The sequence below is a fragment of the Aphelocoma coerulescens genome, chromosome 20, assembly GCF_041296385.1.
Source record: "Aphelocoma coerulescens isolate FSJ_1873_10779 chromosome 20, UR_Acoe_1.0, whole genome shotgun sequence".
NCBI classification, from domain to species: domain Eukaryota; kingdom Metazoa; phylum Chordata; class Aves; order Passeriformes; family Corvidae; genus Aphelocoma; species Aphelocoma coerulescens.
Genome location: NC_091033.1, coordinates 8,743,566 through 8,879,583, shown reverse-complemented (window position 1 = coordinate 8,879,583; position 136,018 = coordinate 8,743,566). Strand labels below are relative to the sequence as shown.

The 136,018-nt window shown below is 54.9% G+C and overlaps 9 protein-coding genes across 15 annotated transcripts; 5 read left to right on the top strand and 4 right to left on the bottom strand.

Moving 5' to 3' along the window:
- Positions 1-3,813: 3,813 nt before the first annotated feature.
- On the top strand, positions 3,814-21,032 carry GMEB2 (glucocorticoid modulatory element binding protein 2). 4 transcript variants are annotated; one of them, XM_069034559.1, is made up of 10 exons: positions 3,814-3,894; positions 6,503-6,666; positions 11,359-11,456; positions 12,174-12,304; positions 14,418-14,521; positions 15,784-15,941; positions 17,150-17,221; positions 17,758-17,895; positions 18,420-18,542; positions 18,725-21,032. In XM_069034559.1, exons 2-10 carry the CDS (start codon positions 6,536-6,538, stop codon positions 19,369-19,371), a joined length of 1,602 nt encoding a protein of 533 aa, XP_068890660.1. In that variant the 5' UTR covers positions 3,814-3,894; positions 6,503-6,535; the 3' UTR covers positions 19,372-21,032. The 4 variants fall into 4 exon arrangements, with proteins under 4 accessions (XP_068890660.1, XP_068890661.1, XP_068890659.1 ...); XM_069034560.1 differs by having other exon boundaries at positions 3,835-3,894; positions 6,500-6,666; XM_069034558.1 differs by lacking the exon at positions 3,814-3,894 and adding an exon at positions 4,924-4,980 and having other exon boundaries at positions 12,177-12,304.
- A 3-nt stretch (positions 21,033-21,035) lies between these two features.
- Positions 21,036-51,958, top strand: HELZ2 (helicase with zinc finger 2). 2 transcript variants are annotated; one of them, XM_069034556.1, is made up of 20 exons: positions 21,036-21,113; positions 30,399-31,541; positions 31,652-31,835; positions 32,222-32,329; positions 32,879-33,402; positions 33,741-34,373; positions 35,432-36,215; positions 36,620-36,695; positions 38,020-41,530; positions 42,341-42,426; positions 42,805-42,936; positions 43,173-43,340; positions 43,559-43,700; positions 44,178-44,294; positions 44,719-44,914; positions 45,709-45,843; positions 46,082-46,300; positions 46,562-46,718; positions 47,264-47,431; positions 47,905-51,958. In XM_069034556.1, exons 2-20 carry the CDS (start codon positions 30,541-30,543, stop codon positions 48,027-48,029), a joined length of 8,466 nt encoding a protein of 2,821 aa, XP_068890657.1. In that variant the 5' UTR covers positions 21,036-21,113; positions 30,399-30,540; the 3' UTR covers positions 48,030-51,958. The 2 variants fall into 2 exon arrangements, with proteins under 2 accessions (XP_068890657.1, XP_068890656.1); XM_069034555.1 differs by lacking the exon at positions 21,036-21,113 and adding an exon at positions 25,535-25,609.
- A 528-nt stretch (positions 51,959-52,486) lies between these two features.
- On the bottom strand, positions 52,487-53,470 carry FNDC11 (fibronectin type III domain containing 11). The gene has a single exon (XM_069034437.1). The coding sequence runs from the start codon at positions 53,453-53,455 to the stop codon at positions 52,487-52,489; it is 969 nt and encodes a 322-aa protein (XP_068890538.1). The 5' UTR covers positions 53,456-53,470.
- Positions 53,471-63,701: 10,231 nt separating this feature from the next.
- Positions 63,702-81,014, bottom strand: STK35 (serine/threonine kinase 35). The gene is made up of 3 exons (XM_069034119.1): positions 80,351-81,014; positions 74,183-74,930; positions 63,702-67,997 (listed from the first exon to the last, which is right to left on the bottom strand). The coding sequence occupies exons 1-2, from the start codon at positions 80,754-80,756 to the stop codon at positions 74,218-74,220; spliced, it is 1,119 nt and encodes a 372-aa protein (XP_068890220.1). The 5' UTR covers positions 80,757-81,014; the 3' UTR covers positions 63,702-67,997; positions 74,183-74,217.
- Positions 81,015-85,523: 4,509 nt separating this feature from the next.
- On the top strand, positions 85,524-89,815 carry PDYN (prodynorphin). Its single transcript, XM_069034118.1, has 3 exons — positions 85,524-85,912; positions 88,720-88,867; positions 89,118-89,815. Exons 1-3 carry the CDS (start codon positions 85,524-85,526, stop codon positions 89,682-89,684), a joined length of 1,104 nt encoding a protein of 367 aa, XP_068890219.1. The 3' UTR covers positions 89,685-89,815.
- A 1,746-nt stretch (positions 89,816-91,561) lies between these two features.
- LOC138120863 (tyrosine-protein phosphatase non-receptor type substrate 1-like) lies at positions 91,562-107,972 on the bottom strand. 3 transcript variants are annotated; one of them, XM_069033911.1, is made up of 9 exons: positions 107,935-107,972; positions 102,942-103,071; positions 96,234-96,590; positions 95,712-96,023; positions 95,214-95,561; positions 94,863-94,961; positions 94,442-94,466; positions 94,016-94,055; positions 91,562-93,273 (listed from the first exon to the last, which is right to left on the bottom strand). In XM_069033911.1, exons 1-9 carry the CDS (start codon positions 107,941-107,943, stop codon positions 93,019-93,021), a joined length of 1,575 nt encoding a protein of 524 aa, XP_068890012.1. In that variant the 5' UTR covers positions 107,944-107,972; the 3' UTR covers positions 91,562-93,018. The 3 variants fall into 3 exon arrangements, with proteins under 3 accessions (XP_068890012.1, XP_068890013.1, XP_068890014.1); XM_069033912.1 differs by having other exon boundaries at positions 94,442-94,463; XM_069033913.1 differs by lacking the exon at positions 107,935-107,972 and adding an exon at positions 103,432-103,529.
- An 8,438-nt stretch (positions 107,973-116,410) lies between these two features.
- LOC138120864 (signal-regulatory protein beta-1-like) lies at positions 116,411-119,308 on the bottom strand. Its single transcript, XM_069033914.1, has 5 exons — positions 119,231-119,308; positions 117,936-118,292; positions 117,609-117,813; positions 117,207-117,246; positions 116,411-116,889 (listed from the first exon to the last, which is right to left on the bottom strand). Exons 1-5 carry the CDS (start codon positions 119,280-119,282, stop codon positions 116,761-116,763), a joined length of 783 nt encoding a protein of 260 aa, XP_068890015.1. The 5' UTR covers positions 119,283-119,308; the 3' UTR covers positions 116,411-116,760.
- Positions 119,309-119,865: 557 nt separating this feature from the next.
- On the top strand, positions 119,866-122,133 carry LOC138120961 (signal-regulatory protein beta-1-like). Its single transcript, XM_069034087.1, is given in 6 exon segments — positions 119,866-120,091; positions 120,422-120,778; positions 120,989-121,300; positions 121,451-121,785; positions 121,844-121,853; positions 121,934-122,133. Coding segments are annotated over 6 exon segments (1,326 nt in total). The 5' UTR covers positions 119,866-119,979.
- A 687-nt stretch (positions 122,134-122,820) lies between these two features.
- Positions 122,821-129,463, top strand: NSFL1C (NSFL1 cofactor). Its single transcript, XM_069034163.1, has 9 exons — positions 122,821-122,946; positions 123,664-123,761; positions 124,336-124,410; positions 125,544-125,709; positions 126,032-126,124; positions 126,789-126,898; positions 127,320-127,457; positions 127,960-128,124; positions 129,074-129,463. The coding sequence occupies exons 1-9, from the start codon at positions 122,845-122,847 to the stop codon at positions 129,234-129,236; spliced, it is 1,110 nt and encodes a 369-aa protein (XP_068890264.1). The 5' UTR covers positions 122,821-122,844; the 3' UTR covers positions 129,237-129,463.
- Positions 129,464-136,018: the final 6,555 nt, after the last annotated feature.

Here is a 136,018-nt window from a genome sequence, read left to right as displayed (position 1 = left end):
GAGAAATTATCCAGCCGGGGCTGGACAGAGTGAGAGGGAGCAGGGCTGTAATTCCCAGGGAGGAGGGACCCCAACCTATGAGACCCTGCATGGCCAATGCTCCAAGTCCCAGCCCTGGGCCAGGTACACAAAAATGTCCTAAAGCTGCAACTGAAAACAAACTGAAAAGTTTGTAATCCGCAGGGACATGTGGGGGGATGGTGCCTGGCTGCTTTCCCCGCTGCTGGGGAAAGGATCCCCTACTTGCCTTCTGCAGGGGGCTTTTGCCACCACAAGCAGTGCCCAATGTCACTGGCCACTGTCCTCCCTGTCCTTGAAGGGATATTGAGATAGCAGCATCCTCATGGGCTGTCCCACATCTTGCAATCCCATCAAAATAACCAGTGTGGGAGACTTTCCACAGAGCTCAGCAGCACTCAGTGCACAAAGAGACAAACCAAGGGGATGGCAGGGGGGTAAATTTTCATTCCCAGAGCGGTGTTCTGTAAGGGCAGGGAGGACAGTGCCAGGAGGACAGTGCCAGGACAGTGCCAGGCGCTATCATGGTGGTGGCAATAGCAGAGCAGCCCATGCCTGATGCTTTTCCCACGTGTCCTCAGGATGCTGCTGCCCGCACAAACAGGAATTCTATTTTTGCAGCGTGACCTTCCTGATTCTGGAGATAATGACCTGACTGCAAACGCAGCATTGCTCACTTTTCCTCTGAGATTTGATACAGTCCACTAACCCAGGCTCTTCTAAAACATGGATGTACTAAAGTAAACCTCTGCATTTGTCTTAGGAAAACAGGCACAGTCCTTGCTGCCACACAATTCGAGATATATTGATGAGACCGAGCATGGTCACCCTTTAACCAGTTAATTCAAGACACATCCTTCATCCTTTTTGATCTGAAGGAGAAAACCACAGAGGCATGGGATCTCTTGGGGCAAGATGGGGCAGGAGGATCAGAGGGAATTGTGGAGAGGCTCCACCACCTTCCAGCCCTGCCCACTGTGCAGCCCTGCAGGGTTGAGTGCTGAAGACACAATACTGAAGGCTTGAACCAGACTGTAGCACCCACAAAATCATAGAATCAAGGAATTGTTTGGGTTGGAAGGGACCTTAAAGCTCATCTTGTTCCAACCCCTTGCCCCAGGCGGGGACACTTTCCACTACCTCAGGTTGCTCCAAACCCCACCCAACCTGGCCTGGAACACTTTCAGGGATGGGACAGCCACAGCTTCTCTGGGCAACCTGTGCCAAGGGCTCACCACTCTCACAGGGAAGAATTTCTTCCCAATATTCAATCTAACCCTGCCCTCTGTCGGTGCCCCTTGTCCTGTCACACCACACCCATGTCAAAAAATCCCTTCTGCAAAAATCAAAACCACGTCAAGACAGCAGAATTTCTACATAACTCTTGAAGGGATCCCTACAAAGTGCTTGAGCTGTGCCTGAGTAAGGGAAGGGAAGAGAGCAGAGACTCTGCCAAGGTAAATGCAGAGGCTCACCTGGGCAGGCAAAACCCAGAAATTTTGCAGAGTGATTTGGTTTGAAAAATAACAGCTCATCCTTTCTCAGCAGCCTCACTGGCACCATGGCTGGGGCAAGTCTGCCCACTGACAAAGGGGCAGAGCGGGGAGCAGAGCAGGTGCCAGGAGGTGAAATCATCCCATTCTCTGTGCTAGGAGGAGCCCAGGGACCTACCTGTGTCCTGGGATCTGACAGCAAAAGTTGAGTTTTGCTTTCCAAGAGATCACTGCCTGCCAGGAAAACTGGAGTAGGGCAGCATTACTGGGGGTTTGCTGCTTCTTACCGTGTTGATGAGGCTGCTGTTCTTGGGCACTGCTGGGAGATGGTTTTAGTGGAAAAAGGGACCTTTTATCTGTGCTGTCCAACCCCACTGAAGAGCTGAGGATGCAGCTGCCAGGGAAGACACCAGCAGTGGCACTGGTAGAGAGACAGGCTTCCATGGAAAAGGGAGTCACCATTTCCAGTGGGTGATTTCACCTTGCTGGTTACCGCTGGTTATCTTGGAGAAGGAGAAGAAATACATTTCCTTGTGGAATATCACTTTGATGGTATTAGCTTGGGTAGACTGGTAAGTGAGGGGGAACATGAGGGAAATAGAGGTGGCAGCTGGTTATCAGGCAGGGTTGGTTTGCATGGGGACAAAAAAGGGAAAGGAAGAGCCTTGGGAAAAAAAATAATTAAATAAACCACCACAAATGTATCAGACAGGATCATTAGAAATTTGTGTAAAAAATACTAAACAGACCAAATGCCACCTGAACACCTGTCAGGAAAAGCCACCCACCCAGTAGCTGTGAAAAGCTGACAGAATGGAAACATAGTGAGTGTTTCCAAAAGGGACTCACGACTTTTGGGGCCTCTGGCCTCACTCATCTCTTCCCAGAAAGTGTTAACCACCTACTCACAGAAGTGCAATGTGGCAAGATCATGCAAAAAGTCCTCCCTGAGAAATTCTTCAGTGTCTCCCAAACCCTGGGCCTCACAGCAAAACCTGTGAGAGCTCGTGGTGGCCAGGGAAACAAGAGAGCAGAGTCACAGCTTGAGACTTAGTGCTGGTAAGGACCAGCAGCACCTTGGGGATGGCTCAAACAGGAAAACAGATGCTGAATCAAACTGGACAAGGGCACTTTTTAAATGCTGGAAATGGGCCCAGGGAGATATTAGAGCCCCTTCCAGTGCTTAAAGGAGCTCCAAGAGAGCTGGAGAGACTTTGGACAAGGGCATGGAGTGACAGGACAAGGGGGAATCCCTTCCCACTAACAGAAGGCAGGTTTAGATGGGATATTTGGAAGAAATTCTTCCCTGTGATGGTGGTGAGCCCCCAGCACAGGCTGTCCAGAGAAGCTGTGGCTGCACCAGCCCTGGAGGAGTGCAAGAAAGTGATCAGCCATGAACCGCTGACGGCTTTCACAAAACCCTGGAGAGCCAGAGAGGGACACAGGGCTTGGGGGACACACACAGGGAGCACACAGCCCAGGGGGAACATGCAGGGAACATAGGGGTACATACAGGGGGCACGGGGGAGGGATGCAGAACGCGGCAAAAGGATACACAGGGGACATGAGGGGCACAAAGGACTGAGGAGGGGGACACAGGGGGCACACAGAGAGGACATGGGAGGCATGCAGGACCTGAGAAAAGGACATGCATGGGACATGGGGGGTATGCATGGGACATGGGGGGCATGCAGGAGCCGGGAAAGAGACATGCAGGAGACAAGGTATGGTGCAGGACCCCAGATAGGGACACGCAGGGGACGTGGCGGGGGGCACACAGGAAGCACGGTCGGGAGACGCGCATGGGGCACATAGCCCGGGGGGGGGGGGACATTCAGGGGACACGGGGGGCATGCAGGACGCCAGCGGGAGACACGCGGGGTACACGGTGCGGGGGCAGACAGGAGACATGGGCGGGTACGCGGGGGACACACACGGCAATACGGGGGGCAGCAGCAACCAGGAGAAACACGCAGGGCACGGGTCGGGGGACAGCCGGGGGTACGGGGGGCAGACGGGGGGTACGGGGGACAGCCGGGGGTACGGGGGGCACACACGGGACACGGGGGGGGTTCCCCCGCAGGACCCCGCTCGCGGAGACCCCCGGCGGCGCGCGCCGCGCCCCCTCCCACCCCCGCCCGGCGGCGGCGCAGGCGCAGAGCGCCCGCCCGGTCCCTATTTCACGGGGAGCGCGGGCCGCGGCGCCCGCGCCAAATAAGTCTCGGTAGCCGGTGCGGGCCGTGCGCCTGCGCGGGGCCCGAGAGCCGCGCGGCGGAGCCCCGCTCCCCCCCCGGCCCCGCAGCCGCCCTGCCCGCGGCCACCGCCGCCCGGCCCCAGCGCCCGCCGCCGCAGCCCGAGCGGGGCCCGCGGACCCCGGCCCGAGGTAAGCGCTGGGCGCGGCCTCGCCCGCCGCGGGGCCTCCGCCGCACGCGCCGCCCGGGTCCCTGCGGAGCGTCAGGACGTTACGGCGGCAGCGCCCGGCCGCCCGCCCGCCCCGCGGCCCCCCCGCCTCCTCCTCCTCTTCCTCCTCCTCCTCCTCCTCCTCCCTGCCAGCGGGAGCGCGCCCACGCGCCCCTCTCACCCCCCGCAGCCCCCTTCCCGCGCCCGCCGGGAGCGCTCGCGCCGCCCGCAGCGAGGGGCCGGGGGGACGCACGGCGAAGACGCTCGGGGCACCCCCTGCCCGCCCCCCGCCCGCCTCGGCGCCGGGGTCCCCCGTGAGACCCTCCCCGGGCAGCCTCCACGTGCAGCGCCCTCCACTCCCGTGCACCCCACTCTGCACATTCCCACCCCCGGCTCCGTGCAGCCGCAGCCCCCACGGGCACCCCCTCTCCGTGTCCCCTCCCATGCTGCCCTCCGTGTTCTTCCCCCGCTTCGTGAGGCCGCTCTCCACCCTCTTGCAGCTTCCCTGCCACTCTCTTCCGGGCAGCCCCCCACCCACGCACCCTCTGCACAGCCCCCCTGCATGTGCCCTCCCACCCCCGTGCAGCTGCAGCCCCCCTGTGCCCCCCTCTTTGTGTAGCCCCCCACCCGTGCTGCCTGTGCTGCTCTCCATCTGCTCCCTCCATGTACCCCTTGTGCATCCTCTTGTACCCCCATGACCCCCCCCACCCTGTGCACCTCTGTTTAACCCCCCTGAAGCCGCTTCCCTATGCATCCCCTCTCTCTCTGAGTAGCTCTCTGCATCCATACTGCATCCCTGCTCTGGGCACAGTCCTGCTGGCTGCCCCCAGTGCAATCTCTCTGGTCTCTGCCCTCCTGATGCTGCACCCAAAGAGATCTCTCACCTCTCCCAATTGTGGTGTGCTTTTTATTCTTTTATATTTTTTTCCTCACTTCACCCCAAATCTTTCCCACAGCCCTTGACATGCTCTCAGCACCTTGAAAGGTGCATCAGGAGGGACATGCGTGGATACCCTGAGTCCTGGTCATGCTGGGCTGCCCCTCGTCCCCCTCCACTGCCCCACTGCTGGTGTGTTTTTTAGCCACTTTTTAGATTACTTATGTTTTCAGCCCACTTTTTCTCTATTCAATGCTGGTTCCTGCCCAGAGGCATCTGAGCAACACACGTGGAGTTCAATCCCATGATGCAGGGCAGGATGTCCGGAGCATCCTGAAACTGGCTACCAGCTCAAGGGCCATTGTGACTGATGCTAATGCTGTGGGAGGGGTTTTACCCCAAAATGAAGGACAAGGGGAGAGACAGAGTGACAACAAAAATTGGAGTGCTTGAGCTGAAGGCAGCTGAGCATCCATGCTGCTGTGAAAACTGACGTGCTTCTGCTGGTGGCTTTTGTGGTGGGCTGGCACAGAGGGGCCAGTCCACCTCAGATAAACCCTGTGAGCTCTGTGAAGGTAAAGATCACCTCATGATGTCCCTGTGGGTCAGGCAGGTGATTCTGCAGGGTGTGAACTTGGTTTTAAGTCACATTGTACATGCTGGATCAGTGCCCTGTTCCAGCCGTGGCCTGGGGAAGTGGTGGGAGCCAAGTGGCATCTCTGCTGTGCTCTGTGCCACTGCTTGGAGTACTCTGTGAGGGTCTGAACTTGAACACCCTGGGCAAAGCATTCCCTTACCTGTCTCTGTGTGGACTACACCAGTGCTATAGGAGATGCTTTGTAGGCACCAATTTCTCCTTACCTGGGGCTGATCCCCAGCAATGTGGGCAGCAGGGCGAGGGAGGGGATTCTCCCTCTCTGCTCTCCGCAGGTGAGACCTCACCTGCAGTGCTGTGTCCAGCTCTGGGGCCCCCAGCATCAGAAAGATGTGGAGCTGCTGGAGCAAATCCAGAGGAGGTCATGGAGATGCTCTGAGGGCTGGAGCGCCTCTGCTCTGGAGACAGGCTGAGAGAGCTGGAGAAGCAAAAAGAAGGCTCTGAGGAGACCTTAGAGTCTCTTTAAGTTCCTAAAGGAGCTCCAAGAGAGCTGGAGAGGGAGTGCTGCCTTACATATATTGCTGATTTTTTAGAAAAGCACACTTTGAAATAGTTTCCAGATGTCACTGTTTCTGCGGGCTTGATGTGTTTTTTAATTTGATTTTTTTTTTTGTGTGTGACTTTGGAGGAGGGAAGAGTCCTTGTTTTACTGTGGAGGAGACAGTGACAAGCTCCTCCAACAGTGTGAAATCGTGAGATAGTTTGAAATACATTTGGAAATGCACCTTCAAACTGACTATCTTCATAGAGTTTGTGGTGGATGCCAGGAACATTTTTTTTTGGACCTCTTTAACACTCTGCCCTTCACCTCCTGCACCCCAGTCCCACCCATGCCTGTCATTCTCACCCAGCCTGCAGAGCATGTGTTGGGTTGAGCTTCCCCTCACCCTTCCTCCTGGGATGGAGCACTTGGGAATTTGCCCATCCTCTTCTCCTTAGAAGTGTGGAGCCCCTCCAGCCCCTTTCTCCTTGCTCCCACCACACGCATGATCCCTGCATGACCGAGTTCAGCAGGGAGACCTTTTGACACGGGGCTTCCCCTCATTTCTCCACAAGCAGCTGGTGACCGACGGCTCTCCCGCTCCTGCCACGATGGCGACGCCGGACGTCAGCGTCCACATGGAGGAGGTGGTGGTGGTCACCACGCCGGACGGTGCGGTGGATGGCGGCGGCATGGAGGAGGTGAAGACAGTGCTGGTCACCACCAACCTGTCCCAGCATGGGTAAGAGACAGGGTCGGTGGAAACCCTCCCACACATGATTGTAGGCTGGGATTTGATCCCCCACTGCTTCCTCCTGCATCACTGCTCGCTGTGGGGACCTCAGTGGTGGCCACGGAGTGTCCAGTTCCTTGCTAGGGCTTCCCATGCCCAGGGCTCTGCAGCTCTGAGCAGAACAAGCTCTTTCCCTCTTTTGAGGGGGTGAAAAAATCCCAACCCCAAATACCTTTTCCTGAGTGGACGTGGATGTTGGAGTGGACACAGATCTGGTTGGAACAGGACACCAGTAGCTAAATCAGTGTTTTTCTGCTATTTCATGATGGCTTTGCTAAGCTCTGGACTCCAAAAGACGAGTCAGTCCGCACCAGGTTGAGGGTGCTGCAGCTGTGCTCCCCTTCCCTGCAGGTTGGGGAGGTTTGGGGTTGGCTGGTTTTTGGCTGAGCTCTGCAGGAACCTCCACTGCCAGCAATAGGAGTGAGAGAGGTGTCCTTGAAACATGTTGCCCTGAATGGAGAGGCTGCTCAAAAAACCCGAGTGAACGAGTCTGATTAAGTGCAGCTGTTTTGCCCAATTGCTGCCTTTTTTTGTTGGCATTACAGATTCAGGGCTGCTGTTTGTTCAGGTCTGGTCAGTGTCAGGGTGGCTGTGGCCAAAGAGCCTGCCTGGTGCTCTTGGAGGCCCACATAGCAATGGGCTCTTTGCTTTATTTCTCTATGGTTTTTTGGGGTGGGACAGAGCCCAGAGCCATTTTTGTGCTTTGCTCTTTGAGTGGGCAGAAAATCCAAGTTCACACCTGGAGCTGCATCCAGGCAGGTTTGTTTGAAATAAGTGGGTGTTGAGTGGCTGTTTATTCTCTCAACAAGATGTTTGTCTGCTTTTCTCAAACATGTCTTTGTGTCAGTGCCCTGGGGCTTTGGGCAGGGCAGAAAGTGACAGCATTTGTTTCAGTCCAGGTGTCATTCCCCTTGTGCTACTCCAACTGAGATAAAGCCCATTAATAGATGATTTTTTGGTGAAGAATGGGCAGGGACAGGCAGAGGCAAGAGCTGTTGGTGCCGGGATGGGCAGGATCTGCCCTGCTCTTCCTCCACACCCTGGGTCTGTGAGTGTTTACAAGAATCTTTTTAATTCCCAGAAGAGCAGTGATGGTGGGGAAGAAGGGCTCTACTCCTCTTATTTTCTGTCCCATGGAGACTCCCTTGTCTCCCTCAGTGGAGAAGCAGACAGATGTGGCACTTGGGATGTGGCTGCTCTTGGATGCAGAATGGTTCCTGGTTGTAAGGTGGCTCTGAGCCTCTACAGACCCATGTGCAACGCTGTGGTGTTGTCTGGGGGAATGGATCATGGCAGAGGCTGGCTCCATCAGTTGGTTTCCTTTCACTCTTAGTTCCCTTCCTGTTTTTCTTTGGAAACCTTTTCTCATCCTCCCAGTGTCCCCTGGATGGTCAGGAGCAGGACAGCTCTACACAGCACAGAGAGGAACGCTTTCATTTAGTCGCAGCTATGAGCAGAGATGTCTTGGAAGGTATGAAGAGATTCCCTGAGGGTTTTCCATGCACCTCTCTGGAGAAGAGCCTCTGGACAGGTTCTTTGCTCCCCCATTCTTGGGGATGGTAGCGGGTTAATAGAAAGGATGTGAATTTTGGGGTCACGGAGTAAAACCTGCCCAACTCCTCCCACTGAGCAGGGCAGTGGGGCTGCTGGTAGGTGGCAGCACAAGCCACCCACGGTCTCTCTGTGGCCTTGGGCAGTTGCCTCCACCAGGCTCTGCTCTTCCTGGGGCAATAGCACAGTGGTGCTGACTCCGTTTCCTTCTGATTTCCCTCTGCAGCCCCAGTCGGTGTCAGGAGAGCAGCTGCAGGCACAGGCTGAGGTCCCTTCATGTTGGCTTGGTCACCACTCACTTGGGGAGCTTTCAACTTGCCTTGTGTGGTACTTAAACCAAACTCAGCTTGGGGGTTGGTGGTTTTTTCTAGTGCTCATCTGGGTATGGGTTTGCTATTAAAAAAACCCTCTATACAACCAATTGTTAAGAGCTTAATTAGTTCATGTGTTCTTAAGGAAAAGGCTGAGGGAAATGGGAAAATAATAATGAGCAAGAAGCTTTTCTCTTTGGTCTGTGATAGGAGGGGATCTGTGCTTGGTTCTCTGATGAGGCACTTGTATTTCTGATCAGCACAGGATTCTGGGAGAGACTTTTCTCTCTCAAGGTTCCAGGCAAGGCAGGAGCAGAAAAGAAAGGAGACGCCAGCCCACTGAGTTATCTGCACGTGCTTTCTTCTCTTCCTCCCATCTGGTTCATGGATCCTCCTGGGGAGGAAGATGAGAACCGTCCTCCCCTGCCTTAGTCATGGCAACTGGCAAAGGCAGGACCAGCTGGGGGGCTGCACTCTGGGACTTGGAAGATGTTTGTGTTTTCTCTTGCATCTGCCTCAGTCTGTTTCCCTGGAATGGATGGGAGAAACAGTGCGGAGACACTCGCCTTTTTTTGTGGTTTTCTCTCCCCCACATGTCCATGGCAGACACAGACTTCAGTTGCTTGAATTTTTCCTACAAGCTAGGAGTTGGTTTGTTTGTTTGCCTCTGGAGGTTTAAGGCGTGGGCTGGGTTATTCCTCCCCATCCAGTTGTGCCTTTCAGTCGTTTTTCGGAGCACATGCGGTGGAATTCTGCAGGAAGCTCTGAAAGGTGCCGACTTTCTGCTGGGGGGTTTCTTCTGGGTAAGTTGGTGGAGGTTCTTGATCTGGAGGCAGGTCAGGGTCAGGGCTTTGCATGCCAGAGGGCGCTGCTGCCTCTGGCACCCGGCTGAAGTGCTGCTGCTGCTGCCTTTCGCCTGGAGAAATGCAAGAACCCAGCAGCAAACTGATGAAAAACTCCTGGTTAGAATTCTTCTGTTCTTCTGTCAGACTGCTGCCAGTTGTGTAATAACCACCTGTATGCAAATTCCTTAGCTCAGAGTTTATCTTTTCAAGTCCTTCCAAGTTGCCCTCCCCATGCTCTCCCAGGGCTCTGGGCTGGTGGTGGCTGTGAGCTGCAGAGGCAGTGTTGTGTCCATCCCCTTTCTGTCACAGCAGAACTGTCTCCCCTCTTTCTGGAGCAGCATCTCCAAGCCACTCACCTGGTGAGGCTGAGCTGCCGCCCATGCCTTCCTTATCTCTGTGCTACTCCTTACAGGTACCTGCCCTGCAGCTGCTGAGGGGAGAGATGCTTTGAAGCTGCAGTTCCACCCTGGAGCTGTGTGTTAGGAGCCCAGAATGGAAAAACAAGTTGCTCTTGAATTTCCTTGTCCCTGTGGCACCACTGTGAGTGAGAAATGTGGTTGCCAGTGAGTCACTAGGACTGTCTTTTAATTCACCCATGGTACCAAACTGAGGGAGGTTGCCAGTTTATTTTCTCTCTAGAGTCTTCCTAGGGAGTTTATATGCCAAAGTATGTGAAAAGCTAATTGTATTTCTCCCCTGCCCCTGCAGGTCAAGCTTTCTGCAGCAATTAGTCAGGTTCAGTAACAACACCAAACACACATCTTAAAGGGAGGGTAGACTTAGATTGGATATTAGGAAATTGCTCCCTGTGAGGGTGGTGAGGCTCTGGCACAGGGTGTCCAGAGAAGCTGTGGCTGCCCCATCCCTGGAAGTGTTCAAGGCCAGGTTGGATGGGGCTTGGAGCAACCTGGGGTTGTGGAAGGTGTCCCTGCCCATGGGAGGGGCTTGGAATGAGATGAGCTTTAAGGGCCCTTTCAACCCAAACCATTCTGTGTTTCTATGAACACCCATTAGGAATGGTCCCTGCTGAGCGCTGGCTGTGATGTCCAGGTGGGATCCATAAGGACACCAGTGTGGGCTCCCTCTCATCGGGACCTCACCTCCAAAGCTGAGGGGGTGAGGAGCGTGCCCCACATCACAACCAGAAGTGCCTTTTCCCTCTGAATGTGCACTGAAGCTCCTTGGAGGGGCTTGGGGCTCCATATTGCCACAGTGAGAGCTGGGATGGGAGAACAGCAAGGGAGTGGGCGCTGTGTCACTGTGTGAGTCCATGTGCAAAGCACCCAGAGAAGACAGATATCTAAGTGGGGGGAATGGAAGCAGTTGGATTGCCAGCTATTAATGAGTATCATGGATATATCAAATTTTAAGAGGCTCAGAGATTGGATTGCAAGTGTCTATAGCTCCTGTTATGTTATCTCTGCTCACAGATCTGCTCTTGGGGTTTGTCCAATTCCTTTATAGTGTTTCTGTGGCTCCTTGAGGTCCTACTCCCCTGGAGCATCCTGCATACCGGGGGCTTCAGCCAGTCCATTGCCCAGACAGCAGCAGCATGTCTCACACATGTTTTTCCTGGGGAAATCTCAGGCAAAGCTGCCAACGGCTGGCAGTGACTTCTGAGCAAAGGGCTGTGCTGACAGCATCCCTCCATGCCAGCTCTCCAGCATGGGCTGGGCTGGAGGCAGATCCACAGGGCTGGGATTAAAGGGGAGGCAAGAGAGAGCTGGCCAGGCTGCTGACAGGGGCTTGCATGCCGTGGGGTTCTTCATCACCACATGAAAAAATGGAGCTGAGCCTCCCAAACCCAGAGCTGACTCTCAGCTCTTGTGGGAAAATGTGATCCAAGGGACTTCTGAGGCAATGTCTCCGCAGGGCATCGGGTGTGGGGGTGGCACGGCCACATGGCTTAAGAATGCCTCTGCCTCTCTTCCCAGCGGTGACATCAACGAAGACACTCTGGAGACTGAAAATGCAGCTGCTGCAGCTGCTGCCGCCTTCACAGCCTCCACAGACCTGAAGGAAGCGGTTCTAGGTAGGTCAGCTCTTTCCATAGCCCCTTGGTGCCAGCTCCACCCCCCCGGTGTGCCACAGCCCTGCGCTGGTGTCAGATGGGACAGTCCAAACACTGCTGTGCAGAGCTGCTGGGGCTCCGGGGGTGTTCTCTTGTGGGCCGTGGGGATGCTCTCCCAGCACCCACGGGGGCTCAGTGACCAGCAGGGAGCTGGCAGCAGCTGGCTGGGCTGCTGCTGCCCTCTCCTGGTCCGCGGTGAGTCCCTGTGTCCGGCCATCCCTGGCTCTTGCCATTCCAGCTTGCCACGGGGATGTCAGTTTTGCAGCAACTTGCAGGCTTTGGTTGCAAGTAAAAGTGGGTTTAGGAAGCAAAGATTGGTCAGCTGAGCTGGAGTTGACTTAAACCAGTTTTACTTTAAAACCAAGGGTGACTCCACCTGGATAACATCATTCTTTTTTATCAAGAATGGTTGACTTCCCATATTCCCTGTGCTCAGCTGCAGCTGGATTGGCATAAATCTGCCTGGGCTGTTTTGCCTGTGAAATTAGGGTGTTTGGATGCTTTAATAGCAAAGTGCAAGTGGTGCCCACAAACCCCAGAACACCCCACCATGCATCATCTACTTTTTTTTTTTTTTCCTGAGTTTCAAAACTGTCATTGCATGTGGCTCAGGCACGTGAATCAGGGGCTGTGGCTCATGTTTCTCTTTGATCTCTCCCTTCCTCTGATCCCTGTGAGAAGTGAAGATGGCTGAAGATGAGGACAGTTTGGAGGCAGAGATTGTGTACCCCATCACCTGCGGGGACAGCAAAGCCAACCTCATCTGGAGGAAGTTTGTGTGCCCTGGGATCAATGTGAAGTGTGTGCAGGTGAGAACAGAGGGCCCCGCAGTGGATTTGTGCTTTCCCCTTGCCCACATGGTGGGGTCACCTGGCTTGTCCTGGTTGTGATGAGCTTTCATCAGCTGCTTTGCATCAGAATCATGTCATGGTGGGAAAGGATGATGTTTTCCTGGTGCTGGGGTACCTGGTATTTGTCTTGACCAAATTGTGTAGTTCTGGCTGGAGAGATGGTGCCTCAATTTAATGTGTTATTGAAAAGTTTAAGAAATTTGGGCACTTGCAGTGTCTGCTCAGTTGGAAAGTTGATAGTTTGAGGAATTTATTGATTGGGAACCTACTGAACAGTTGCTGCTGTGTCCTGGGTAACTCATGGTTAAAATTTGAATGAATTCAGAGACACGCCACGAGTGAGTCATTGCTGGCATTTGTACATGGGCTAAACAATACCCTGATGAGGGAGGGCCTAAACGATACCCTGATGAGGGAGAGTGTTGGGCTTCTAAAGGATAGTCCTTGTCCTTCCCAGGAGAGTTGGTCTCCTCTGTCCCTGAGGCACAGGATAGATGCTGCTGCAGGTAATGCTGCTGCCTCCTAAAACCCACCCTCTCTGCACTGAAGCCCTTGTCCTTGTTCAGAGATGCAGTTTCTCATGCAGTAACAGTGAGTTATTCTATGTTGGTCAACATGGCCATGGAAAAGAGGAGGCCTGGATTTGGGAAATCCTTTGGGATGGGCTGTAAGGCAGCTCCCTAGAGAACTGCCTTGTTCACAGTTGGACTCGAGGATCTTGGAGGTTTTCTCCACCCTTAGTAATTCTATGATTCTGCAGTTTGCTGTTAGGTCAGCGTGTGGGTTCAGGCACGGCTGGGTGTGTAGGGCAATAAAAGGAAGGGAAGAGTTGGCACGGTGCGTGCCCGCTCCCTGAAGCTGGTTTTCAGGAGCAGTGGGTGTGCACTGCCAGAGAGGCCAGAGGTTCCCTGATACCGATAGTTGGGCTTGGGAACAGAAAATCAAAGACCAAATGGATTTCTTCCCTCTCTCCTATGGGGCATAACGTGCCCCTGGACCCAAATGTTACCAGTGCAGCCCAGCTTTCACAGAGTCCATTGCTAGTGGGAGTGTGAGCAGCTCCCTGCTGTTAATGATACTTTGCACAAGCTATGGGTGTTTCTGTTGGGGAAGATGAAACAGGAAAGCCTTATAAATATGATTTCCTGACAAAAGATTTTGGGAATATGAAAACTATAAGCGACATCGAAATGAAGGCCACCTTTGAGATATAAAGTCTTAGTTACTGAGCAACTGGAAAACAATGGTATAGCCGGCTGAAGGTAATCCCCTCTTGATTGGACAATACCCTCTGCTTGCAGACAGGTCCAAGGGTCAGAGCAGACCCTACTAGCTCAGCAGAAGGGGTCCAAGGAGTAGTTTTTAGAAGTTGAAATGTAACACTCTATGGTAATGTAATAACTCTTATAGGCTGTATGTAAATGCTATAGGATTTGTACCTTGTATTAGATTGGCTAGTGAGAATTAGAATATTCAGTACAGAAGATGATTTATTGTATTGTAACAAGGACCTCGCTCTCTTAATTCGTCTCTCTTATGCTCTTAGCTCTTCTCTTTTACTTACTCTCTTGCTCTCACTCTCTCTCTCTCTCTCTTACACCTTGGGCCTGCTTGGAGCTGCAGCTGGCAGCTCTAAGCAGTGCCCTTGTACCCACGCCCTTTGCAATAAACAGCATGCACCCCAAGATCTGCTTATAGAGATCTCTCGTCTCCGGCTGGGCCCGACCGAACCCCCCACCACCCTGATCAGTTTCTGCAGTTTCCCCAGCTGTCCTGCCTGAGCTGGGCAGTTCCAAACTCACACACCCCTGAACCCTTGACTTGGAGCAGCTGTTAACTAACCATCTGTGACAGCAGTGTTTGGTTTAATCTTTCTAACTTGGGCAGTGTTTCCTGGGGTGGGGGGGTGCCTGGCAGCCATCTGTTTTGGTGGTGTTCAGTGGCACGTGGAGGCTGCAGCCGCTGCCAGGCACTGGGAAACGCCGCCGGGTTCCAGCTGAACCCTGCTCACAGGGCACCCTTGGCTTGTTTATGGCTTGTGGCTCTGATGTTGCACCCCTGCCTTTTGCAGTTTCATGATCACCTAATCAGCCCCAAGGAGTTTGTCCACCTGGCAGGCAAGTCGACCTTGAAGGATTGGAAGCGGGCGATCCGGATGAACGGGATCATGCTCCGGTTAGTCCCTTCCTTTTTATCTCTGGACACTTCCTTCTGGGGGACTGTGGTGGGCTGGAACAGAGCCTTTGGAATGGATGTTTTGCTGCTGAGGGAGCACATGAACCACTAAACATTCGTCTTAATGATGGCCTGGCCCCAAATATGGTCAGTCCAATGGCTTTGTTCTGTCCTTGTGCCTAGGGAATTATTTGGGGCAAGAAATATTTCTCCGGTCTTTTCAGGACTTGAACCACACTGAGTTTCCAGCTGGTGTAAGGACATTGGAAATTTTAATGGCTCTTGGTGGTTGGGCCATGCTGTCTGTGGATTCTCAGCATGACCCACGAAATGAAATCAGTCTGGTCATCGCTAATGCTCTGGTTGCAGCACTCCTGCTTGACATCACTTCTAAATAAGTCGTTGGCAAAAAAAAAAAAAAAGCTTCTCTATTGCAAGCATTTCTCTTCTCTAGTCTTAACTACAGTAATTCAATTCTTGTATGGTCCTCCCGAACACCAGCCTGAGACTGTGATTTAATTAAAGTCTTTCTCTGCCTTTGGGCAGGATAAAAAAGAATCACCTCTTTCCCCAGGAATTGTCAGTGGTTTTGTGCTCTTTTCACAGAATGACATTGCCTTTCCTTGTGTTCTTCTGCTTCAGCACAGGCATCTCCCGTATTCCTTTTAAGCAGCTTTTGCTCCTTGTAAATTTTGCATAATAGGTTTAGGCTTTGTCAAGGCAGGGCTTTGAGAGGGGGGAAAAAAAAACTTCAGGAGGAATGTCTGAAGGCAAACCCAGCAGCCCATGGGAGCAAATCTTGGGAAGCTTAGGTGGTTGTTGGCCAACAAGGCCTGGGGATGCTTTGGAGACAACCTTCTTGGATGGGAAGATCTGTGTTCCAGTGTTGCCACCCCCTTTGAATAAGAGACCTGATTTTAGTTTATAAATAGGGTTACATCCTGTCTCCTTTTGAGCTGTCGAGTCAAAAAGGCAAGGAAGAGGCTCCCTGTGATCTCACCCTGAACTGAGATTCCAGCTGACCCTTTGGAAGCTGCAGCTTCGGAGGGGATGTGCCAGCGGGACCAGATAGGGGCTCTCTCTTGCCTCTCCTCCCTCAAGAAATGAGTTAATCAGTCCCAGTAAGGGCTTTTGTTGGCTCTGCCTGCTCTCCTGGCTTTTTGGGACTCAAAAGTTTGGGGTGAAGGCTGCCAGGAGTTGCATCTCAGAGCTCTTGGCTGTTGCTGATGTGCCTGTCCTTGTGTTTGCTCCCCATCTTTCAGGAAGATCATGGACTCAGGAGAGCTGGATTTCTACCAGCACACAAAGGTCTGTTCCAACACCTGCCGGAGCACCAAAATTGACCTGACTGGAGCCAGAGTGTCCCTGACCAGCCAGACATCGACAGAGTACATCCCTCTGACTCCCGCCTCTGCCGATGGTATGTGCAGCCATTCCTCAGCCTCAGCAGGGGCTGTGACGCATCAAAGCACACAAATGCCACGTAACCAAGCTCCCTGTGGCTGCCCTGTCTCTGAGAGTGTTCAAGGCCAGGTTGGACAGCACTTGGAGCAATCTGGTCTAGTGGAAGGTGTCCCTGCCTGTGGCAGGGGGTTGGAATGAAATGAGCTTTGAGATCGCTCCCAACCCAACCCATTCTCTGATTTTATGAATTTGACCTCTAATAGCAGAGGCAACTATTTCATTGGAAAGAGTTGTAATTTTGCAATGCTTCTATATTTAACTCCTTTTGCTCTTGAGCATTAAGAACAGCCCCCAAAGTGCCCCACACCCTGAGCTCCTGGTGCTGCCTCTGGGACAGGATAAGCCCCTTGGCTGGCTCTGCAGAGCACCCATCCACCACATCCTGGTGTTGTGCTGGGGAGGCTGTTGCTGATGCACAGCCCAGCCCACTCCAAGCTCCCCCTGTTTAACATGAGCTCACCAATGGGACACGTTTCCCATGCTGCTGGGCTGTGCTGGAATAACCAGAGCCCTGAAAGCTGCAGAGTAAAGGAGCAGAGGGACTGGATTTAATGGCTGCAACTGAGCATTCCAAAGGCTCTGCACAGCTCCGTGGGGCTCTGGCCAGATTCCCATCCATCCCGCTCCTGCACACAGCATGAATGACGCCTGTTCCCTGGCTCTATGGTAACAAAACTGCTGAGATTTGGCAGAGCTGGAGGGAAGGAGGGATCCCCCTGCATCCCTGTGCAGTGGGGGGCTGCTCTTCCCTTGGAGGCTTTAGAAACCCTCCAGACAACAGTGGCTCGGTAAAAAGGGCTGCCAGAAAAATCAGACTCTAAATCTGTTTGACTTCTGCCCTGAGCAGTGCTGGCGTGTTTGCAGGGGGGAGCGGGAGGGAAATGCTACTCTCAAGCATGTGTTCTTGTGCTGCAAAGGTTGCAGGAGTAATCCCTGGGGATTGCACTCCAATGTAGAAAAATAAGTACAGCTGGCACAGCAACCACTTGGGCGTCTCTGTTCAGCATTGAGATCTGCATTCGAACAGATGTGATCCTGTGCAATGTAAAGGAGAAGTCACAGAAATGCAGCAAGGGAGTGCTTGCCTTGGAAACAGCCTGTGAAAATACAGGGAAAAATCAGGACCTGGGAATTTTTTCTCTTCTTTTCTGCTATTGGTTGCAGTGAACGGATCCCCAGCTACAATAACCATAGAAACATGTGAGGATGCCAGCGATTGGAGCACCAGCATTGGAGGTATGGCTTGAGATCCCGCAGGGCTTGCTGGGTGGAGGAGATGTGTGGAAAGAGGGAAGCAGCAGGGTAAGGAGCAGGAAGGACCCTCTTACCAGGGCAGCTTTGCATGAACTTCCACTGGGATTATTCCTTCTCTGCTTAAGGAATAGCACTGTGTTATACCCCACTGGTGTGCAGGCTGGCTGCAGCAACCTTGGGATGAAGTTGTTTCCAAGCACTAACATATCAAAGCCAGGGCCAAATGTGGCTCTAGGGGAAAAAAAAAATCTCATAAGAGGGGTCATGAGATCATTCTCCTTGGTGCTACTGGCTGTAGCAAAATGTCCTGTTGGTGTGGGACAGGAATGGGGAGAGCACATCCTTTTCCTTTGGGTCCATGCTCTGGGTGGGCTTTGCCCCAGCCCCCTGACCTTAGGGGTCTCTCCCAGCCTGCCAGGACTGCACCCCTACAGGGGTGTCCACAGGGAACCCACAGCAGATCACCATAAAATCCTGCTGAGGATTTTGAGGTTCTCCCTTGCTTTCTCTTTCTTCAGAGGACACCTTTGCTTTCTGGCAAGGTCTGAAGGACAGTGGTCTCCTGGAAGAAGTGATCCATGAGTTCCATCAGGAGCTGGTGGAGACCATGAAGGGCTTGCAGCAGCGAGCACAGGATCCCCCGCTGCAGCTCGGGGGTAAGGACCTGGACACGGGTCATCCTGGGGAGGGAGGCTTGTGGATTTTTATTATCCTTAGAGGTATGTGGATTACATGATAGGGACAAAGCTCATCATAAAAAAATCTCATTTCTGGCTGATTGTTGGGCAGGCTGCACTTGGGGATGCTTTAGGTGACCTCAGGTCTCCAATTCCCCATGCCTGGGGCTTCCTCTCTGCTGGCTCCTCTGGTCTGGAGGAGCACTTGTCTTGGGAACTGAGGTGGAATTCAGGCCATTGGGATAACGATGCAGCAAGCAGCTACTGTTCCAGCAGATTTCTTATCACCCCTGCTAGGCAGGAGAGGACTGTTTACACGCTAGTGACCTCTTGCCCTTTCTCATGGCTTCTGCCTTCTCCTCTTCCCCAGCCTCTTGAGTTACCCTCCTGCAGATTTTGGCTGTCTCAGCTGGACATGTTTTGTTCTCGTGTGGCTTTTGCCAAGCCACAAATAGTTTGCACAGGGAATTTTGCTTCCTCAAAGATTGTGTCTTGTTTTTAAGATGCTGTTTTACTCAACAACGTAGTCCAGAACTTTGGGATGCTGGATCTGGTCAAGAAGGTCCTGGCCAGCCACAAATGCCAGATGGATCGCTCAAGGGAGCAGTACACACGGGATTTGGCAGGTATGTCCTGGACACAGCAGTGTGGCACCAGGCATCGCTGCCAGCACCTTTTCTTTTGGGCTGAGAAAGTGGGGGTTGTGTTAAAGCTGGTGTTTGTTAAACCAGCCACACCAGGCGTTGCCACAGGCCTCTGGGAAGCTTGTCCAGGATCCAGGCTGAGCCAAAACCTCTTCTCTCTCCAGCTCTGGAGCAGCAGTGTGATGAGCACCGCAAGCGAGCGAAGGAGCTGAAGCACAAATCGCAGCATCTCAACAATGTCCTGATGACCCTCACACCCGTCTCCGTTCCCACACCTCTGAAACGCCCCAGGCTGACCAGGGCCACCTCCGGACCAGCTGCCATCACCTCCCAAGTCCTGTCCCAGCCGGCGCAGCTCGCTGTCACCCCCGGCGTGCCAGTCTCCCAGATTGCCAACCTCCCTCTTGGCAAAGTGGTCTCAGCCCTCCCGCCTTCGGTGATGGGGAAGACCCCAGCCCAGCCCCCCGCCGCCAGCTCCCCGGCTTCCCCTCTGCTGGGGGGGTACACGGTGCTGGCATCTGCTGGCTCCACCTTCCCCGGCACGGTGGAGATCCACCCGGACGCTTCCAACCTGACGGTGCTGAGCACGGCTGCGGTCCAGGACGGCAGCACGGTGGTGAAGGTGGTGAGCCCCTTCCAGCTCCTGACGCTGCCAGGACTTGGCACGACCATCCAGAATGTGACACAAATAGCTCCCAGTGGGAGCACGGTCGTGACTGTCCCGTCCGGTGCCACTGAGGCCGCCGGGGACGAGCATGCTGCCGCCGCCATCGAGGTGACTGCAGTGGCTGATGAGGCGGAGCAGAAGTGAGGGGGGGACTTGCCTGGAGGGACGCTGGCCGTGCCACTCTGGGGGGAACTGCCTCTTCTCTGGCTGCGCTGTGGGACGAGGAGCGGTGTCATGAGGGGCATGGGCTAACAAGACTCAGAGCAGCTCGTGTCGGGAGCAAGGAGGTTCAGGTCAGAGGGAAGGAGGGGGGAGGAAGGATGCCCGGAGAAGGGAAAGGCAGAAATGCTCTGCCTTGTTTGGAGGAGGGAAGAAAAAAAGAGCTTATTTTTTTATAAAGCTTTCCTCCCCTGTTCTCTTGGAATAGTTTTCCTGCTCTGGGTCATCAGCTGAGCCTCGTTGGCAGGCACAGCTGGAGCAGTGTCCAGCAGATGAGTGGGCAGGAGCAGGGAGAAGGCGGTAGCAAAAAGCAGCTGCCCCGAGGAGTCTGGTGTGCAGGGAGCTGGCTGCTCCCTATCCCCAGGGGCTGCAGGGAGTGGAGAGGGATGCCAGGAGCAGGAATTCCGTGGATGTGTACAGTCACTGACACCAGGAAGGGCTCTGGCAGCGTGGGCACAGGCCCTGGGAGGTTGGGTTTTGTGTGTGACGCTGGCTTTGGGTGGCAGAAACAAGTGGGAGCTTTTGGGACAGTGTTCCTGGTGGTTGTCAGGTCTGCTGGGGAAGGAGCAGGAAGAGAGGAACCCAGAGGGGGCTGAGAAAAGCTGTGACTTCTGAGGATTTTGGGTCTTTTTCTAGCTTTCTCAAAAAAAAAAAAAATCCATTCTTGGGATTTTTTTAAGCCAACGGTGATTTTTAAGCAAAGCCCTGGTTGGGAAGCTTCTTCTGCATGGCAGAGCCGTGCTGTGGAGCGTGCAGAGCTGAACCCCACGGCCACGCTCTGGGGAGCTCACACTTCCTCACGAGGGGGGACCCTGCTGTCCCCAGTCCCCAGCATCCCGCGGGAGCCGGACACTGCCATTCCCTCCCTTCTGGGTTCAAGCAGCTGTTCTGTAACGGGGTGGTTGACCCCCCAGTTCTCCTTCAGCCACCCCACTCGCTGCAGCTCTCACCAGGTCCCATCCCAGGGCCTGTGTGTCTCACACTGTCTCCGGCTGGAAGGAGTCGGGCGCTTGGAGTGTTGGGGTTTCTCCAAATTTGATCTGGCAGCAGCAGCAACAACAGGTCACTTTATTGAGCTAATAAATATTTTTTTGAAAGCACATTGCTGATTTATTGCATTTTCTACATCCAGGTGTGACAGCTGGGCTTGTGAAGTGGGGCTAAGGCAGGACAGGAGCACACTTTATTAAATATAAATGTATGTGTTCTCTGTACTCCCTCTGGCCGTGGGCGTGCAAGGAGCCTGAAATGCGGCTCCAAAGTCTGGTTGGCTGTGGTGCAGCTGGGACAGCCTGGCTGCACCCAGTGCTGATAACCACTGGTCCCCAACCTATGTTTAGAAGAGTTCTGACACGTAATCAGGAAGAAAAACGATCTATTCCTCTGAAGCTTTAGATTTTGTTTCGTTTTGGCAGAGACTCAGCTGGGGCTGCAGTTGATGAGGAGGAGTCCTGCCTTATCAGAGGCTTTTCCCTCCCAGCTGGTGGTGGCTAAGATATCGCTGTCGTATCGCTGTACTTGGGACAGCAGTAACATGTCAGACTGAGGACATATAAAGGGCTGTGATCACTCTGAGCTGCCTTTTGCATCTCCAGCCTGAGCAGCAGTGCTGAGCCACACCTGAGGTGTATTTCCAACCCAAATTCCCCCATTCCTGTGCTGTGACGGTGAGTGAGCATCCTTCTGCACCACAGGGACACCTTTCCCCAGCAGTGCCAGGGTTGGAAAGCTGTGGTGCCTTTGCCCAGCCTTGGAGAGCTGTGGGCTGATGATCCTGCCCCAGCCATCTCTGCTTTAGACAAACTCGTCTGAGTTATCCAGGGAATGTGGGAGAAGGAATGTCCAGGTGCAAAGGGGACAGCTGGAGAGACCTCCTGGCTCCTCTTTAAGGGTATCTGAGACGTGGCATCGGAGCATGGGGGGGGACAGGATTTGTGTCAGCTCTGTGTTGGTGTGGTGCAGCTGTGGGCAGCGAGGGCTGGGGCAGAGCAGAGCAAGCAGGAGGCAGCAGCTCTTCTCTGGCTCTGTGCACCTTTACCTGCCCGAGAGACTAGAGATCACCTCACTGGCAAAGCATTCCCAGCGTGGGTGTACTTTGCCCTGCAAAGCAGCTCTTCCTCGGGGTGTAAACAGCTGCCTAAGCAATAAAAGCTCGGCAGGCAAATTTGGGCTGGTGCAATTCTCCCCTCCCTTTGCAGCAGCTCTCGGGGCAGCCCTGTGTCCCTCGAGAGACCGCCTGGGCTGTTCAGGGATGCTCCGGTGACGTGCTCCGCTCCTGGGATGGCTGAGCTGCTCCCGAGCGTGCTGCGGTGCTTCCCCGCCCTGCCGAGGGCAGCTGGGGGCTTGCAGAGTCAGCAACTCGTGGTAGGATGAGGGCTGAGAAGGATAAGCAAAGAAGGGAAGTTGCCTGCAGCGAGTTGTATGCAGAGATTATCAGTGTCTGGATGAGTGGCCTGGGGCTGGATGCGGCCGTGGGCGATTGGGCACGATTCCCTGGCCGCGGGGAAGTCCCATGCGAGCGCGGCAGTAGATCCTGGGCTTGCAGCCCTGATTTCAGCAGGGGTGGTAAAGTATTGTTCGTGGAGAGCACATCCAACCTGTGGATCAGCTCTCCCCACGGCGCTGAGACCTGCGGCTCTGCAGGGGGGAGCCCCCAAGCCCTCCCCAGGGGGCTGCACCCATCTCTGCGGGCTCTCAGGGCTGCAATGGATCCCAGTGGGTCAACCTGTTCTGTGAGCCTGGGGTCCCTGGGCAGGGCTGGGGCTCTCAGCATCCATTTTACCAGCCTGGTACTGCCGGCACTGCCTTCCTGGGCTCCCCTTGGGTGCTCAGGCTGAGATCTGCTCCCCTTTCCTCCCGTGGGGAGCCCTCGGCTGTTCTGCTCACAGCCGGGCGTGGAGGACTCGCACCCAGAGACAAAATTACATAAGGGCTGCGGATGAGTCATGCCAAGTCCGTTTCTCGCTGGGTTGTGTGGTGGTGGAGACTCAGCCACTTGCGTTTTCTCCTCCAGGTATCCACAGGAGCAGACTGCGCTATTTGGGAAAGAGCAGAGCCTCCCGCTTCCCGAGCATCTCCAGGGCAGCGTCGCGGGCAGAGCCCTGCCATGGTCCTGCCTGGCAGCTGCCTGTGGGGTGCCAGGGAGTGGAGGCGGTGAGAAATCACCAATTCCTCACTCTCTGCGTCTCTCTGGGCAGGTTAGGGCTGTTACCGGGACAGGAGATGCTCCAGCATCCTCGCGGGAAGGCTCTCCCAGCTCCCAGCAACTTCCTCAGGCGCGGGGTGTGCAGCGCACAAAGCGCAGCGCGTCTGGCGCTGGGGCGGGGAGCAGCAGCGATGGTTTCCTGGGGAAACCGCTCCGTGACTGTCGGCCGTGTCGCCGGAGGAATGGAAACCGAAACTCACGGCTTTCGGGTTGGTGTTTGTTTGTCTAAAATCGGCACATCCCGGGTTTCGGCTCTCCCCCGCCCTAATGCTGTGGATGTGGTGACGCAGCTTTGCCTCCTCCCTGCTCCAATAGTGGCTTCCTGCGCCCTGCCGCCAGCGGCGGAGGGACAGCAGAGCCGGCTGCTCCCGGGCTGCTCCGCTGCTTCTGGCTCCTTCTCGTGTGTTGAGCAGGGCCGGAAGCTTTATATAATAGAGTGAAAGCTGTTTGCTTCTAGAGCTGGAGGAAAAATAACCCACCTGTAAAATCAGTGAAACCTCCAGATATCCCACCTGTAAAACCAGAGTGAAGCCTCAGTGCCAAGGCTGCTCTGCCTGGGTGAGCTGGGCACCGCCCATCCTGGCTCGGGCACCTCAGGGGAGTAGTGCCAGGTATTTTGTTTGGTTTTCACTGCTGTCTGATGCTGTCACAGAGATCTTTGCTGTGGTTTAGTCAGGGCTGCAGAGAGGATGATTCCTGCCCCAGGCAATACCAAATGGGGATGGACTCCATCTATGGAAGACTCTGATACCACGGCTGGGCCTTGCTTGGTCTCTCCTTCCCAGGCAGGGATGGGGCTCTGGTGCTCCCCAAACTGTAACAGTTCCCATGGCATCTGCAAGGACAAAGCTGGGAAAGCCTTTCCTGGATGGGAACACTGAGCATACCATGGGGATTCCATGGGGTCAGATCCTACTGTGGAGCTGAGCCACCCACTGCTCCTTGCTGACAGAACATGGAGTGCAGCAGAGCCACGGCCCTGTGCAGGTGGCCATCCTGCCACAGGTCCAGCAGTGACCAGGGCGTTGTTGCACAGACCTGGTGGTTTTGATGCCCAGGGATGCCTGGTTTCCACAGCCACCCAATTCTCTGGTGGGATCCATCCAGTGCCCTCTGCTCCAGTGGGGTCCATTCAGCACCCACAGGCCTGAGCTGCCCCACTCCTCTCCTTGGTGGGAAAACCCCCTTCTTGGCTCCCCAGGGTGCTGCTGGATGGGAGCAGGGTGACAGCTCCCTCTGAGCTACCCAATGGCTGCGACTGCAAACCAGGAAGGTCAAAAACATCGTTTCTCTTCCTCCTTCCACTGGTGTTTACAAACGTGCCAGAAACCTGTCTCTGCCCCTCCTTTCCTCCCTTCTCCATTGCCGACATGCCCCACAGGCTGGCTCTCTCAGTGTTTGCTCCTCCCACTTGCTTTGAGGAAAAAGTTTTCTTTTGTCCGAAGGCTCGCTTTGTGTTGAGGTGGCACCACCAAGCACCATCAATCGATGGAAGGACTGAACAGCGTCCCTGTCAGCAGGGAGACTGCCTCAAGTGCCTGCGAATTTTTACAGCCACTTGTAGCTGGAGGTGTGTTAGTTTTCCCTGGTTATTTCCAGGGCCTGGAGCTGGATTCTGGCATGAAGATAATTCCATTAAGTGGGAATCCTGGGGCTTGACCGCAGTGCTGGGCACAGCACCTGCTTTACAGGTCAGGGCTTTCCGAAGCCAGGAAAGTCCAGGCTGGTGAGATGTGGCTGCTGTGGTGGGTTCCTGGGACTGAGGAGCTTAGAGGAACTTCCTGGGATTTTTCTTGTGTGCGCTTTTTGGAGGCGTACCGGGTTCCAGGGTTTGCTGGTTATGTGTGTATTACCCGCAAATTTGCCCCATCACCAAACTGCACAGGGGGAGGGCACTGCCTCGTGCTGGGATGAGATGCTGAGCTGTTGTGGGATGGGTCTGGTGAGGTGCAAAGGGGCTGAGAGGGGTCTCCACACCCCGGGTGCTGAGGATTCCCCACTGCTCGGGTGCTGAGCATCAACTGATGGTGCTTGTGTGGTAACACGTGCCCACAAACTGGGATGCGGGGTCTTGCCCTCCGGCTGTCGGTGCTGCCCCACGAAACGCGATGCAAATCAGAGTCTGCTGCTGCCGGGGGTGGATTTCGAGTTCGGGTTTGTTTTTGGCTCGAGGCTGAGCTCTGCAGCGGGTGCACCGCGCCAGGCGGGGAACCGAACGGAAAACGAAAGTGATGAAGAACAGAAAGGAAGGCAGCGCTCTGTCCCCCACCCCCACCCCCAACCCCGTTAAAAAGGAGGTTGCCGTGGGGGCCGACCTGAGAACCGGGGCTGCCGCTCAGAATTCACTTAGGACTCCGGTGCCGCCGCTCCCGGCTCTGGACCGAATCTGAGCGCGAGGAATCCCGACCTTCTGCGGGTGAGCAGCGCCCCCGGGAGCGGCCCCTCTGCACTTGGCGGGGACAGGACCGGGGAGCGACTCGGCCTCCGATGCGCGGGGATGCGGGGGTAGGACGGGACCGGGGTGGGAGGCTGGTTCCCCCAGGAGCGCCCGTCCTGTTCGCTGCGCGATGCGGGTGGTGCTGTCCCGCCGGTGCCGCTACCGGTACCGGCTTCTGCTGCCCTGGATGCCGGTGCCCGCTTCCCTTGGCGCCCCTTCCCCTGGTGCCGATCCCCCCACCCCGCTGCCTGTCCCTCTTGTCCGGTGCCGGTGCCGGTCCCGGTGCCGGCTGGGGCTCTCGTCGGTGCCGGTGCCGATCCTCCCCGCCTGCTGCCCTCCCGGTGCCGGTGCCGGCTCCTGCTCCCCCCGGTGCCGGCGGGCGGGGCGGGGCGGGGCCGCCGTGATGCAATTTCCGCGAAGTCCGGCCCCGGTTTGAATGCAGGGAGGCCCGAGAAGCGAAACTGCCGCCGGCGGCGAGTCCCCGGGTCCCTGCGGGTCCCCCCACCCCGGCGGCGGCGGCGGTGAGAGCGGCGGGGGGCGTTCCGGGTGCGGGGGAGCTCCGGGAATGGGGGTCAGCGGAGCGCCCTGGGGGGGCTGCAGGACCGAGAGTGCCCCCGGTAGCCCCGCAGTGAGCCGTGGCGTGCGGCAGGGCGTGCGGGATTCTGCAGGGCGTGCGGGGTGCGCATCCCGCTCAGCCCCCGCCCCGGCTCGCAGCGTCCCTGCCCGGGCTGGGATGTGTTCGGGAGAGGGGGGTCATAGCCAGCGTGCAGGTTTTGAGGTGCAAAGCTGTGATTGGAGGGTGGGGAGAACCCCGGGGGTGCACAGCGCTGCCTTCGGTGAGCGATCCCCGACAGCGATATTCTAACCCTGCTGCCGCCTCTGAACTCTGGGGATGGGATCCGAGAGCTCCCGGTGAACTTCTTACAGTTGGATGAAAGCAAATGCAGCATCTGGGGGGTCCACGTGTCTCGGGGCTCTGCACAAACTGGAGGGTCCGTGCCTGCACACACGCTCGGGCAGTGGTGTCGCGGCTGCCACGGCTGGTAGTGCCGGCTTTTGGGTGGGATGTGGAGTCAGCTGTCTGTTCGAAAAAGGCTGGGAAAGGGGGACGCCAAGAACTTCGGAGGCTGTTTTTGCACTGGAGAGAGATTCCAGAGGCGTGCGGTTTCGGTACAGGCAGGAGGAGGACTGCGGGTGATGGGGTGGCATTGGCCAGCATCTGCCAGGCAGTTCCTCTTCCACCGTTTCCAAACCCTCCCGGCCAGCCCGGCTGCACTGATCGCTCGTGGGGTGCTGGCGATGCTGAGAAGGTCTTGCACTGTTGCTCTGAATGCTGCTTGTAGTTGAGGAAAAACTTCCAAGGGCCAGTGCTTGTCTGGGTCCGATAACCGGAGTGTGGGGCTGCAGCCCCCGAGGCACATGGTCCCCTGTCCCCATCCCTCTCCCAGCACTCTGATCCACGTCACTTGCTCTGATCGAGGGGCACTTGGCTTACTCCAGCGTAGCGCGTTGCCTAATATTCTGTCAATAATTAACCAAGCCAAGAGCTCAGAGACCGGCCACCTTCCTCCTGGTGGGATAGGATGGGTGCAGAGCATCAGGATGCAGGGGCACGATGAGCATTTCTCTACCACAGCCATGCTTCCACTCGCCATTTCCAGGGAAATGTGATTATCTCTGGCAGCAGCACTGCCCTGCAACGAGCCTGCCAGGGACGATGCTTGGACAGAGTGTGGCCTGGCCCTGACCCAAAGCATCTTCCTGAGTGCGGAGGAAATGCCACCAGCAAAGCCATGGTGTGCTCTCTTTGGGTTTGGTTTCTGGCAAGGCTGGACCAGAGCTGGGCAGAAGGTGTGTGGGGCTGTGTTGGTTCCTGGGAGAAAGCAGAACTCGCCCAGATGGGGCTGGGGGTACAATAAACCAGCCTCTGTCACAGTGGCTTGTCACCCATCAGCAGGATGTGAGTGGCTTTAAATGCCAGGCTGAGCTTTCCAGGATCAGTGTTTAAAAGGTTGTTTTTCTTAAAAGATACAAAATTCAGCTGGTAAATCATGGTCTGTGGCTTGCTGGTAAATACTGCTCCCCATCCGCTCTTACCTTTCCTGAGGCATTTGGATTTTGCCCTGTTGACATCAGTTTTATTTCCAGTGGGACAGCTGTCTTGTGGCACACCTCCCCGAGCTACCTCATGCCTTGCGTCTTCCCTCCACCCAAGCTTGGATTGCAAAGGTTCCCTTAGTTTTTTCTTTTTTTTTTTTTCTTTCTTTTTTTCTTTTTCCTCTAGTATAAGGCTGCTGTAGAGAGAAAAAAGCTTTAATTTGGCGTCAGCACTAGTGCTGTGCAGAGACTTTGACCGGGGTTTGCATTTCCCCTTCCTCTTCCCTCCCACCTCCAGACCCAGAGCATGTTCTGGCAGTTTGCTCAAAATCAAACGCCTTCTTAAAAAAAATAAACAGTAGGGGAATTGACCCCTTTAAAGGTGGAATATTCCCTCTTAGCTTTTTCCAGCTGGGATGCCCTGCCTAAGCATGAATTCCAGTGGCAACCTGGCTGTCCTGCACGGTCCTTATGGGCAGTTCTTAAGCGTTTCACCGGGTGGGTCGGTGCCGGCGGTGCTCCAGGACCGCGTCTCCCATGAGCTCTGCGGCTGTGGAGGTGCCGGCAGCGGGAAGTTCGGCTGCCTCTGCACGGAGCCGAGTGCCAGCGATCAGGTTTCTTCCTCTCCCGTGGGCATAACTGAGGGGTACTGGAGTTTTCACCAGTTGCGGTGTTGCACAGACGTCGCACAAACCCTGAGCTTGAGTGCCTTTCACAGGAGGGCTCGGCCGGAGGCGGAGACTTCCAGAGGAAGGAAGGTGGAACTGCTGTCGGAGGGATACCAAAGTGTTCCCGAAACTGCAGATGTCAGATCCACTGGGAACGTGCTGCCCTCGGCAGCTTCAAAGGAGCTGAAAGGGCTCTCGGCGGCTGAGCGTGACCTCGGTCCCGCTCCGGGCGTTCCCACTGTGGAGATTCGGGAACAGCCTGGCCCCACCGGCCCCGCTCTGCCACCGTCGCCCTCCATGTCCCCCCTGCCCTGTGCCAAGGTCCCGGGGCAAGCTGAACCTGCGGTCGCGAGTGACCTTCCGTCTGCCCTGGGGTTCCCATTAGCTCCAGTCGATCCCAGATCTCCCGGGGAAACCGAGTGGGAATGCTCCTTTCTAGCGAACAGTCTCCCCAAGCTCGCACAGGAGGGATTTTGATCCCCAAAAGGTGCAGGGTTTTTCCCTCCCACAGGCCAGCCCTCAGAGCAGGCTGTGTCTTCCCAAACTTCTGCCTGGTTCCCAGTGTTCGGGGGTTTTTCTGGTACTCACAGCCTGGAGCAGTTTGATGGGAGCAGCTCCAGGGGGTCTGCAGCTGCCACCAGCACCGTGCTGCCTTTGCTGTCTTGCTGAGAATCAGAGGAGCAGCCCTTGATGCCCTTGGACATGAGGCAGATTGTTCCACTCCCCCTCCTCTCTTTATAGGTGCTTATTTTCAATTTTTCCAAAATTATTTCATTTCAGTGCAAAGCATTTTATCTGCATCAGTCAGCAATCAGGCAGCGCCAGAACCTCAGCTGTGGCTCCAATTTTTCTTTTTTTGTGGTAGAACCAGAACAAACAAAGAGCTCCTGACCCCTGGACTGCAGAAAGTTTTATTCCAATGACCATGGCCTTGTTACAGCCAGAGGATAGGAATACCCTGGCTCTCCACTGGTCCCAGCCAGCTCTGGGTCACTGCTCTTCTTTCACTGCCAGCCTGCGCTGAGTGCTTCAAGTAAAGGTTTGGAAGTGAAGGCACAGAGCTGAGTCGGGGTGATTTACCTCTGGGTGCAGAGCTCGTGGCGTGGCACAGTGACCCCAATCAATCCAGCGCTGCCGTGGGAGTCTGCCATGGAATCCCACAGCTTCCCGAAATGGAAACCTGCAGCTCTGCCCAGCGCCAGGCTCACTGCCAGGCCTTGAGAGATAAAGTGAGCGGGTGTTTATCCACTGAGCACGTGTCTGACCTGATGCACACAGAGAAGTAGGATTAGATGATTCCTTCAAGGCTTGGCAGTGGGTGGGTGCTGTGACACTGGGATGGGAGGTGAGGAGCTCTCTTAGGATGTGCTGGGAATGTGGGTGATGCTCTGGCCACTTCCAGCTCGGTGTTTGTTGTCCAGAGCTCCAGATGGAGCAGCAGCCTCATCAGCCCCTGCCCACTTTGCCCGGCACCCTGTTTATCCCAGAAGAGAGGAAAGGATTCTTAATTAGAAGTGCAGAAGCAATGCAAGATTTGCCTTCCTACTCCACTGTCCACTGAACCTCAGCTGTAAATCCCACTCTTCCCTGGTATTGCTAGAGAGCCAGTCTGTGGTGGCTGCTGGCCAGGAGCCCGAGTTGGGTGCTCAGCACACGGCTGGTGGCTTGTCTTGGCAGCACACCCTGCCCACAGATATGCCCCGGCATGTTCCCTTCACCCTGACCACGTGGCCCAGCCACCAAACCCTGCAGCATCATTCCCAGGGATGCTCCTGGCCCCTGGTTACCCAGGAAACTGATGGCAAATGCCGGAGCTGGTGGCTGGAGAGGGCAGTGAGCCATGAGTTGCCTTCCTCGCCACATCCGGCAGGGCCGAGCTCTTCCAGCCGGATGTTTACCGAGATGTCAGCTGGAGAGATGCCGGCAGGCCCCTGTTGCAGCATGCCCATCTCCTGGCGTTGGGTGCTGCATCCCAGGAGCAAAGAGGGTGGTTGCTTCATTAATTAATTCCAATTAATCTTTTGCACTCTGGGGCAGATGGGCTGAGGGGCTGGAGCTGGGTTCCTCTCGCTCGGCGTGGGGCTGCCTGGCCAACTCAGGGAAGAAAACAGGATAAAGAAAGAGAAAGTTGGCAGGAGGGACTCAAGGTGGGGGAGGTGCTGGCAGCAGGAAGAGGAAGTTGGATCATGTGGCCGTGGTCCAGTGGAGCTCAGTGGCCACTGTGGGAACCGTGCTGGGCCCTCTGGAGCAGTCACTGCTTTGCCACATTGGATGGTAAATGCTGATGGTCTATGGGGACATCGGAGATCAGGGTGAGCCCTGCTGGGAGCCAGCACCACTCAGCAGCCTGATTCCTGTGTGACACAGTCCCCTGGGACCCGGGCTGGTGGAGCAACAGAGCAGAGGGAGAGAGTGGGGGCACTTGGGTGCCGAGGCCGAGGGTGCCTGGGTGAGGTTCCTGGCTGTGCCAGTGCCTCCGTGTGTGCCCAGCCAGGGATTGTCTGATGTTTCCTGCTAAGTCGCTTGTTTCTTGTTCCTTTGTCAGGCTTCATGAGCTTGCACCGATGGCCGGCAGGTATGCACTGAGCTAGGACAAGGCCACTCGCTCCATGGCACCTCCTCCCCACGGCATCGCCATCTAAGATCTTCCCATTGTTAATTTTGCTCTGCTCAAGCCGCCGCCAAAGATGCCGACAGCCAACGGCCCGAAGGTGCCACTGAGCAGCCTCCAGCAGCAGCTGGAGCTGCTCCTGGTCTGCTCCAAGTGCAGCGTGAAGGAGAACGAGATCACCTACCACCCGCGGGAGGTGGAGCACAACTGCATGTATGAGATCCTGCTGGCGCGCTGCCGCAACCGCTGGAGCACAGCATGGAGGAAAGTGTCCCGGCGGCCTGGCTTCCCCAACCCGGCGCGCTACGCTGTCTGCAGGTACTACGTGGTGGGGCTGGGCTGCAGCAGGCACAAGAACCAGTGCACCTTCGCCTGGAGCGCGGAGGAGGCCATGGTCTGGAACTTCGAGAGGGAGCACCAGCTGGAGCGGCGCTGGCTGAAGGCGGCGGTGCTGCAGGCGCAGCTGGGGGGCCACCCTGCCGCTGCCCCCCACACCATGGCCAGTGCTGCCAGTGAGATCATCAGCGAGTTCGGGGGATGCTTCCAGGACATCTGCAAGCGTTGCTTTTTCGGCTGCCCCCAGCGCATCACGGTGGGCGGCCACGGGCAGCTCTGCACATCCCACCACACCTGGGACCCGCTCCTGGTGCACGTAGTGCTGGACAGCCAGAAGAAGCAGCAGTACACGGCCATCCGGCCCTGCCCCAAGTTCATGGAAACCCTCAACTACTGCTGGTTCGTGTCCCAGGGCCGGCACTGCAGGAACGGCCTGCAGCGCTGCCACTACGCCCACAGTGATGTGGAGATGGCCGTCTGGGAGGCCGAGAGGGAGCAGGGATTGCAGCGCTCCGACCTGCTGCCACCTGTGGGCACCGGCAGCACCAATGGCAAGCCGGCGGCGCCCGCACCTGTGCACTTCTACTGCCGCATCTGCCTGGTGACCGTCAGCTCTCAGGAGAGCTTTGAGAACCACTGCTCCTCCATCGAGCACGTGCAGATGCTCTCGGCCGACAGCTCCATGCAGTGGGTCCACCGCGCACCGCCGCTCGGGCTGACCAAGTTCTCACTGTGCAGCAGGTAAGGCATCCAACAGGGAAGAGGGCCGGGGCAGCAGGGAGCTGCTGGCTCCCTGAGGATCCCCATGCCACCGGCCACGGATGGCACCTGGAACACCTCTCTCCCGACAGAGCGGATGTGTGTGAAATGGGCAACAGCTGCACCAAGGCTCATTCCAAAGAGGAACTGCAGGAGTGGATCCAGAGGGTGAAGGTTTCCATGAAGAAAAAGAAGCAAGCCCTGAAGGATGGGCTCTTGTCCTACCAGGACAGGCTCATTGCTGAGTATCGGATGTGCTCCAACGAGGTGTTAATTGTGAGTGGTGGGCACAGGGTGGGAGCACTTTGGTGCAGCACATCACAGGGATCCTCTGGTGTGAGAGCTTGGGAATGGAGCCCACTGCTCACCTTCCTAACGGGGATGCAAAAAGGGATGTGGCGTCCTCCTTCCTTCATCTCTTTGGAGAGAGCAACCTGAGACCCTGCTCAGGTACCCGAGCTGTGCCATGGGTCCTCTGGCTTCCCAAGGCTGCTGCATGGGGACCCAGCGCAGCAGTGGGTGAGGATGGATTATGAGGATGTACTCTGGATCCCTCTTGGGAAGACGTAGCGTAATGGCAAGGAGGAAGATGGCCAAGATGGCTCTGAGGTGTGTCCCTGGGACGCTGCTTTCAGTCCCTCTCCTCTCATGCCTCCCCACAGATGGCTGAGCACATCGAGGGTGTCCAGGTTGTATGTGAGCAGCCTCTGCACGTGCAGCTGGAGGACAGGAAGAAGAAATACCAATGGAGGTTCAAGATCCACTCTCAGGTAAGCTCAGTCCCTTGGAGGGTTTTGTTTGGTTGGGGTTTTTTTAGTTATTATTTCTGCAAGGGGGAGAAGGATGGGGATTTGGGCATGTTTAAATGAGGACGTGCGTTTGGTGTTCAGGAGCTGCTCAGGTGATTCCTGCACTGGGGCTGTGTGTAGGGGGTACAGCCACTGTGTCTCCTGTCTTGTGCAGTGGTCCTGGGGCAGACCTGACTGCTCTCAACACCTCCCCTGTATCATCACAAATAACAGCATTCAGCTGCTTTCCTGCCCAGGATTTTGTGGATGTTGGGGGCAAAAGCCTGTCTTCTCCAAAGCAGATTACCTATTTACTGCACACTGGTTGATATTAAACTGAAACCTGAGGTTCTCTGAGACCCTAAAGTAATTGCTGTGGGGTTGTATGAGGAATAAGCTGTGGTGAGGCTGACATAGTGTTTGGGTCCTCTAGCAGCTTTTTCTGGGAAGTTCTGCTAGAACACCTCACCAGCTGCTGGGCTCTTCCCATGGGCTGCCCTAACTGTGTCCCTGTCTTCTCCTCAATGGCAGATGCATCTGCAGCACGTGGCCCTGCTGAAGCGGGAGCCTGGAGTAAACTTCTACTTCTCGGGGAATGGGCTTTCTCGGGGCCTCCAGTACATTTGTGGGGAGCATGTGGCCACCATGTCCTCCTCACCCCGCACTGCGCTGGTGGAGGTCAGCATGGAGTGCTGCACCCTGGGCATCTTCGAGCAGTGGGTGGTCTTCGACTTCGGCAAGCGCCCCGTCCTCATGCAGAAGATCAAGGTGAAGGTGGGCCGGCAGGAGACCCCCGTGCACGTCCCCAGCACCAGGGAGAGCACCCGCCCCGTCAACTTTGTGCGGTGGGATCGGGGTAACCGGATCATCGTTCCCAGCGTGCCAAAGACTGGTGAAGATGTGGATCTGCTGGCCAAGTACAAACCTCCTGCTCTGGCACTGGATTACCAAAGTGAGAGTAGTGCAGTCATTCCCATCACCCGGCTCAACTATCGGGAGAGAATGCACAGCTTCCTCTTCCGTGAGGAAGAAGCTGAGCAGGCTCTGATTGCCAAGTAAGTGCCAGGTTTGAACCCTTTTGGGGTTCCCCCTCACTGGGCACCACAAGCCTGTTGCTAACCCTTGGGACCGTGCTGCTCCTGGGGTCTTCTGTCCATTCTGGGTTGGGTCTTGTGGTGCCTTCCCAGAAAATTGGAAACTTGCCAAGAAGGATGGCTTGCTGGGTCTCATCCTGTGGCCGTGGATTAGCTAGAGCGTGGTTTCTGTCTGTATGTGCTTGGGGGGGCTGGCAGACCCTCTCTGGGTATAGGTGGCAATCCCCTCTCTGCGGGGGAGGGCTCAGGAACTGACAGATCCTTTCTCTGCTCTTCATTCGGGTGTTTCCTCCTTTCAGACTCAACCTGCGTGTGCTCATCTCGCTGACCCCCATGCTGCAGAGCTTCTCCATGGGGGTGAAGTTTGCTCTCTCTGGGGAGCTGTTTGCTGAAGTGCCTACCCCTTACAACCTCTCACCAGACACGGATGAGGGGTACCTGCTGAGCAGGTCTGTGCCCACCGCCTTCCTGGCGCTTGACCCACCTGTGGACAATCGGGTTTATGAAGTTTTTGTGGAGCATAAAGCCACCACGGAGAAGACCCTCTGGCTACAGATACCAAGCAGGTGCTGCTCGGAGCTGAACTTCAAGGCAAACACCTCCCACAAGGTGGAGATCCAGTTCCAAATCGACCAGCTGCTGTTCCGGCAGTGGCACCAGGCTGTGGACTGCCTGTTGGATGAGAAGCTGGTCCTGCCAGATGTTGCCAGTTGCTCCATCCCATACTCTCCTGGGTCCCCACAGAAAGGAAATAGCAAGCAGAAACAAGCCATCTCCTTCATCACGGGCCAGCCGACCACCAGACGGCAGGTCCCACCTCTGCTCATCTATGGGCCTTTTGGCACAGGGAAGACGTTCACCTTGGCCATGGCCACCTTGGAGATCCTCAAGCAGCCCAACACACGGGTGCTGATCTGCACTCACACAAACAGGTTAGCAGGGAAGAGGCAACAAGAACTGTGGACAAGCTGGTGCATTGCTTGCTGAGGGGGTGAAGGGGAGCCAAGGTGAATGAGCCAGAGCCAAGCTGCCCTTTTCTCAGCGTGCACTTCAATTGCTTGTTTAAATAAATTAGTTTTTATTGAATTTGTCTTAAACTGCTCTAGTTCCTGCTAGGAAAAAGCCTGTCATGGGTGGAAGTCTTTGTGGAAGAGGCAATGCAGACTCATAGAATCCCTGAATGACATGGGTTGGAAAGGACATTACAGCTTGTTCCAAACCCTTCCGCTAGACAAGGTTGCTCCAAGCCCTGTCCAACGTGGCCTTGAACACTTATATTCCTGCCCCATTAGAAAATGGGAATGGGGCTGGAGAGAGTTTTTTCCAGCCTTTACTGTGTACTGCAAGACGTAGACAGCTGCTGCCTGACCATACTGGGATAATATTGTGCTCTAGTTGCCCTTGAAGACTGTTGGGCTCTGTGCACAAGCCATCTATTGACTTTTCTAGGGAGAGTTTGGGGAAGAGAAAACGCAGATCTGGTCTGAATGCCATTGGATCTGCCTTCAGAGAAACCAGGCCAAGACTGTTAAAATTAGAGCAGTTATGCTGAAAAGAGTGTCCACATCCAATCCTGCAGGCTGTTACTGCCTCAGTTTTTAATGCATAATAGATGGTGACTGCTAATCCTAGCCTGTTCCAGGCTGTTTGCTTGCACGAAAGCTTCTCTTGCAGGTCTTGTCTCACCTGGGGATGGGGATGCTTTGCTGTCAGAGGAGTGCTCCTTCTCACTTGGCCCTGGACAGCATCAGGGCCACAGGTTTTATTGGGCACATCACGTTTTTCCATAAGAGTGTCAAGAGATGTCCTAGTCTCAAGTACCAATTCCTGTTTTAAACCATACTCTGGAAAGAGTCTGGGAATTGGTGGCTGAGTAGACACCGGTTCCTTTGTGATGTGTGTTGGGGAATGATGAGAGAGAACTTTGTACCACAGAATTTAGGAACAGCACCAACAATTCCTTGATGCTTTTCTATTTTTTCCCCTCCAGCGCTGCTGACATTTACATCCGGGAGTATTTTCACAACTACGTGACCACGGGGCATCCATGGGCTGTTCCCCTGCGGATCATCTCCACCGACCGGTCGGTCAACATGATGGACCCCATCACGCAGATGTACTGCTGCCTCTCACCGGACCAGCGCTCGTTCCGCCACCCCACGCGGGCCGAGATCGACAAGCACCACATCATTATCACCACCTCCATGCTATCCAAGAACCTGAGGGTCCCCCCAGGCTACTTCACCCACATCATGATCGACGAGGCCGCGCAGATGCTGGAGTGCGAAGCTTTGGTTCCGCTCTCCTATGCCACTTTTGAGACCCGCATTGTCCTGGCTGGGGACCACATGCAGATAACCCCAAAGCTGTTCTCTGTTGGGAGTGGGCAATCTGCTGATCACACCCTCTTGAACCGGCTCTTTCAGTTCTACCAGAGGGAGAGGCATGAGGTGGCCAAGAAGAGCAGGATCATCTTCAGTGAGAATTATCGTTCCACTGCCGGCATCATCGAGTTTGTCTCCAAGCACTTCTACATCGGCAATGGCAACGCTATCCAAGCCAGTGGGAACATCCCACCCCATCCCGAAATTTATCCCCTCGTGTTCTGCCACGTGTCTGGCATGGCTGAAAGGGATATCTCCATGATTTCTTGGCAAAATGTCTCTGAGATAATACAAGTGATTGAGAAAGTGAAGGAGATCTATCAGAGGTGGCCAGATGAGTGGGGTGTCCGGGATCTGAAGAAGATCTGTGTGGTCTCCCATGGGATGCAGGTGCGTAGGGGAATCCTGCATTCCACCTGACGGGGCTATGCCTGCACTGCTGACTAAACACTCCCTAAGAAAGACCTTTTAATCTATTTATGATTATTTGTGCAATTAAAAATAGGAAATCTGGGGTCTCACGTGCCTTCAGTGTTTTTTTGAGGCAGTCTCCATTTAGGTAGCATGTCCTGGGTGGTTGGAGCAGAGATGGTGGAATGGCTTAGTTAAACACTTCTATCAGCATCTTCTAGGCAGGTTAATGACAGGGCAGTGGGAGCTCTGGCTGAAGTCAGCCCGGATATGTGGCTGCTGTCAAGTAATTTGGGCAACCTGCAGCTGGGCAGGATGAGGGACCCTGGTGTTTGGTGGGGGGTGTTTCTGAGCTGAGTTCAGTTGTGCTTCTTTCTTACCAGGTTTCTGCAACAAGACAGGAGCTGAGGAAAAAGCAGCTACAAGATGTGGTGGTGGAAAACTACGAAAATTTGCCAGGTTTGTGTCTTGTGCCACAGTCCCTCATGCCTGGCTGCATTTTGGGATCTTTTGTGTGAGAGTCATACACAGCTTTTGCAGTCATGCTGGTGGACAAGAAGGTCCATAGCAACTACAGCCACTGTGTAACAGACGGGAGGAAGAGACACTGGGGTGTTAGCAGATGAGTTTCCAACATCTTTAAATTTTCCTTCTTTTTAAAATGCAAAATATTGGCTGCTATTGTGGAAAAATACCTCTCTGGGAGGTGCTGCCTGGCAGAGCTCCCCTGCCCTCTCCGTGTCTCTGCCACCACCGCAGTCCATGTAACACCAAGTAGGAGGGAGTGCCTGGAAGTCCTTTGGCTGATTTCCATCCCCTTCTGGTTGGTAGTTCTTTGATTTTGTCTTTTCCTGAGTGAATAAGATTTCACACTGAATTAAATCTGCACCCATCAACTCATTTCAAATATATGGCTGTTGCTTTGTAGGAGGGTAAAAACCCTGTAAGTGCCATCCCAGAGACTTGAGTATGTGTGAATCATGTGAAGCCCTAAGTACCAGCGAGGGAGGCAGTGACAGAAGGGAATTGAAACCAGGATGGCCTGTGGGTACCAATCACAGAACAGCTCACTAGAGGAGGAGTCTCCTGCTCTGGATCACAAGAGAGGAATAAGGCTGGTTTTGTCCTCAAGGACTTAGTTTATGACTCATCCGTGTTTTCATTATCTTTTTTTTTTTTATTGCTCAGCTGGGACTCCTGGTGGTGAGAATAACTGACCCCAGGGAGAGTTTGTGATCTCCACACCCTTTCTTTGCAGCCTCTTCCCAGCTCTGACATCACTAGGATGCCTCTTGTTGGTTGTTATTTGTTGTGTGATCAGCAGATCAGCAGAGCTCTTCCTGAGGGGGAGAGGGATCCTTGCAAATGATCACTGCTCTTGTTCCTGCAAGACCCTCAGTTCCTCAGGGAATTTGGGATTCACAGCAAACTCTACCCGTGTTTGCAAGGAGGGGCTGCTGGTGGCACTGGGCTCGCTGGGCTACTCCATGGGTGCTCATGGCTGCACTGCTCCAGTGCTCTGCCTTTATCCCATCTCCACGCTGTCCTTCCCTCCCTGGTGTGTGGGTGGTGGTGCCTTGGGATGTCCATCCTGGTTCACGCACAGAGGATCTCACGATCCCCAAGAGCTGCTTTACTCACATCAGGTGACTCCCATTGTTTCAGCCAAGCAAGGTTACATCAGTCCATGGCCACGTAACACAGTGTAGACAGGTGGCAGCCAGGCAGGGTCTTCCCTGTTGGGTTCTTGTGCGTGACTTCTCCCTTGTCCCCTCTGGTGCAGGGCGTGAGTTTCGTGTCATCATCATCAGCACGGTCCACACCAGCAAGAGCCTGCGCGTTTCAGCCTCCCACCACCTCGAGTTCTTCAACGAGGCCAGAGTGCTCAACACCATCATGACCCGGGCTCAGTCACTGGTGGTTGCAGTGGGGGACGCCGTGGCCTTGTGCTCCCATGGCCAGTGCAGCAAAGTGTGGAAACGGTTCATCCAGCAGTGCATTGACAAGGGGAGCATCTTCCCGGAGAACCTGACAATGGCTCAGATCAAACAGGCTGCATGTGACAAGGACAGCTGGAGCAGGAGCCCAGAGGGTAACGAGGAGGACAGCGACACAGATTCCTCAAGCTCTGAGGGCGAGAGCATGAATGCTGATGATCCCATCCTCCAGGAGCTCTTAGATGAGAGCAAGAACGTGCTGGTGACAGTGTCCGAGGAAGGGCTGCTGAATGTGAAGTCGGAGGCTTCAAACCAGTGGAAAGACAAGTGGGAGTATGTCAGCTTCTCTTCTCAGATGATGCAGCAGTACCTGCACATGCACCCCAAAATGTACAAGAGGTGTGAGCTGATCAAAGAGGGGTTTGACAGAGCTTCTGCCTTCACCCTCAATGACTCCCCTGCCATGAACATCCAGATCAAAGGCAGAGTTAACTGCGGGACAGCCTTCACTGGGGACGAGGTGCTGGTGGAAATCCTGCAGAACAGCACAGGCGAGAGCAGCAGCCACCGCCCACAGGGGAGGGTGGTGGGCATCCTGAAGCATGCTGAGAGAGAACGGACCTTCATCTGCATGATGGACGAGTTTGATCCCCGTGTGATGATACCCATTGATCCCACTGTCACCAAAATATTCGTCCCAGGGTTGAAGGAGAAACCCAATGTCATTCCCATCCGCAGGTTTGTCAATGGAAAGTACAGAGTGGTCAGCTGTGAGAAGATCAACCAGGAGACAAGGAGGTGCCAGTTCTTCTGTGTCCAGGTCATCTCCTGGCGGGAAGGGTTTTACTACCCTTTGGGGATAATAACAGAGATCCTACAGGCAGCACTGACTTTGGAAGAAGGCTTAAAGATCCTTGCCTTGGAGTATGGTTTGGAGAACAAATACCCAGCTGCTGTCACCCGAGAGGCAGCCAAATACACCTCCAACAGCAACATAAACCTCACCAAGGAAACTCTGAAGGACTGTCGGAGTTATATGACCTTCACTATTGACCCCCAAGGTGCCAGGGATTTGGACGATGCTATCAGCGTTAGGGATCTGGGGCGTCACTATGAGATTGGGATCCACATTGCAGACGTGGCTGGCATCATTCCCAAAGGCAGTGCCTTGGACCTGGAAGCAAAGAAGCGGGGTGTCACCTACTATGCTCCCAAGCAGGAGCCTCTGTGCATGTTCCCACCCAAAATCAGCCAAGACGTCTGCAGCCTCCTGCCGCAGAAAGATCGACGGGTGATCTCCTTGTTTGTCACCATAGAAAAGGAGACTGATCAGATGTTAAAGGGAATCTTCACCATCTCCGTGATCCGCTCGGACAGGCAGCTGTCCTATGAGGAGGCAGAGCTCTGCATTAAGAACTGCTACAGGGGAGCAGCAAAAGCCCTTCGTTTTGATACCCTGGAGGACTGCATAGCTGTGGCTTATCACTTCTCCAGGATCCATCGGAAGTTCCGGCTGCAGGAGGACTGTTTCTATGACCGGCTGGATGAGGAAAGTTCCCCAGGTAACAGAGGGTCCCATCAGATGATAGAGGAGTTAATGATCATGTTCAATAGTTTTGTGGCCGAGTTCCTCACCAACCAGGAGGTGACCAGAAATGTCACTCCTCTCCGGTGTCAGTGTGAGCCAAGTCTTACACAGCTGTCACACATGAAAAACAAGTACAGCCACATCATTCCTTTGTCCATCCATCTCTTGCATCATCTGGGAGAAATGCCTCCTGGACAAGACTCCCCTAAAAATGTGGAGTTCAGTCTTCTGGGCCCCATTTGGAAGCACCTGCAGTTAGCTGCTAATGCCCATGACTTCCAAAAGATGCTCGACCTCGTTGTCACTGATGACATCCACCCAAAGCTGGCCCCCGTGACCCTGGAGTTCAGGAGAATGCTCAGCCGCTCCTACTTCTGTCGCTCCAACTCCACCGTCCAGTCGAAGGCAGGCCACTACTCCCTGCACGTAGACTCCTACACCTGGGCCTCCTCTCCCATCCGCCGGTACATGGATGTCGTGGTCCAGCGGCACCTTCATTCCGTGCTCCGCAAGAAGCCCCTCATCTATTCTGTGGATGACATCGAGTTTCTCTGTCATGACTTCAACAGGAAGAATACCCAGGCCATGACATATGAGAAGAGAGCCCACTCCCTGCAGATGGCCAGCCAGCTGAAGGACCAAGTCCTGCAGAAGATTGCTTTTGTGGTGGATATTGAAGAGATGAGCAGGTTTTTTAAAGCCTTGTTTCCCCTGAACAACGAGAGTCTTCCAGATCCGCAGAGAATTAGCTACAGGTCCCTTCAGCTGATAGAGCAGCCTGTGTTCATCCAGCAGCGGAACAGCATCAGGCTGACCTGGAAGAGAAGGATGTACTCTGCAGAGACAAAGGAGCAGAGCCTGCGGGAAGGACCCCTCTGCGACCAGAGCGTCACCCTGTTCCGCACCCAGACGTGGCAAGACGTGCTCACGGCCATCAGGAACGAGGAGTTTGACAGGGCTGCGTCCGTGCTGCGGCAGAGCAAGGAGCTGTACCAGCGGCACATAGGCTGGGTGAGGAAGAGCTCCTGCTCCCACTACATGGAGCTGTCCCTGGAGCTGAGCGCCGGTGACGCGCTGCGGTTCCAGCTCACCACTGATGTCAGCCAGGGCTTCCTGGTGCCCTTCATGCAGCTGTGGTGTGTGACAGCGGGGTTTGAGGTCTGCCTGCAGCACACGGAGAAGCCGATCGACTGCTTCTCGGCCTACGCCACGCTGCAGTCCAAGGACAGGTACAAGAGCACGACCGAGTACAACAAGGTGTGGATGCCCATGAGTGCCATGGAGTCTGCGGTGTGTGCCGTGGCTGAGAACGACTCGATTGTCCTCCGTGATATTAAAATAAAGTGGGCAAAGCAAAGGACAAGCAAAGGACAGCTGCAAGGGAGCTTTGTGCTGAACAAGAAGTGGTTGGAGGAGTGCTCCATTGAAGTGGACTTCTTCCACTGTTACCTGTGCATTCGTTTAGGTGGGCTGAAGCTTCCCAAGAGCCTCCAGAGTGATGAGGAATGCCTTAGCCATGGCCTCCAGAACCTGTCTTTGCTTGACAATGGCAAACCAGAGAACAAACTTGTGGTTGATCCCGATACCTACACCTGGGTGGCTCACGGAGTCACGGAGGAGTTCAACGATGATGAGAAGTCAGACAGGTCTGGTCAGCAGACTATGAACTTTTACATCCACTATATGTCTATGGAGAACATCCCTGTAGAGATCTCACAGGAGTCTGCCAGGTTCACGGTGGAGCTCATTCCAAAGATGCTGCCAGACATGTAAGTGGGCTCAGCAGTGTGCTCTCATTAACCTGGCTTCCCACAGGACCTTTCTGCTGCACCCCCAAGGGCCTTCCTCACTGCTGTGGCTGGTCCTCTGAAAAACCTGCCCTTACCCTTACTCTGACTGCCATACTGTTGGGCTGTGGGTCTTTGGGGGGTGTGGCAGCACTCCTCAGGTCTGTTCTCCAGAGGGTCTCATGCTCTTCTGATTGTCCCCGAGAATGGGAAGGTGGGGGAAAGTGCTGAAATTTCCCTGAGTACCCACTTCTTATGTTACTGGCTTGCTGCAATATGTGTTATAAAAGGTGAAGTGAAGCCCTGCAGTGGAGTTTGCTTAGCAGAAGAGCTCCCTGATTTCCAAATCATTCCCCTTTGTTGTGCTGCAAAGCAAGTTCTGCTCTTTTTAAAATCAGAGCTGTTGTCTAGTTTGCCCTTCCTTGTACACAGCACAGGCTGCCATGCACCCCCAGTACTGTAGCATTCTCAGGGCAGAATGTGCTTCCTTTTGCATCATGAATTTTAGAAAAAATTGGAAGCTAATCCAGTAAAAGGGGGTGAGCTGTAATAAAACAGAGTTGGGGCAGGAGTTGTGCTCCTTGCTCTCAACATCTTTGGAGGCTCAGCTGTTCAATCAGTTGAGAAATGGTCCCAGATCCAGAGGAGCAAAATAAGTTATTTTTGTGGAAGGAGTTAATGCAACAACAAAGTAGAGAGAAAGAATAAGTAAGGCAGTTGTGCAAAGCTGTATTACAACTTTTGCTGGTTTATGCTACATTCCATTCATTCTTACTTTTCCCTGTCTGTCAGACGCAAAGAAAAAGCACTTTGGAGGCTCAAATATTCCTCTGAGCTTGCTAAAAGCATCGCCCTTGGCCATGAACCTCCTCAAAAAGGTCAGTGCAAATATTAATCTTTCTTACCTTGTGGCTACTTGCTTCTGGCCAGGCAGGTGCCCTGGCAATTTCTCTGGGCCCTTGCCATAGGGGTGATTCTCCCACACCAGGAGGTTCCCCTGACAAGGGGATCAGAGGAGCTGCTATGTAATTTGGGATGCCCTGCTGATGGCTGGCATGGCTGAGATTGTCATCCCCAGGATTCACAGAGAGGGTTCATGGGCAGAGTATCTTGGCAAGGGACAAGGATTACTTCTAGGTGGTCTTGTAATGGACCACCATCACTAGGTACCTGCTGCACCCTCTTGCTGAATTTCTTCTGTGCTGCCCTCAGTAACCTTCTTTACATTTGTTTTCTTTGGCTCTTTGCTGTAACAGTGACAAGATCCAGATTCCTGCAGCAAAAATCCTTTGATATCCCCGGCAGCAACTGGAAACTTAACACGAGTCAGACCCAGGCTGTTCTGGATGCTTTGAGAAAACCCTTCACGCTCATCCAAGGCCCACCAGGTAAGGGGGGACAGCAGAACACACCTGCTGTGGTATGAATGGCAGGTGAGAGCTGATCTGCTGCTTCCATAGGACCACTGAGCCAGGAGAAGGGAACGTGGGTTGGCATCACCCACAGCTGTGCAAGGCAGTCCCCTCCGCTCTTGATTTTATTTCATGGCTGATCATCTGGATGCTGATCCAGAGCATGAGTGTTGTGGTTAAAATGTTCTCAGCATGCTTCTCTTTTTTTCTAGGCACGGGGAAGACGGTTGTTGGAACTCACATTGTCTACTGGTTCCATAAACTGAATGAGGAGACTGTTGAGAAGGACAAAACACCATGCTTGGAAGAGGAAAAGCATGAGAGGAGAAAGTGCATCTTGTACTGTGGCCCATCCAACAAGTCTGTTGATGTTGTTGCTGGTAATTACCATCTTTTATGCCCCTGAAGTGGCTTGTATTGGTGGGAGGCAGAACACGTGGTGTGGAGGGGCAGAAAGTGGGGCTGGTCCTTACAGAGGGCCCTGCACTGCAGGGAGAGGACCAGTGGAGATGGGATGATGAGTGAGGGGCAGGGAGGGACAGGCCTGAGCATCACCAGTGCCTAGTGCTGTCTGACCAGACCTGCCCTCCTTCTCCAGAGATGCTGATGAAAACGAAGAACCTGAAACCACTGAGGGTTTATGGGGAGGCCATTGAGGCCATGGAATTCCCGTACCCAGGGAGCAACCGGAACATAACCCGTAAATCCCTACGGGATGCAAAGCCAAAACGTGAGCTCAGGTAGGATGGCATGCCCTGCAGGCTCCTAGGGTGCTGGGGAGAGGTGGCTTCTGCATCAGTAATGCTGAATCAGCCAGAGCAAATACAGTTTCCCTCCGCCACTGCGAGCAGCACTATTAACCTGCTTTATAAATAATTCGTAATTAATTTTTTTCAAGTGAACGTGTACAGTCTAATGTAGCACCTAGTCAGGAAACCCAGGTTGTTGAAAAGTCCCTAGATGTTTTCATCTCCTTTTGAAACAGCTCTGAGTGTCTCTGACTTCATTCCTGCTTGCAGCTGCTAAAGGGAAGTGGTTGTATTTTATGTCATTGAGGTTGAATTTTGGGTCTACAAAGATAGGAAAGTTTCGCTGTGAGTTTTTTAGCTAATGGGGTTTCTCCACATAGGCAGGTGGTGTGGTCTGCTTCACTGTAGAGGAAATCACTCAGGTCTCAGTGTTAAGGGAAAATATTTATATGTTGACTCTTTATTCAGCAAAATAATCCTGCATCATCGCATCCGGCGGGCACCCAGCAAATTCTGGCAGGAGATCTGTCACTTTGACGCTCGGGTGAGGAACGGAGAGGAGATCACAGAAGAAGAAACAAAGGAGTGAGTAGGAAGAGACCCTGGTGAGAGATGGCTGACTTTGGCTGTGTGCCACCTCTGAAGCACAGATTAATAAACTGTGTGTTCAGAATAATGATAAAAAGTGATGAGCTCGAGGTTAGTGGTACAGCACAGAGCCTCAGAATCACTTCTGCACTGGTGCTGTTGTCCACCTGAACCAAAATTCCTGTTATACCTGTGTGAACCTTGAATCCTTCACCCGGACCCCCTGCCCTGTTGAGTTTGGGACAAAGCACATTTCCTACAGTGTCCATCCAAAGCCTTTTCCTGGGAACACCAGCTCATCCTGGGGAGGGAGGTGAAGCCATAATCATTTGGGAAAGCACAGCCTCTGCCTGGTTCCTGCATGAGGAATCTGGAGGTGTTTCCCTTATGCACAACGTGGTATTTTCTGCATTGACACTAGGTACAAAGGTTGGCTGTCGCAAGGTCGTGCCTATCAGCTGGCGTGTCACGATGTCATCCTGTGCACCTGCTCTGCAGCATCTGCCAGCATCCTGGAGCAGCAGCTCGATGTCAGGCAGATAATCATCGACGAGTGTGCCATGTCCACAGAGCCTGAGACCCTTATCCCCTTAGTCTGCCACCACCGTGCTGATAAGGTATGTCCCTGCCAAAGACGTGTCCCTGGGACAGCTGCTCAGGGCTCTCAAACATCTTCCATCCTTTACCATGCTGCTCTTCCAAGAGCTGTTAGGGTTTTAAGGTTTGTGTTTCTTTATGGGGTGGATATCACTGCCACCGAAAAAATGTTCTGGCCCAGGTACAAAGTATTAACATGATAAAAAGCATAGACACAGTGGGGGTTGTTCAACCTGGAGAAGAGAAGGGTCCAGGGAGACCTCAGAGCCCCTTCCAGTGCCTGAAGGGGCTCCAAGAGAGCTGGAGAGGGACTTTGGGCAAGGGCATGGAGTGACAGGACAAGGAAGAATGGCTTCACAATGACAGAGGGCAGGATTAGATTGGATATTAGGAAAAAATTCTTCCCTGTGAGGGTGGGGAGGCCCTGGCACAGGTTTCCCAGAGAAGCCATGGCTGTCCCATCCTTGGAAATGCTCAAGACTGGGTTGGATGGGACTTGGGCCAACCTGATCTAGTGGAAGGTGTCCCTGCCCATGGCATGGGGTTGGAACGAGATGAGCTTTAAGAATCCTTCCAGCTCAAACCATTCTGTGATTCTAGAATTCTATGGCTCTTTGTTTTCCTCCCATCACATGGAAACATTATCTAGGACAGAATCTTTATACCATGTCCAATGTGGTATTTGGCTGAGGTTTCTGTAAGCATAACATAAATAAGTAGCACCGAATGTCCATGTACAAACAGCCTTTCAAAGAGCTGATGGCTTTTGCCAGTGCCACCACCTTGCAGCTGAGGTGTCTGCTCTTCCTTCCAGGTTGTTTTGCTGGGGGATCACAAACAGCTGCGGCCGGTGGTTAACAACGATGTCTGCAAGAGTCTTGGCATGGAGACATCTCTCTTTGAGCGCTACAAGGGACAGGCGTGGATGCTGGACACGCAGTACCGCATGGTGAGGCCCTCCAGTGGATTGTCTTCTCTCCGTCACACAAAATGCTGCTAGGGCTTACCTTGAACATCAGATATTCTCCATTAGTGCTTCTCCTTCCTAGACACAGGATTATATAGGAATATACCAGTGCCAGCTCCAGCAGAATGGTGTTGTGGGTGAAGCCTGCCCAGAAAGATGCTGCAGGCTGAGAAGTTCCTTGGGTTTTATTCACCTCAGTTTCCCCCTTTTTCTCTGCCAGCACAAGAGGATTTGTGAGTTCCCATCCCAGGAGTTCTATGAAAGGCGGCTGAGAACATGGCCTCAGCTTCCTGAGAAACCCAGCGCGCTCCACCACAAAGATAACAACTGCTGCCCCATCATCTTTGGGCACATAGAAGGGAAGGAGCACTCCCTCATGATTGCTACTGAGGAAGGAAACGAGAACTCCAAAGCTAACCTGGAGGAAGTGGCACAGGCGGTGAGCAGGGTCCTGGGGAATTGCTGGGGATGCAAAGGGAGGGTGTTGTGCTGGAATTGTGGAAGGATGATAAAGATACAAAGATCAACAGTGTCTGCCTGGTGCCTCCCGGCTCTGGAGCACACCAGGAGGCCCCTTGGCAGAGGCAGGTGTAGGGCAGCGTGACCCCAAGGCAGGAGCCATTGCTGCCCTGGGGAGGGATGGTGGGGGGCTCTGCCCCCCGGCCCCGCTCCCAGGTGAGCAGGACGCTGGTCCCTCCAGGTGAGGATAGCCAAGCAGCTGACACTAGATGGCACCATCCGGCCGGAGAGCATCGCCATCCTGAGCCCCTACAGCGCCCAGGTGTCCGAGATCAACAAGAGCCTACAGAGGGAGGGCATCCGCGGAGTGACCGTCTGCACCATCATGAAGAGTCAAGGTGAGGGGACAGGAGGGGGAGTGTTGGGTCTGTCCCCTCCTGCCTTCCTGAGGAGCTGCTCACAGATACAGTCTTTGAGCAAACCCTACCCCAGGGTCATTTCAGCCACGGAAGACCAGATTTCTGGGTGATTTGTGATTATAATAAATCCTTTGGAAGCCTCTGGAGTGCTTGAGCAGGGTGAGGCTGCTGAAGGCAGGAAGGTGGAGGATCTCTAGTGGAAGATTTCTAGTGAAAGGTTCACTGCCCATGTCAGGGATGTTGGAACAGAGAATGTCCCTTCCAAACATAACCATTCTGTGATTCTGTGATTCTGTGATTCTGTGATTCTGTGATTCTGTGATTCTGTGATTCTGTATCTGAGAAGGGTGTTAGAGAACTGCCACAAGATGTTCATTCTCTTTGGAAAGCAACAACCAGGAGTCCAAAGGCCTCCAAAGCTGGAGACACCCAGATGGTGGCAGTAGAGAAATGAGTGTCCTGTGGGGTGGAGAAATGGCCAGATGCTTCCTTCTAAAAAACTCAGGTTTGCTTCCACTTTCTAGGAAGTGAATGGAGATATGTGATTCTGTCAACTGTACGCTCCTGCCCCCGGTCTGAGATCGATAGGAAGCCCACAAAGAGCTGGCAGAAGAAATACCTGGGGTTTGTTACCAACCCAAACCAGGTCAATGTTGGCATCACACGAGCTCAGGAAGGACTCTGCATCATAGGTTGGTATCACTGGACCATGCACAGGCCTGCAGAGGAATGGGATGCTTGGATAAAGGGGTGGTGGTCCAAACTAGTACAACCAGTAGTCTTGCTTTATTCTTTTGCCCTTTAGTCTGGGGGTTTGAAATTGGGCAATCTGGGCAAAGCAGGGCTCATTCACAGCTTGAATACAGCAAGTATAGTTAGTTTTTCTCACCCTTTGTTTTGGACCGTGTTGTTTCTGTTGCTTTCATGCTAGAGCTCTCTCCTAAGAAAAATCTGGCTGCTCATTTTGCTCCTAATCATGCAGGTGTAGGCTGTGGTGTGTAGGGAAGCTGCTCACAGATATGACAGCATGGAAAAGGGAGTTGGAATTTCACAGATACATCCCTGCAAGTGACCCAGCCCCCTTAGCTAGAGGTTATAGACAAAAATGGTATCAGCCAAGCCTCTTCTGACCACTAACCTACTGTTCCCATCCCTGTGCCCACAGGGAACCGGTACCTCCTAGAGTGCAACCCTTTGTGGGGGAGACTGATCCAACATTACCACAAGCACAACTGCTGCACTGCAGCCCAGGAGATCCGTGTCAGGAGGACCCCAACCCTCTGCCGGTGAGGACGGGCCCTCTCTGCCTGAACAGCGTTATGTGTGCCTTGGGAAGGACCAAATCTTTCCATTATTCAATGAACTACGGAGCCAAATGCAGCGGGGGATCTGGGAGCTTCCCGCACCGCGACCACTCAGCTTCAGTGTCTGCTTCAGCATCTTGGGGTGTTCTTAATCAGTGCAACCTTGGGCAGGAACTTCCAATTCTAGCAAACCAAAAAGCATTGGAGATGGATGATGGGCATGTGAATTTACTGGTGATGATACTATTTTTGTAACTGAAAGTTGCTCAGCAGAACCCTCATCCTACCTGCCACTGCAGCTGCAGTTTGGGGGGACCAAATATTTACTCCAGCTGTCAGGGTTGCACTTTGGGGATCAAATGCTCAGTCCATTCATCGGGGTGGAACGACTGCACGTAGCAGAGCAGCACAGCAAGCTGCTGTTTGCCATGGAGGACCAAAGCTTTTGAGTACTGCCTCTCATTTTAAATCCAAGGACAGGGGATTTTTAAGACTTCTCTTTTATTTTCTTTTTTTAAGTGAAGGAGGAAAGCAATGAGAGATGCATGCACCACTCTTTGTCTAGCCAAAATGTTGTGCTCTGAGCGTGTAAATATCGCAGCACCAAGGCCAAGGTGATTTTGTAAATAGATTTACGTGTTCTTTGTATGAAGGAGGTTGTCCTCACCAGCATAAAGGCAATGAAAAGTGGGGACGACTCCTACCAGGAAATGTTGGGATTTGTCAGCCCATTTTAAACTGTTCAGATTTTTATTTGAAATCTCCTGATGAACCCCTCCCCCTTTCCTATCCCACATTTTTTTAAAGCTGCTTTTAATTTATTAACTTTTAACTCTGTGAATTTGTTTCACAGCCTTATGGCCTGAGTTTTTAAGAGCAGTGAAGGAGGTTTGATAAGTGCACCACGGCATGTATGTGTGTAATGTATTTTTATATTTTCTGTAGCCAAACTGCTGTGAGCTGGAAGCTGTGGTTCACCAAAGAAGCTGCTTTCACCCAGTGACATTTGGCTGGTAGAGATGTATTGTGGTGAATGGTGCCCTCTGAGAATCATGGAGCTGCTTTTGGAAGCATGACAGTTTTGAGGGAGGGTGTCTTTTATCTCATTTCAATTCTGAATGTATGAAGTGCCTGCCTCGGCTCTCCCCAAAACACATGCTTGGCTGTCCTTAGGTGTTCATGTGGGATGGAGCTGAGCTGCAATCATGGCATTGTACCAAGTCTGTACTGTGCTGGGACACAAGTTATCCTTGTGGTGTGGATCCCTGTGATGTCACAGCACTATAGCAGGAGGAAATTCGTACTGTTTGCAACTGAAATCCAGCATGGCTCTTTCCCATGTGGAGGAATGGCAATAGGAAAGCATTGTGTCTGGAAAAGTCTCCATTTAACTCTGTGTTTCTTCTCATGACTCTGTTAGACTTGACTTCAGAACCTATGGAGAAGTTTTGTTGTTCTCTTCCTAGTTTTAAACTACCTTCCTGCAGTCTGCCTTTGCGGGGTTTGAGGTGTATGCCAAAGACCACCCAGGCTTGCTCTTGTCCTACTGAAGTGTAATAGTGGGCATATGGCTGGCAATTCCATGAAGGATAAAAACCCATAGGAAGTACCTCCTGCAGGTTCTAAAGATGCTTGATAAAAGCTGGTAAGGTTTAAAATTCATTTTTCCTCTTTGAAGTCATCCTGGGTGGGATCTTAAAAGATTCTGTGCCAGCCTGATAAGCAAATATTACTGCAATTCCAAAATAATGTCTGGGGATCATTCTGTGGACTACTGAAATGCAATCATCTAGCTCTGAGATGTTATGGAGAATATGAGAAAATAGTAGAATTGTTGGAATAACTACTTCAGCATGGTGCCAGCTTCATTTTAACAAAACCACCTTGGTTCCTTTAGAACCAGTGGGTCTCATTTTCATGTTCTCCTGTGTAGGAACCCAGAGTGCAGAGAATATTTCTCTGCCTCTTTTGAAGGGTTTTTACCCCCCTGAATAACACTGTTTTGACCTTTGTCCATGGAAAAAACTACCAACCCTCAGACAAGAACTAGAAAATACAATGGCGTGAATTAGGTGATAGACTACTATGTAAGATTGTCACAGGGTGGAAAATGTAGAGGTTTTGGGCTTCTCTCTGTAGTAAATAGATAAGAGCAAAAAACATCAAAATGGAGAATTGTTGTTGTTCTCCAAACCTTCTTTTTCTTCTTCTACTATTCCATATTCTGCAGTAAAGTAATTTGGGATTATTGGACAAAAATTTCTGCAGTTCCTGGCTGTTGCTGAATAATTGGTAGGAAGATGAAAATAATACACGTTTTTAGTAACCATTGGTTAAATTATCTTTAAAAGGCTGTGTAAATCTTGATAATTAGGCTTTCTCCTGCATTCTCTGCTCTGTGCTATGTTGGGGTCACACTAGTGACTCTGTTTCTCTGATAAGACTTAATAAACAACTATCTAGCAGCAGAAGAGGCTGAAAGTCTCCATTTGTCTCTCAAACTAACTCCTGGCAAGGACTTTAAAAACCCTCTCCCATCAGGAGAGGTTTGATTTACGCCACAGGCAGTGGCACTCCTGTAAGTGAAGAGTTTCTCCCCTGGGTTTTGTGCTGTTTATTTCATACATGTAACACAAACAAGGAGACTCACCCCAAGTGTAGTGGCTTAGTCAGTGCTCTTGGAATGGGTTTGGCCAAGAGAGTCCTCATAAAGCAACTCCCTTTGTTCTCATTGGGAAAAGACTGTTTATTTCTACTCCATGGAGGTAGATTGAAATGCTTTGCTTGGTCACCTCTGTGTTGCAAGACAATATATGTGGATTTTTTTTTTCCTCTGAGGAAGTATTTTGTAACTGGTGATTAGGAAATGCACCCAAGCAGCAGTTACAGCCAGGCTGGGCCCTTGGGCATCTGGCAGTATGAGCAGGTTCCTGGAGGGCTGGTCATGCAATAGTCAGGGATAGCAGAAAGTGCAATTAAACTTTTTATAGATGGTAGTGACAGCTGAGTATCGTGTAATGTCTTTATGTTCATGCAGAGAATCATAGAAATCAATAGAGGGAAAAAAAGAGTTCAAATTAGCCTGGTTTCATTTGCATGCAGAGTTTTGAATTTACTTTTGAAAGAATTTTATGTTCGAGCAATATTCTTAAAATACCAAACTCTTGATAATCCCAGTAGGAACACTCTGGCAGTGTGGTGCCCAGGGCATCTGTCCAGTCACAGGCTGTGTTCCTCACAAAGACAAAAGCACATGGCTGCAGGACACAAATGTCAGTTCATCCAACAGCATTAACTTAATTTCCTCTGCACTAGCTAGAGTTTGAGCACAAATTGAACAAGAGGAACCTGTGCAGGCAGCCAGTGGTGAGCCCAGCATCAGGCCAGCTGGACTGTTTTTGAGGATTTGGACAGATCTGTGCAGGACAATCAATTTACTGCAATAAATTGTTGGGTTTTTTAAAAATATAAATGAAATGTCAAGTGTCATGAAGTGTGAATTAAGGAACTTGAAATGTGGCAGGTTTTTATCTTTTGTATGTCTGTGACTTGCAGCAAACCTCAAATGATCTTTTGGATACAAATATTTTTATCTGCTTTGACTGTTTGTAAGAATGAACCTCAACATTCCTTTTTTTGATATTTAAGCCATAATTGTAAAAATGATTTAGATTTATTTAAATAATAAATTTTATTACTAAAATGTCTGTTTATGTAATGGTTTGACTAGAATCTGTCTGGGGACAGCTCTGTTTGGACTGAACCAAATGTTAAAAAAGAAAATTAACATTAATTGCAGTTTTTTGGCAGAAAAATAATTTTCTACATATTGATGTATTACCCTTCCCTGTTTGTTGGGAGGCGTGGGGGTTATTTATTGTTGGGTTTTGGTTGGTTTTTTTTAAATTAAAGTGATCTTTTCATGCACTACAGAGGGGTGAAGTCATGCTTAGGTACCTATAAGGCACAGGGTGTAGAGGGTGAGAGAAACCAGTGATGGACACAAGTCTGGGTGGGTGATTTGGAGAGCTTAGAGACATCTCAGGTCTCTAAGCTGGCACATGTTCAGGTATTTTGGAGGAAGGACAATAAAAACCCAAAACATCATTGGAAGAAGCTGACACTGAGCATCCATCATGGATGGAAAGCACTGGATGGTGGAGATGCTTCTTTCTCCTGTGCTCTGCTTTGGAGGTGTCCTGCGAGACTTCCTGGTTCTGGCTGCTCCCACCTGTCACCTCTGGCAGTGGGACACAACTGTTGAGTCCCAAATGCTGCCTAAAGGTGTTATTTTTTGTGAGAAATTTCAAATGGGTTACTGCTAACCTGGAAAGATTTTGGGAAGGCGCCTGTAAAATTGCTGTTGAAAACAGAACGAGTTTGATTTTATGCATACCGTTTATTTATTTTTATTTACTCTTACTCATCTTTTTCATTAAACCATTAAAGTGAGAGAGCCGGTCTTGTAAGCCGCCTCATCAGGCTGCGGCTGGGGGCTTCCTTGGTGTCCTCAACAGGGTGAGATTTTGTCTTCAATACAATGCAGTCGTGCCACTGCGAGTAGACGAGCGTGTGAGTGTCGGATCTCCTCACTTTGAACTCATACAACCTGCCAGGCTGCAGGTGGTCGATTATACACGGGTTGGAGATGACTTCCTGGGTCCGGCCGTATCCTGGTTCTGTCTGACTGTCATCTGTCACTAGCTTGATCTCCAGCTGCCATCGTTCAAGGTGTGACTCTTGGCTTTCAGTGAACCACTTGAGCTGGACCCAGGTCTGGCATGCAAATGACTCTATCCGATCAAAAATCGGCGGCTTCTTCGTATAGAGAGAAAAACTAATGGGAGGGTGTAGAGCACCTCCAAGATGTATCTGTGACACCAAACTGTGCTTGACATGGAGCTTCCTTGGCTCTTCCAAGGCAATGAGCTTATTTAAAAACATGGAGAGCTTAAGAACTCTCTTTGTATTCAAGTCCCACTGGGAGAGGAAAGTTTCCACGTCACAGATCTGTACATAACGGCTCAACTCCTCCCGACCTCGTTCCAACTGTTCCAACAGCTCTGTTAAAAGTGCCAGTTGGATTTCAGTCTGTTTTTTTCCCACCTTCTTGATCTTCTGGAGTTGGCAGGGGTTTGCTATTTGCAAGATGTCAGCAAAAATCATCATATTGTTCTGGTCTCTCACACACACGTGTCTGGGCTGAAACTTCAAGTAAAAGTAACACTTCTTCAGAAACTGAACTTTGTTCCAGTGGTACTGGAGGTGGTGGGGGTTCAAGTCAGAGCTCAGGAAATCCAAGACAAGGTTTTTGTTTCTCAGGTACTTCTCCATGCTGGCATTGTCATCCTGTTCTTCTCTGGGTGCGGTACTGTCCGAACTGGTTTCATTCTCACGCAAAACCTTAGCCATGCTTCCAAAGCTTGGCTGCTGTGTAGGAAAGCAACAATAATAACATTAAGAACCAAAGGAAAAGCAGCTGTGAGGGAGTACAATCATGGCTATGACTCTTCTCTCTTAATTAAAGCTTAGCTTATAAAGAACTGTCAGACTAGATGTAGTTCCAGAGGAATTTTCCTCTATACTTGTATGGTTTCTAATGTTTTGTCTTCCAACTGGTCTCCCTCTACCCACCATCGAGAGGTTCTACCTCTGCTTAATAGATTCACTGTCAGGAACTATTCTCTGATACACTCTGCCAAAATTTCTCCCTATCTTATTATCTTGTTTCATTCTAATTAGCTACCTTTGTATTCCTGTAAGCAATTTCTTTCCATTCTTCTGCCTCTCTAGAGATGTCTATTTTTCTCTCTTTGTAATCTGCCAGGCTGTTGAGGTTTGAGGCCCATCTTCTCAGCCAGTTCCTACAGCTACATAATCACCTTGGTGATTCAAATTAACCCTCTGCCCCCCACGTGAGCTGGAACGCAGCAGGCAGAACAATGCAATGCACCGAGTGCCACCTCACGACAGCTTCCAAGAGGAATGACAGCGTTTTCCTTGCACTTCTACCTTCACCAGTGGATTGACAGTCATAACCTGACAATGTTTTCAGTGATGTGCTGCTTCCCCTATCTTTGGTTTTAGTTTGCATCATCTCAGACCATGAGGTCTACTTGCTTTCTTGCTTTTCTGCAGTGTATGGGAGGAGAACGACACACATGTAGAGCACCTGTAAACAGGTAGCAGATTGCCATGGAGGTGTTTAGGCAGTGGTTCTTGCAGCACCACTTCTGCTGGCTTAATCATAGCTGTTTACAAGGGCCTGGAGTGAGGGGACAAGGGGGAGTGGCCTCAAACTGACAGAGGGCAGGGTTAGATAGGATATTAGGAAGAAATTCTTCCTTGTGAGAGTGGTGAGGCCCTGGCACAGTTGCCCAGAGAAGCTGTGGCTGCCCCATCCCTGGCAGTGTTCAAGGCCAGGATGGATGGGCTTGGAGAAACCTGGTCTAGTAAAAGGTGTCCCTGCCCATGGCAGGGCATTGGAATGAGATGGTCTTTAAGGTCCATTCCAACTCAAACCATTCTGGATTGATTTTATACTTCATTTACTGGCAAAGATGTGCTCTGGCTGGCGGTGCCATCTGTGCCAAGGTGGAAGGTGTTTCTCTGTTGTGCTTTAGCTGAAGTGCCTGTGGCTCACACAGCTTATGTACCATAAACAGCAATTAGCTAAATAAATGTCTGTGTCCCTGTTGCTAGTGATACTGTAATGAGAACCCAGCTGGACATTTAGGTAGCTTTCACAAGCTGGACACACTTGATTTGAAAACAAAATAAATACAGTATTCTGAAACTAAGATCTAACTGGGATGTTTTAATTCTTACATGCCCTGTAGAAGCTAGATGGTGAGATCTACTTGACAAAGCCATTTTTCTTGGCCTCATTTCCCCTAAATTCATAACAGAGCTAATAACACTTCCTCATAGGAATTCCAAGCATTTGTAAACCTTTCAGCTGTCTGGCCCCGAGCTGCACCACAGTTTATAGTAAGTCACTCATTTGCAACTTTATCTTCCAAGAGAGCTGTCAACTAAAAGAAAAACAAGCTGTATTTCCTTTTCACATTTTTCTTTCCACAAAAAAAAAACCGACCCAAACCAAAGCAGTGCCAGCTCCAGGCATCGCGTGTGAAGCAGCAGGACCAGCACACGCGCCAGGTGACATTCCCCACTCTTGGAGGGATTTGGCTCTGCCGAGCAATGTGTTTGCCCACACACCGAGCTGTCATTGTGCTTATTTTCCTTGCTTTTCCCCATGTTTTTACATCCCCCCCTTTTTTTTTTCCCCTGCCAGGGAGGGCTGGCTGAATTCCCTGCACTGCTGCTCTGTTTGCAGCCGGGGGGGGCTGCATCACCCACGGAGGGGGCTCTGTGTTAACCCAGGTCGGGGTTTGGAGCAGTAGCAGGGGCACCCTCGGGCTCCGACCCACCTCGTCAGGCCCGGGAGCTTGGTGCAGGCGCTCCTCAGGCCCCGGGAGCTGGGTGCAGGTGCTCCTCAGGCCCCGGGAGCTGGGTGCGGGTGCTCCTCAGGCCCCGGGAGCTGGGTGCGGGTGCTCCTCAGGCCCGGGAGCTGGGTGCGGGTGCTCCTCAGGCCCCGGGAGCTGGGTGCGGGTGCTCCTCAGGCCCGGGAGCTGGGTGCGGGTGCTCCTCAGGCCCGGGAGCTGGGTGCAGGCGCTCCTCAGGCCCGGGAGCTGGGTGCGGGCGCTCCTCAGGCCCGGGAGCTGGGTGCGGGCGCTCCTCAGGCCCGGGAGCTGGGTGCGGGCGCTCCTCAGGCCCGGGAGCTGGGTGCGGGTGCTCCGGTCCCGGCGCGGCCCGGCCCGATACACCCGCGGCCCGGCCCGGCCCGGCCCCGCAGGACGCGGCCGTTGCCACGGCGACCCCCAGGCCTGGGGAGCTGCGGCCCAACCAGGACAACCCCCGGAGTCGCTCATACCCTCCCCTCCGTAATTCACAGAACCGTTTGGGTTGGAAAGACCTTAAAGCTCATCCCGTTCCACGCCCCAGCTGTGGGTAGCGGTGGCAGTAGATCCCAGTAATCTCCTTCCCAGCCGCTTCCCTGCCCTGCCCGCCCCGGTCCCTCGTACCTTCGGAGGCGTCAGGCTCGGTGACAGCGGCCGTCGTGGGGAGAGCAGGTCTGCTCTGCCCGTGCAACGAGACGTGTCTGCGGTGTCTGCAAAGCGGTGACACGGCAGTGACACGGGGCAGCGCCATGGCACTCTGTGCCCGCTGCTGGGTCACAGTGGAACCGGGGAAGATGGAATGTAGAATGATGGAACTGTGGAATCGCAGGTTCACATAATGGCTTCGGCTGGAAGATCACCTTGTTCCACCCCCTGCCATGGACAGGGACACCTTTTACTAGACCAGGTTGCTCCAAGTCCCCACCAACCTGGCATTGAACACTGCCAGGGATGGGTAGCCACAGCTTCACTGGGCAATCTGTGCCAGGGCCTCACCACCCTCATAGGAAGAATTTCTTCCTAATATTTAATTTAAATATCAGATGAAGCCCGCTGGGCTTTATGACATTACTGAGAATGGGGGCTTATTTGCTCTTAGGGGTAGAATGTTGCAAAGTCCATTTGAGGCCAGTCACCAGCGCTTCACTCTCCACAGTGACATTGCAGCTGTTTCACAGTCAAGAGTTTTGTTAAACACATTATCCTTATGAAAGAGCTGTGTTGAACTAGGATATAAAATGCTCCATTAAGTGCAGCAAACTTCCTTCTGGGGAGGAAAGGGTTTTCCTGCTCTGCTTTCCTATGGGACCTAGCTGCCCAGTCAGCTGTGTTACTGTGGAGAAGAGAGTGCCTTGTCTGGTTCACGGTGGCAAGCTCCATACCACAACTGGTGAACTCATCAGCAAACTGGACAAGTCCCCAGGGCTGAAGGTGCCTTCGTACTCTCTGCTATTAAATCTTTGGGTCAGGGCTTAGCCTTAATGCTGTCTGGTGAGCTCAGCTGGAGCATCTCTGCTAAGCTTTTTTAATTGAATGACAGGCAGGATCCATAACGCCAGCCCTGAGCTCCTGCTTGAACATCAAGGGAGGAGGCGATCTGTCATTTTAAGAAATCAATGCATCTTCTCAAGGCAGCCAGAGCTTACTGTTTCATTTCACAGCTGCCAAGAGATTAACTATACAATTGTCAGGTGTGATCGTCTAACAGACAAGGGAGATAACGAGTATGAGTGAAAGCAGGTTGGTAGCTTCTTTGGGGAGGAGGGCCACTGGAGATTGGTATTTGATAATTACACAAAGTTTCTCTGGGAAATGAATGTTAATGCTCGTGTCATGGGTTTCCATACTGTTGTTTGGACTGTGTGTGCTGGGAACTGGAGCTGTTCTTTCCAATCAGCCTTGGTGGTCTGAGGGTACGCGAAGAGTCCTGTCGAGGTCCAGCTTACCTTGCCTCCTGTTCCAGCTGGGCCCTGTGCCAGATGCCCAAGGAGGAATCATAGAATCACAGGATGGCTTGGTCTGGAAGGGACATTAATGCTCATCTCATTCCACCTGAGCACTTTCTATGAGCACAGCATGGTGCATGTTTGAAATGGGGTTTATGGCTGGAGCTGTGCAGAGACTTGCACTGAGCTTGCTTGTACTCTATTGCCATAAATACTAACCTGAATCCCAACTTTAGCATGGAAACATGGAATCCCTTTGGCCACCCCTACCCTGAGCAACTGGACAAGCTGTTTTCTTGGTTTTAGGGATAGGAGAATAAACCTGATTAGAATCTGCAGCTGAAATTTTAATATTTTCCATCACTTTGCATCAGGATCAATTCAACTATAGGATTTTATAGCACTCTGTGAATCTCTTTGAATTAATACACATACAAATGTGTTTGAAGCATCCAACACCACATAACCCTTTAGCCCCCTCATCAGCTGAGCTGTCTCTGTGGCAGAGCTGACAGCCACTTCCACTCTTTGTCACTCTGCCCATCCTGTCCACAGCATCAAAATAAAGAACTTGTTAGTCCTGTCTGAGATCAAGATATAAGGAGACAATTGATTTTCCTCCTTCTTCTCATTAGTGAGCTCTGACACTTAATAAAACATATATTTCCAGACTCAGGGTAAGCAAAACATACGGATAGTGCCTGTCAGAGAGGGCTGGGAGCAGGGATTAATCTTTATGGAAAATCAATAGCTGGAACAGAAAAAACGGCAGAACCCAAATTAAAAGTCGCTGGCAATTTCTGTCTTCATATTTCACATCTTCTGCATTTCTGAAAAAGTGATTTGCTGCAAAGGCAACCACCACAGAGGCAGGGAGGAGGGCGGACTTTATGCCTGGTTCCTCTTCTGCTGCTTCCAGGTGGTACCTGGCGGGAGGAGGTGGGTGCCAGGTTTGGAGCAGCTCTTTGGGCAGCACCTGGTTCAAGGTGATCCCTGTCCCAGGACAGAGGGCTGTGCAACACTGACCTTTCTGCAAGAGGTCGTGTCCCATTGGCAGCACTGTCATTAAAGTCTCCCAACATCACCACCTCCTCTGGGGTCCCTGATTTGTCCCTGCAGCCCCAAACAGTACCCACCCTTCATCATGTCCACCTGGCTGCATGGAAGCAGGATTTTCAGAGCAACATAAAGGCTGCAGCCCCCGTCATCACAAGGGTATGACTGATTTACTCACTGCTTGCTCCAAGTTTCACTGGTGCCTCAGATACCTGAAATAAATTATACATTCCAAATATATTCCAGCTCTATATCACAGCCACACATCAGTGAACTCGTGGTGTTCGTCAGACTCTGATTCAGAGGCTCACTTTGAGAAGGAAGAGGAATGGAAGTTTTCTAAAGGAACCCGGGGGAAGGAGGGAGGGAATTGCTCTTGTGGGATACAAAAGCCCCAGCTGGACGAGGGCAGGAAAGAGTTGATTGTGTCCCCGAGGCAGCAATTATCTCCAGCTCATTACACCCACTAATGGCACCCGAGGAGGGAGCCCCAAAGCCTGGACCTGCCAGAGTTTGTAGTGGCTGTTCGCATAGGGCAGGTCAATAAATTTGGGGCCTTGGAGTCTGGTTTGGGACAAAAATCTTCTCTGGTCTGAGCCTCGCACTCTGCTCCACGCAGGGCTGACAGCCCCGTATTTCCTCAGGAGCAGTTGCCTGCTAGGTTCTTCTTTCCTCCCCTGCTGATGGATGGGCAGCCTGGACAAGTCTTGGCACCAAAGGGGACCCCTGGGGTGGACATCCCCTCCTTTCTCCAGAGGTGACATTAATTTAAGCACCCGACATGTGTGGACATGAGAGTCGAGAGCCCGTCTGAGCCGCAGGCTGCAGCAGCGCTGGTTTATTGATGATCTCGCTCAGGGAGATGGAGCGGGGTCAGGGAAGCTCCTTTATCTTGCTGGAAGCTCATCAAAAGCCCATTCGGATCTCCTTGTGCTGTGCTGAGCTTTGCAAGACAGACGTCCTTGAGCGTAAGTTCAAGGCAGGTTGCCCTGTCCCAGATCCCACGAGACACTGACAAGCTCATCCCAGCCAGCGACTGTGTTTCCCCGTTTGTCCAGGACACTTCCCAAGGGTGTCACGTTTCCTTGGAAGTGGGAAAGTAAAGACGGGAAGTGGGAAACTTGCTGAGCCTGCAGCTTTGTCCCCTGGTCATTACCTGGGGTCGGTCCCTGCTCGGGGCTGTGCCTGGGGGGGAGCACAGCCGGGATAGTGCCGGGGTGCAGCATGCCTGGGGAGCGGGATGTCTGCCCTCTCCAGGGAATGGGACATGGACACAGCTCAAGGCTCGAGCATCGATCCCCCTGGGAATGTGTTGACCAGCACAGCCACAGAGCAGAGCTGCCCTGCTGTGATTTATCGCCTGGCTGGGCTTGCACTCCCTCCCATCTGTCTGGGCTTCCATCTCCCATGGATAAATCAGCCCGAAGCTTTTGATCCCACAACAGCCTACAAGCAAGGGGGGCTGCAAACCTCCAGGGCAGGAGCAAGGCAGGGGCTTTTATTTCTTGCAGGCTACAGTGGTTTGGGGAACATTTGTCTGTGTTTCCCAGACACAGGGCCAGGACTGTGTCTGTGCCACAAGGAGGGATTGAGGCTCACAGAGAGATAATGACCTGCTTGGGTTTGTGGAGAAGGGGAGGTGAACTCTGCACAGCCAGTTTAGTGTCCTCACTGATTCCTAGAAAGCTTTTCGGAGGGACACGAGCATCTTTGACACTACCACAGACACAGGAATGACTGTGAGGCTGGATCTGTGTGGAGGCAGTGGACTCAGTGCTTGGAGTCATGCTGGGCTTTGCTGCTGCTCACAGGGTGCTCTCCCCACGGCTTCATCCAGCCCTGATGCTGGGGCAGGGGCTGTGGCACCCCATGGCTGTGGTCTAGGGGGTTGATCCAGGGGGGCTGGTGGGGCTGCAGCACAGGGCCAGAGCAGGGGGGTCCTCGGGGGGTCCTGACAGCCCCTGGCTCCGGTAGCAGGACAGAAGAGTGAAGTCATGTCAGTGTCATCCCATCCATCTCTGCCGCTTGCAGGCTGGTCCTGGGGGAAGTGCAGGCTTTGGCAGCTCTAAGTGGGGTTGGAGGCGGATGCAATTCTGGAGAAGATTCCCTTGCAAAACCTGTAAAATAAAATAAAAAAATTAAAGTTCTTGGCTGAGAAGCTTGTTTAGAGATCTTATCTCTGGCAGAGGAAATAGTTCTTAATTCCCTCCCTTGCTGCCTCCCAGCAAGTGCTGGGTCCCCAGAGGGGCACAGGCCATCAGCTCTGTCAGGAAACGAGCTGGGGAAGCAGCTTTTGTTCACGGAACTGAGACTGACCCGAAGTGGCTCTGGGTGAAGCTGCTGCTGCTGCCACGTGCAGTCCCTACTTACAGGGAGAGGCAGGTGGGGTGTGCGTGGGGCGAGCAGACTGCACAATGCATTTGAGACAGATTGCAGGCAAAAATTACATTTTCTGAAGCCTTGTGTGGAATCAGGAGGTGGTTTAGGCGATGCTGATCCTCCTGCTTCATCCGCTGGGTCCCCTGGGCAGGGCTGCCTGGGTTCTGCAGAAGGAGGAGTGGGGGGCCATGGCCATTCCACACACACTGGGGGCTGCACTGCTCCTGTGTGAGCTGCTGGGATAACTGTGTGCAATGGGATGAAAGGTATTTAAGCTTGGTGCCATCCAGGGCCTTGTGTGCCGCATGGTAGAGCACTGAGGCTGGGCTATCTGAGGACCCCCATGACTGTCCTGCCATTGAACAGGGGAACAGAAGGTGAGGAGTGTCCAGGCTTCTACTTCACAGTGGGTCAGTGGGGAGAGCAGAGTCCCCGCTCGCTTGGCTTTTGTCCCTTGTGTTCATTGTCACCTCCACCCGCACTGAGAGCCTTGTCTGAGTCATCTCCCTGCTCAATGGAGTGTGTGGGCTTAGTGCAGCTTTAGCTGTTCATCCTCTGCTGTGCTGGAGCCTGACACAGGCAAGTGGAGCAATTCATCAATGTGGGGATGAGGCAAATGAATGTCCTGTGCCGATAAAATGGACCTTGCCCTCCTCCCACCAGCTCAAGCAGCAGCTGGTGTCTCTCTGGCCTAGTGAGGGCTGCTGAAGTGGTTGCTGCTTGAGGAGCTCAAGAGATCTTAAAAGAAATACGGACTTAGGTTTTGTGATGAATGACTTAGTGCTTTAGCTGTAAAATGCAGCCTCTGTGGAGAGGAGGGTCTTGAAAATGTTTCTGTTTGCAAGCAGAGAGAGGGAGAGCAAAGCCATGGCTGCAGCACCTCACCCCTGCTCTGAGGTTTAATCCCTCCAGGCGAGGTTGGTGCCAGCACTCAGGACTGTGACTGGCCTCATGGCCATGGTGGCTGCGAGGGCTGTCCTTGCCTTTCCCACCCTGGCCCTGCTGCGAGGCCATGGCCTTCACCACGTGCAGTTCTGCCCCAGCACGTGCCCCACTCCTGGTCCCCAAGGAGCTCAGGGCAGGCGGTGGCTGCTAGGGTATTCTGTCAGCTGTCAAGTGCTTGAAGCGCCTTTGTGGAGTTCAGCAAACCTCTTTGCATGCGAAATAGCAGGTCTCCAGAGAGCAAATCCAGAGTGAAACATCTCTCCTGGTGATTGACATCAACGTCTCTCATTAATGGTGCTTTTCTGCTGTGCTGTACGGTCACCTGCCCTTACCGGCTCCTCACCTGCAGCACACGTGAGAGGTGAGCCGGGCTTGTGAGAGGCGAGCTGGGCTCCAAACCCAAGCTTTTGCTGGGGTTCTATTTCACCCCATTTGCAAGGGCTGAGTTGGGGGCCAGCTCACAGAGAAGAGCGAGATGCCATGAGCCTGGAGGCCACATGATCCTTGTCACTGGTGTAGCTTAAACCAGGGGCAAGTCACAAGAGCAGAAGCGTTCTTGGAGGTGCCACAGCATTTGTGACAGAGATGTTGGTGTGACTGCATTTGGTGGGGGACAGCAGTGTAGCACAGCAGGTCTCTGCAGCTGCACTTGTCACCAGGACAGGGACAGCCTCGGGGCTTGTCCTGCACGGGGGGCCAGTGTGACTGGAGCCAGTGCAGCCCCTTCCCTGCCTGCAGGCAGGATGCTCCGGGCAGGACTGGGGGGGGGGGGATGTTTGAGCACCCCGGACTGCCCCTCACAGTGGGTGCTGTGCAGTCAATGCCGAGATAACCCATCAGGAAGGGGGAGGAAACACAGCTCGGGTCCCCCCTTGCCAGCCGGTGAGCGGGGCTGCTCTGGCCCCTCGGCATCGCTCTGGCTGTGGTCGACCAGCCTCCCTGCGGCCCCACTGGGCCGAAAACATCCATTTTAGGTGCCTGTCGGCAGCGATTACGGAGCACAATGCTGACGGCCGTGCGGGGGGAGCCCAGGGCCGCGGGGCCGGCGGCGCTGGGGCTGCCGCAGGGGGAGCGGGAGGGGAGGGCCGGCTGCCCAGCACGTCCCGGCGCTGCGGCTGCGGCTGCCGCGGGTCGTGCGAGGCTGCGGGGCCGTTACGCAAGGGCTGGCGAGCGGCTCGAGCTGGCCCCAGGCTGCTGGACACCTGTGGACATCACCCACAGGAAAACGAGTCGTGGCTGCAGGATGCGGCTCAGCCTCGTAGTGCTTTTCCCATCGTGGATGGCAGTTGTGGCACTGGAGAGTCCCAGCTGCTGTAACCGGCTTGGGCATCTGGGATTTGGGGCAGAGGATGTGTGCAAAGGGAGAAAGTGTGGCTACTAAAGTAGCCGTTCTGCTGGGCTTTTCCTTGTGGGGTTTGCAGCCACCTCGAGTGCGCAGCCGGCTGGGTGTGGGGCTTTAGGCCTTTCTCCCAAACCGTGGGCTTGCCAGGGATGTGGCCAGATGGGGAGGAAGGGGCAGGACCAGGGGAAGAGGCAGGATGGGGAGGTGCTTCTGTGCAGGCAGAGGCCGAGCTTGTCTGTCCTGCTAATCACAGTGTCCTACTTGGTGTCTGCATCAAGAATGGGGCTAATCCTAATCCAGGGCAAGGATAAAAGGCCGCAAGTGCCACATGCCAGGGAGCCACGTTCTGGTTGGCACTGGCCACGGTGCCTTTGTTTAGTGCCCTAAGCCCCGGGGTCAGTCCAGCTAGCTCAGTTCTAGCTCAGGCTTAGCTGGACCTGCCCTCCAGGATGGAGACAGAGCTGCTTTAGGGCCGTGGTCTGCCCACTGCTGCCAGCATAGCCAAGGAAAAACACACAGAGCTCACGTTTCAAGTTGTGTGTGGCTTTTCAACCCCATCAAATAGCTTTATTCACACAAACGTCCCTTAATTTACAAAGCCTCTGCCATTCATACACATCAGGGGATCCACAGTGTTCAAAGAACTTAAATAGAATGTTTCATACCAACCCGAGTAAATCAAGTACAAAAAATATTTATATAAAGTTGTTCACACATAGGTCCTAGATTACCAGCTTCTGTGCAAAAAAGAAAAAAAAAGAAAAATACAGATTAATTTACTAATATTATCTTTAGTTAAGAGTCTGGGTTTAAGCCTTCTGCTCTTGCTAGCTCAGCACAGGAGCTGTGGGGAGTGGGGGGAGCCCTCAGCAGGGCTGGGGCAGAGTGCCCCTGTCCTGGGGCTCACCCAGCACCCCCGGTGGTGTGGTAGTGAAGCAGCTCACCCTGCAAAGCTGCTGTTTCCTTCTGGGTGAGTGAGCTGAAGGCCCATGCTGGGTTGGGCAGCTGCTGTGAAGGGAGCAGGCACCAGGATGGGGACACCAGGCACTCCTGTGTGGCCCCCGTGAGCTCTTCCAGCAGCCTAGACACACCCTCAGGACTAAAAGCATTTGGGCAGGCTGCAGAGAAACGATCTGGCAGATCACAGCTGGAAGAGAGCAGCTCCCTGCGCTTCCCTTCCAGCTACACCCACCACCCCAGACACCCTGCCCTGAAGTGTGAAATGCTTCTGGACATGAAGGGCCCACACGCTGGGATGTGCCTGTAACCAGCTGAGGAGCACAGGAGCCACTGGCACAACTCTTCCCACACCAGTGGCACAAGCATTGGCTGCATCCTGGTGCCAAGGAAATGGGGACTCTGCTTTCCCAGTGCTGCCCTGGCTGATGGGCTGGGGGCTGTGAGGAGCAGAGCACAGCGCTGAGCTCCGCACACCCATCCCATGCCAGCACTGCCGAAAAAGGAACCAGGAGCACCCTTGCCCTGGGCAGCTGTAGTGTGAGGCTTGGGAAGCACAGGCCTGGGTAAGGAAGGAAAGCAGCAGCGTGTTTCCCTGTTCTCCTGACCTGCAGAAAGCCCAGGGAAACGAATCCCAGCTTGTGCCCTGAAGCAGCTGCCCTGTGACACTTGGCAGGCTTAAACCCAGACTCGTACTGCATACGGAGGAGACAGACACCGCACACAACGGAGGATTTCCACAACGATGGTAATGCTTGTTTTACATCTTATTGCTCCAGAAAGGCTCTGGGAGCCCGTGATATGTGAAGGAGCTGGGTCCTGAGGAGTAAAGGAAGACCACAGGGGTAACTCTTATCTGTCACTAGCACTGCTGAACCTCAAACACAGCAGTAAGGGGATATAGGGGAGCTAATCTAATCCCTCTAGACTAGAGCCACCTCTGCTTTCCTCCCCATGGACCAAAAGCTGGCTGGGAGATCCCCATGACACCTGCATGATGCCAGTGGTGTCAGCCTTGCTGCAGGCTGGTGCAGATAACACGTTTCTCAATCCTCCTGAGGCTTGGCTTGTTCCCCCCACCCACCCCACATCCCTTTTGTAAACAGCAAAATCAGAAGTAAACAGTTTCATACAATCACTCCCCTGGCGTGGGCACCGTCTGGGGCCACATGAGCCTGGAGAGTTCTGCAAGGGGGGCTTGGCTCCCCCCACACCAACCAGCTACCCCCAGCACCTGCATGCTCAGCTTCACTGCAGCCAGGAAGAGACAGAGACAGCCTGGCCCTGGGCTGGGAAATGGGCCACAGACTCGGTGTTGCTTTCTTAAGTTTGGATTTTCCCAGTGGCACATCCTAGTGCCAAACATCCACAGCAGAGGAAGAAGTTTGGCCTGCAGGAGCTGGGCAGGTGAGGCTGGATAGACCCACCTGGGAAGAGAAGCCTGAACATTCTCCATCCCACAGCATATGCAGGTTTGAGCTGTTCCCCGTTCCCACATTTTTCTAGAGGGAGTGCTGGTCTGGGCCAAAGTAACTGGAAGAGAGATGTGGGGAGCTGTAAACACAAAGCAGGTTCCTGTATAGTCTGGGGAGTTGAACACAGCAGCAATATCAGAGAGAAATGCTCTTAAAAGGACAAACTAATCAGGGAAACATCCACATTGGCCAAAGGCTAGCAGCCCTAGGACTCCTCCTTGGAAGTGTTTGCTAAATCCTAAGTAAGGCACTACGGTCTAGCTCACTAACATCAAGCTGTTGAAAAACACATCTGCAATGCAAAAGCTGAGGTGGAGACGTGTGGTTTGAAGATGGCCTGAAACAGCAGTGGACCAAGAGGGCTGACCCTCCCAGGGCCTGCTGGACTCACTCCTGTCCTGAGAGGAACAAGGTAACCCACTCACTGCCTTCCAGCTTCACCTCCTCCCTTTAACACTTGGTATTTCTCCTGCTAGGAAGCTCCCTTCAGCTGCAAAGTTATGCCTGCTGAGATGCCATTCCAGCAGGGAAAGCCAAGGCTCGGAGGACAAAGCCCTCTTACTGCACCTGTTCAGGCCAGGGTTCAGTTAGAACAGCTGTAACAGTCAGGAGCAAAGGCTCTGCCAGGTGGGGGAAGGATGGTCCAGTGATCAGGGCACTAACACTGCACTTGTGAGATAAAAGGTTCACTCTCCCCTTCCTGTGGGATGCAGCACAGGAAGCTGCAGGAATCCCACCCAGCTGCAGTACACAGAAGCATCCCTAGGGACAAACACAAGAGCAATGTGAGAACAAGGGCTTGGTGCTGCATTTGTGCCATCCAAACCTTCACAAGTCACAGACAGCCAGTCTGGAGACTTGGTCCTCCTAAGAGGGACCAGGCCTTCCCTGCAGCCACAGCTTTAGCTCTGTGTCCTGGAAAAGATGGAAGAGAAGAAAGAAGCCCCTCCATCCTTTCTCTGCTCTGCCTTAGCCCACCTGAATTTCCTCGATTTCCGTTCCTTCCTTTGAGGTCAGCAAAGTACACTGAGGAGATACATGGAGGTGCTGCCAGTTAGGAACCTTCCAGTGATGGCAGAGGAAAGTGCAGGCAAGGAACAGTTCCCACAGCCAGGGATGAGGGGGGGCCAGGGGGACCCTCTCCTGCCCATGGCCATGGCCAGCTCCAGACTGAGCACCCCAGCAGCTCAGGAGTGATGCTGGGTCAGACCAGCCCACTTCCCAAACCACTGCTGGGTGATTTCACCTGCTAAGAATAACATCTTAGGTGGTTCAGAAGCTGCAGGGTGGAGAAAAGGTGGTGCTTTACATTGCATTTACAGTGAGCAAAGTCTAAAGATCATCAACACAGGGCAGCCCCAGAATATGAGTTTTGCTTCAAATACAGGCAAGGAAATAGAGTATAAACTGCTCAGCCTGAGGTTCCAATCTCCTGACCTGAGCTGTGCTGTACTGTAACCCACCCTGAACAGCAGCATTGCCTTTTGCTTCCTGGAGATCATTAGCTAGCAGGGAAAAGTGTCCTGTGGGAGGATAGAATCCAGCCCATGAGCCATTAAGGCCAAACCTCCTTCTCTCCCCAGCATTGTTCCTATTGACTGAAGTTTGGCATTAAATGGATCAGAGAAGTGGACTGCTTTCTGTTTCTCTTGTACTCAGATGATGTCAACCTGAAAATGTACTCAGCAGCTCCCCAGTTCCCTCTGTATAGAAAGACAGTAGCAAAGATGATAGTGAAATCCAGCTTGGGAAGACCTGCTTTGCCAAATGGCTTTCCAGCTTGTTTATCCTACTCTATCCTAATGTCAGCTGCTCATAGCCTGGGCAGCACCACCTATTCAGGGGCTGCCTGGCTATGAGGTTATTTAGCTGCTTGCAACATGTGGTCCAAGAGACTCGTTTTTCCTAAAGCACTGCACTCCCGATGCAAACCTAGCCACCACTTAGCTCCCATTTTCCCTAGGCAAAATCAAAAGCTTTGAACCCAAAACTGTGCCCAGCTGGACTCGGAGCTGGTGCCTGGTAGCACACCTCACCATCAGGCTGCTGATTCCCACTTCCTTATGGAACCACATCCCTAGAAACATCTAATAAATCAAATGGCAGCACAGGAGACATGGGGAGGGCCGGGCAAGGGCAGCTCTGCTCTCTGGATCTTGTTTCAAAGTCTCATGAGTGTGACAGCTGCCAGCTTGTGTTCTTCCACAGGCCCCTCCAGCCCCCTCCCACACCCCCACAACACCCCTTCCCAACACAAAAAAGTAACACCCAAAGATTTCACATTGCCAGAGATCCTGCAGACCAGGGATCTTCTGTATCATCATCTTCCCTTATCTTTGACTTCCTTGTTGCACGTAAATAATGGAGATTATGGGTCCCTGGTAAATAAACCTGCAAGAGAAAACAAGAGAGGAGAAAGAGGTCAGGTTTGTCAGCAGTTTGCCCCAGTTACTACATTGTGACTCCAGGCATTGGCTGCTGGATGGAAGGGGTGTAGGACACCACTCCTGCCACCTGCCCACGGATCCCAGTTAGTCCAAAACGAGTGCTGCCACATCTCTCTACTGCCCAGTGCTTTTGCTATTGATCCAGATAGGAACTGGGCTCAGTTTAGAGTCAGTTTTTTCCCAGAGGGACTCAGACAGCAGTGCATAGAGCACATTGCCAAGGACAGCATGTATGCAGCTGCCCCAGGGCGGGAGCTGAGCTGGGACGGGCTGGCTGGGGCTGAGCATCTCCCCACAACACAGCCCCATCCCACACAGCTCCCTGCAGTGACAGTCCTGCTGGAACAAGGACAAGTGTTCCCACGGCAGAGCCTGGCCTTGTGAGTCCATGTGATGTGTCTGTGAGTGACGGCTCCCTGTTCTCTATCAGGAAAGGTGGAACAAGCTGCAACCCCAGAGCTGCCCTGCACTGCTCACCCCCTGCATCAGCAGCAGCTCAGACACCACGAGCGCCTCTGCAAAAGGTGGGTAAAATCCAGGCTGGTGCAACTGGAAGCAGAGCAGGATAGGTTCACAGCTCAGCCCACAAGGATGCTCAGTGCCAGGGATTTTAGAACAGGCAGGTGTTTGCTGCATCAATCCCTGCTTTGGCCAAAGTCTCAACACACAACAACCTCCATGGTCCCTGTAGCAGGAAGGGTGCTGCACCCATTCATCCAGAGCCCTGACACCCTCCCATCCTCTGAGCCCAGGGACATGGGAATGATCAACTCTGCACATAAGCTACCAGTGTTTTCCACACAATTTGTGTGCAACCCAGAAAATTCCCTGTGGACAGCAGAAGAACAACACATGTACATGTGATGTCACTTCTGTACTGAAAATACATCCTTCAGGATGTCCCAAACTCAAGGAGGCACCAGCAGAGCCAAGGGCAGCAGCTGTGGTGGGAAGCAGAAGGGGTGGCCTATGAGCTCTAAACTCAGACAGTTACATGGAAAAAAAAATGTGGGGGGTGGATTTAGTTTCCCCATTCAGCAGGGGCAGGTCCCACCCCACCAGGGATGGGCAAGGGGCTCTGTAGAGACACCAAGGGAGCAGTGGGAAAGACCTGCTGCAGAAAAAATGCCACTGCCCAGCAAATTACTCCAATCCCTTAGTCCTAGGAAATCTCATTAAAGAAATCCCTGCCTGAGGAACACATTTCCAAAGGACGAGGCTGCTCAGAGCAGAAGGCAGGGTCGTGGGCACACTCCTTTTCAGGAGTAGTTAACCAAGGGATGCCACTTTGCAGGCTGCCATTGGAATAAAGCCTTTCTGTTTGAGGAGGCAAGAGGCACACAGGCATTGGGTCAGGGCAAACACACAAGGATTCTCCTGGAAGATTTCTCCTATTGTGCAACTTCATTAGCAAGTAGGGCAGTGTTTCTGTTTGTGCTTCCCTGGAGTAGGAGCATTTTCAGGGAAGGCGCTTGCTTGAGCAGCCCTGAGCTCACTGCTCTGAGACAGGAGAGCTCACCCCACTGACGCACATTGTTGCAGGGGCTTGTTCAGGAGCTTTTAATCCCTCCACTGATGCCACTTATAGTTTTAATCAGCTCGAATGTTCATTCGGCATCAGCAGGATGTGAACCAGCAGCCCGTGGAGCCCTCACCCAGCACACAAGATGACACCAATGTGGGGGTCACACAGAGGGGTCTGCAGGGCAGAGAGGACTCAGTGCAGAGGAGGGAGAGATAACCCATCACCTCCTCGTGTTAACCATGTCATCTGCCCCCGTGTGGGAACACAGAGTGCGAGGGAAGGGGGCTGAGTGCCTGATTTATCTCCTGAGCCTTTCCTCGTGCTCTGTACCTATACTTGTGATGCATTCCTTGGGTGAATCCTTAAATCCAACTGCAGTGATCTCCCCCAGAAGGCAAAGCAGGGGTGACAGTGAGCAAACACTAACACTAATACAGTTGGCAAGAGGTGACATGGTCCAGGTCACCCTCAGGGCCTCATTTCACCCTGGGTAGAATCAACACTGCCCAGAAGGGTATCACCACTCTTTGGGGTGGCCCCTGTGGTGCTACGTTCCCTGTTATGGCTGAGAAGAGGAACTGACTGCTTTTACTGTCCTGTGGCTTTTGTCCACGCCAAGATCCACAAACCACACAAAAAACAGTCCAAAGTCAAAACCAACATTGTTTTAGGAATGAAAATGCTGTCCTTTAACTGGCCAGTGAGTAAAACTTGAGCTGAGTGATACTAACAGACAAGATCTAACATGATGCAGCAGCCCATGTTCACTGACAGCTCTCAGAGCTGCTGCTGTGTCCCTGATCCCTGTCTGTCCTCCAGCTCTGAAATTCCACAGGGCAGCAGTTTATCAGCAGTGCTGGGAGTGGCTGGGCACAGCACCAGAGAGCTCTGGCCAGGACAGACACCATCATGCAGGGTGAGCAGATGAGCTTGTTCAGCATCAGCTCCTGGTGCACGGTTTGGAAATGCAAAGAGCAGAACAATGCAAATGCAAACAGCCACTTTCAGCTGAAACTGGAATAATCAAACCCAGTGACAGAGGAGTGCTGGAGAGAACCAGGCTGGCCACAGCTATTGAACACCTCCCTGCTCATGACAGCCCCTGAGATGCTGCAGCCTGCACAGATTCTTGCCATTCATCTTGAGCATCCACCCAAAATCAGACCAACTGTTTTATGCACAGTGAAAATATCACTGAATACAATCTACTAGAACAAGCTGCCTTCTACACTGGTCACAAACCATTGTAGTTTGATGTCCTGTGTGAATCAAAACTACAAAGTTTCTTAAACACATAATTGTCAGTGGTGGGTGATTCTGTACTCACCCCTTGTGTTTCTGTGGCCAAGGCCCCTGTGTCACTGCAGTAAGCAGCAAAAGGTCAAACTGCCACTGTACCTTGTGCCTCTGCAACTTGTCTAAGGGACTGCACAAACCCACCCCATCAGAGGATTCCACTGGAGCAGCATCTCAGGGAGGCCCCTCACAAACCCCAGGGAATCTGGAGGGCAACTACAAAGGTGACATAGAAAGAAAGATGTTCACGCTGCAGGAGAGTTGTCCTAGCTTTCCAGTACTGGGAAGGAGGGGTGAAATACTCCCCAGTGTGCTGTGCAGTTAGTGCTGGGCTATCACACAGTCAAAGAGACCCATCAGCAAATACCCAGCACAACCCAGCCACTCCCTAATTGTACTAGAAAGGCTTTTGTCCTCTTTGCCCAAAAGGCAGTTTTTGCCAACAACTCTAGGGAGTTGTAGATAAACTTGGCTTTATGTAAACATTTGGAGAAGGTAGGGAAGCAGCGTTCAAATTAAAAAGAGAACACCTTTGTTTTTCCCAGGGAAATGCTGCCTACCTCTGCTGGAACTATTGCCCCAGGGCCACCAACAGTGGGAAGCACAAGGAGATAATGAGTCATCTCCACCTCAGGCAGCCCAGTGTCCAGCATAAACCAAGCCAAAAAACTGTCTGAGAACTGACATTTCCTATCTGCGTTTTGGGAGGGTAACAGAGCATGAAGCTGTCAGGTGCGTGCAGCATCCGTGGCAGAACTAAAGGCGAAGCTGCTGAGACATGAAGCGAAATCTGAAGAGGTCAGTGGCATAGCAAAGAATAAGCAAAAATCCGATTCCCTGGGTCAGGGAGGGTTACAGTTTTCCAGGTTATGACATGAACCCAAGGCTGAGCAGGTCTGAACTGTCCTGGGGAAGAACCCGCTGCATGACCCAGCATAGCAAAGCTATACACCAGTGCCACAAATAAGTTGGAAGAGGTTACATGAGTTTCTCGGTCAACTAAAATTACCTGAGAGCAGAATTCAGGCCTTGCTCTAAATCCCATTTTAAGCTTCTCAAGCAGGTTTCCAATTTAAGATTTGCATTTAACAGCATCCAGAAGAAGGCTGATGTGAATGCACAACTACACCAGAAAAACCACAGAGCAAAACCCACCAAAGATTCTGGCTGCCCCACGAGTGAGGCAGAGGAATACTCTGGGTTTGCAGGGAACATATGGCTGGTGCTGGGCTCTATCTGGGCCAAGTGATCACGCTCCATGTGGCAGGTTGGGTTATGTAAGAGCATCCCTGGCTACTGCAGCTGTGTCACGATGGAGCGATCGGTGCAGACTCATGGATGGAGTGGGGTGGGGGGACTGCAGGAGGCAGCTGGGTTTGAGCAAACAGCCGTGGGGTAGGACTGTCCCCTCGGTGTTTGTTATCCCTTCATGTACTATTCCGCAGATCTGCGCAGGATGAATTTTCCCCCGAGGGCTGGGGCTGGTTGCATAACGCAGCAGCATCGTGTCAGCACAGAGCCAGCGCAGATGGCAGAGCCCGGCCTGACCCTCCACGTGCGGCAGAGCTGCTCCCACATCCCCACCAGCCCTGCACCTCGCCCCGGGGAACAAGGCGGGGTGCCTGCTCTTCCCCGGGGCTGGAGCACACCCATCTTAAGGGCTCAATATTTCCGCAGATTCACACCCCCACCCTAATCCCAGCCCGCACTTGCACTGGGACCAGTATCCAGCCCCAGGCAGCAGTGCTCGAATCAGCTATTCACACTTGAGATCGGTGTTAAATATTTTGTGCCTGGAAGAGTGCAGAGAAGATGGTCTGTGAACCAGTTTGGACAAACCAACAGAGAAGAACAAGACCAACCCAATGGCTCTTTTCATTTCCATATCCCTATTTTTCTACATACAGCACAGAGTGTACCTGGGCACACAGAGAGAGGGGGAGTCAGGCACCACATCCTTTTCCATAAGCTCAGGACCCCTCAGGTGGCAGCAATGAGGGGTTTTAGCAAAACCAGCCGAAATGCCACCACCTTCCCCACCACCTGCTGCTGGGGGCTTGCTCTCAGAGCTGGCCAGGCACACAGCCATCAGCTGGCCAGGGAAATGGTTTCCTCCCTCTCTGCCCTCTTACATCCATGGTCAGCTCCAGTCCAGCTGGCTCTGTGTGGTTTCAGGGCGAGGTGAGGGCTGGGGCCCAAGCTGTGATGCCACCACCTGACACAGGCAGGCTGTCAAAGATCTCCTGGGACCAGTGACGGGCAAGCAGCTCTGCAGGAGGCTGAGAAAGGATGTGGGCTGGAAAGACGTCAGCCTCACCCCTGGTAATCTTCAGTTTCATTGAAATGCTTGGCTGGGAGAATCCCTAGTAACAGCTCCTGTTTACAGACAGCTTTGCCATGTAGGCAACACCTCCCAGTCCTTCTGTGTCACTGGTTAGTGACACCACCAGCTACCCCACACCCTGGGGGTCCTTCCAGACCATGTGTGACCACCCAGGCCTCAGGATCAGGATCTCGGAGCTTGAGACTGTTTAGCAGGGGGGGAGAAGAGAGGGGACTCTGCTTGGACAGAGCTGAGCTCAGTCTGAGCAGAGCTGTTTTTAAGCTTCCTTCCTGAGTAGACACAGGTCTACAAACACAGATGCTGGAGACCAAAGCATCTCCTGGGTTTGGGCCACTGACATTCACACCAAAGGGAAGTCCTGCCTTTAATAGGGAAATGAAACAGAGCCGCAAGATGGACCCACGTGCCTTGTAGGTGAAAGCAAAGAGTTTTGTGCCAAGACAGATGTGCCACTTGGTGCCTACTCACTGAGCCAGCTGAGCCCCGAGGTGCCCTTTCCAAGTGTCACAGGGGAGGGGGATGGTGCTAGACAGGGAGCTGCTCCCAGCACAGACCATGGAAATTATATCACACAGCAGGAGAGGCAGAACTGGCAGATCCCTCCCTGCCCCTGAGAGAGACAGATGTCCCTAAAGCTTATAGCAAGTGCTTGCAGGTCTCTCTCTGCTGTGCCCCAGCCTGTCTCAGCCACTAGCCAGGACCTCTGAGGAGCAAGGCTCCTGCCCAGCCCTTCCAGCTCCACTGGGCCTTCGGGCGGTGACAGGATGTGCAGCTGCTAATTCTATTTCTCACCTCTGCTTTATTTTTGCAGTAGAATAGGTGAAAACAACCTCAGAAGCAGTGCTCTGATGAGTCACTATAGAAATAGCTCCAGAAACATAAAAGACTCCTTTGTGTCACTACAAAGTGCACTATTGGGCCAGTACAGCCAACAGAAATAAGACAAAAAGTGCGAATCACTTACCCAGCTGCAAAGCACAGCAGTGCCCTGCCCTGAATTTAAGCAGCACATGTAACCTGGTCCATTCTGGTTTCAAGCTCAAAGGCATCAGGTCGATCCTGCGGGTTAGCAGCCAACATGTCTTTCAAGAGCTGCTTGATCCCCTCAGACATGGAAGTCCTGCGTTTCTGAGGGATGTGCAGCTCCATCTTTGGGTTTTCTAGCAGCGCTTCCCCAACGGGCACAATCTCGGTCCCCTGCTTGATGTAAGTCCCCAGCAGCTCCTTCTTGGTCTCGGCATCAATGAAAGTGATCCTCTCAATCATGGCCCAGATGATGATGCCGAGGGCGAAGATGTCAGCCTTGGCAGTGTAGTGTCCCTCCCAGACCTCGGGTGCCATGTAGAAATCAGAGCCACAGGCTGAGGACAGCCAGTACTTGTTCACATTCACGTTTTTGTTTTCGTGCCCACCCTCCTTGCCCCGAGCAGTCAGGCCAGCGCAGACCTTGCTCAGGCCAAAGTCGGCCACCTTGAGCACAGGGGTGCCAGATTTCTCAGTTATCAGGATGTTGTCAGGCTTCAGGTCCCGGTGGACAATGTGGTTCTTGTGCAGGAAGGCAATGGCACTGGTCAGCTGCAGCATGAAGCTCTTGTTGGTGGCTGGGTCGGGCCTTCGGGACAGCACGTACTGGTTGAGGTCTCCCCCTTCGCAGAACTCCATGACGAACCACAGGTAGCAAGGCTCCTCTGCATAGCCCAGGATCCTCTCACCTGACCAAAAGGGATAAAAGAGTGGGTTTTTCAGACACATTACAAAGTCCATACTAACCCAGGGTGGGTGAGGAACAACAGGTCTGGTTTATGTGGATAGCAAAGGCTTTGGGAACATGACCAGGACCTATCGCACTGCAAGGCACCAGTGATGCTGGCACTGCTGTGCCTTCAAGTGCTTTGGGATCCTGTTGAGCACAACACACCAGCACCATGTTTATCCAAATCACTGCTGGGAACCAGCTCGGGGACCTCCTCCCAGCAAAGTGCAGAGAACACATTTTCTTCAGTCCTACCACCAGGCCATTCTCCCCAGGCTCTGACAGCCAAAGCAGCAGAGGCTGAAAGCACAATTAGCAGCGAGTCTACAGAAGAAAAATCAGTTCTGTGAATGCCTCCTCTCCCACCTGAGCTCTGCTGCAAGAGGCAAAGGCTGGCTCATTCCATACACTTTACTGGAAACTGCACACAGGGAGTAAAGTACAGCCCTTAAAACTGTGCCAGCACAGTCTTGCCAAGAGTGGTCACACCAGTGTCCAAGCCCTATGGCCCACTGGGTCTTCCCAGATGGAATTTGTGCATTTAAGGACTGCATTTGTGCTGGGAAAACTCTGCCACTTCATCCAGCTTTCATTAAGTGCCAACAAGTCTTTAATGAGAGGAAACTGGAGGTCCAAGCCGCAAACAATGTTTGCTGAGTGTAATCTCAGCCACACTTATGACTATAACTGCTCATACTGCTCAGTATTACACCCCAAACAGCTTCTTCCTTCACCAGACATCAAACGGAACTCTTCAAACTCAGAGCATCTCAGGGCTGGTCCATTAAATCTAGGCTTTACTCCATAAAACTCCTGCCTAGGGAAGGACTCTCTTGCACATCAATTAAACATGTGAAGAACACAACAGCATCATATCAGCTAATGGGGCCAGGTCTGCCACTGGTGCTCCCCAAGGCTGCCAGGATGCCCCAGGGGGCATTGGCAACAGACCCATCCCATTAGCTGATGCCAGGAATGCAAACCCCACTGTCAGACCCCAAGTCTCCTCCAGAGAGCACCCAGGTGATTGGCAGAGCCTGCACACACCACCAGAGCATCATTTTGCTCTAGCAACTGATTTTTTTAATCCTCAAGCACCATAAGAGAGAAGCTGGAGGACACCACTCACCTCTGCCATAGTTAAAAAGTCCCACAGCCAAACTCAAGTGTTTTTGAAAGCAGTGAAATAACTCCACCCATTTGACAAAGTTGGGTTTTGTTCGAGCAAAGCCCTAGAGAGCATCTGGGAAAGCAAAAAACTTCCAGCAGCAGGTAAAGCCAAGGACTACCAGGGACACCCAGCCCTGGGCTGCACTGGTCAGCAATCGGTGTGGGTGGGAATATTGGTTATTTGCACAAACAGTCTGTATCCATGGCTACTGCTATGGAAATGGAAATCTGCACAACAGAAGGATTTGGCCGCACCTCCCTATCCTCGGCAATCTTTTGCTGAGATTAGGTCTGAAGGTTAGATCTGGGGGATGAAAGAACAGGGTGGAGATACACAGGGTACAGGGTGCACTTTGGGGGCCTCATCTGGCTGGAAGGGGGCTCAGCATGAAAGCCCAAGGGCCAACTGGGAGCAGCACAGGACAGCTTGGCTCTGGAGACCAAAATGCTGACCAGGAAAAGCAGCTTCTGTGGTGCAAGCCACCTTTGGCATGACAGCATGGAAACTTAAGGAGACGATGCTTGTTCTGGGAGCAGAGACCTTGGCACATCCAGGACAGCCCCAGCTCACACAGCTGCCACCACTCTGATTTGTTAAACCCCAGTGACATCACAGGACACAGGGTTCAGCCTTCCTGCTCCCCTCTGCAGCCATACAGCCCCAAAACAGGGAGCTGAAGGGTCTGGCTCTTCTCTGCCAGGAATCAAACCATGACAGGGAGCACAGCAGAGCCCCACATCCCTCACACATAGCCAGGTGGGAGCATCCACACAGCACTGCTGGCCGCCCCTTCCCAGAGGAAGTGGATCAAACACTGGCTCAGCAGCAGCCAGGAACTGTTAGCTCCGACAAGTCAAGGTTTGTTTTCAGCATAAGGAAGGCTCTGATTTAAAACCTAGCCCCTGAACCTCAGCAAGAGCAAGGAAAGATGATGGGGATCCAGCAGTAGCTGTGAGCACCAGGCACTTCACTTTGGGTGGAGTGCTGCAAGTAGAGGCTTAAGCCAAAAGTAATATTTCCTCATTTTCTTTCTATAATCTGAAAGTGTTTTAGTTGTTAAATCATCTTCCTGCCTTCAAAACAAACAGCTTTAAACATAAAGAGCTGGCAATATGCTCCCTAAAGATGAGATGTTAGCAAACTGAAGACAAGCAGTCAAGAGCTGAGGAGATGCCAATGACAGGCTGGACCTGTTCTCTATCACCAAGCCAGCATCCCCATGTGCTCCCTGCCCAAACACAGGATGGAACACACTCACACTCCATCCTTCCAGCAGCACACACACACCTCCCCCACCCCATCCTGGGAGCTCATTAGCAGCATGCTAATTTGCTTAGCTTTACAGGGAAAATAAAAATCTAGTGAGAGCAGAAGCAGCATCCCAGTGCCCACTACCACATGTAACCTCTGACTCCCTCTGTGCAAGGAGGCAGCAGCAGAGAGATGGGAGCTGGCAGCATGGAATTCTGGGTGGTTTGAATGATGGCAACACATACGAGTGACACCAGGGCAGCCCACGAGTGAGGCTGAGTGCTGGTAGCAGATTGGTGGCGACAGATGGCCTGGGAGGAGCAGGAAGCCACACCTTATACCTGTTCACTTAAGGCAGCTGTCACTGCTGTGGGTTAGGAGCAAGAGGGGCACGTGATATGCACAAGCCTTGGAGGTGCTCCTGTGTCAGGGCTCTGAGCACATTGCACGGGTATGTGCCTCTCCTCCAGCTCAGTGCCGAGCTTTCACCTTCCTTTACACATCCTGCCCTTAAATTTAATTACTCCACACCTCGTTAAAATGATAAAGGTTCAGGCTCTGCGCCGTAGCTGAGACCAAACCCCGCCTGGTATCCCGACAGTTGTGTTCCTGATTCAGAAAGTCTCGGATTAATCCTCACTGTGCCCTGAGCCCCAGCACGTTGGCACAGCATCTGTGCTGGCCTGTAAATAGCCCAGCTGCGGTCGTGCAGAATGGCACGGCAGCACAGCTCCACGGCCACCGCCACAGCTCCAGCGCTGCTGCCGCCAGGGAAGGAGAGCAGGAGACCTGCAGGGCTCATCCAGCTCCAGCTTTTGCTTTGAAAATATTTATCTATGTCTATCAGACCCAAGGCTTGGGCAGGCAGCAAGCACAGGCTGCCCGGCACAACACAGCCCCGAGGGCAGCCAGGCAGATGGAAGGGAGAATGTGCTCCAGCTTGGTTTGGGGAGTCAAACTGCTCCAGGCTGGGGATGCAGAGTCCAGCTCTGCTCCCCTCTAAGGGGCTGCAGTAGGACCAGGGCAGGCAAAGCCCTTCCCATTGCTGGGAATTCAGGAGGCTCAACCCCCACCTAGAGATGGGGCATCTATGGGTCTCCTTCTCCACCTGGAGATGGGGCACCTCCAGCTACCCAAGAGCTTCCCCAAGCCAAGCCACCTCTCCTCGAGGTGTGCAAAATGACAGAGGGGGGCAGGACCCGCTGTACCTGCTACAGCTGGACACACACCCAAAGGGAAGAGTTGGCTCCCCTCCCAGGGAGCTGTGTGCCCTGGCTGTACAGGAATTTGGACACTGCCCTTCCCAGGGAGCCTCCCTTGGGTGGTTGTGTGAAGGAAGAGCAGAAGCTGGGATGCATGGGGAGAGCCAGGCAGGTCTGGACATGTCCTCCCACCGGGATACAGAGGGGACAGGCAAGGCAGGGACAGTCAAGAGCCACAGGTTTGCTCAGAGGACGGATCTCAGGAACTTTGCACGAGCTCTGTGCCTGGCAGGGGGCCTGGGGGCTGCCTACGCAGAGGGGGCACAGGGAGACTGAGCTCCCCAAGGGGCTGACAGGAATCCCAGCACACAAGTTTGGGGAAGGAAGGATTGGGGTGAGCTGTCTCTGCTCACAGCAGGCTGGGGGGCACAGGGCTCCAGTATTTTTCCACATCTTCACGGCACATTGGCAAAGCTGCAATCTGACAAGCAGCAAAGGGAGCAAAGGGAGGGAGGGAGCATTTTGGAGATGTCACCATCACAGTCATTGGCTGTGACAGGAGAAGGTGACCCCTGACAGCCCCATGATGCTGAGGGACCCCAGGGGAAAATCGGGGTATCAGCCCAGGCTACAGGCATTAGTGCTTCCAGGGCTGTTCCCATAGAGCCAGCATTGGGGGAACATGGGGACAGTCCTAAAGCTGTGAGAGCTTGAGCCATAACAGGGGGCAGCCTTGGGGTGCTCAGAGATGGGACAGCGCATCGGGCAGAGAGGGGGACATGTCCCCTTGGTGTAACTGGGGCACAGGCTGTGAAGGCTCCCAAGGGATGTGTGTGGGCTGTGGCACAGGTCAGGATAGCAGACAGAGCCTCAGTATTTGAGGTGTAAGGGAGGAGGAGGTCAGTGCTGGCTAGGGGTCCAGCACACAGGGATGTCCCCCAAGGGCTGGGTCTGAGCCTGGAGATAACAACAGGGCCCATCAGGACTAGGGGGCAGGACTGCAGAGCACATGGAGGGAGCCCACTGGCATTGCTGCAAGACATAGGTGGGGTTTAGGGAATGGTTTCCTGGGAGCAGCATACAGGAAAGGGAGAGTACAGGGGGTGGCACAGGGTCCAGGACAAGGGTCCCCCAGGTGTGTTCAGGGCGGGTGGCAGCAAAGAGGGGCAGCAGAGGGACCCTGTGGGGGGAGCCTTGCAGGGATAGGACAGAGGTGGGTGATGGGAGCAAGCCTAGAGCAGATACCCCAGAGGGGACCCTAAGACTGCAGGGGTGATGCCTGCACAGTGCGGAGAGCCCAGGGGCGGTTACTCTGGAAAAGCAGTGAGTCAAGGTGGGGAGAAGGGCATTATGAGAGCTGGGGGGAGCTTTGGGTGCTCTTGAGCACAGACAACGCCCACGAGGGATTTGAGCAACAGGGTGATGGGGAGCAAGCAAGGGCAGCAGCAGTGCTTGAGGTGCGGGTACTGTGGAAGGGTGTCCATGGGGAAGAGAGACAACACCAAGACGTCCTGCATGGGGCATCCCGGCGGTCACCTGGTCAGAGGGGTGTAACCTGGGAGCGGGGCAGGAGGGTGGGTGTGGGCGGCATTGAGGCAGCGGGGTGGTGGCAAATCCAGGTGCTCAGGGGTAGGAATGGGTGACACGGGTGTCAGGGACAGAGACCCTGGAGGCCCTGGGCGTGGGAGGGCAGCCCGGGAGGTGCCCCAAGAGGGCGCTGGGGCCGTGCCGGGGATGCCCCAGGGGTGCCGGTACCTTTGAGGGAGGTCTCGACGAGGCGCAGGTAGAGCTGGCTGCGCTTGTTGCCGTGGCTCATGCGCTGCCCCAGGCCGTGCCGCTGCAGGACGCACTCCTCGAACCGCACCACGTTGGGGTGCTGCCGCCGGAGGCTCGTCAGGGCCCAGAACTCGGCCAGAGCCAGCTCCACGTTCTCGGGAGCGTCGCAGCGGATCCGCTTCACCGCCAGCCGGGCGCCGCTGCGGCCCGAAACCGCCTCGTACACCACGCCGTAGGCGCCGCGGCCGATCTCGGCCAGCAGGCTGTACCGCGGGCCACCGCCGCCGCCGATGCCCGGCCCCGCCACCGCCGCCGCCATGGCCCCGCGCCGCGTCGCCCGCCGCCGCCGCGCCGTTCTTTGTGTCCCGCGGCGGCCGCCGTCCATGGCCCCCCCCGCCCCGCGTGCCGGGCAGCGCCGCGCGGGCGAGGGGGCACGCGCCGATGCCGCCGCCGCGCCGCGGGGCGGAAAAGCGCGCGCTGCCGGCCCCTTTAAGCGCTCGGCCAATCGCGGCCGCGCGGGGCGAACCACCGCGGCGCCGGGGGGGGGCGGCGGCCGCCGCAAAGGGGCTCGGCCTCTCCCCGGTGCCGGCCCCCTACTCGGAAAGGGAGGTCCGGGTTTCCCGCCCCGGGCGCGGTAACCGGGTCGCGGCGCCGCCAGCGCGGCTCACCGCGGCCAGGGCTCAGCGCGGCGGCAGGCCCCTCCCGCTCCCCCGCCACGGTGGTACGCGCCGCGCCGGTGTAAACAGGCCGGTCATGGGGGCCCCGGCGTCCGCCGCGGGTCCCCCCCGCGTCCCTCCCTCCTTTTCCCCCCGGCTGCGGCCCGGGGGATGTGGTGCGGGCTCGGGCCTGGCCCGCGGGGCTCACCTGGGGAGCGCCGGCGGGGGCTCCGGGCCGGGCGCGGCGGTGGCGGCGTGTGAATGGGCGGGGTGGGGGAGCGGCGGTGGCAGCGGCGGTGGGATAAGAGCGTGGCCGCGCGCCCTGACGTAACCCCTTATGTAACGGCGGGGGGTGACCCGCCCCCACCCGCCCCCTCCCACCGCCCCGGGACGGGCGGTGCACCGGGAGGGCGGGATGCCCCGGTGGGGGGCTCGGGGGAGCGGGGCACCAGCGGTAGCCGTGCGGTGCAAGGGATCCGGTGCACCGGGGAGGGCTGCGTGTGATGCCGCCGGGGGAGCGATGCCCCGGGACACGGTGCGCCGGCAGTAGCTCGGCGCCCCGGGGAGGGGGGCGGCGCACAGGGTAGAGGTGATGACCCGGCGGGGAGGTTGTGCCGTAAGGGACGTGATTCCCCGGGGAGGGGGTGGTGCCCCGGGACCCAATAAATCCTCGGGACCCGGTAGATCCCCGGGACCCGGTGCGCCAGCGGTAGCCTCGCGGTGCTGAATGTTCGGCGCACCGGTGCTGTGCAGCCGCACCGGGAAAGGGCGGACGCGCGGTTCGGGGGCGGTTTCACAGCTTCGGCAGCGTTCGGGGGTCCCTCCCGGGCGCCGCGCTCACCCCGACAGTGACGGTCCGACCCCGCTCCCGGGGATCAGCAGCTGGAAGTTCCCCGGGAAATTGGCCGCGATCCCGAGAGGCATCGCCCCACTGCCCTGCGGGCAGGGACCGAGAGTTTTCGGGGCACCCCAGGCTGGTGTGGAGCGGCGCGGCACCCACCGGGTGTCCGTGTGGTGGGACGTGCATTGGTCACCAAGAGCGGGAGGCGGCGACCGCCCTACGCCGGGACCCCGAGGGGCGGCGAGGGCCGGGGGAAGAACGCGGGGCTGCAGTGCTTCCCCCCGGGATGGCCCGGCGGGATTGGGTTTTGGTTCCCCGTGGAGCTGGTTTGGTGGGACTTCTTGCGAGCAGGTGGGGTGGACCACAGTGATCCCTGTCCCACGCAGTGTCCGCAAATTGCTCTTCACCTCCCTGGCCGGGGGCTTCACGAGTATCCGTCCACTCCGGGCTGCGCGGGGGTCTCACCCTGCTCCTGGCGCTGCTGGTGGCTGACAGCCCCCCGGGCTCGCGGCTTTGCACGTCGCCGTCTCGCTCCCCGTGGATTTGGGGAGGGAGTTGCCACCCAACCCCGCAAAATGTACTTTTCCAGCCGCCTCTCCCCCGTTTTCCTGCCCCCCGTTCGGTGCCGTTGACAGCGGACACTGCGCCCGGTCAGAGACAGCGCCTGCAGAGCCGGTTCACGGAGGAGCTCTCAAAATTCCCTGATTTCTTGACTCACTGCTGAGCCATGTGCCGCTGCTATCATGCAGCCCCAGCAGCTCCCGGCTGCGTCACGCTGGTGCCCCCGGGGAAGGGACGGCGACCCCCGGAGCCACCGGTGGCGGCTCCAATGCGGGGTTGCCCCGCGGTGTCACCGCGCCGGCTGCAGCTCCTGCAAGTGGTTTGACCTCAATTTGTTTTTAAATGGAGCCACTTCGCCTCCCGGGGGTGCTGCGGGGGCCGTGCCACGGCCCCGTGCCCCCGGTGTCTCTCGGCAGGCTGGAGCGGCGGGGACGGTGGCAGTGGCGTGACTCGTGTGTTTACGAGAGCGCCGCTTCTCGTACTGCCGTCGAGTGGCACTTGTGCCTCCTGCCCATGCGGGGAGGTCACCGTGCGCCCGCCTGGGCAGCGCTGACCGTCCCCTGCTCCGGTGCTCCCTTTGCCGATGCGATCGCCGGCGGTTCGCTCCGGTGCGGTCACGCTCCATCGGAGGCTGCACAGCTCCCGCGGGCGGTTTGGAGCAAAACCCCGGGCATCGCCCACCCGGCGTTTCTCCCCACGTCCCACAAAATGCGTCTGAACACCTCCCTCTCCTGCCTACGGCATGACCAGGCAGGAGTGCAAACGTTTTGGGAGTTTCTGGAAGAGCCCTGTCCCTGAATGGGATGAAGCTGACGGTGCTGGAGGATCCACAGCACAGCGACTGCCTTCCCGGGGATGCTCCCGCCGGCAGCTCTGGGTCGCGGTCCCTCTGCCTGAGGACAGCCCTGGCGGCTGGCAGAGCTTGTCCCACCTGCAGGGACGATTTACCCCATCCCGGGATGGCGAGCCCTGTCTGGTCTGGGGGAGAGTCCTTCGGTGGGGGGGCCTGGGGGCGCAGGGGCAGAGTGGCAGCGCCGTGTGACGTGAGCTGACATTAACTCCCACCTGCTTCCGCGGGTGCCTGGCACGCTCGGCCCCCTCCTCGCCGAACGCGCCTTTCACTCATGTAGTTAGGAAAAGTTAACTTTTCTATTACCGCAGATTTCACTTACCCAGGTACTTAATTACCATTGTCCCAGGGAAATGTCAGTGTGACTCAGAGACACTTTCCCATTAGGAAGAGACAGATGAATATTAAGTTGAGTTTCTGGTGGGTGGGTTGGCTCCCAGCTCCTCTCCCGGGGGACCCTGTCACCCTCCACACCCTGAACCCATGGAGGACCCTCTTACCCAGCTCAGTAGATCTGTGGCATTTTGCTCTGGGGACAGGAGTAACTCGACCTCCCAGCCGGAGCAAAGGGAAGGAACCTTATTCCAAACGACATTTCCTTCTGTGTCCTTGGGGTTTGCTCCATCTCTAACACATCTCCCTCGTGTGCAATTACCCTGTGCAGGGAGGCGGCTGCACCCCAGGCTGCTGGGTGCAAATATATACATATATACATATATACATATACACATATATACATATACACATATACACATATTCATATAAGAATGATGCATTTGGTGTAGAAACGCTCCACCCCACCGTGTCTGTGGTGCCCTCACGGCCATCAATCCCAGCAGCAAGGGTTAAACTGCCCGAGGGCTGCCCACAGCCCCTCGCCAAGGGTGTTGTGGTCGTTTGCAGCTGCACTTTGTTCTTCTCAGCTTTGTTCTGTGCCTACACAGCCCAACACACCCCGACACAGCGAGGCGGGGCCGTGGCCGCCCTCTGCCCCTGCGGGGCCTGAGCTCCATCCCCCCTCGCTGCAGCACCAGGGGTGGGTTCCTCCGTTGGCCCTGAGGGGGATGCAGGATGCTCTGCCCTTGCCCCCCACCCCATGCCCTGCTCCCTTGGTCCCTCCATGGTGGCGCAGCCCCAGCCTGGATGAGTTAAAATCCACCTCCGAACAAAACCCGTGGGGTCCTGCCTGCTTTTCAGGGAACAGGTGGATGCCAATGGAGCTGGCTGCTAGCCCTGATGGAGGACCATGGCCACAGGCTGCCGTGGCTGCTGGGTGCCCAGCAGAGGGTTCCAGCCGTGTTGATGGCCCCCACTTCCCTCGCCAGTGCTGGGGAGGGCTGAGCAAGGGGGCACCAGGTCCAGCAGCTGGTGTTCGAGCTGGGAGAACGGCAGGTTGCTGGGAAACATCCCTCTTGAGCTCCGATAAAAATAGCTCCATCTTCAAGGCAAGAGGACTGGCTGCGCTGCCAGCAATGCAGGGAATGTGTCTGCACCCACCGGGGTGTGGGGGCCAGGGCAGGGTATCCTGTGGGGTCTGCGCCTCAGACCCCCATTCCACACGTCTGTTGTGACATGGTGCAGTGGGACAGTGGTGCAGGGGCTCGGGGATTGCCTGTCGCTGTCCCCGTGCTGTTCTCCTTTACCCCCAAATCAGACTTGGGAATATGTGAGAACAGGAATCAGGGCTGAGTTGGGAAAGTGGGGATGTCTTTGTCCCCCCACCCAGCTCCCCCTGCCCCTTTGGCTCATCTCTGTTTGTCCTCATGAGGAGGGGGTGCAGGGGGACATGGGGCTGGGGCGAAGCCCCGTGGGTCTGAGCCCTGGCGTTGCAGAGGTTCGAGGGTTTCTATTCAAAGGCTTGTTCACCTGACAGCAGCCAGGCTGGGTGGGTTGGGACATCCCTTTCCCGGGTCATGAAGACCCTCTCTCCCTTCCCAGCAGCTTTGGATGGGCTCACGTCTCTCCCCAGCATGTCCACGAGGATGGAGCTTCTCCCCAGCCTGGGGAGCAGGGTGGGAGGAGGTCAGGGCTTCACCTTTCGCCCCCCCCACCCCCCCACCCTCCTTGGGCAGGATTGGAATTTGGTGTCCAGGGGACGCACACCCCCAGCAGCCAAACCCCTCTGGGACACGGCTATGTGGGAATGCGGATAGAGCCCATCCCAGTCCCCTGCCACCTTCCTTGTTTGGGGCACGCGTTTCGGTCCCGAGGACCGAGGCTGGGCACGACGGAAGTCTCCGAGTGATGCAGCCGCAGCGCTCGGATGTGCACCCCGGTCCCCGGGGCAGCCGGGGGGCTGAGGGGAGGCCTCGGCGGTGCGGGCGAGCCTGCTCAGGAGGTGGCGGGGATGCTGCGGGGCTGATTATTCACAGCTTCCCTCGCCCCGATTGGCTCTGCCGCCGCGAGCAGCCGGGCCCCGCCGCAGGAGGAGACTCCGTGGCCATAAAAGCGGGGTGGAAGGCAGCCGGCGGCGAGTCCGGTGGACAACCCGGGCAGCACCGTGGGGCCACCTGCCAGTGTGGCCTTGCCACCGATGATTGGCGCAGCCTGACGCCCGTGGAGGGACACCCATCAGCCACGACCCGTCCTGACTTGGCGAAGCGGGTGCTCGGCGGGACAGGGAGCAGAGGCAGGTAGGGCTGCCGGGGTTGTCATCCCCTTTCCATTGTGTGGGAACAGTCAGGGGATCTCTCTTGCTCCCCAAAAAGCGACAGTTTAAAAACATCGTCTGAGCCGCAGTGCTGAGAGTGTCTCGTGGCTGGACTTGTGTTATTTTGGGGGGCTTCCACCTGGCTGCAGGTCCCTCTCAGCCCTTGAGCAGTTTCAGAGCCCATGAACAGCTGTCCAGAGCTCTGCTGAGGTTCATTTCCGTGCTGATGCCATCATGCCTGCCATCCTGGCAGCAGGATCACCCAGGGCTTGGAGGGGGAGAGAGGATGGGGGGGTTCTCTCTCCCCCTTCTTGGCACAAGCAGCAGTGGTGGCTGCAGTGCTGAGTTTTGAGTGATTCTATTCCAAAAGTTACTGACTTTTTTGAGAAGCCTTATCCTGACGGTGTTTCCAGGAAATTTTTAGAGGTGAGGAAAGGCACTGCTGGAAGGTTGATTGTTCTTCTCCACCAGAAATAAATGCAGGATCCAAACCTGCGGAGTTGGACCTCTGAGGGAGGAGAGATCTGCACAGTCTGGGAGAGCTGTTCCTGTCCTTCATTAGGTATAATTACAGGTTAATAAAGATGGGGTCAGTCTCTGCTCTCCGGCAGAGACACACAGTCCTGATTCCTCATCCCTCCTTGGGTCACCAGGTCTGTAATTGGCCCCTGGGGTGCATGAATGTGGCTTGGCGGTTTTCCAAAGCAAAGCCTGGTCTTTGAAGACTCAAGTGGAAATGGGACAGGGGAGGAGGGGTCACCGGCATGTACCTGGCACATGGAATGTGCTGGGAGTAGCCACAGAGGCTGGAACTCAATGCTGGCATTCCAGACCCTGCCACGATCCTTCCAAGGTGTTCCTGCAGGAGGGATGGCTCCGGAGCCTTGGGCTCCTCCAGGTAACGCAGGATTGAGCTCGAACTCTGCTTTTCTTCTTCCTCCCTTTGTGTTCTTTCTGCTTTTTCCTCCCCGCTGCTTCTTTCCTTTTTTGTCCAAAGCCCTTTGTTTTCTTCCCCTTTCCCTGCTCCCGTTTTGCCAGTCCTCCTTATCCCAGCCTCAGGAGCAGGCAGAGCACTGCCGGGACATTTGTGGCACCACCTGGACACGGTACGTTTGCAGTGGGGTATCCCAGGGTGTCCTTGGCCACGCTGTGCCTGGAGAACTGCAGCTCCCCCGAGTGCCATGAAATCCTCTGTCTGCAGTAGGGTGACAGGGATGGGACACACTGTGTCCAGAATGCCAGAGGTCTGAACTGTGCAGTGTCAGACAAACCGGCAGCTTGTTCCCACCATGGGAACATTCCCGGTGCCGTCCCTGCGCGCTGCTCTGGCGGCACCCACGGGGATACCGGCAGCAGAGGAGCAAGGGAGGGGAAGCGGGTGGGGAAAGGGAGGAAAATGTTCCTGGTGGGGCTCCTGGGAAGCAGTCATCAGCTCTTTTTGAGATCTTCATTCCCCCTAGTGCTGCAGCTGGCACCTACCTGTGCAGCTGGCGTGTCCTCACTGCTCCGTGCTGTCTCGGTGGCCCTGAGGCAATAAGAGACTGTCCCCGTGTCTCAGTGGCGAGGGCTGGCTGAGGTCCCACCGTGCCCCTACCATCCTGGGTAGTTGCCACCCTGTTCCCTGCTGTGCTGCGAGGGCACTGGAGTGATGCACGGGGCTGGTGGCCGTGCAGCCGAGGAATGCAGACAGCTCGACACATGATGGTGCAGATAATTCAAATTAAATTTTAATCTAGCATGAATTAATACTGTGGCATTAACATTTCTTCATCAGTACCAATTACAGTACATTAGCAGCTACTGCTGGAGAACACAATAGTCTCTAATATGCGTCATTAATGTGTAACAGATCCCTCTGGGTCATGCCTTCCCACCCTAGATAAAAGCAGCAAGGGAGGCAGGCAGGGGCTTGCAGCCTGTGCACCCCTTTGGGGCTGGCTCTTACTCCAGGACTGTCATGGTCCCGGTGGCACTGTCATCCTGTGGCATTGCAGCTGGGGTTGGCACTGGCCCCTCCAGCCTCACCCAGGGTCAGGTTTAGCACTGCCACCCACAGAGCCCCTCTCCCAGCTGAGCACGGTGTCCTCGTCCATAGAGGCCAGAGGCTCTGTCACGGCTCCCAAACAGCTGGAGGACAGTGATCATGGTTTGCAGGTAGGCTTGAACCCGAAATCCTTCTTTTTTCCCCTTTCTCCGGATGCAGACTTGGTGGGTGGGAGGGAGGGGAGATAAGGCTGCACTGGTGTGGGGTACAGAAGCCTGGGGTGAGTCCACACTGGTCCATGGCACCACCCCATCCACTTCCCACCACAGCTCTGTTTGCTGTGGTTCTTTTCCCCAAGGCCATGGGGAAGAGCCAGTCATTCATCCACCTGTGCCACGCAGATGTGACAATCACAGAGAAACCCAATGCTGGGGAAAAAAGGGACTTTTCTTTCTAAGAGAGATGGAGAGGATAGATGGGATGGAATCGGGATGAGGTGAGATGGATGCGATGGTGGTCCTGCCCACAGTGACTTGGTGGCCCCCAGGGACTGGCTGTGGCTCAGGGCTTGTGCCAAGGACCAGGCTGCAGCCAAGGTAAGGGGTCACATCTTGTGGTGTCCTTGCCAGGAGCAGCACCCGGAGGTGAGTCACATGGGAACGGGCACAGGCACAGGTCCCTGTGTATGTCCCCAGGAGCAGCTCACAGGTGGACGTGGTAGGTGCCCAGTGCCTGTGGAGTGGTGATGGGCCCTCAGAGCTGGCACAGGGATGGTGACAGGCTCTGTGCTGTCTTCCCCTCTCCAGGCAGTGTCTGTGGAGTAAGATGGCACGGCAGGCACTAGCGCTGGCACTCTGCCTGTCCCTGTGTGCGGTGGCATCTGCCGACTGTGTCACCCAGTGTTCCCTCTGTGCAGCCCAGACCCGCGGCACTGAGAGCAGCGTTCAGCCCCTGGTGAGTGCCAGCACCACACGGATATGAGCCAGGGAGCCACAGCAGTGGAGTGTCACAGGTGGAGGGTGGCAGATCTGGGTGGCACCTGGTGTGGTGATCATGGGTACCCCAGGTTGCAAACTGCGGCTCCACACCGAGCCGAGAGGGCGCGGACCCCTGGGCTTGGGGTGGGGACACGCCCAGGGTGGGGTGGGAGGAAGGCAGGGGGTCACCCCGAGCACCTGGGGCCGCTGTTGCCGCTGTCTTGCAGATGTGCCTGTGGGAATGCCAGGGCTTCTTGTCACCCGGCCCTCAGTGGGAGATGTGCAGGAAGGCACTGGCGCTCCTGGCCCCGCTGGTGGCCCTGGCTGAAGGGACAGACCCGTCCCCACAAGAGGCAGAGGAGAATGAGGCGGAGCCAGAGCAGGATCTGGGCCCTGCGGAGCTGCCGCTGGCACCAGCCAAGCGCTACGGGGGCTTCATGAAGATGATGTCCAAGGGGAAGCTGCTGTCCTTGCTCCGCGAGAATGCTCACAGCAAGGGCGGCCTCAGCAAGAAGTTCGGGGGCTTCAGCCGCAAGCCGGGGGAGCGAGCAGCCCCCGAGGACTACCCGGGGCCGGCAGGTGATGGGGATGAAGAGCCCACGGGTGCCGGGGCCGAGGGGCAGGAGCTGGCGCAGCTGCACAAGCGCTACGGGGGCTTCCTGCGCCGCATCCGGCCCAAACTCAAGTGGGACAATCAGAAGCGCTATGGGGGCTTCCTGCGGCGTCAGTTCAAGGTGATCACACGGTCGGATGAGGACCCCAGCGTCTACTCAGAGGAGGTCTCGGACCTATAGAGCCAGGCATGGGATGGCACGACCACGGTCCCCACATTGCCACCCTGACTGTGCCACCCACCCCAGCCCTGTCCCCTGCCCAGCCTGGTGTGGCTGGTGTCACCCCTGCCTCATTCCCCCAGGGGACCACGGGTCCCATCCCCAGTTGTCCCTCTCTGGTTCACTTGCCCATCCTGTGCATGGAAGGGACAGTGCCACTCCTCCAGCTGCTGGCGGTGTGGCTGTGGCCCAGCCCAGGGTTCCCAGGGGCATCTTGCTGGGCACACGTATCCTCCATCCTCCCATGGCTGCCGGAGCACAGCACGGCCTGGAAACCATCACAGACTGATGATGGCCAGGGCAGTGGCCTCTGAGCAGCAGGATGAGCCAGGGCAGGATCAGGGAAGCAGCTGCCGTGGCCATGGGCAGAGGTGGCTGGCAGAATCACAGCACATCACTGGGTGCTCAAGCAATGCTGAGCCCAGCCCCCACTCCCCTTCCCGAGCCTCTCACAGTGTCCAACTAATCCCAGACCCACCTGGTGCCCCTGGCTTCCCCCTCCAAGAGCGACCTCAGAGGCAGGGTCAACCCCAACACCCAACACCCAACCCCTCCCTCCCCTCCGCAGTCAATAAAAGGCAGATGCCAACAAAGCTGAAGCCATGCTGGGTGCTGAGCGTCCTCTGCAGGGCAGAGCAAGCACCCCAAACTGGGGTGCCCAAGCAGGCCAGGGGTGCTGGCTGTGAGACCTGCAGGCAGGACGTGGTGATATCCTTCCTGTGCCATGGGTGCCAAAAGGAATGTAGGACCCCATGCACCTCTGGAGCCATATCCTGGGGGTGACATGGCCATCACAGCTGATGAAGTGCAGGGCAGGGATGCTCAGCCTGGTGCAGGGGCACGTAAGGTGCTGGCAAAGTACCTCCTGCAGCAGCAGGCAGGGGAAGCTCCCTTGGGAATCACAGCTGCTGCCCCAGCTGGGAAGGGGCAGTTGTGCTGAGGGCAGTGGGCAAACCGTCCCTTTTCTGCTCATGTGTGACCCCACCAGCAGCCACTCAGTGCTGAGGAAGCCCAGCCTGGGCAACAACTTCCGTTTTGAGTGTCAATGTAGCCCCACACAACAGTTCCTGGCTCTGGTGAGACAGTTCATGTCCCAGACACAGCCCAGGCACCAGCTCCAGGTTGAGAAGGGGGGCAGTCACTGCAGAGCACTGGAACACTCAGCTCACCCACAGCACAGGCTGGAGCCAGCACAGAGCCTACACTCCAGTTTGGGCACCTCAGCTCCAGTTCAGCTCCCTGCACCTAAAGATGCAGCCAGGCCAGCCCCTGGTCAGTCTTTGCCCGTGGGGTGCACTGCTCCCTTCTCTCATGGTGCCCAGGGGAACCAGCACCACAGCCCTCACCCCAGCCTCGACCTCCTACCTTCCTCTTCCTTCCCTCCAGAGTACACTACAGGGCTGTGCAGAATGAATCCCCCCTCTCCTCCTCCCTGCAGGACACACAGACCCCCAACCTCACCCTGCAGCCCCAGTACGGGTGACAAGGTGACCTCCCTGAGCACAGGGAGATGCTGACGTGCAAGAGCAGCACAGGACTTTTCACTTTTATTATAAAAATATCTTGCAAGCAAAAAGAAAAAAAAAAAAACAACCCCAAAAAAGTCTGTACAAGCAGTCACATTGCTCCCAAAGCACCCCCAAGGACCCCAGGTGCCCCCAGCCCCCTGCATTTCCACTGCTGCAGGAGCCAACACAGGGTGAGACTCCACACGGCGGCCCAGGAAGGGGACAGATGGAAGACATTTGTCCCCATGGGTGGGCTGGGGGGAGCCTGCCTGGCCCCCAAGACAGAGCTGGGGGGTAGGGGGGGGACATATAAGCCTCTTATAAACTCTGTAGGGTTTGGGGGGTTCTTTACTGAGGCCTCAGTCTTAATTTTGCACATCTTAGTCTAGTGTTAAGTACACAGCAGTACACCCACGTACAACACAAAACATTGGGGGTTTCAGCTCTAAAAATTAACAGTTACATGTCAAACAGTCAAAACATGTTACACGGTACCTGCAGGGAGCTCCCGGGGGGAGCCAGGCTGGGGGGGCCCTCGCACGCTTTGTACAAGCCTGGGGCAGCGCTGGTGGGTCCCAGTGCAGGGCAAGGCTGTGCACAGGAACACGATGATGATGATGAGGAGGACGCTCGGTTCTGGGGAGCCAGACCCGGAGCTCCCCTGGACAGCGGGGTGGGAGCCTCGGCTCAATGCTGTCTTAGGTTACAAGGTAAGATGTAACCAAAAGTATGTATTCTGTCACCATCTGTTAAAACCAGGTGGGGTAGGGTTCTTTATCTCTTCCATGACACATCCCTGATAACTCCCTCCGGGCCATATCTTCTGTTAATGAGCCATCAAGCCTCGACTCATAAAATTACATCATCCCATTGTGGGATGCTCCGCCCAGGGGGAGGAACCAAGCATTCCTAGCTGGATATAATCTGGGGTTTGGAACACCACAGGCAGCCCTGACCTACTGGATTCTCAGAGGACAAGAGCTACGTAGCCACCACTGGACCTTCAGAGGAAAACCAGACCCTTCTACAGGATCACTGCTTCAACAGAACCACATTTATCACTTCAGGAGGACCACAGCCACCACTTAATCAGACTGCTACCACCACCCCGACCAACAGGCTGTCAGGTTGTATCCTGACTCTGTCAGTGTTTCTGTACTACTGCATTTATTTTTTTCCTATTAAATTGTAGCTCTGATTTTGAGTCTCTCACTGGTTTGCTTTCAAACTAGTACAAATGGCCTTTCAGCCTCTTGGCCTTGGGGCGAGACGGAGGTCCCGCAGAAGGGACACTTGGGAAGAGAGGCAGACACTTCGGTCCTTCCTTTAAAGCCAGAGTTTGGTGTCCAGGCGTGGTGGCAGAGCCCCAGAAGGCAGCGTGGGGGCCCTGCTGGTCCTGGGGAGCCGTGGGCCAGGCAGTGGCATCCCCATGAGAGCTGGTGTGGAGGCACTGTATACCTGTCCCCTCAGCCCAGCTGGAGCTTCCCAAGGAGCTGCTGCTCCGCTGGCTGAATCTGCATGTGGGCAAAGCCGGCACACTGAGGTTGAGCAACCCCTGATATGGGGGTCCTGAAGGGATGGAGCTGGCAGCCCCAAGACCAAACTGGCCCCAAAAATCATGTCTCTCTGGATGGGAGAAGACCCCCACAAGTATTGCGGGCTCCATTTCCATCCTAAAACACAGGTACCGCAGCGCATCTTCACATTGCTCCCAGTGCTTCCAAGAGAACAGTCACAGGAGGAGCAGAGCAGGTCCCTGCAGGACACAGGGTCCCAGCAGCCACTGCTCACTTCCTGGTGATCTGGACACTGGCATACTCAGAGCCGGCCTCCTCAGGGCGCGGGGCCAGCCGCTTGGGCGCCTTGCTGAGGTGCACCATGTCCAGGTCAGCATAGGTGAGGTTGTCGTCGCCGTTGGGTGCCTGGTTGGTCTGGATGCAGGCATACTCCGACTGCTGGCTCATCTCCACCATCCGGCGGATGGTCTTCCTCTCCTTGTCGAAGTTCAGGTCCGCGTAGGTCAGGTTGTTGGGGTCAGATTCCTGTGTGAGGCACAAAGAGTTCCTCCTCTGGGAAGATCCCCCTGTACCCACAGCCCTGCTCTGGAGTCAATCCCACTGCAGCTCGGCCCAGGACACCTCAGTCCCTGCCTGTATGGGGGAACCATGCCAGCAGCCACCACCCTGCAGCCATGCTCTACCCCATACTACAGCTTCAAATCACAAGCCACCCTGTCACCCTGTTCTGGCTTCAGAGCCACTGACACAATGCCAGAGCCATCGCTGAAGACACTCCAGAGCCACTGACACAATGCCAGAGCCATCGCTGAAGACACTCCATCCCAGCAGGGCCAGTCTGCCCAGTGATGCCCACGTGGGAGCTGGCAGAGCCTGGGTGGGATGGACAGATTGCTGCTGATCACGACTTTGCTCGTAGCTGCGTCACCAAATGCAAAATAACTCCACAAATAGCCTGGCTGGCTATCGCACAGCTGGTTCTCCAGGCAGCACCAACCCAGACTTTACTGGGAGGAGGAGGAGGAGGAGGAGGAGGAGGAGGAGGAAGGAGGGTGAAGGCATAAAGATGCTGGGAAGTAGCTACCCTCTTCCTGGGGCAGCTTCTCTTCCACCTCCAGCCACAGAGTGGAGACACTGAGATGTTCACTGGAGAACCACCACCCTCCACTGGAGACACTGAGACGTTTCACTGGAGAACCACCACCCTCCACTCCCATTCTCCAGTGGCTCTCAGCCACTCTCCCTCCCCAGTCCCAGGATGACCCACCTGGGTCGTGGCCTCGCTGCTCTTCTCTGGCTCATGTAACCTGGAAGGAGGGACAAAAACAGTCAGACAGATGGAGCATCCTGTTGCCTCTTCCCTAGTTATGGAGCAGCTGGGGAGATCAGATGCAAGCCAAGGTCCTTGCAGCTGCACCCAGCAAGACTGGTCCTGAGCATCGGCTCATGTGCTGGTCCAGCTGCCTCTCTGCTAGCCAGAGACCAGCTCCCACTAGCCTGCTCAGCCCCACCACAAGCCAAAAATCCCCCTAGGCACAGAGCCCCCAGATGGGCAGAGCCTGTGCCTCTGCCTTCCCTTTCACAAGTTTTGGGGATACAGCTCTGTCCCAGTCCTGAGGGACTCTGTGGGCTGGAGGTGTCCAGCTCAGAGTTCCCACAGGTTACCCAGTGAGTAGAAGAGATCTGCACTCACCTGGCAGACGGCGAGCTTTTACCTGCTGGAAGAGAAGTAGTTTAGGAAAGAAATAATTCAGAAAATAAGACAAACGCCCCATTTCCCTGGGCGCAGAGAACACACGCAGAGACTGCTTCAAGGACAAGGACACATCCTTTCCCAGAGGCAAGTGCCTGCAATTCCCTGGAGTTTCAATCAATTTCTTTCAGGACTGTTCCTAGGGGAGCACAGGAGGTGCAGGACAGGGGTCAGACCAGGCAGAGCTTTCCCTGCAGTCTGCAAACAACCTGGGCAGGTCTATCTGTGACCCCATGGGGCAGGACCCGCAGCTGCACTGCCAGAAGTTATTGTCCAATGGGGCAATGTGAAACCCATGGGAAAGAGAGGAAAAATGGGGTTGGGAGCAGGTGCCTCCCTGCCACACACTTGGCTACCTTACCCTTGATCTGCTTCGTCCGGATGAGGTACAGAATAGCAGCCACCAGCAGGACCAGCACGATGCAGACCAGGCCCACCACGATGTAGATGAGCAAATCGTCTGAAACATCAATGAAAAGGTCACCATGGCCCAGGAATGGGGTACCTCCCAGTCCCTGCAGCCTCACAGATGGGATTGGCCCAGTGATGCATGAAGCACCGAGGACAGCTTGGTGCCTGCCACCATCAAATCCCCCAGCCCTCTGATATGGGAATTTGGTCCTTCAACCACATTTTGATGGGGCTTTGAGCTTCCTCAGAGGGTGACACCACACAGTTGCCCTGGCACCCCGTCCCAGCAGCTCTGACGCACCCTTATCCATCTGGGACCCCTTGCTCAGTCCCCCCTGCGCCGGGTTGGAGATCCACAGGATGGCTGAGTAGTTGACAGGGGCCTGGGCATCGTGCACCACCACGCAGGTGATCGTGGACCCGTTTTTCTCCTCTGTCGCTTGCACCTCCACCTGGCGTCTCAGCTCGAACAAGCCCCGGGGCAGCTCCGATGGCCGGGAGATGTTCTCCACCTTTATCTCAACCCCGTTCTCCAGCCAGGAAACAGACATATTTGCCGGGTAAAACTCCTTCATGTGGCAGGTGAAGGTCACGGTCTTGTTCACCTCGACGGGGCTCGGCTCAGCACGCACTTCCACACTGGGGGGAACTGGGAAGAGAGGCAGAGCTTGGTGTTTGGCATCTCCAGCTCTGCTGCCCACAGGGCGCCCTGTCCCTGCCCCAGGATCCCCTGTCCTCCTCCCAGGGCCCCCAGCCCCACAGGAGCGGGACACCCCAGTGTGAGTCCCCCAGCCCTCACCTCGCAGGGTCCTGCTGAGCTGGTACGTCCCACGCAGCGGGGCCGGCAGCGTGGAGTGCTGCACCTCACAGATGAGCTGCGAGCGGACATCGTCCTTCTGCAGGGTCACCATCACTGTGCTGGACACGTTGTAGGATTTCACCGGCCATTCGGTGACCTGAGGCAGCTGAGCCATCATGGGGTCCTTGTTCTTGAACCATTTCACCCCAATTTCTTTGGGAAAGAACCCTCCAGTCGTGCAGGTGAAAGGCACCGACTGCCCCGGCATCGCTCTCTGCTCAGGCCCGGACACGAGCGGGGGGCTGGGTTTGGCTGTGGGGAGAAGCACGGGGCCATCAGGCCACGCTCTGCCCCCTGCCCAGCCCTGGCCCTGCCAGGAGCAGGGTCTCCTACAAGGGCACGGCGATGGCCCACGGGATCCTCTCCTGGGGCAGCCCCCGAGCCCTTCCACATCCCTGCCCAGCCTGAGCAGACCCCGCTGGGCTGGTTCCCAGCAGGAGCTGCTCTGGGAGCCCCACTCACCTTGCACAGACACCTCTGTGCCACTTCCACGCTGAAACACCTCCTCCACACCAGTGACTCCCCTGACAAACTTCACGCAGTAGTAGGTGCCCATGTCCTCAGGCTGAATGTTCCTGATGTGGATGGTGAAGTCTGTGTTGGACCCAACCACTGCTCTCGTTACATGGGGTAAGGAGGCTCCTGTCTGGTCATAGACGGTCTTGTTCCCACTGCCCAAGCCCTTCAGCCACCTCACAGGACCCAGTTCAGTAATTCCGGATATGGTGCAGTTCAGGGTGAGCGTCTCTCCCGCTGTCACCAGCACCTTGTCCTGGGGCTGGTGCAGCTTGAAGTTCTGATTCACCTGGGCACCCACACCTGGAGAAAAAAAGGGACCAAGTCTCGCCTGGCACCGCACATCCAAACTCCCTACTCTTCTCCCAGTTGGGACAGGCTGAGCACCCCACTCGGTTAGAAGACACTACAGGTGACACGGCTGTGCCCACGGGCACAGTGCTCTGCCCACAGGACTTGGCAGTAGAACTGGATGGAGCTTTGCTTGGTGACTGTCCTGTGCTCCATATGGCTAGATCATAGAGCACATCCCAGCTGCCCATGCCTCTGACACACTGGGCTGTCTCCCACAGCCACCTGGCCTTATCAGCCAGGAGAAAGAAGGGCACAAAACAATGTGCTCCAAAGAGCCAGCTCCCATTACCAACATGATACTGCATTTTCTGCCCCATTTCCATACGGAATCCCAGCCCTGGTGATCCCAGCAGAACGCAGCCAATCCCCCCACCAAAGCCAGCCAAGCAGGCACTGCTCCTGCTCAGCAGCAACCACAGGGAGCCATCCCCTTTGGAACATCTCCACACCACTTGTCCCTAATCCAGTCATCTGTGCCTTACCTCCCTGCTCAGTGATGTCCCAGAAACATCACCCCCCTACACATCCATGGGTTACCCAGGGGTTAATTTTGTGAGTGCTTCCCATGCCAACATAGGTATTGCAATCAAATTCATGAAAGATTTCAATACTGGTCACTGCTTAAAGGAACTTTTTTTTAAGCCACATGGGGAGAGAAGTGGAGGAACCACTTAGATCCACCTGCTGGTAACAGGCGGCTGTGGCACCCAGAACTGGTGTCATGGTCACACAGATCATTGTGTTTGAGCAGGTAATGCTGAGCAGCACGGGGAGCACATGGACCAGCACCCACATCTCTCACACCAGAATCATGGAATAACAGAATCTTTTAGGCTGGAAAAGCCCTAAGATCACCAAGTCCAACCGCCAAGCCCCCAGCCAAACCAAGACTCCAAGTGCCACATGCACACATCTTTTAAATCCCTCCAGGGATGGTGACCCCACCACCACCCTGGTCAGCTCTCTTACCCTTTCAGTGAAGAACTTTCCCCCAATATCCAACCTAAACCTCCCCTGGTACAACCTGGAGCCATTTTCTCCTGTCCTGTTGCTTGTTACTTGGGAGAGGAGAATGACCTGGACCTGGCTACAGCCTCCTTTCAGGGAAACCCAGGACAGCAACTCTTACTGAGGCTTCCCTTGGGACACAGCAGGATAATCTCTGGCTGGATGGTCCCAGGAGGGCCTGCTGTAGGACAAGCTGCTCTGACCCCTCTGGCCCCAGCTGGCTCTCACAGAAACTGATTTTTGGCAGCTGCTAATCCCTCCTGACTCACAGTGGTATGTGCTGTACCCATAGATGTTCTCTGTTCTACTGTGCGTGGAATTACTCAATCTCTACGGCCAGAATTACCAGGATCAGTTTCTCCAGACTGCCCCAGTTAAAGGCTTTTTGCCCAGGGCATCAGTCCACAGCATCTTCAGCCAAAACCTTCAGGCCTTGGTGTTTCCCTTTGAAGGCATGTCAGGATTAACACGGCAGCAGCATTCGACACCAGAACAAGTTTTTCCCACAAAACAAGCACAGAGGGACAGAGTTGGTTTGTGTCACGTCCAGATGAGTCATTCACTCTAAGCCTTGGTCCTGCCCCTGAGCTGTGGTGCTCTGGGCACCTGAGAGACGACCCTATGCTTCTCAGGTGACACCCAAACTGTAGGGAGCAGCCCTGGAGCAGAGGTCCCGTGCACTCCATGTGCTGAACACGGTGCTGACGCAGGGCAAACACCACTGGGATCTGCTTCTGTGGCATCTCCTGAACTTCTCCTCTCCTGCTGCTGACAGTCTTTTGCAAGAAACGGTTGAGAAGCACAGAGGAAGTTCACAAGCACAGAAGCATCATCACATCATCCGTCTCTGGCCAAACCACTGCACAGGGATGTGACACAGGCAGGGACTGGGGTGACACAGGCAGAGAGAGTGGCATGCCCAGCCAGCAACCACACAGACCCCCCAGCCCTTCCACATACCTGGGGGGCCACAATGCCAAGTACTGGCTCCACCAAATTGGGCAAACAAAGCTCGTTAGTGGGCGGCACTCAGTACAGCAAGGGACACGTCCCATGTGTGGCCACAGAGCAGGAGCCCAGGGCCAGGCCCACTCCCCAGCACACGCTCTGTGCCCTGTGAAGAGCACGTTACTCACTGCTCCCCTTTGCAATCCTCTGCAAAAGCAACTTCTATGGAGTGGTTACCCCCATGTCCCCTTGAGGGTGCCCTGCACTGGGTAGAACTGCCTGCACTGCCCTGCACAGCCCGAGCGAGCCGAGCACCTCCTCTTCATCCTCCCTCTCTCCATCTGCCCATCTCCCCACAAGGCACGTGGTGTGCTGAGGGGGAGAGCTGGGGAAGTACCTGCTTTGAGGCCCCAGAGCTGACCCCAACACCAAAGAGTGTCAGGGTGGGCACTGCTCAACCCCAAAGCTCATTTCTTGGTTGCAGTGATGGGTCCCAGAGAAACGTCCACAGAAGCACTGGGACATTGAGCCGAGCGTGGCTCGGTGCCCTGCCTGTGGCTGCCACGCCTGGTGTGCAGCAAGGGCTCCCCACTGCCTTGGCACAAGGGTCCTGCCTTCCTGGGACCACAGGGATTTAGCCCTGCAAGCAGCAGGGATCTCTCCCAGGGGCCAGATTTGCAGCCAAACGTGGATGGTCTGTATGCATTCCACATCACCGAGCCCGCATTCCCTCCTCACCAGGGCAGCAGTGTGCAAGCACCCTGCCTGCCTCCCGTGCCCAGGGATTAGCAGGCACAGAGCATGCTGTTGTCCAGGCATAGGATGCAAGGTGCTTTCCTGACTTCTACTGCTCCCAGACGAAAGAGGGGAAAAAGGGCTTCACACTGCTGGCAGCACTGCCTGGCCGGGGGCTTCACTGGCAGCCCTTGGTCACGGCAGAAAACACCGTGAGGCTCCAGGCAGCCCCTCGGATAGGATTAAAATGGGGCTTTGAGGTATTTTTACATGTTTTCTGCTCTGCTGCTTCAGAGACCCTCACCCAGCTCTGCTCAGATCACCCTGTTCAGCGATTTCTGATCTATGACACACAAGCTCCAGCCATGATCCACCACAGGAACACCCCAACAAAGATTAGCTCGCACCTCCTGGCCAAGAAGCAGGAGTCCTGGTCAGACCTGGCTTCTCCACTTCCTGCCTGCATCCAACACCCCACACAAGACCAACGTGACCCCTCACTGCTCAGAAAGACCCCAATCCCCTACAGCAGCTCACAGCAACCCCCTCCCTCCACCCTGATGGGAAAACACAAAGGGGAAGTTGGCAGAAAACCCCAGAACACACAAGTTAGAAAATGCAAAGTTTCCACCAAAGCTCTTTTCCTCTTTTCCCCTGAACACAGCTTCTCCTCACATGCAGCCGACCTCCCCCCTCTCCTTCCCCTTTTGAGGTGCTCACCCAGTGGGATTGGGAGCTCAGCCAAGCTCCCTCCCAGCAACTCACAACATGCTTGTGCACAAGAAGTAGGATGCTGGAGGTCTTCATGCCACAAACACATGGGACACCACAATTTCTCTCTGTTTCCCTGCTTCTCTCCTGCTGCCTGATGACACATTTTTCTTAGACTTGGATTTCAAACCACCTGGAATTGGAACACGATCCTCTTGCCCCCAAGATCACGGGGAATTTAGGTGCTCTGACCCTGTAATCTGTTCTATCCTACACTCCAGAATTAGCCAAGGGTTTTAAAGCCCTGAAAAGCATCACCTGACAGTTCCCACGTAGGTGGGAGCACCCTCGCAGTGCAGACCCAGAGCACTTCCAGCCCGGAGCAGAGGCAGGAGCACGATCTGACAGAGCCTGCCTCCTTCCCGTTATTCAGTTTAATTTGGGAGCAAAATAATCCCAGCTCTTGCTGCAGTGCAAGTTTTCCATGTTGGTGACACATTTTTTTTCTATATTCCACCTTTTGAAGTATTTGATATTGAACAGATTGCAAGAGGCCGGGGTTTAATTCAGGAGAGGCTGCTTGGATGCTTCCTGGTAAAAATAGATTTTTTTCCTCTGAAAGAGCTCTGGGATGGCTGTGTGTTCCAGAAACAACATGCAGCTGGTCACCGGCATCCGAAGCCCCACAGTCACTCACTGAAGAAACAGGCCAATGGGCAAGGGAACCCCAAAATAATCCTGCTGGAATTTCACCTGCAGCAGGGCTGCCAGGGGCGGAAACTAACAGGTGCTGCCTATAAAAGGCCTGGAATCTGCTGTTTAGGGAAGGCAAGGAGAGCCCCGGGGATAGCTGTCGAGCCCTGAGCAGACCCCAAGGCGCTCAGGGAGGGCTGTAGTAAAGGCTGTGTTTTACATCTGTGACATCAGAGGAAGCCTCGGCTCACACGCAGCCACCATTTCCAAGCTCCCCTCCTCCAGCATCAGCAGAAATTCATCCCAAGAGCCAAAGCCCCAGAAGCAAACCGAATTCCCCTTTAGAAGAGGCTCTGGGAAGCACAGCTGAAACCCTCTGTGGAGACACATGGGCATGGAAGGGCTCTGCAGGGCACAGTTTCTCAATGGGGCTTTGCTGTTTGGTTTCCACATCTCGCTGCCTTTGCCCCACAGGAAGGTCTCCTCCAGGACCTTTCCTTTTCCCCTTCACTTCTGCAGAAGCTGTCTGAACAGCCAGCAGTGGGAGCCTGGGCCAACTCTGCTGGAGTTCAGCTTAGTTTGAGCCACGGCCCAGGAGGGATTCACCGTATGGAAAAAAAAGACGTGCACGTTTGCACCTAAAATCAGGGATGCAAACCACTTCACAAGCCAGGGCTTTTCACCCTGGGGTGGGTTTTTTCCCATGGTTGGCTCAAAGAAATGAAGTTCTTACTCCAAGACCACATTTAATTAAGTTCAGGAGCTTTGCTGGAGCTATTCTTTCACGCAGGAAATCTCAGTGGCTCACTGGGAAGCTGCACTCACCGCCAAAGCCTTCTTGGCTCTCAGCAGCCGGCGTTTTCAGTTTGAGGCCAACACTTCTCAGTTGTGATCAGGCGACTCAAAGCGAGGAGTGCTGTGCTGAAAGCATTTGCTTTCTGCCCAAGTTTGCATCCAACTCCTTGCCCAAGTAAAGCTTTGATGGTAAATATTTCAATGGGCTTGGGAGAATGTGGGTTTCCCCCACGGAACCTGGGCTGGGCCGTTTGTAATGGGATCTGGCTGGAAGCGGTGGGATTGGAATAGAGCAAAAAGCTCAGCAGCGAGATGCTCCTGAAGATGCATCACCACTGCCACAGGTTTGCCTCAAAAACCCCATCCCTCCCTTGGCAGGGAGGAGAGCAATTCCTTCGAAATCACCCAAAACGAAACACCCTAGAAAGGAAACATCCTTGAAAGCAGCAGTCACCACAGGGCTTCGTTCCTGGTGGGATGAGAGACTTCCCGCTGCTGGTAAAGGAACAGAAACAGCCAAGAGCGGCACACTTTGACTGTCCTTTGCTGTGTCCCCCAGCTTTTCTAAGGGACTGGTGGAGCCACAAGCCCCAGGGAGGCCTGGGGCACCCTGAGCCTGAGGTGACACAAGGCTCTGTGGCACAGGGTGCCCGGAGGTGTTGCAATCCCACCGCTTCAGTGCCCAATAGTTGAGCAGAGAAAAAGTCCACAGTGGGGTAGCAAGAAAAACAAGTTCCTGGCAGAGAAGACAGGCAGCCCTCACCAGAGCCTCCCCATGCCTTCTCCACTACCATCTCCAAGTGGGAATTCGGGCTGCTCGCTGAGATTTGCCTCACCCATAGCTGGCAGGGGGTGCTGGTGAATGGGTGGGAACAACATGCCTCTTCATGCCCCTGCCGAATTCCCTGCCTCGCTGGGAAGGGGAATGTCTGCCTGCCTTGAAGTTTGGTTAGAGAAGAACCGCCGGGCGAGGGCCCCGTGGGAGCCCCTCGGCCATCGCCGCTCTCTAGGTCACCGCAGGAAAGGTCAAAGCAACCGTGCGCGGAGAGGCGGCGTCATGTCGGTACCGGAGGTGTGCGGGAGCGGGGAGAGGAGAGGACGGGGGAAAAACGGAGGACAGGGCAGGGAGGGAAATGGGGCGAACAGGGCAGAGGAGAGGAGAGAAGCAGGGCGGGAAAAGGGGGGAAAACAGGGCAGAGCAGGGAGAGGAGCAGGGAGGGAGGAAAAGGTGGAAAACAGGGCAGAAGAGGCAGGAACAGGATGGAAAAAAGGGGGGAAACAGGGCAAAGCACAGGAGAGGAGCAGCGTGAGAAAGGGGAGAACAGGGCAGAGTAGGGCAGCAAGGTGGGAGGGAAAGGGGGGAATAGGGCAAGGAGAAGAGCAGGGAAGCAGGCAGGAGTCATGGCTTACCGGGCAGGGCGAGCAGCAGCAGGCAGGGCAGTGCCCAGGCGGTGCGGCCGGGATCCCGGGGATGCGGCTCCATCGGTGCGGGGAGCGGAGCCCGCGGCTTCACAGCGCGGCCCCGCGCCCGGCTCGGCGGCTGGGTTTGATAAATAAGACAAATTAAAAAAAAAAAAAAAAAAAAAAAAAGGCAAAAAAAAAAAGGGCAAAAAAAAAAAAAAAAAAAAGCGCAGAACTGCAGCTGGCGAAGGAAATCGCTCTTCTCAGCCCCAAAATGAGGAAGGAGGCCGGGCTCCCCCCTTTCCCCCCCCGCGGCGGGCGGGCAGCGCACACGCACGCACCGACACGGACCCGCGGCCCCGCCGCCGCCCGTGGGCACCGGACCGGGCTCTGGGCCGCTGACGGGGCCGCCACGGCGGGGCCCCGGGCGGGCGCGTGCCCCGGTGCCGCGCGGAGCCGCCTCCCCCCCGCCGCCGCGCCGCCTCCGTTGCCGTGGTACCCGGGAGGGACGGAGTTGGCCCCAGCTTCGAGACCCCCTCCGGCTCGCAGCAGCCCCGGGTTAGCGCCGCTTCCCCCCGTGGCGGGGGCGAAGCCAGCCCCGCCCGCTCCGGGGCAGAGTCCTCCGGTCAACCCGGTGTGCGGCTGCCTTAAGGTGGGCTGGGAGGGGACCCCCGGCACCGGCCGCCGGGAGCCCCGGGGTGCCCGGTCCCTCTCGGCCGGGGCAGAGGGGGGGCGGCTCCGTGGCCCCAGGGCTGCGGGGATGGGGGTGTCCTTACTCGCCACAGGCTGCCAGTGTAGCCACCGCTTCGGCACGGCCACAATACCCAGCCCAGCATCCCTGGAGTGCAGGAGCACACAGCTTTGGGGGTCCTGAACACCCTGGGGCTGAGCCAGGACAGCCCGTGGCAGAGGCACAAGCAGCACCCAGCCTTGGGGGTCCCAAATGCCCAGGGTGCCCAGGGACCTCCCCAGGGACCATGCAGAGCTGAGCTGTGGCAGCCCGTGGCAGAGGCACGGGTGATGTTTTGCCGGTGCCACAGGGACAGGTCAGCTTGGCCCACGACGGTCAGGGCCAGGAGGGAACACTGGTGCAGGACAGGCAGAGGGTGGATGGGGAGGGAGAGGAAATTTCTGCACAGCACACTGGGAGAATGGGGACATCCCTGTGATGTCCCCTCAGCGGGATCCTGCAGCAGGAAGAAGCGAGAGCCTGAGGACAAGGCAGCTGTAATGGTAGACAAGGCTGAGGAGGAGGAGGAGGGTGTCAAGGTGTCAGCATCCATGGGATTCATGTCCCTGCACTGCCCTGCTTCTTCCTGACACAAAGCCCTTCCCAGGGGAGTCGCAAGAACACATTCTCTCCTGCCTGCACCTATCACAGCTTCTCCCACCACCCAGGGGCACTTCAGCCAGGCCAGGCCAGGTACCTGGGATGCCAGGTGCAATGCTGGCAGCTCCCAGCACCACCCCCTCTGCCCATCCAGGGATGGGGTGGACACTGCAGAGCAGGAGCTCCCAGCCCACCCAGCATCACCTGCAGCATCCCCAGCAGCACAGATCACACCGACCGCTCTCCCACACCGGGCCGGGTCCCCAAGGACAGCACTGGGTGCCATACTGGAGGACCCGCTGCCAGCTCCCCCCTCCTCCTCTCCCTCCCAAGGCAGCCGCCGGGGCTGTCGGTTTTATTTAGAGCCTCGCACAAACACAGCCAAGATATCTGAAGTGACTTGGCACCATCAATCTGCGCACGGCGTCCGCCCGCACATCCCCGGCCCCGCCAGCCTCCCCCTCAGCCCCAGCTACGCCCATGGGGCACATCCAGCCTTAATTTAGCGCTGCTGGGAGCCGAGAACAGCTCCTCAGGCTTCAGCACTCACCTCTGTCTGGAATCCCCTGGCAGCTGGAGGCTGCACTCAAGGGCTGTGGCCACTACTGCTCCCACTGGAAAAACATTTGTGGCCAGTACTGGTCCTGGGAAGCCCAGCACAGCCATCCTTTCCCTTCACAGAGCTGGCTAGAGTGGCCAGCAAGGAGCAGGGATCCAGAGGAGCCCTTGGATTTGGCCTTTTGCACATGGCAATAATTTCTTTGCACAGGGATGGGACACAGGGACACATCACTATGGTCCACAGGCACCTCACAAGAGGAAGCAGAGGGGGCAGGTGCTGAGCTCTGCTCTCTGGTGACCAGTGATAACACCTGAGGGAACTGCATGAAGTTCTGCCAGGGAAGTTTGAGGTTGGATATTGGGTAAAGGTTCTTCCTCCAGAGGGTGGTTGGGCACTGAACAGGCTCCCCAGGGCAGTGGTCAAAGCCCAAGCCTGCCAGAGCTCAAAAAGCATCTGGACAGCATTCTCAGGCACAGGGTGGGATTCTTGGGGTGTCCTGTACCAGGACAGGAGTTGGACTCGATGATCCTATTGGGTCACACTGAGCTCAGGATATTCCATGGGATTAGCAGTGGTTTGTGAAAACCTGCAGCTACACCACTGTGGGCAGCGCATCCCACCCAGCCCAAGTCCAGAAGCAGGGACCCTCGGGGCAAGCGAGTGCCCAGCAGGAGGGAAAATGCCAGGGACACACTGCAGCCGTTCCCAGCCACCTTTCCTGGTTATTTTTACATGGAAGCACAGTTCCTGGAGGCCTGGTTGGCTTCAGCCTGTCTGGGCTGTTCTGCTCGATGCTGAAGGTTCAGACAACCTGTTCTGAGGCGATTACAGAGCACAGCCAGCCTGCACACAAGCAGCAGCCACCGCAGAGCGCTTGGGAAGGGAAGTTAGAGCTTAAAAAAAGCTCTGCAAGAGAAGGTACCGCGCAGAGCAGATGGTGCGGCGCGAGCTTCCCGGGAAGAGCTGCTATTGCTCCCCATTAGGAAGCATATGGGCAGGCTCAGCTGCCTCCCTCCCCTCCTACCCATGGCCCTTCCACTCGGCATCACAGGGGCCCAGCTCCAACGTGAGAGGTTTGGAGGATACACCCTGGGAGGGCAGCCCCTGCCCTGCATCGGGCAGGGATCCCGAGGGAGAGGAGGATTCGGCTCCTTGTGTGCCTGAGACAGAGGGACAATGCAAAATTTTGGGAGTGCAACTCTGCCATTATCATCATCCTCCTTCTGTACAGAACACCCACAGTGAGCAGGAGGCTGTGGCACCTTGGCAGGGCGGGCAGTGCTGCCAGGCTCTCCATGCTGCCAGCGGGCACCCAGGCTGCGCTCACTCTGCAGCATCTCCACGCTTCAGCTCAAAATCCCCGCTCCAGCAGGGAGGATTCCAGAGACTCCGGGGGATTTCGGAGCTTGGCTCTCCCTGGCCCCAGGAGCTGGGCAGCAGCCAGCACGGGGACAGGGCAGCATTTCAGGAGAGCTTTTCAAGAATAAGTTGATTTTCACAGCTCTGAGGAGCAGTGAGGAACTTGCATCACACTGCTAGCACCTGTTTGGGGAAGGCACTTGCTCCGTGTGGCAGGGCTGGGCCAGGCTCAGCCACCCCTGTAGGTTTGGGGGCTGGGCAGGCAGGGGTCTTCTCCCCTTCCCTATTCCCAGCCAGGACCACGGGCTCAATGTGCTTTTTGCATTCCCGTGTTCCCAGCTAGGCAGCTCTGCACGGACAGCAGGATCTGCTCCCTCCCCAGGAGGAGGTGGGGATCCTTCCACACACAGGGATCCCCAGCCAGGGCAACAGCACCCCATCTCTTGTCAGAGCCTGGCAGCATCCAACGAGAACAATTACAGCCTTGCCAGGGTGATCCCAGTGGAAAGTCTTGCAGCACTGGTTTTGCCCAGACTGTTCTTTCATCCCTTAATCAGTTGCCTGTCTGATCCTCTCCCAGCCCTGATGGCCCCCGGGAACAGCGGTGGCTCACTGGGCTGGAGGGGATTCACAGGGGATGGAGATGGGAGAGGTTCTGGTCTCTGCCCTGCAGGGCCAAACCTGGGCCTGTTAATGAACCACATTTCACTAATGGAGGTGACTTTGGCCTCTCCCTGCCTGGGACTTTGTCCCTTGTGATCCCCACTCCAGCTTGGGATGGCAGAGTGGGAGAAGTACCAATAGCCTGAGTGGCCACATCACACCAAGACACAGCCATTGTCCCAGAGGGCTCAGTCCACCCTTCAAAACCCAAACCAACTTAGGGATAAACAGAAAAAAGCACCAATACTTTGGACATGAGCCTGGAAAATACCCCAAATTCAGCAGCCAGATGTGCTGTTTTGGGGCTGTGGGCACAGAGCCATGCCCAAGCACAAGCAAGCAGCCAGCACTTGCAGGAGCCCTCCACAATAATGACTCAATGATCTTAGAGGTCTTTTCCAACCTCAAAGATTCCTTGATAAACCCAGTAACGCAGCACCATGCACATGGAGCTGCAGGGACTCACTAACCTGAGGAAACTCAGAGGCAGCCTGGTCCCATCCCAACCCCAAACACCTCCCAGCCCAGCCCCAGCACCCTGAGAGGTGTTACTTTCACAGCTCACCACAACAAAACACCCAGTGTGACCACATCAGAGCACCAGCCCCACACAAGGTTTGTTCTGGTACCCACAAGACAGTGCAGCCTCCACACAGCCAGAGAGCAGCACATTCACCCCATCCATCCTCCAGCTTCAAAGGCAAATTTCAAAACCCCTCTACCTTAAGATCTAGTTGGATATATCCTACAGCCCCTACTCCCCCCACGCCTTAGTCTTCAGTCAGTACCCAAAGAGGGCTTTCAGCTGGGAGAGAAACACACAAATGTCTCCTGAAGCAGGGAGCACCAATTACACTGCTGATATTTAGGGCTTCCAGCACAACAAATGGAGCTGCAGCTTCATTAGGTACCTTGCCAATTTAATCCGAGACATCCAGTACAGGGGAAGCTTAATTTAGTTTGTCTCAATGTTAACTTATAACAAGCAATATGTTAACGTGGGGATGGTTTTTATGGACTGTGACCCAGGGAAGGGGCACCCACAGCCCTCCAAACAGGGATTTAAGAAGCAGGGGGATGTATCCTACCTGTCTCATACTCCTGGGATAGCACCCACCACCATTAACACCTGCAGCTAGGGAAGAGGTGCACCCCATCACCCCCTTATGTGGGAGAGGCCCTGGAGAGGGTGATGAGGTGCAGGGGCCTCATTAAGGCTGTGATTGCCAGGAGAAAAGTGGGGCTGGGCTGTGGGGGATGCTCTGAGCAGCCTGTGCATGGGGTTTGCCCCTTACCTTTTGAGGGGGCTCATGGGAACTGCCTGTAATTGTTTAAGCCAAGCTTTTATTGGGTGGTTTAGGAGTTACAGCTGAGTTATTTCAGCTCTCTCAGGTCTTTGTAAGAGCTCTCAGGCACAGTTGGTGCAGATGGTGTGGGGGAATGAGTGGGGTGAAGGTGAGGTGCTCCCCGGCATGGGGGATTTTTTGAGGAGGCCCCTCTGTGCACACTGGCCAGACCCACTGCCTGTTTCTGCCTCCTCCTTAGGGAGCAGGGCTCCAAATCACTTAATTTTAGTGTTCCTCTGCCACTGAATTAATCCCCAGCACTTCCAGGATCAGCTGGTTCCCTCCAAACCCCTGAAATGACTTCCAGGGAGGATGAGGGAGGGATGCAGCACTGCCTGCCCACTGCTGGGCTCTGCTGGGTTGGAGCGATGCTCTGAGTGCCCTCATGGCATTCACACGCTGTCACCCTGGGCTCCAGCAGCGGCAGCAGAGCCCAGGCACTGTGAGACCACCCACCACTACCAGAGTGTCCACCACTGTCTGCCAAGCAGGAAGGAAAACCCACGGGCTACGGCGGGGCCCATACCCACAGTGAAGCTCTCCCACCCAGGGCCGGGCCGTGCTCCCAGGCTGCTCCCACCCCGCAGTGGTGCCCTGTGGGATGCTGCGAACTGGGTGACTCGGCCGGGCTTCCTTAATGCAGCCCAGCACAGTCACACTCTGGGGGAATTCCTCACAGGCTGTGTCAGAGCAGGAAAGGTGGTTTATATCCTGTGCCTGGCCTGGAAACGGCCCTGGCTGACCTGAAGTGAGGGGTTTTAGGGTAAAACTGCTGACAGGGTGGGAAAACCCAACGGCACTGCCAGCTGGGAAGGACAGGGCTGGCAGTGCTGGCGCCTGTGCCCACTGAGGTGCCGCGAGTGCTGGCAGGGCTGTGCTGACCTTTGCTGGCAGGCAGGAGCCTGCCCCTTGTCCCAGAGAAGGGTTTGCTCTCTGCTGTGGGTCTGCAACACGTGCACAGCCCCAGGACTAAGCTGCACGGGAAGTGGTGCAGTGACCACCCCTGAAAGCGTTCAACAAACATGTGGATATGGCACCTGGGGACACGGGTTAGTGGTGGGCTTGGCAGTGCTGGGGGAATGGTTGGGCTCAATGATCTTAGAGGGCTGTTCCAACCTTAACTGATGACAGGGACGAGGCCCCCACTCAGGGCAGCTCATCAGGGACACTGGGTGGCCCCAATCTTGCACCCTTTGTGCCAGTGGTTGCAAAACTGTGGGAGACATCTGTGCTGTCTGTCTGTGGCACGACTGGGCTCACCCCAGCTCTGATGGGCTCCAGAGCCACAGGAAGCCTTGGTGTCCATCCTGGGACCCTTTCTCAACCCCAGGAGCAGAAGTGCTGAGGAGGAGGAAGTGGCAGGGAGTGGGGGGAGGGCAGGCAGGGGCAGGCAGAGAGCTCCAGCCGTGCAGGGACATTTCAGAGCTGGTGTTAATCATTGATGGGCTCCTGGGAGCTGTTTGAACTAAAGCCTCCCTCCCCCCTCTAGAGAGGGAAGTTCTGCACCGTACTGGCTCATGGGGAGCCAGAACCCAGATCCTCCAGCACACAGCCAGCCCCACAGAGCGATGCTGGAGAAGACCTTGGTCTCCCCTTGGCGGTACCACCAGGACTGTGGTGGAGCTCAGAGCTCGGCCGAGGGGAGAGCGATATCATCTCAGTTTTCTAATGCCAGCTGTTTTTTTTTTTTTTCTGCATCCTCTCCAAGTTCTTTGTTGATTGCAAATCGTTATCATGAAAGCGCATCCGAAGCTGCAGCAGCAGATAACGCTGTGCTGCCGGGCCGGCGGCTGGAGCTCATCGAGGCTGCGCTGCCTGAGAGTCCTGCGGCAGCTGTGGATGGAAATAAAACTGCTAACGTGAGGGATTGATCATGTTCAGCCAGCTCAGCCCATTGCTTCCTGCTTGGCAGAGCCCTTGCTGTGAAGTGCTAAAATCCAGGCTTAGAGGTGGGATTTGTGCTGTGAGACCCTGGCACCTCAGCACTCACCCTGCTGGAGCCGGGGAGATGCCCCATGGAGGGCACATGAGGTGTAGGAGACCTGGTACAACCCCATGTCACCCTTTACTGCAAAGGGAGATGGTGTGTCTGGCAGTGGGAGCTTCACGGGGTCATTTGTGTCATCCGATGCCTCACGGTGGGAATGGCACAGCTGCTGGGATGCAGGGGGGATGCACCCCCTGAAACAGCCAGACCCAGCCCTTGGAAGAGGATGCTGACCAGCCCTCAGGGCCATTCCCAGCCCTGCTGCCAGGCTGTCCCTGTGGTCACTGTCCCCATGTTGTCCCCACAGCAGCCCCAAGGTTCTCGAGACCTGTTGTCTCTTTGTTGTGGCTCTGTTGAGACCAAACACATCCACCCACACTGCCTGACCCAGCGCTGCCAGCTCTGTGGGGCTGGGGTTACTCTGGCCCTGCTACTGGAGGCTGGATGGAGAAAAATGCTTCTCCAAGGGGGTTGTGTGGTTTGTCCTTTTTTTTTTTTTTTAAGTTGAAAGGCAACAAAAAGCGGGGGGATTAATTCTGGCAGGATCCACCATGCATCGCTCCAAGGGGCTGGCCCTGTTAAGGAGCTGCAAATCCGAGCTGCCAAGTGCTGCCATCCCGCTGGAGCCTTGGAGGGGCATCAGGGATTAAGAGGGTCTGTGTGATGTCTAACAGGTTTAGAAAACACTGCCTGGGATTATCCACTCGCGGTGGTGACCAGAGACCTCTGAGCCGCGGCAGACGCCGGCATCGGCTGATGTCTGCTGGCGGTGGGGGGGGGTCCTGCGTGCGGAAAACCTGCGTGTGCCTGTTTGCACTCGTGTGCACGTTCCCTCGTGTGCACACGCGTGGATGTGCAGCAGCGACGGCTCTGGGGCGAGCTGTAGGAGCGAATGGGGCTGGTGGCCCCCTGACACCGCGGGGGCTGAGCCGTGCCCGGCCCCCCGTGGCTGCCAGCCCTGTGCTGGGTCTGGGGTGCCAGAGGGGTGCTCCAGCCTTCGGTGTGCTGCAGCTCTGTAAGGGCAGCTCCTGACCGCCAGCGTTAATGATATCCACCCAATTAGCCCAGCCTAGCCTCAAGGATTAGCGGATGGAATCATCATCCCAAAGCGTAAGCAGTTAACGCCGCTAATTAGTCATCGCGTGAATCCCAGCCCAACCACAAACCGCAGCGGCCGCGGTAGCCGTGGGCAAGGGGTGATGCCCACCCAGCCGGGCTCCGGGAGACGGGAGCTGTTTACGGAGAATGTGCCGGGCTCGGGGATCCGTTATTTTTACACGTTGCCATAGCTACTGATACCATTATAAAATTAAGCCTGAACCATGTGGAAGAAATGGATCTGTCAGAAGGAATTATTTTCGGGAGCGCGCTGTGGGTCCGAGCACTGCCCACCCCAGGGCCGGCGGCGAGGGGCCGAGCCCCGCGGGGTGATAGGGGTCCCCGCTGGAGGCAGCTGCATCCTGCCCGCGGGCACGTCGCTGGAACGAGGCGCCGGGCAGGCTGCGGAGCTCCGGGATCGCCTGGAGACACCGGCGCCAGCTCAGCCCCTCCGGCCTGGCAGCATCGCTGGGCACGTCCAGGGTGAACAAAAGCCCGCTGAGAGGGAGCTTTCAACCCGCGCTGTGCTCCCTCCCGCAGCGCCTGCTTTCCCCCTTCTCCTGCCTCTCTCAATATTTTTCCTTTTCCCTGCACTTCTCTGCAGAGGGACACTTGTGCCGGGCTCGGGGCAGCCAGCGCTGGGGCCACGGCCAAGCACAGCCGCACTTTAAGGTCGCTCAGTGCTGGAAGGAGCAGGGAGCGCCAGGGACCCCACAACATCCTGCCCTCGGGACAGGGAGTTCCCCGAAGGGTTTCCCTACCTTGAGCTCTTCTCGCTGGACAAAACCACCTGGAGCATCCCCCCAGGAGCATGCACGGCTCACTTCGGGTACAATGTACATGTGGATGTTGGGAGGACCAGGACCACTCCAGAGCGACTCCAACAGCTGATCCAGCATGAAAAGCCCCGGGAACCCCAGTGCAGGACCCCCCTCCTATCCACCCTGGGACCCTCACTCAGGCACCGGCAGGACCCAGCACTGCAGCTTGATCCGCCCTCCCCGTGCCGGCTCCAGAGGGTGATTGTCCCTGAGCAATGTCCCGTCCAACACTGAAAGCACAAAGTGATTCTTTCTTAAGCACTGGATGTTCCTGCTTGTCTCACGGCCCTGGAAACCCCTCTTTAATCACTGCCAGAGCCTTGGCCTCACGGTGTCCCACAGTGAAGGACCTCATGGGCCAAAGGAGTGTTAGGCACAAAGGATGTGCATGACACTTCAATTTCAGTGCCTGCCCCCTCCCCCTGCGATTGAAGAGATGAGGAATGGTCATAGGGCAGCTCCCCATTCACCCCACACCCCTTCAGATCCAGGGATTTAATGAAAATTATTCCAGATTGGCCAGAGAGGTTCCCAGTAGCAATAACTGCAATAGCACAACCTCCTATTAGACACCAGAGAATCCACAGGGACAAGCAGCATCCTCCAAACACCTCCAGCTCTTCCCAACTTAAAGTCCTGGTCTGCAGCCTGGGTGTCCCAGTTTGCTTCGCGGGCATGGCTGGGAGTCCATCTCCTCCCTGAACATCCCTGTGTTCCGGTGTTGTGGGGTGGCTGCTCTGTACTCTGGCTGTCACTGGGGCTGTGCCTGGGGGCTGGAGATATCCCCGCTGTGCTGGCGAGAGCCCTCACTCTGTCGGGAACCCAGGAGGGGACAAGGCTGGCAGTGAGGCTGTGGCACAGAAACAGTTCCTATGACAACCCCAAATCCCAGACCTGTTTATCCCCTTTGGTGAAAATCCACAACAACCGTGAAACCAGGGAATAAGATTCAATAGTAAGACATGAAATAAATCAGGACCAGTGTAAAGCATGTCACCGTTGTACTCTGGCTTTGTTCATTTTCCACGGAAAAGCCTGAGAAACAGGGAGCTGCAAAGGGGTGAGCTAACAGGTTTGGAATTGGAGGGAGCAGGTTCCAACTGTGCAGCGTCCCAGGACTTCTCCCTCAGGTTCTCTTTTCTGGCAGGAGCCCAGCTCAGGGCAGCCAGCAGGAACAAGCAAGACCCATGAGACATTTCTGAGGGACAATCTAAGTATCTCCGAGACCCTCTCACTCCCTCCAACCCCCTCAAAGCACCCAGCTGCTCCTCCAGCTTCTCCTGCTGCTCACTGCTGCATCCTGGCACAATGTCCCCATGGCATTGCCTGGTCCCCTTGGCATCATGGGGTCCCTATGGCATCACAGGCTCCCCATGCCATCACTGGATGCCTGTGGCATCGTGGGGGCCCTGTGGCATTGGATGCTCTTAGACCTGTGCCTATTTGGGTGATGTTGATGTGGAAGGGGACTGGCCTGTCTCTCCCTGGGGATGGGCTTGTGGCCACCACAGTCTCACGGTAGCTAGGAGAGGGATGAGGACAGAGCAGGGGCAAAAGGGTGTCTTGAACAGACACAGTCACAAACCAGGCCCTTGGCTGGAGCTGCTGCCCTGTCAGACACCCGAGGAGACCAGCTGGAGCGATGACTGCTCCTGGAGACACAATATTCCCTGGGCACCCACCTCAGTGACAGACACTGCCACTGTGAAGTGTCTCTGCTTCTCATCACTGAGCTGGAGCACCCCAGGACAGGACACAAGGCATTTATTCCTGTCTCTCTCCTTTTCTCCTTGCCCAGCCCTGGCTTCAGCACAGCTCAGCATTGTCCCAGTCCCCACAAGTGCAGCCAGCCCTCTCCTCTCCCCCAGGACACGAAGGAGACACCTGCATCCCCCTGTTTCAGCCAGCCCATGCACTAACCGAGACCATGCTCTTCCTCGGCCTTAATTAAATCACTGCTCCCCTCCCCTTGCTGCCAGGACCAGCCCCTTCCATCAGCCACTCTCCAGGCTAATTGCTCTCTGTTACTCTGTGTTTTCTGCTGGAGGCTCATGCTCCCTGTCAGCTCCTGGAACAGCCCCACGCTTCCCACTCTGGCTCCCCGGCACACCATGGCACACACCACGGCACACACCACAGCACACACCACTGCCCGGCAGGCCCTGCCAGCCCACTCGCCTTGGCACCTCCAGGAGATGTTTCCCACTTCTCGGCATCAGGAGCGGATCAGATGCCAGGGCAGCCCCTGAGCATCCCCTGGCTGCCCAGAAACCCATCACAGTGCAGCCCAGATCAGCCTCCCCAGCCCTTTTCCTTGGCTTTGCCATTACGTGAGGTCCTGGCACCAGGCTCACACACCATGCCGAGGACCAGCCCAGCTAAACCTGGCACGGCACTGCCCCAGAGTGTCCATGCACAGCCCCAAACCTGCATGTCCTCTCCCCCCGGGACACCAACATTCCCAGCACCATCCAGGCACCACCTCAGCTCCGCACTAAAGTCCCCAGCTGTGGCAGGAGGAGCCTGGTGGGTGCCAGTCCCAACCCCAGCACTGCCCTGTGTCCCCCTCAGCCATGGCAGCTCCTGACCTCCCACATGCACCCACCGAGCGGGTCACTTATGGGATGTGACAGCCAGCAGCACCAGGAAAACAGCATGGATGAGCAGTGAATCCATGACCCCAGCACTGCCTGGTGCTGCCCCCCGAGCAAGGCTCTGCCCCCCGGCACGCTCCTACCTTGTGTCCGTGCCCAGGCGCTTGTTTGTGCTTTCACTGCAGGCACACCCCGGGCTGGTGGCTTAAAGGATTTTCCTTTAATAACCACCAAATCCCTCCCCTGGGCAGTAAGCTGCAGACCTGGGCCCTTTCCTAGGTGCAGAGCACTCTGCTGGGGCTCTGCTCACTCCCTGCTTTGCATATGCTCCTATCAAACTGGATTTCCCCCCTCCTGATTCAGCCCAGTGCTTAAAAAGCCCTAAATCCCCTTGAATTTCATTTCCCCTGGTCCTCGAGGTCTATCCCCGATTTTGGTCCCACCCACGTATTTTACATACTCGTGTTCACAGCCTTGATGTGAGATTTTCTGCCAGTTTTGGTTTTGTCCTGCACAGAGACCAGGCAACCCAAGTCCTGCTCAGAGCAGCCACTGCCTCAGCTGGGAAATGATCCATGGCTCCACTTGGGAAGCAATGCTGGGAGAGGCTTCATCCCAGCACCTCTACCCCACAGCCGCCCACTGAGGGAGCCAGGCTGAGACCAGGTGCTAGACCTCTGACCTGGCAAACTGACAACCAACTACCATACCCACAGGGTGCTGAGTGTTCCCAAGCTGTCCCTGAGAAAGAACTGAGCCCAAACTGTCCCCACTTCACACCCCCAGAGCTGGGGACTCTTACTCAGTTGTGCAAATGAATTTCCGTAGTGGCATTTCTCCCCCCCATGACAATTCTGTCCCCTCAAGGATCTCCCTGCCAGCCCCACTCCCCTGGGTCACACTGTCTTGTTTCACTTCTCTTTTCTCATCTCACAGAAAAAAAGTAGATAAAGCTGAAAACTGGCGACTGTATCAGCTTTCAAGGTCACAGGCAGTGGTGCTGGCAGCAGGTTCCTCTGCCTGGAAAGCCTGTTTTGGCCTCAGTTCCTCCTGCCAAGGGGGCTGCTGGAGCCACACGTGGTGGGAGCTCAGCTGCTACAGCTGGGGAGATGGGTGGTTGGGGGGCTGTATGTGGTGACTGGGTGTTGCTGGGGGCTGCAGCAGTGCCCAGTGTGGAGCGTGATCCGCAGCTTCCTGCCAGTGCCATCTCTGCCCTCTGGCTTCCTGCCACTGGCCCGCTCCCCTTGGAGGTGGGCACCGAACACGCGGGCACAAAGCAGGGAATGTGCATGGGGCAGATGTGCAGGAGCAGAAGATGTGCGTGAAGCGGATGTGCACAGACTGGCTGGGACTGGAGCCGGAGATGTGCACTGACCAGGGGAAGGGGCAGAAGGGCTGGCTGGTACCAGCTGCCCTGGCCTTAACAGCATCACAAGCCCCTTGAGGAGGGCAGGGAAAGGTGGGCGAGGGCTAGGCCTCAGCCTGGGGCAGCAGCACCAGGGGCTGTTCCTGAGACCTTCCCCCTGCCTGGCCAGGAGATGCAGGTTTCATGGGACTGGGCAGGTTCCCTGGCTGGGGCAGCTGCCTGGGGCAGGTGGGAGCTGCCCAGGGGGCTCAGCAGTAGCACAGGGGGGCTGTGGGGGGCACACACCCCCCCAGGACCCTGTGGGACAGGCACTATTGCTCTTGCTCTGAGCAAAGCAGGACTGGACAGCACGGCTCTTTGCTGGCTTTAATGAGGGTGGTGACAAGGTAACACAAATTATGGACCTGTTAGCTGGGAAAGGGCCAGTGGAGGCCCATGCTGGTGGATCCAGGCATGTGTGAGGTCCCCCTGGTGTCATCAACACCAAACAGCTTGCACAAGGCGGAGGTGCTTGGTCTCACGGTCTGATCCTGTGGTCGAGAGGGCTTCCAGATCCTGGGAGAACTCCCCTGAGTGGGGGGCATGGTGAGCTGAGCTGAGACTGGGGTGTGCCATGCAAACAGCTCCACTTCTTTACTGTGCCCTGCAGAAACGTCCTTGCTTCCTCCTCCTCCTGGCCATGCAGGGCAGCAGTGCCACGCGTCACTTGGCAGCTACCCTGAGGCTGGCATATTCAGTGGGGGCTGTGCCCGAGCTCCTGCTGCGCCGCGGGGCCGGGGGCAGGGGCTGCAGGTCGGCGTAGTGGATGTCGTTCTCCTCCCTGCTGCTCTGCTGCAAAAGTGCACACAAATGGGGAATGCTGCCGCAAGGAAAAGCTTGCAAAAACAACCCTAAACCATAGAACGTCCTGAGTTGGAAGTGACCCACGAGGATCACCGAGACCACCTCCTGGCCCTGCACAGGACAACAGGTTCAAGCCAGGCTGGTGATGCCACAGCTGCAGAGGTGGCCCCGTGCTATGGTGCAGAGTGTGCAGGGACCACATGCAGGCAGCTGCTGCCCACCCTGGCCCCAGAGTCTTGCAGAGCTCCTGCAAGCTGGGGCATCAGCATGGGATGTGTTCCCCCAAACTCACAGCTCACTCTTACCTGGCTGGGCAGGTGGGAGCTCTCTCTATCCAGGACTTCACTGTTAGGGGAAGGATAAGGATGGCCATTAGAACTAAAGGAAGCCGAGTCCCCACCCACCCAGCACAGCCCTCAATTCCCCTCCTGAATTTCAGCAGGATGCCCCTGTTGAAGGAAGAGAGTAGGGACCAAGTGCTGTCTGCATGTCTGGGCTGGGCTCAGACACATGGTGAGGGGCTGCAGGGAGCTCCCTGCCGTGTGCTTCCATGAAATGCAGAGAGAAGCAACAGAACTGTGAACCTGTGAGTAAAGGACTTTTTCTGCGGCAAATTTCTGCTCCAGACAGGAAAGCCAAGATAAAGCAGGTGGATAAGACAGTTTACTCATTTAAGAGTGCAGAAGGAAGAGGTGTTGAATACAAACCTGGGGGTGCCAGGGGTCCCTGCACAGCACTGCAGAGGGACAGATGAGAAGCTGCCCACGGCCACTGTCCCAGCTGGGCACGGGCTGCCCGCCCTGCCTTGGCGCTTCCTCCTGTACATGCAAAGGGCAACAAAGAGGCCGAGGAGGAGGAGGAGGAAGCAGAGCACCACAGCTGCAGCCACCACGCCAGGAACCAGGGCTGTCTCTGTGGAGACAGAGGCAGAGCAGAGGGTGGTGGGTGTGGGGCAGAGCAGGACCTTGCCGTGGGCAGGGTGGGAGCTGTGGGATGGGGTTCCTGGGAGCAGCGTCCCGCTGGGCTGCACTCACCACGCACAGATACTTCTGTGCCACTTCCATGCCGAAACATTTCCTCTTTCCCAGTGCTCTCCTGGATGAACTTCACGCAATAATAGGTGCCAACATAATTGGGCTGAAAGTTCCTGATGTGAATGGTGAAGTCTGTGTTGGACCCAACCACTGCTCTCGTCACATGGGGTAAGGAGGCCCCTGTCTGGTCATAGACGGTCTCGTTCCCACTGCCCAAGTCCTTCAGCCACCTCACAGGACCAGGGTCAGCGAGTCTAGACATGGTGCAGTTCAGGGTGAGCATCTCCCCCACAGCCACTGACACCTTCTTCTGAGGCTGCTGCAGCTCAAAGCCCTGAGCCACCTGGGCACCCACACCTGGGCAGAGACAGGAGGGTTCAGGGATGAGTGATGGGGCGAGGCAAGGGCTGCCTCACAGGCAGAGAAGCCCCAGTATCCCCCAATTCACAGCTGAGAGACACCCTGGGATGTGGCAGAGACAACCTGCAGGCACCAGGAGGGAGGAAACCCGATTCAAGATGAACAAGGGGCAAATCTCAAAAATGAGCAGGCTGCCCAGAGCAGTGGTGGAATCACCACCCCTGGAGGGATTTAAATGACATGTAGATGTGGCACTTGGGGACCTGGCTTAGTGGTGGCCTTGGCAGTGCTAGGTTAATGATTGGACACGAGGATCTCAGAGGGCTTTTGCAACCCAAACAGTTCTGTGATTCTATGATTTGATAAATCCACATCCTGTTCTGTCATTTGCAGGAGGTGCTGCAGCTGCCTGGAGGCCAGAGAGGTGCAGAGGGAGCCTAGGGGAACTCCTGGCAGGAAAAGCTCCTGAGTGCTGTTAAACATTAACACCCTGGCTCTGTTCCACACCAGCCAGGATCACTGGGGCTCTGCGAGGAATTGGGGTTCACAGCCAGGAGCCTGCCAGGAGCCTGCCAGGAGCCAGTGTTCTGGGCAGGGATGTGCAGCCCTGTAGGCCAGCGCAGCTTCCCAACCCCTCCGTGTCCCAAAACCCCTCCTGCCTCCCAAAACCCCTCCAGTTTCCAAACCTCTCCTGCCCAAAGCCCCCCATACGTTCGGCAGCGGCTCGGCGGAGCTCGACTCGGCTCTGCCTATCCCGGTGCCGGGGATGCTCTGCACCCCCGGGGACGGTTTGACACCAAAAGGTGGTCGGGGAAAGGACCATCCTCCGCCCCCCCCAGCGGTGTTTATCTTTGCCGTCCACTCGCATTAATGGCCAGGGACAGACGGGGCAGGGGAGCTCCGAGAGGCTCTGGGGGGCCCCACTTCCGACTCACCCAAGAGCTGCCGCTGCACGGGGCTTGGCCGCGGAGCTGCTGCCGTGGCCATCGGTTCTGCCCAAACTTCGGGAAGGAAAAGGGGAAGCGGGACAGGAAATGGAGGCGAGCGGGTGGTTAACGCTTTGGTGTCTGCCCGGGGCGGGCGGGGGGCGGCAGAGGCGCCGGGCATCACCCCCCGGCGGGCATCACCCCGCCGAGACCCCGCTGGCATCGCTCCCGGGCCGCCGGGCGCCGAGGGGCTGCTCTGGGCTCGGGACGGGGAGCGGCTCTGCGTCCTCCCCGGTTCGGTGAGGGGCAGGAGCACCGGGGCTTCGGGATGTGGGACGCTCGGTGTATCCCGAGCCCTGGTCTGCACCACCGACCCATGAGAGACAGCATCCTGCACCCTGATCCTGCTGGCAAGGGCTGGGCGTCCCCCGGCACCTCAGGGTGCTGAGCCATAGGCTGGCCACGTGTGTGTGTGTGTGCCGGATCGGGGGCCCCTCTCGCTGACTGCTCAGCGCTGGTGGCCGTGGCCGGGGCACACATCTGAGGGGAAAGTGGGGTGGACATCGTCATTATGGACCAGCCTTGTGACAGGAGATGATGTGGACATTGAGAAACAAATGGGATGTGATTGCATGGGGGAACTGGGCTGGTAGTGGCTCCTTTCCTTCCCGTTTCCTGGGTGAGAGCCCAAGCACCCCTCTAAGCTAGGCCCAGTCCAGCTGAGCCAGCTGAGCCCAGTCCAGCAGAGTCCAACAGAGATGAATCCAGCGGAGCAAAGCCCAGCCCAAGATGTGGGAATACCCATGGCTCCAGTGATGCAGGAACTGCCTCTCATGTGCCTGATGCTGCTCCTGCTCTGCAGAGACCCGGGTAAGTGGGGCCTGCACAGCCCCATCACACAGCCCCATGCACACTTTCCCACGCTGCTGGCCTGGCAGTCCTTCCCTGTGCCTGTGGGTATCCAGGGATCTCCTCTCGATGCCTCCCTTCCAGCTTGCTTTTATCTCCAGATGAGGAGTTCAGTTTACTCCAGCAAGAGTCTGGGCCCTCCTCATCCTGCAGTCCCCAGCAGCCTGGGGGACAAGTGACAGGAATATCTCTCTGTCCCCTGGCTCAGAGCCAGGGTCTAATGATGCCTTGTGCTGTGCCCCAGCCCTGGGGCCCCTTGTCAATTGCAAACCTTTCTGTTGCTGTGCCTAGGTGTGGGTGCCCAGGTGAATCAGAACTTCAAGCTGCACCAGCCCCAGGACAAGGTGCTGGTGACAGCGGGAGAGACGCTCACCCTGAACTGCACCATATCCGGACTTGCTGAACTGGGTCCTATGAGGTGGCTGAAGGGCTTGGGCAGTGGGAACAAGATGGTCTATGACCAGACAGGAGCCTCCTTACCCCATGTAATGAGAGCAGTGGTTGGGTCCAACACAGACTTCACCATCCACATCAGGAACATTCAGCCTGAGGACATGGGCACCTACTACTGCGTGAAGTTTGTCAGGGGAGTCACTGGTGTGGAGGAGGTGTTTCAGCGTGGAAGTGGCACAGAGGTGTCTGTGCAAGGTGAGTGGGGCTCCCAGAGCAGCTCCTGCTGGGAACCAGCCCAGCGGGGTCTGCTCAGGCTGGGCAGGGATGTGGAAGGGCTCGGGGGCTGCCCCAGGAGAGGATCCCGTGGGCCATCGCCGTGCCCTTGTAGGAGACCCTGCTCCTGGCAGGGCCAGGGCTGGGCAGGGGGCAGAGCGTGGCCTGATGGCCCCGTGCTTCTCCCCACAGCCAAACCCAGCCCCCCGCTCGTGTCCGGGCCTGAGCAGAGAGCGATGCCGGGGCAGTCGGTGCCTTTCACCTGCACGACTGGAGGGTTCTTTCCCAAAGAAATTGGGGTGAAATGGTTCAAGAACAAGGACCCCATGATGGCTCAGCTGCCTCAGGTCACCGAATGGCCGGTGAAATCCTACAACGTGTCCAGCACAGTGATGGTGACCCTGCAGAAGGACGATGTCCGCTCGCAGCTCATCTGTGAGGTGCAGCACTCCACGCTGCCGGCCCCGCTGCGTGGGACGTACCAGCTCAGCAGGACCCTGCGAGGTGAGGGCTGGGGGACTCACACTGGGGTGTCCCGCTCCTGTGGGGCTGGAGGCCCTGGGAGGAGGACAGGGGATCCTGGGGCAGGGACAGGGCGCCCTGTGGGCAGCAGAGCTGGAGATGCCAAACACCAAGCTCTGCCTCTCTTCCCAGTTCCCCCCAGTGTGGAAGTGCGTGCTGAGCCGAGCCCCGTCGAGGTGAACAAGACCGTGACCTTCACCTGCCACATGAAGGAGTTTTACCCGGCAAATATGTCTGTTTCCTGGCTGGAGAACGGGGTTGAGATAAAGGTGGAGAACATCTCCCGGCCATCGGAGCTGCCCCGGGGCTTGTTCGAGCTGAGACGCCAGGTGGAGGTGCAAGCGACAGAGGAGAAAAACGGGTCCACGATCACCTGCGTGGTGGTGCACGATGCCCAGGCCCCTGTCAACTACTCAGCCATCCTGTGGATCTCCAACCCGGCACAGGTCCCAGATGGATAAGGGTGCGTCAGAGCTGCTGGGACGGGGTGCCTGCCAGGGCAGCTGTGTGGTGTCACCCTCTGAGGAAGCTCAAAGTCCCAGGAAAGGCTCCCTGCTGTGGGTTGGGATGCCTGTCCCTGAGCCCTGGTCGCTCACATCCTCTGTCCCATTGCAGGTGCGAACCTTCTGTCCAGCCTTGTCCTCCTGTGGATTTGTATCCTGCTGGAGAAGGGGCTCCTCGGTGGTCTCCTGTTCTTCCTCTTCAAACGCATGAAGAGAAGAGCACAGGGGCTGTTGCCCTATCCTGCTCCGTCTCAGTCCCTGCCTCCTCGAGCCGGGTCCCAGGGCTTGGCCACCGCCAGCAGTGTCATGTGAACGTGGAAATAAACGAATGCAGAGGCTGCTGCGCGCTGCTCCGTGTCACCAGTCCCGGCCCTGCCTGTGGCCTTACACCCGCCCTGCTCTGGGGCTCGGTGCTGCCCATCCCGGTTCCCGGTGCCCGGTGCCCGGTGGTGCCCGGTGCCCGGTGGTGCCCGGTGTGGTGGTGGCCGGTGGTGCCCGGTGGTGCCCGGTGCCCGGTGTCCGGTGGTGCCCGGTGCCCAGTGGTGCCCGGTGTCCGGTGCCGCCCGGTGTCCGGTGGTGCCCGGTGCCCGGTGCCGCCCGGTGTCCGGTGGTGCCCGGTGCCCAGTGGTGCCCGGTGTCCGGTGCCGCCCGGTGTCCGGTGGTGCCCGGTGCCCGGTGGTGCCCGGTGTCCGGTGGTGTCCGGTGGTGCCCGGTGTCCGGTGTCCGGTGTCCGGTGCCCGGTGCCCGGTGTCCGGTGGTGCCCGGTGCCCGGTGCCGCCCGGTGTCCGGTGGTGCCCGGTGCCCGGTGGTGTCCGGTGGTGTCCGGTGCCCGGTGTCCGGTGTCCGGTGCCCGGTGTCCGGCCCTCACTCCGGCGCAGTGGCACCTCCCGGCTGACAGGGGCCGCTGTGCGCCGGCCGGGCGCCGCGTGCCGCCCCGGGTGTTTCCGGCCGGGCGGGTTTGGCGGCGCACGCGGGGGCGGTGCGGGGCGGCCCGGCGGGGTTTGGGTGCTGCACCGCGGCAAGATGGCGGACAGGGAGGAGGCGCTGAGGGAGTTCGTGGCCGTGACCGGCGCCGAGGAGGAGCGAGCGCGATTCTTCCTCGAGTCAGCCGGCTGGGACCTCCAGGTACCTCCGCCGCTGCCTTCCGCCTTCCGCGGCCCGGCGCGGGGATCGGCGGGGCCGCGGCTTAGGAGGCCGTGGCGCTGGCGGGGGGCAGCGCTGGGCCGGAGGTCGGTGTCCGCAGGCTCAGGCCTCGCCCCCGTCCGTCGCCGGGCTCAGCCCTTGCGGCGGGGCCGTGGGCTGGTTGGGACTGAGGCCCCTCCTGCTTCTCTCGTTCACTTTCTAGCGCGAGCTGAGGGACGGTGGGTCTGGGGTTTGCCGGGGTTGTGTAGGTTTTCCTGGAATGCTGGTCAGGTTGTCAGTGCTGTGCTGTTGGCGCTGTCAGCAAACAAGCTGAGGGGGAGTCAGCCGCCATTCTGACCTGCTCCTGTCCCTGCTTCTCCTCAAACTGGCTGTGTTGAACTCCGAGTCTGCTCATGGATGGCACAAAAGCTGCTGTTTCAGAACTAATTTTGGCATAACCGCTGTATAAGTGCTGCAGAGGAAGGGCCCTGACATTCCCTGACAGGGAGGGTGACATCCCGGCAGCAGTGAGTGTCCTGCCATGACACAGCCAAATAGCACAACCTCCTGAGGCCTTGTCTTTGCCAGGACCTGCAGCAGGGGGAATGACATGAAGTGTCTTTAGTGTGAGGTGCCTTAGGAGGTCCAGCGTGACAGGTGCTTCAGTTGGGTCGTTTGTGTGTGTTTTTCCTGAGGAGCTTTGGTGGTTTTCCTTTCCAGATTGCACTCGCCAGTTTCTATGAGGACGGGGGTGATGAGGACATCCTGACCCTTCCCCAGCCCACACCCAGCTCCATATCCAGAGGCACTGGAGCCAGGTGAGGAGGGAGCTTCAGCTCCATGCTGGAAACTTGACAAAACACAAACTTTCTAAAGCACTGATTGTGTTAATTTCCAGGAGAAGTAGCTTTGTGTTTAGGTTTGCTTGACGTTGTGTGGCTCTTTAGAAATTGTGAAAATCTGAGTGTACATCACAAGCGTGGGTGTTATTGCACAAGTAAGCCAGAGATCAGCTAGGAAAACTTGCTTCATTGCTCAGGAAAAGCTTGATTTATCTTTTGACATTAGAAACAGTCTGTTGGTGACCTTTCATTTGAGCAGATCGTATCTCTGCAGGAAGAATATTTTCTCATTTTTTGTGACACCTGAGCTGATCAAGCTGAGCATTTTACGAAACAAAAAAGCAAATTTTACCTTACCAAATCCCTTTGAGGTAAGGGAATGCTGCCCAGTTCTAAAGAGGAGTTACTGGCTGTATCTTGAAGGAAGAGTGCTCTCGGGTCAGGTGTTGGTGAACAGAGCCCACCTTGCAGAAGGAGCCTGTGTCAGTGTGGAATGTTCCAGCTGGGAATGTGTCTCCAGGCTGACATCCTTCTTGCTGGATTTTTGCAGTGACCATCGAGTAACCTCGTTCAGAGACCTTGTGCATGCGCAGGAGGAGGATGATGAAGAGGAGGAGGGACAGCGGTAAGTTAGCAGCTGAAGGCTCAAATGCTGGGTGTTTGTCCCTCTCCTTTTGGGAGGACTTGCTGCTTGTGTACAGCTTGTTTGAAAAAACGGGTTTCCGTGGCTATGAAGTTCGTGTAATGAACCATCTGAGGTTTGACAGGGAAGGTTTGTCAGTGCAAAGCCTGTGCACAAGCACGTGCTCAGCCGTGTAAGCACCAGCTCTCAGCACTGAGAGAAAGCCTAAAGTGGGATGTGGAAGCCCTGAGGTAAGAATAGAAAACAGCCCAGATCCTCATTTGTGTCCATAGGGAATGGAAATGTGGGAATTATGCAGGGATTGGTTTTCTTACTGCTTGCGGTTTTGGGGATTTATTTTGATCGGGGTTTTGGTTTTGGGTTCTTTTTTTTTTTTTAAGTGTTGCTTAAGGGTAAAGTTATGGAGTGTGGATGCAGAAATAAAAATGTAGGGCCCCTTTCCAGGGGGAACATAGAGTATTAGTAGGACAGTCTCCTACAATGTCAGCTCTAAGTAGTTAAATACCCTTAAGGTTGACAGGCAAGGTAAATGGGATGGAACTGATGTATCTGAAGGGGTGGCTCAGCCTGGATGGGCCGTGGTCTGCAGGCAGCTGGGAGCTCACTCTCTGTGTTACAAGCCATCTGGAAGCTAATAAACCCAATCTTCCAGAAGTGCTTAATTGCATTTCACTGACTGTGCATCCATTGCTTCCAGTTGAGATCCATCCTTTGTGTGGCATGAACGTGTGCCTTCCCTCAGAATTCCGGCTGGATGTTGCTCTGACAGCTCAGAGATTTGCTGGAAGCCTTACTCAGCTGGGTAATCGAGCTGGTAGCGGTGTTTAAAACTGGGCTTGTCCCTCAGGGCTGTTCCTCTTCCCAGGTCTAAGCATTGTTACCACTTTATTGCCATTGATCCACGGGTAATTTACAGCAATTGACATAAAAAGAAAGTCTCTGCAGTACAGGAGCTTGCACGTGGCTGCCGTGGGAGACACACTGGTGGTAGGCAGTGCTTGTAGATCCAAGGGGTTTCACTGAGCTGCACAAGCACAAGTGAGCTGTGGTCCCACCCGCTGGGTCCTGCAGAGGCAGCGGGCAGGGCTGACCAGGAGCCGCGTGCTTTCTGTCAGGTTTTATGCCGGCGGCTCAGAGAGAAGTGGCCAGCAGATCGTGGGTCCTCCAAGGAAGAAGAGCCCCAACGAGCTGGTGGAGGATCTGTTCAAGGGAGCCAAGGAACACGGCGCGGTGGCGGTCGATCGGACGGCCAAGAGCGGTGGTGAGACAAGCAAGCCAAAGGTGAGGAGGGACGAGTTCTTCCTTTGTTCCCCATTTCAGTTAAGGCTCCAGCGTGCCAGCTGTTTGGTACCGAGGAGTCCTGGAATCAGCAGCTAAGTCTGGACTCCTCTCTTAGTGCAGCTCCATTTTGTGTGTCACAGCAGCAAGAAAAGCTGCTCTGTTGTGCCACACATTAACTTGCTGAAGCTGTCACTGCCTGCAGGGCAGTAGATGTTGCTGATGCCATGAAGCCCCGGTTCACCCACAGGGGTGCTGGGGACAGGGAAGAAGCTCTGTTGGGTCTGTGTAGTTCTGTAACCCTGTGCCTGCCTCCCTCTCACAGCCTTTTGCAGGGGGAGGGTATCGCCTTGGGGCTACTCCAGAGGAGGAGTCGGCTTACGTGGCAGGAGAGAGGAGACCAAACTCTTCTCAGGATGTGAGTATCTCTGCTCGGGTTTGTAGCTGTCACCCCAGGGATTTCTCTGCTCCAGCTACTGAGCTTGCCAGCCCCAAGAGTCACAAAGCTTGATAGAAATTCACAAGGACAGAAATATGGTAAATCCTGCTTCCAGTGGGATTTCTGAGTAGAAAATAATAGATGATTAGGTCTTAGGTAAGCAGTTTTCTGGTGATCTTTTAATTAAGAATCTGAGCCTTTCTTACAAGTGCAGATTGGGAAAAATAGTGTGCAAAGTGCATTGGGAAATTAACTCTTCTTTATCCATTGTTACATATATCCAATATATATCCATAGATTTGAGCCGACAGCATCAGTACAAGATTCCCTTGTGCTTGGTTTGTGACCAAACAAGGTCATAGCCATGATGGGAGACTGGTTTAGGCTCCTCACCCAGCACATTCTTGGCTCTTCAGCCATGTTTATCCAAAAGGGGACTGTGGTGCCACCTTCTAGGAATTGACACCTGACCATTACATAAAAGCCAATGCTTTGGGTTTTTCCCTTAGCCTGGAGAAACCTGGCTGGAAGGTTTTCTGCACCTTGAAGCTCCTCTACCTGTCAGGAACTTTTTACTTCGTGTCTGGTTTTTTTGTCATCAAGATGCTCAGTGAGGCTGATTGTTCTTTTGGGGCTGCTGCAGGTGCATGTTGTACTGAAGCTCTGGAAGAGTGGATTTAGTCTGGATAGCGGAGAGCTGAGGAGCTATCAGGATCCGTCCAATGCTCAGTTCCTCGATGATATCCGCAGAGGGTACGCAGTGAGAGGGGAGAAAAGCAACAGCTGTTCTCTGAAACACAAGTGTTTGTGGAATCCAGGCCTCTGAATCCGTGGCACATTTCACCTGAGCTTTCTTGCAAGAAATTATTTACTCTTATTTTGAACATTTGGTTCAGGTAAACAGGGAGTGGGTTTGGTCTTTGTGGAGCCTTGAGAGTTTGACGTAAACAAACATGTTCATATTTGGGTTGAGAATTTCTGATGCATTGTATCACTGCACGTGAGGGCCAGGGAGAAGTAACCTTTGTGTCTGTTAGTGGGGAGGTGTGCAACTACCCTGTCAGTTAAGCAAAGGCTCTCTGTGATTCCTGAAATTCCAGAGGTCTTGGGCTTTTTGTCCATACATTCCTGCCTTGCTGCTTCAGGCAGCTGCCTTAGGACACTCTCTTTGCAGGGAAGTCCCGGCTGAGCTGCGCAGGTTAGCACGGGGTGGACAGGTGAACCTGGACATGGAAGATCACCGTGATGAGGATTATGTGAAACCTAAAAGTGTCTTCAGAGCTTTTACTGGAGAAGGACAAAAGCTGGGCAGGTGAGAAAATGGTGACACTGGTTTACTACGTGTAATATGAGAGAGTCACTTGAGCCTTGTGAGGTGGAGCCTTCTTGTGATTCATCCTTCTGAAAGAAAGGCACTGGGTGCCTGTGGGATGGGAGGTGTTCCTCTAAGGAAACAAGGCTCACTGACGTGTACTGTGAGGTGGCCCAGCTTCCCCCTAGCAGGAGGCAGATCCCTGGTTTGGAACCTCCACGGTATGTTGCGTAGGAGCAGTGTTTCCAAGTCACACTTTCCTGTTACCTTGTGGGTGTGAGGACCCGTGGTGTACCAAAGGGGATGGTAGAGGTGAACTTCTAGACAAGCTCCTGCTAACTGGCTGACTCAAAAATTCTCACTTCCAGCTTGCTTGGTGTCTTGTGTGGAGGAGCTCTGGTAGCTGGGCCTGGCAGGCGGTGAGCTCGCTGCCTGATCCTGCTACCCTGCAGCCAGGTGAGTTTGGTTTCTAACAGCTCACCTTGCATCTCCCTGTTGGCAGCACCGCGCCCCAGGTGATGGGCACCAGCTCGCCAGCCCAGCAGGCAGAGAACGAAGCCAAAGCCAGTTCTGCCATTGTGATCGATGAGTCGGAGCCCGTCACCAACATCCAGATCCGGCTCGCTGACGGTGGGCGCCTGGTCCAGAAGTTCAACCACAGTCACAGGTACGAGCGCAGCAGGGAACACAGGCAGGGCCTAAACGGCACTGCAAGCCAGGGCACGGGTGGAGCAGGTGTTAAAATCCTGGATAGCATGCCAGAGGGAGCTCTGGGGATCCTTCTACATGGGTGAAAGGGAATGAAATTGTTGTGAGTGTTTTTAAGGCAGTTGCTAACTGTTGGGTAGGATTTGCTTTCCAAATTGGGACAGATTATAGCCAGTGATCCGACATCTCGGAGCGTAAGTGTTACCAGCAGAACTTTCCTTGATGTCTCCTATAAAAAACTGAATCTCTTCCAAAGGCTTTGGAAAATGGCAGATAATTAGGGACCTGGTTCAGTTATTCTGAGTCAGTTTAGACTTTTCTGTGAGGCTGTTCCCTGGGCTGAATGAAGCATTAAGGGATGATCTTACCACAATTCTGTTTGTTTCGACAAGCAAAGTTGGCTTAGATATGCGTCATTCCACTGCTCTCTTGAAATCCTTCTCACTTTCCTGATCTCATCATTTATACTCATTCCTCCAGTTTTTGTAAGAGTCAAGCTCAGGGCAAAAAGTTACAAAAACCTCTCTGATTGAGTTCAGGAAATGGATCCTGTGTCACTGTGTGGCTGCTCACAGGAACTGAAATCCTCTGGGTTCTGCTGTGTGTGACAAGCTCAGCAAGTGTCAGTTTGTTAATTGTTCATCGTGAAGGGTTTGGAGGCTTTGAGTTTGACAGCTGAAACAGAGACAACATGGACAGAGAACACTGAGCTGAGTCTGTAGCCCAGAAAGCAGCTGCTGCTATTTCAATAAATGGGACCAGGTTGAATCAGAATAGCCTGGTGTGGCCTGTGGTGAGAGCTGCAATATAAATGCAGCACTGCAGGGCTGCACGCTCTGGGGAGAGCAGTCATTTGTCCAGGCTGTGCAGTAACAGCATCACCCTGTGTGTTTGATCCCTTTGGACAGAATCCGTGACATCCGGCTCTTCATAGTAGATGCTCGGCCAGCGATGGCTGCCACCAGTTTCGTCCTCATGACCACCTTCCCCAATAAAGAGCTGACTGATGAGAACCAGACCCTGAAGGAAGCCAACCTGCTCAACGCTGTCATCGTTCAGCGGTTGACATAAAGGACCCCAGCTCTGGCCACACAACCGCGGCGCACGGGGCCGTCTCCTCCCGCGCGTGCGCCGGCGCCGTGCCACACAGGCCCACATCTGCTCATAGCTCTGGGTTCTTAGGTCTTGGTTGGACTTTTTTTCTCTTTAGTTGCATTTCCCATGGGGTTTTTTTGTGATGATGATGATGATGATCAGTGGACTTTAAAATAAATAAACGAAACGAATTCGTTTGGAAAGGAGCTGCAGCCTGTTGTGCCCCAGATTCCCTCAGGAGAGTTCAGTTACCTTGTGGATTGAGTTACTGCACTCAGAGAGGGGAGGAAGGCAAGGGGGAAGGGAACTCCAGGGAGCAGTTTCTGTCAGTGGACTGCTCAGCACAATTCTTCCTCTTCTCTCCAGGGACTGCTGTAAAGTACTCCCTTTTTTTTCACACATTAAATATAAACTATCTGAGGATGGGTGATCTGATTGTCAGGTTAATGGTTACACTCCTGTAAAAGCATTGTGGGGGAAGTCTTTGTGAAAGAGCTCAGTGTGGGGAAAACTCCGACATGTGTGAAGTGCAAGGTTTAACACTTCCCATGCTTTTCTGGAGAGAAATCCCTGACTTTCCTTCCCTCAGCAGAACTCTTGGGGCATACATTGCAGTCCCCACCTGCTCTGCCTTTGTTTTTCCCGACAGGCCAGACTGGCTGCAGGTTTAAATTGCTGTATTGCATTTCTTTTAGAAAAACCCTGCTGCTGACTTCTTTCCAAGAAGGCGCAAAGCTGAATCAGCTTGAAGTGACTGGAAGTAAAAGGCAAACAGAGTCTGTCTTACTGGAAAGCAAATTTTGTCCTGAGAGGTGAATTATTGAGATGATTGCAACAGCTTGGGTGGAAAAACTCAAGGCTGTGGTACCCTTTGATGTATTTCCTCTTCTCTGCTGACGACTAACATGGCTGAATTCCTGGAATTCTCCAGCGTTGGTCTGTTCTGTTTGTCTTGGGCTCAGGTCTCCATCTCTTTCCCTCCTTTGAACAGAATCCTGTGGGTGAATTCCTTATGCCCAGACACGAGGCACTGGCAGTGCTGGCATAGTTGCCATGGAATATTGTGCCACGGCACTTTGCACTGCCCCTCAGCTGCTTCTGGTTTTGTTCAGGGCTTCCAAGCAGAGCCCAGAGCTGTGCTGGGTCGTGGGTTGCAGCCACTGGCTCCCTGGGAGCGGGTCCTTGGGAGCACTCCCTCCCTATCCTGCCTTGGACACACATGAGCCCCGTCACTCCACCCCCCTCGGCGCTCGGAAACTTCCAGGTCCTGCCTTGGAGGGAGCTCAGGAGCAGGCTGGGGAGGGCCGGCAGGTTGGGCAGGTTCAGCATGAGGAACTCGCTTGGTTGCCTGTAGAACACAAACCAGTGGGAGCAGAGAGAAACCCTCAGCAAGGGCATTTTTACAGCAGTTTCTCAACTGAGAGCTGAATTAACTCCCATTTTTCTTTACTAAACGGACATGGAGTGTGCGTAACAACCAATTTGTAAATTATTGTGAAAATTGTCATTAAAAGCCCACAAACAGGAAAACAGTGTTTGACCCTTTCTAATAACAGCTGCCATCTGGTCTTGGATTTTGGATCATGTTCATGAGGGTGTCTCCTCTTTGGGTTGTTCTGCGAGCAGATTTCCTGTGCTGAGCTGTCTTCTGCTAAATGAGGTTCAACCTCTCAGCAGCATTTTTAAAGATTAATTTTTGTGACAGGAGAGCTTGGGGTTCACCTGCCTGTGCATCACTTGCTGGTGTATGTTACGACCAGTGAGTAACCCGTGTGAACAGTGCAGAGAGAACTGAGAAAGGGAATTTCCCTCGGAGCTAAATAGAGTCACAACTGCCTTGTGGAGTTCTTGTGTCCTGATCTTCACATGTGCTATTTTGGGGACTTGGGACAACATCTTCCAGAGTGCTGGACAGGATGTACCCCTAGACCCAGAAAGAAAGTTTATCTAACAGAAAGAGTGCAATTACTTGTCTCCTGCTTCTGCCTTTGTTAGCCAGGGGCATCAGAGCACCGAGGTGGTGCCCAGCTGGAGTCCATGGTCCTTGGATGGGGCCATGTTGGTGCCTCCAAATTCAATGAGCGTTGGCAGCCAGACAGCAACTCCTCCAGCTGCTGACCCCAAGGTTTTGCTGTGCAGATTCTGCTCACCGATGGGAAGTTTCATATCCAGCTGTGTTGCCAGTTCTCTCCTTGCCGCTGGGAGGGAAAGGGGATAAACCCAGGGGCTCAGGGACTTTTCTCTGCCTGAAAGAGGAAATTTTCCTTGGAGCCGGAGGGTGGCAGTGCTGCAGAAAAGCCGCTCTGCCTCGAAGGCTTCTTGGAGGAGCTCTGCCGACTCCTGCTGGGAGCTGCACCTTGTGCTCCGGTGTTTCCGTGAGCACCTCTGGGACACCGCTGCCGGCTCCTCCTGCCTCTGATTCTCTCCTTGGTTTTTGTAAGTAAGGAGCAGCGCTCATCTCCTGGTGAGCTGGTCAGCTCTGCCCCACTGCCCGACGGAGTGCTGAGGTGAGATCAGTGACCAAGGTAGATCTGCCTTCTTCCAAAGCTGACAAAAGAGCCCGTGGAACCAATTGGAAGTGATATACGTGCAATCACCTATATTAAACTGTCTCCTTCTGTGAGCTGGTGAAGTGTTTTTCTATAAAATAAAATAAGCTCTAAAGCAAAAATCATAAGCTAATTAACGAGAAAGGATAATACACTAGAACAGGGAAAAAAAGAGTGAAGGAAAGAGACACTGTGATTTTGTGAAGAAAATCACCTTGTCACTTGCACAGTCCCATCCCTGGAAGACTTCAAGGTCAGGTTGGACAGGGCTTGGAACAACCTGATCTAGTGAAAACTGTCCCTGCCTGTGGCAGGGGATTGGAACAAGATGAGCTTTAACATCCCTTCCAACCCAAACCACTCCTTGGTTCCATGATTCTGTTTGATGGTGTGCCCTTGCAGTAGAGAAACCCTTATTTCTGACACTCCTGTAGTTTTTGATGATTAGTGAGTTTTACTTCCTCTCAAGTAAAATCTCTTGCCTTTGCCATTCCATTTCTATGTTCTAACAAAGTCACAGGCCAAGATTGGGCTTTTCTAAAACTGATATTTATGCTCACAAAAAAGTCTTTGTTTTTCCTTTGCCTGAGAAGTGTTTCCCTGCAAAATTTTCCTTTTTTCATTGATCATTCTCCCACAAGGAGGTTGTGCCTGTCTTCCTGGCCTTTCACACCCCAGTGTTAAAGCAGTGCTCCACATCTCACATGAAAACTCAACTTCTTTTCAATTTCTGAGTAAGATACAGCCCAGTTTCAGGACTGCGCTGTTCTATCTGGAGCTGATGTCTTTCACTGTATCCCACTGTTTTCTCCAAATGCTGAATTTTAACAGTTTTCCTTAGCTGGGTAATTGTAGGACTTCCTGGGATTTTTTCCTTTCGTATGCAGTTCTTTGTTTCCTCTTCTTTCTTTTCACATGTCCTCGTTGCTGAGGTTTAGTTCCTGTGTTTTCTGATAGCATTTCACACCATTTCCTGGGAACTTTGCCTCCCCCTCTGTAATGCTGCTTCTGCTGTGGGATGTTTCCTGATCTGTGTTTCTTACAGGCTCAGTGCTCTGCTTACCTCAGGAGGTTCTGCTATCCCAGGGCCACACAGCTTTTCAGTGATCCTGGTGTAGGAACACCCATTTCTAGGTGTAGCTGTACCTTTAGCTGCCTGTTCAAGTAAAACAAAATTAACACAAAGCATCAAGTTGTGATTGGCTTGTTTTGGCCCCAAACTCAACTAGCTCAGCTGGCAGATAAATGGAAGCAGTGTAAAGCATATGGAGAAAGAAATCCCAGTGGGCACAACAGCACTATAGAGGATGACTGGAAATTTAGACCGTTTTTTTGTCTTGTGTTGTTGCTTTTTGTTATAATCAGTTATATTTAATTTAGACTTTGCTTCTCATTGTTGGACAACCCTACATCCTTTCAGAAGGAAAAAGGGACCTTCTGCTTCTTGGGCAGGTCTTCAGCTCCCTGTGTCTTGACTTAGAGGAGTGATTAAAAGGATGTCAGTCTGCTCCTGGGATGTTCTCTGGAAGTTCAGTCAGGAGGTCTTCTTTTGAGAGTAGCACTACTTTACAGATCCTTTGTTACCAAGAAAAAGCACCTTGAATTGATGTTCCTTCTGAATCTGTCTGTGCAGGAGTTTGCTCCTCCAGGTACCTGCATGAAGGATTGCTGGGTTGTGAAAGCAAGAGAGGGCCAGCCCCTTACTGCTTCTGAATGGCCTTGTTGGTGAACCAGATGGAGACTGGTACTCTTAAATGAGAGATTTAATTAAGCAATGAAGTTGCTTTTCTCACCAGGTTGTGGGTTTCCATTGGTACTTGTGTGGTAAACGTGGCATCCTCCAAGGCAGGGTGTCTGACAGCCACTCCAGGCAGGGCTGGGAGCCGGAGCCCGCGTTTCTCGGCTGTGCCTGCTGCCAGGAGTGCTTTCCTGGCATCCCAGCTGCATCCCCATGAAAGAAAAGCCCGGCAGCTCCTCTCATGCTGGGAGACTCAGAGCAGACTTCTCTGAGCTGTGTGTTTCTGCACCGGTCCTGCAGGCACAGGTACACAAATGCACACATCGCTGCTCTAGCTGGTCTGAGGAGAATCAGCCATGGCACACGGTCACTGAATCCTGTACAGCTGGGTCTCCTCACCTTCGTCCTTGTGAATGAGGTACCACTGCTCTGCCAGCTTTATGGTGTGCTTTGGGCAGTTTCATTTCACCTCGGGAAGGAAAAAATACTAAAGTTATTTGATGTCTGCTGAGAGTTCAGCTGCAAGTCTCCTCCTCGCTCAGGTAAGTGGTGCACGTGCTGTGCCACGTGGCATGACCACACGTGGCTGGCACGATGGCCCTGGGAGCTGGTGGAGTGTGTCACTGCAGATCACTTGGGGACTTCCATGGGTTCCAGAGTGCTGAGTGGGCTCCTAAGGCAGCACTGATGGAGAGCTAAACAACACACCCCATCTAACCAAAGGAGCAGCTCACTGCAGGTGCAGGCCAGGTGATGGGGCTGCCAGAATCCTGCAGGATTCCACAGAAATGGGAGGTGAAATCCTTTCTAGTTACCTGTGAGCAGTTTTTCCAAACGAGTCCCATGTTTCCCAATTACACAGGTGTACAGAGAGTAGTACAATCCTAATGATGCCACAGGCCCCTGTCTTTCGCAGCTGAACAGCTCCAGTGTCAAGCACCTCTTGATTTACTAATTTATCATTTTGTGACTTATTTTCTACATTCTTAAATGCTTATCTTATTTACTGTTCTGTCTTGTCTGTACTGAGTCTGTCAGTCCCATCGATGGGAGTTCCTGAATAGATTCCAGATGTTCTTATTTACTCAGGTACATTTAATGACTCCTCCTTAAATTAACTCTTTAATGGCTTATGGGGCCTACAGTGCCAACAGCTTCTCTCCTGCCTCATCCATTTTGGTGGTTGTTAAGTCCTGGCTCCTGTTCCACCAAGAGAAGGCAGCTGTGCTAAGGGGAACCCAAGAGCCTCTGGCCATGCCAACAACAGTGAAGGAGAGGTAAACCTTTGGAGGACTTGTTGGTGGAACACATCCAAATGCTGCCACGTGCTTCTGTGGCAAAAAAAAAAAAAAATCCCCGTTTGCTGCCTTTAGACTTCTTTTTATTTTATTTGTTTTCAGTGGGGTTTCCTTGCCTGAGCAACCCATGTCTAGGTCACAGTGCCCTGAGAAAGCCCTGTCCAGCCAGCATGGCTTGGGTGGAAGCTGCTGGTATCACACATTCTTGGGCCCTGGGCTGACTGGACAGGGAATATCTTATGGTTCTGCAGTGGAGAAGAGGGTTCTGGGGAAGTTCCTTTGCAGTGAGTAATTCCAACGAGACCTTGTTTCTTAAACTGCAGAGCTTTGGTTTCTCTGAACATTTTGCTGAGTATCTGCAACAGAATACAGGGTGTAGCTGCTGTGTTGATGAGTATTTCCCTTTTCTTTCAAAGCATATTTTTAAGCAACTGATAGAAAAACATCAGTTAATGATGGAAGAGGCATCATCCTTTCACTCCAGCCACTTGGTGAGATTTCAGGCCTTGGCACACAGTGTTACTGGAGAGCTCACTGCTTGCAGCAAGCCACCCAGTGTACAGCAGTGAGTAACACTGAGACTGGTGCTTTTCACCAAAATCTGCCTTTCCAGCACCAAGCTGAGCCCTGCTGTCATGCAGGGGTGGCCTGTGACCTCCTCATGCTGCTCTAGCAATCGTGACATCCTGTCGAGCCCCAGCGGGTGAAGCTGCCTCCTGTGAGGCACTGAGGGCACGACAGAGGCTTTGGGAGGAGCTGAGCAGGCAGGAATAAAGCTTCCCTGTGCTGGGGATAATTGTGCACTGACTTAGCCAGGGAGCGAGAGCTACTCAGCTGCTTGGAGAGGTAACTGCTGGTCAGTTCTTTGCTTTCTAGTCTGTGAGCAGCAAATGCAGCTCTGTGCACCTGGGGAGTAAGTGAGTGCCAAAGAGCCAGAGGATTAAGTGCTGAGTACAATTTCCAAAGTACCTTGCGTCTGTCCAAATGTAGTTGGGTGGTGAGTGGGTACAAAATGGCCTAGGGAAAAAAAATAAAAATCAGGATTTGATATTTCATTTTGAGTTTCCCCTTTCCTCTTGAATGGGGAGAAATGTATTTTGCTTTCTTACAGAGAATTATGCCAAGATATGCTGGTGGGAGATGGGGATTTGGATCCCACCACACTGGCTGTGG

Bases quoted from the DNA above. Each gene is read 5' to 3' on its own strand.
- STK35 (XM_069034119.1), bottom strand. From the start codon at position 80,756: ATGGACGGCGGCCGCCGCGGGACACAAAGAACGGCGCGGCGGCGGCGG. The intron at 74,931-80,350 runs GTACCGGCACCC...CCTTTTGGTCAG, and splicing joins CGTCGAGACCTCCCTCAAAG to GTGAGAGGATCCTGGGCTAT.
- NSFL1C (XM_069034163.1), top strand. From the start codon at position 122,845: ATGGCGGACAGGGAGGAGGCGCTGAGGGAGTTCGTGGCCGTGACCGGC. The intron at 126,899-127,319 runs GTACGCAGTGAG...CTCTCTTTGCAG, and splicing joins CTCGATGATATCCGCAGAGG to GGAAGTCCCGGCTGAGCTGC. The intron at 127,458-127,959 runs GTGAGAAAATGG...CCCTGTTGGCAG, and splicing joins GAAGGACAAAAGCTGGGCAG to CACCGCGCCCCAGGTGATGG.
- GMEB2 (XM_069034557.1), top strand. From the start codon at position 4,939: ATGCTGGGCTGCCCCTCGTCCCCCTCCACTGCCCCACTGCTG. The intron at 4,981-6,502 runs GTGTGTTTTTTA...CTCCACAAGCAG, and splicing joins CCTCCACTGCCCCACTGCTG to CTGGTGACCGACGGCTCTCC. The intron at 18,543-18,724 runs GTATGTCCTGGA...TTCTCTCTCCAG, and splicing joins GTACACACGGGATTTGGCAG to CTCTGGAGCAGCAGTGTGAT.
- LOC138120863 (XM_069033911.1), bottom strand. The intron at 94,056-94,441 runs GTGAGTGCAGAT...CCCTCCTTCCAG, and splicing joins AAAAGCTCGCCGTCTGCCAG to GTTACATGAGCCAGAGAAGA. The intron at 93,274-94,015 runs GTGGGTCATCCT...TGCCTCACACAG, and splicing joins GCAGCGAGGCCACGACCCAG to GAATCTGACCCCAACAACCT.
- FNDC11 (XM_069034437.1), bottom strand. From the start codon at position 53,455: ATGGCTAAGGTTTTGCGTGAGAATGAAACCAGTTCGGACAGTACCGCA.
- HELZ2 (XM_069034556.1), top strand. From the start codon at position 30,541: ATGCCGACAGCCAACGGCCCGAAGGTGCCACTGAGCAGCCTCCAGCAG. The intron at 46,719-47,263 runs GTGAGGGGACAG...TCCACTTTCTAG, and splicing joins CACCATCATGAAGAGTCAAG to GAAGTGAATGGAGATATGTG. The intron at 47,432-47,904 runs GTTGGTATCACT...CTGTGCCCACAG, and splicing joins GGAAGGACTCTGCATCATAG to GGAACCGGTACCTCCTAGAG.
- PDYN (XM_069034118.1), top strand. From the start codon at position 85,524: ATGCAGCCGCAGCGCTCGGATGTGCACCCCGGTCCCCGGGGCAGCCGG. The intron at 85,913-88,719 runs GTAGGGCTGCCG...TCCCCTCTCCAG, and splicing joins GGGACAGGGAGCAGAGGCAG to GCAGTGTCTGTGGAGTAAGA. The intron at 88,868-89,117 runs GTGAGTGCCAGC...GCTGTCTTGCAG, and splicing joins AGAGCAGCGTTCAGCCCCTG to ATGTGCCTGTGGGAATGCCA.
- LOC138120864 (XM_069033914.1), bottom strand. From the start codon at position 119,282: ATGGCCACGGCAGCAGCTCCGCGGCCAAGCCCCGTGCAGCGGCAGCTC. The intron at 117,814-117,935 runs GTGAGTGCAGCC...CTGTCTCCACAG, and splicing joins CACAGAAGTATCTGTGCGTG to AGACAGCCCTGGTTCCTGGC. The intron at 116,890-117,206 runs GTAAGAGTGAGC...GCACTTTTGCAG, and splicing joins GCTCCCACCTGCCCAGCCAG to CAGAGCAGCAGGGAGGAGAA.